The 102,951-nt window shown below is 41.8% G+C and overlaps 8 protein-coding genes and 1 non-coding gene across 16 annotated transcripts; 5 read left to right on the forward strand and 4 right to left on the reverse strand.

Annotated features, from left to right (window-relative positions):
* Positions 1–1,358: 1,358 nt before the first annotated feature.
* On the forward strand, positions 1,359–14,073 carry gne (glucosamine (UDP-N-acetyl)-2-epimerase/N-acetylmannosamine kinase). Of its 5 annotated transcripts, none has more exons than XM_076728443.1 (15): positions 3,847–3,902; positions 7,173–7,196; positions 7,303–7,374; positions 7,607–7,755; positions 7,955–8,201; positions 8,604–8,811; positions 8,902–9,054; positions 9,264–9,476; positions 9,783–9,870; positions 10,247–10,457; positions 10,908–11,037; positions 11,124–11,345; positions 11,719–11,901; positions 12,276–12,392; positions 12,501–14,073. In XM_076728443.1, the coding sequence occupies exons 3-15, from the start codon at positions 7,315–7,317 to the stop codon at positions 12,734–12,736; spliced, it is 2,217 nt and encodes a 738-aa protein (XP_076584558.1). In that variant the 5' UTR covers positions 3,847–3,902; positions 7,173–7,196; positions 7,303–7,314; the 3' UTR covers positions 12,737–14,073. The 5 variants fall into 5 exon arrangements, with proteins under 5 accessions (XP_076584559.1, XP_076584558.1, XP_076584555.1 ...); XM_076728440.1 differs by lacking the exon at positions 3,847–3,902 and adding an exon at positions 5,084–5,324; XM_076728444.1 differs by lacking the exons at positions 3,847–3,902; positions 7,173–7,196 and adding an exon at positions 1,359–1,507.
* Positions 14,074–14,994: 921 nt separating this feature from the next.
* On the forward strand, positions 14,995–27,544 carry clta (clathrin, light chain A). Of its 3 annotated transcripts, XM_076727732.1 has the most exons (7): positions 15,045–15,321; positions 16,090–16,118; positions 17,138–17,255; positions 17,467–17,578; positions 21,489–21,542; positions 24,699–24,734; positions 26,291–27,544. In XM_076727732.1, exons 1-7 carry the CDS (start codon positions 15,144–15,146, stop codon positions 26,460–26,462), a joined length of 699 nt encoding a protein of 232 aa, XP_076583847.1. In that variant the 5' UTR covers positions 15,045–15,143; the 3' UTR covers positions 26,463–27,544. The 3 variants fall into 3 exon arrangements, with proteins under 3 accessions (XP_076583849.1, XP_076583848.1, XP_076583847.1); XM_076727733.1 differs by lacking the exon at positions 24,699–24,734 and having other exon boundaries at positions 15,044–15,321; XM_076727734.1 differs by lacking the exons at positions 21,489–21,542; positions 24,699–24,734 and having other exon boundaries at positions 14,995–15,321.
* A 688-nt stretch (positions 27,545–28,232) lies between these two features.
* On the forward strand, positions 28,233–32,331 carry nansa (N-acetylneuraminic acid synthase a). Its single transcript, XM_076729369.1, has 6 exons — positions 28,233–28,464; positions 29,558–29,773; positions 29,845–29,944; positions 30,269–30,423; positions 30,756–31,022; positions 31,190–32,331. Exons 1-6 carry the CDS (start codon positions 28,333–28,335, stop codon positions 31,397–31,399), a joined length of 1,080 nt encoding a protein of 359 aa, XP_076585484.1. The 5' UTR covers positions 28,233–28,332; the 3' UTR covers positions 31,400–32,331.
* Positions 32,332–34,614: 2,283 nt separating this feature from the next.
* trnaa-agc (transfer RNA alanine (anticodon AGC)) lies at positions 34,615–34,687 on the reverse strand. The gene has a single exon. It is a non-coding gene; the product is annotated as a tRNA-Ala (tRNA).
* A 3,196-nt stretch (positions 34,688–37,883) lies between these two features.
* Positions 37,884–54,933, forward strand: LOC143320194 (solute carrier family 24 member 2). Of its 2 annotated transcripts, XM_076729697.1 has the most exons (11): positions 37,884–38,023; positions 39,077–40,208; positions 47,655–47,690; positions 48,062–48,173; positions 48,532–48,615; positions 49,840–49,878; positions 50,007–50,086; positions 50,207–50,344; positions 50,647–50,736; positions 51,527–51,693; positions 51,803–54,933. In XM_076729697.1, exons 2-11 carry the CDS (start codon positions 39,288–39,290, stop codon positions 52,050–52,052), a joined length of 1,917 nt encoding a protein of 638 aa, XP_076585812.1. In that variant the 5' UTR covers positions 37,884–38,023; positions 39,077–39,287; the 3' UTR covers positions 52,053–54,933. The 2 variants fall into 2 exon arrangements, with proteins under 2 accessions (XP_076585812.1, XP_076585814.1); XM_076729699.1 differs by lacking the exon at positions 49,840–49,878.
* A 2,182-nt stretch (positions 54,934–57,115) lies between these two features.
* Positions 57,116–61,472, forward strand: xpa (xeroderma pigmentosum, complementation group A). Its single transcript, XM_076728147.1, has 5 exons — positions 57,116–57,522; positions 57,633–57,738; positions 59,601–59,766; positions 59,930–60,047; positions 60,428–61,472. The coding sequence occupies exons 1-5, from the start codon at positions 57,240–57,242 to the stop codon at positions 60,580–60,582; spliced, it is 828 nt and encodes a 275-aa protein (XP_076584262.1). The 5' UTR covers positions 57,116–57,239; the 3' UTR covers positions 60,583–61,472.
* Positions 61,473–62,020: 548 nt separating this feature from the next.
* LOC143319302 (NAD(P)(+)--arginine ADP-ribosyltransferase 1-like) lies at positions 62,021–64,161 on the reverse strand. The gene is made up of 3 exons (XM_076728146.1): positions 64,122–64,161; positions 63,955–64,041; positions 62,021–63,016 (listed from the first exon to the last, which is right to left on the reverse strand). The coding sequence occupies exons 2-3, from the start codon at positions 64,027–64,029 to the stop codon at positions 62,096–62,098; spliced, it is 996 nt and encodes a 331-aa protein (XP_076584261.1). The 5' UTR covers positions 64,030–64,041; positions 64,122–64,161; the 3' UTR covers positions 62,021–62,095.
* Positions 64,162–65,988: 1,827 nt separating this feature from the next.
* Positions 65,989–70,486, reverse strand: kpna7 (karyopherin alpha 7 (importin alpha 8)). The gene is made up of 12 exons (XM_076727560.1): positions 70,421–70,486; positions 70,210–70,341; positions 70,053–70,138; positions 69,588–69,756; positions 69,324–69,423; positions 68,914–68,996; positions 68,170–68,256; positions 67,900–68,076; positions 67,574–67,807; positions 66,558–66,740; positions 66,300–66,446; positions 65,989–66,141 (listed from the first exon to the last, which is right to left on the reverse strand). Exons 1-12 carry the CDS (start codon positions 70,484–70,486, stop codon positions 66,055–66,057), a joined length of 1,551 nt encoding a protein of 516 aa, XP_076583675.1. The 3' UTR covers positions 65,989–66,054.
* A 26,956-nt stretch (positions 70,487–97,442) lies between these two features.
* LOC143319709 (fibroblast growth factor 20-like) lies at positions 97,443–101,056 on the reverse strand. Its single transcript, XM_076728871.1, has 3 exons — positions 100,219–101,056; positions 98,898–99,001; positions 97,443–98,742 (listed from the first exon to the last, which is right to left on the reverse strand). Exons 1-3 carry the CDS (start codon positions 100,550–100,552, stop codon positions 98,497–98,499), a joined length of 684 nt encoding a protein of 227 aa, XP_076584986.1. The 5' UTR covers positions 100,553–101,056; the 3' UTR covers positions 97,443–98,496.
* Between the last annotated feature and the right edge of the window lie 1,895 nt (positions 101,057–102,951).

Below are 102,951 nucleotides of genomic sequence, written 5' to 3' on the forward strand. Positions count from 1 at the left end.
CCTCCGCCCTCTCCCTCTCAGGGCTCCTTAAAATCCACCATGATGCCGTCAGTTCTTATGCAACAGCAGCCATGGTTGTGGGGGAAATAGCCCTGCAATGCAGCACAGTTATAAAATAGCAGCATCCACTATGGAGGCTGCAGCTGAGACAGAATGTTGCCACCTCCATCACTGCTGTGTGGTTACTACTCTGCACTGGTGCTGCTTAGAAACTCACTTTTTGACCACTGTTTGATAGTGTTTGTCCACAGCACACTGGGCTCATGCTCAAAAGTAAAAAAGCTTTTCTTCTAGGTCACATCAGTGTAACCTGTTGCCAAGAGTTTTTTAGACTCAGTACATGTATGTACTTCATGTATTCAGTCTATACTGCAATGATTTACTCTGTATTAAAACACATTTAACAAGCTAGAACACCTCCAAAATTAAGAACATCTGGTAGTGCATGATAAAACGTTTTATCAACAGAATCTGCTCATTTGTCCTAAACAAATGTGCTAATATACTGATTTGTTTGATCTGTGTTTCCTCTGCAGATTAGACATTTGACTATGCCTCACGGTGTACTACCAGCTCTCTCTCACACACACATACACAGGGGTGCATATTCTGGTATACTGTATTTAAATATATATAGCTTATGTATTTCGCATTTTCATTGTTTTCAGCATTTTTGCTGGAATGCCACGTTTTGTGGACAGCTGGCCTGCAGTCCCATAAAGCTTGCCAACGTACAGTAATACCACTTCCGTCCAGCGCTCAAGGAAATAAATGCTATGAGACAGAAATGTTCACATCCTTTAATTACTGTCAGTAAAAGTAGCATTACAACAGTGCAAAAAAATCTATATTTATATTGCAGTACTTAATCTATTCTACTTTACTGACTGATTTTATAACTGTATTTTGTATGCTATAACTAACTATAGCTGTGAAATAAATGTAGTGGATTAAGAAATTACAAAATACATCAATACATTCGAGGTTGGACCAAAAGGAGACAGCGAGAGAGAGAGAGAAAATGATGGCTCATCAATTAATGTTGTCAATATTCTTATGTGTATGGGTTTGGGGTGTGTGTGGCTATATTTTAGAAATTTTATGGATTTTGTGGCACTGTGCCCTGAAGGAAGCATGCACTGAAGGATGACTGGAGAGAGGCAAGAGAAGTGTATTTTGGGATGATCCCCTGTGTCATTATCCCCGCCACCACACACACACACACACACACACACACAGAGAGAGAGAGAGAGAGAGAGAGAGAGAGAGAGAGAGAGAGAGAGAGAGAGAGAGAGAGAGAGTAAAATAATAAATATATATATTTTTTTTTTATTTTATTATGAAGGTCCAAGTCAGGCACATCCGGTTTTGGTCTCCGCAAAAGCCCCTCGTGTGGTTTCCCAGATGCTCAATAAGGTTGACTGGAAACGTTAACCAGCGGAAACTCCGAAGAAGAAAGGAAATACGTGAAGCATGAGATGAAAGCAGCGTCTCCGCATAGTTCAAGGTAAGTGTCGTTACATGGAAATCCACAACATTATAACAAAATGGTTGCTGTTGGTAACTTCAGGTCAGCAGCTAGCGTTAGCTAACTTTGCGGGCTGCGCCACTGCATAACGTAATTCGGTCAAGGTGTCCAAAAGACTAGTAATATAACACTGCATTGATGTCGACATGATGGTGTTAGCAGTCGTACTATTCATCGTCAGACTCGTCGACGTGCTTGCTGTTCACAGCACAACTTTGTAGGTACTCCTAATTACCGTTATCTACTGACGGTGCTACGGCGTGAAGCGAACTTCGCTTCCCATATATTTTCTATGATAGCGGAGCGAATCGCTTCGCAAAGCATTGTGGGATTCCAGGCGAACCAGCCGACGCGAAAATCACAATTTGCACAAGTTCATTTACTTTTAACTTTATGCACATCAGGGCCAAACTGGCCTCGCTGTGCGTATAAGGAGAATGTGACGGGGTGGTGGAGTGGGACGTAATGTTTAGTGTTTATTGTTCTCCTCGGTGGATGAATGTGTGTGGAGCTCATACGCTTGCACTTTCTAGGAACCCTTTCTTCTATTGTCCTGGCCTTCAGGATTACAGATGCAAACTGAGAAGAAATGCTGCTTGGCATATCGTCACTGAATTTGTTGGCTGCGTACTTAAAGATGTCACATGTCACTGGCTTGCTAGCGTTAAGTTCCACCGCGACGAACGAGGAGAGTTTGAATTGTTCGCTTCCCAGGAAGTCTTCTCAGTTAATGTTCGCTGAAGTTCGTGAAGATATCAATGCAAATGGCCCTAGTGTTGCCTTCAGCTGCTAGTTGTAAGCTGCTGAAACTTTAAAGAAATGATTTGGGTGAAAATGGTTGCAAACTGAAACTCAAGATAACAAACTTTTGTGGCTACACAGAACAGTTTGTTGGCGACTAAATGGCAAGGAGATGTACCCACAGTCCCATTAAAATAAATCCACTTCATTTTGATAAAGGTCAGCTAGCTACACATATCTGACTGCGCCTGGACTGTACGGACAAGAGACAAGTGGACTGTTTCATGTAAATATTAAGATGAGCAAATGCACCCACAGGACAAGTAGTTGTTTCCTTATAAAGGACATTAGATGGCAGTGTCTCATTACCAGGCATGTGAGACGCTTTCATCATGTATCTGCCCATTATCAGAGTTTATGATGCTTGGTTGTTATGTGAAAGCCAAGCCTAAAGCAGATATCAGTCCTGCAAGTTAGACATAAAATGTTGTGTGAGGAAAGGAAGTGATAACTATGACTAGTCCACTGTAACAGTACTGGAAATTGTATAAGCTGTTTAACAGGGAATTTTTTTAAGACTATTTATACATTGGGTCAATGTCTCTGAAGACAATTTTACGATCGCACATGTTGGTTGTCAAGCAAGTCTACCGTGTGTATTTTATGGTCTCTTTGATTTGATGATAGTCCTGCGGAGACGCAGGTTAAGGACAAAGTTCATTCTGTGTCCTCTGTGAACCAGGATGTCACAGCTGTGTCAACACAGAGGGTAGTTAACCAAGTCTATGATTAATTTCATTTTTGATAGAGATGCACCAATTGTTCGAGTCTGATTTTCAATTTTTTTAAAGTCTGACCTGCCGATTTTGACTTTCTTTCTTTCCAAGAACTAGAATTGACGGCACGCACAAATATTCTCAAAATATCAGGGTTATGGAATAACTCCCAAACTACACCATGTTACAGGACCTTCTCAACCTCAAATCTCAAAAGAAAGTCTTCCAGGTTACTGGACGTAAGTTCTATTTTAAATAAAATCCAACTGAAAATATTTGTCTAACACGTGAGGTGCCTGTGTAAATTTGACTGGCACAAAGTTGGACACACCTGACTCTGATTGGCTGGTCACCAGTGATGTTCGATCATGCTGAAAACCCTCAGATTCCTGTCACCTGCCAATTAATCAATGCATATCTAATTTTTGACTAATGAGTTAAAAATAGTAGCGCTGCCAAGAAAGCCACATAGCAATTAGCATAGTCAAGGCGCTTCTAGCTCTTCTTCAAAGTGAACGTAAACATCTTGGCCTAAGGGCGACGCTCAAGACTGTGCTTGTTTTACATGACTGCTTTAGAGAGCTCAGCAGGAAGAATTCCCCTCAAGACATGAAAACAGACTTCCTGCCTTTAAGGCCTTCAAGACTGAATTTTATTTTTGTATTTTGCATTAATGCGAATGTCACTGTGCTTTTTCGTTTGAATTAATAGTTAATGCAGCATCAATCCATGTCTTTGACTTTATTGTTTTCATTTGTCTGACATTAGTAACTTTGGAAAAGAACATGACAACGGTACCTTGGACTCTATTGGTAAGCTGTGGAAAGCAGAAGCCTGTAGGCCCTTGAACTTCTAAGGTAAAGAGATCTCTTAGTAATGGTGAGTCATTGAACTCCTGGGAATCGGTCATGGTAGACTGCATTGTTTTTATAGCTTTGTTATCATTTGAACTTTGGCTACAACTGTCTGCACAAGATGCATTTAGGGTTGCTTAAGACTGAGGTTGTTCTGACCAGTGAGGTGAAGACATGCCAATGGTACAGTCTGTTAGAGGGGTGAGGCTTGTCTGTGTTGGTGTTGTTGTGTGCAGGCCTGGACAGAGACTGACTGTAGCTGGGATAATTAACCAAACTAAAGGGATGACTGTACACCCGGCCCACACAATTTTACGGCTGAGAATTTTTTTCAGTAACATTGGCATGAGCAACAGTACTCGGTGCTTCATCAGGTTATAACAAGATAAATACAAAGATTTGATAAGTGAAGAACTGCAGTAATGGAAACAATGGAGCTCAAATGTGCAAATTCAAACTTGACTTGGTAATAAGAACAGGACAAGCAGGACAAAATCCATCGTTATGGGAATTAAAGCGACTTCTGTTTAGCGATGAATCGCACAAGGGAACTTCTCCTCCCTGTCGTTGTCCCACCTCACAGCAGCAACCTCAGCATCCCTCCTCCTCCTCTTCCTCCTCCTCCTCCTCCTCCTCGCAATGGTTACTTGACTGCACTCTGGAGAGAGCACCTGATTGGTAAATTCTCATGAACACGTCTTGGGAGATGTCACACCAGGCGTGTCCAGACAAAAACATTCTGACATGCTGGACTTTTCATCACGGTGTCATGGGGCGCCCCAGATGCTGCATGACAGGTCGTTTGGCATGTCAGACCTACATGGGTAAAGATACCCGATTGTTGTTCAAGATCGGCCATGGTGCTTTCATTCGCCACAAAAATCATCTCAAAATCTGACTAGAATCGTGTAGTCTGTTCTTGGCACAAGCTTGTCGATTAGATGCAAGAGGCATAATTTAGGTTTCTTTTTGTTCTGCCTGGGAGCCAGAGCGGCTTTGTTTTTTTTCCTGTTCAAGCCACACATGATTGGTCAAGATGAGGATCACATGGAAATGTTACAAATTATTTTCTGAAAGTCTCCAGATTCATCTGAAGCATATTGTTTCTGACATTTGTCATGTCACATGGACGTGGAGACATGTTCTTTTCTTCCCTGCACTCAGCCAATCGGCAGCTTTAATCCAAAGCAGCCCAGCCCCTCCCCCGGCTGAATGTCTGTGTCACCCCTCCTCTCTCCCTTCCTTTCTCTCTTCCTCTGCCTTTTGCTGGCTTGCGCATGCCCTGCGTCCGTCCATTGAATCGTGCTCTCGGGCTAACGGCAGAAATAAAAAGAAAAAAAGAACAGAGGGTGATTCTGATTTTAGCTGAGAATCCAGAGTCGTGGGATGGAAAAGCATCCGGGTTCTCTATGCATAAACCCACATGTGAGTCAGATGATGATTTTTTTCCCCTCTCTCACATATTTTTCCTATTTGCCTTCATATCCTTCCTTTCTTTCTTACTGTCTGTCATTACCTCTCTTTTCTTCTGTCTGTACAGTATTTCTGTCTTGCTCTGCTGCTGTGTCATCCCTGCCTTTCTGCATGTGTCCCTGCCCCCATACTCTAACACTGGCTGCTGATGCTGTCTTGTGATGCTTGAATAGGAGTCACGGAGGGCTGAATGAGATTCAGGGTAAATCACAGGATTTAGTGCAAGAGCATTTTTTTTTTTTGTATGACCTGGCACATGAGAGTACAGCCAGCCAGGACTGAGTCGTGTGTTTCTCGTGTTTTCAGTTCTCGGTTCTGTTTCACCTTCAAAGATGTTGCTGCTGCTGCTGTTGATTTTAGGCTGTACATGAATTTCCATGTTTTCAGACACGCTGTCAAAGTACTGTCCGAACCCTCCTGTAGCCCATCTGTGAGTTTCATGTTTCTTCTTTTGAAACATGAACTACACTGAAACTAAGCAGCGGTGCTTTTTCAAGACCATAACTGGGGGAAACATCAGCCCACACGCTAAATGAAAGAATGCTGGCACAACGTGGTGTATTAAACATTTCAACCACATTTCCTTATCAGTGTGTCAGTGACAGAGAAGAAGTCATAAAGCCCGGCTGAAAGTCACTTTCCTGTTAGCAGTCAATAATATTAGTTAATTATTGAACAGGAAAGAAAAAGCCTTCATAGACAGATTATGCTGGGTTGGCTCGTGCTGATTGGTGGTGGTTAGCTTGGCCAGTGAGATAGTATGTAAACAAACTTCTGTTAATTGAACGTCAGCATTTTTTTTTTTTTTTTTTGCAAAGGTGAATCCTATGTTCCAGTTTTGATCCACTTGAAACATTTTGGAAGATGCTGGAAATTTCTCATTGCGATTCCTACAGTTGAGCTGTTCTTCTTTGATGGCAATTTTATTTTTTCTATGTTGATTAACTTAATATTTCTTTTTTTCCGCCCTCGTCCCCTCTCTGAGTTATACCCCGTGCCTTGGTTTTTGATTTGGCAAACATTCTCAGTGGCTAATGATTCTACTTTTACCTTTCATTTAGTTTGTATTTGCACCGGTCAAATGGATGATTAAAATATGAAATGCAGGCAGTGGGAATAATAAAGCACTTTCCATGGCTCTCATAACAGCATTTTAAGTAGAAATGGACAATATTACAAGCAGTATGGCCTGTGGTAAGCAGTGGATCACGGCATGGAAAACATGAAGGAATTAAACTGTGCCACAGTGGGAACCCTGTGGTGTTTTGTTTTGTTTTTTTTCCTTTTAATCCTTGTTTGTTAGCTCATTCTGATGTCAATGACCCCTCCATTCCCAGAAGTGCAAATGCACAGTAAGTGGTGAAATCTAACCTCAGGAGTTTGTGAATTCCTTGCCCTCAATCCACTCTGGAATTTGAGGTCTCTGTTATTTACCACATTGGCCCAAATATATACTCTAAATCTGCATGTTGTCTGGAAAAGACACCTCAAAATTGGTGTTGTCTTATACTAATAAACAAGATTTAGATTGCTTGTTTGGGGAAAAAGCAACTGTCATAACGTATTCACAGCAGCAGATGGCAGCAAGGATTTGTAGGAGGGGGATTGTTTTTTTAATGAGGGAAGCCAACATCACCAAAAAAAATACCCCGGCACCAGTTAGAGTTTGACCTTTGCCTTGCCTTGCAAAGCACTGTCCTACAGCATGTTTCCCACCTCTGGAAAAATGTGTCAGCATGTGTTCTTCATGTAAAATACAAAACATTTTTAGTGTAGTTTTGTTGTGTTTTCATGCTACAGCATCTGAATATTTGGAAGGCCCAAGTGAGTATGACCTGTGGGTGGGTTAGGGTATTTAAAATAATGGATAATATTTTGCTTTACCAACTCATTACTGCATCTCACACTCGGTTTTGTCCTTGTTTTTCAGGAGCTTTACTATATGAGAATGCAAAGGGGGAGAGGAAAGATGGACAGGAAAAGGACAGAGGAGCAGAATCAGGTGTGACTTGGACTCTGTGAAAATAAGAGTTTATTTATTTATGACATTATCATTCTGTAGTTGAATAGAAGCATGAATGCATATTATATGAAGCATTTATACATGAAGATGATATCAGACATTCAGTATTATAATGTATGTATTGTGCATGCTAAATTTAAATCAGCTAACGTTTTCTGTGTGTTTGTGTGTGCGTGTGCTTGTGTGACATTTACACCTTCATTTGATGTAGTGTGAGAAGAAGCTGAGAGTGTGCGTGGCAACATGCAACAGAGCGGACTACTCCAAGCTGGCCCCCATCATGTTTGGCCTAAAATCCCACCCTGACGAGTTTGAACTGGAAGTCGTGGTGCTGGGCTCCCACCTCATAGATGACTACGGGTAAGACCAAGTGGCGCAGCAGCATCTATCTAGAAAGCCTTGTTGCAGATGTCCCAAAACAGTGAAGTAGTGTATAAATTGTCATAAACACAGCATAATTTGTAATCGCCCACAGGTGTTCAGTCGTGTTTAGATCTGTCTTCATTATGAAAATCTACTCCTTGACTCCCTTTCATTTGTCTTACTTCCCACTCTGCAGGAACACATTTCGTATGATCGAGCAGGATGACTTTGACATCGGCTCCAAGCTCCACACCATTGTGAGAGGAGAGGATGAGGCAGCTATGGTGGAGAGTGTCGGGCTGGCACTTGTGAAACTCCCTGATGTCCTACAGAGGCTGCGCCCAGACATCCTGGTCGTGCATGGTGACCGTTTCGACGCGCTGGCACTAGCTACTGCCGCAGCGCTGATGAACATTAGAATACTTCACCTGGAGGGAGGAGAGGTGAGGAGGCTGGGCTTGAATATATGATTTGATGTTGCACTACACAGAGTATGTATTCTGTTTGAAGATATCAAGAGTATTAACCTCCCATATCATGAGGTATTGCCATGTGCAAGAGTTGAAGATTGATTGATGGGTGGATGTCATGATGTCGTTGATTGAAATTGGTTGGTTCAAGCCTGCATAAGCACACCTCTTTTTTTTTTTGTTGGTCCCATGTTGCAAACATAGGACATATTGTCCTTAATTCCATAAAAAAAAGATTTAAATGACAGGCGATTGACAGAGGTTTTTTTTTTCTTTTGATGTACCTGTAAGATTTTGGGTTGTGCAAGAACATTGTAGTAATTGTTACCAAATGACAAATAGCATAAAGCATCTCTCCTTTGTTCCCTTTCCCAGGTGAGTGGGACAATCGATGACTCAATCCGCCACGCCATCAGTAAACTGGCCCATTACCACGCCTGCTGCACACGCATGGCAGAGCAGCACCTCATCGCCATGTGTGAGGACCACTCCCGCATCCTGCTGGCTGGCTGCCCTTCATATGATAAGCTGCTGTCAAGTCACCACAGAGAGGACTACATGGATATCATCAAAAGCTGGCTGGGTATGTGGTGAGACAGCTATGAGACACAAATATAGCGCGACATCAGAGAATGTTTGTATTTCATGCATGGGGTGTTTATTCATGTTGCAGGTGACAAGGTGCAGAAGCGTGACTATATTGTGGCTTTGCAGCACCCAGTTACCACTGACATCCAGCAATCCATTAAGATCTATGGGCTGATGCTGGACGCCCTGCTCTCCTTCAACAAAACGACCCTCATCCTCTTCCCTAACATTGATGCAGGTTAGTTTCCCATTCTGGTCACTTTATTTCCTTCTTGTTTTTCCAGGGTCCGTTTTCCTCTGTGTGAGAGTGTTTTGTCAAAGTGAAATTAGGATCACAATGATTACGGCATTTTTGGATTAGAGGTTGTCGTAAACAAGAAAGCAATTTTATTAATTGAATTCATGATGGATCTACGTCACTTGACCGGCCCTTACCTGTTTAAACAGGAAGTAAGGAGATGGTGCGCGTGATGCGAAAGAAGGGCATCGAGCAGCACCCCAACTTCCGGGCAGTGAAGCACATTCCCTTTGAGCAGTTCATCCAGCTGGTGTGCCACGCCGGCTGCATGATCGGCAACAGCAGCTGTGGGGTACGAGAGGCCGGAGCCTTCGGCACGCCTGTTATTAATCTGGGAACAAGGCAAACTGGCAGAGAAACGGGTAGGTTTACCATCTGCCTTTGCTGTAGTTGTCACTTGCTCTGCAGCTCTGCAGAAGGTGTTTATACATTTGGTTACAGAGCTTATTTAAGTACTATGAAATGTGTATTTCTAACATTTTGAACTAAATGATTGTGTGCATACTTGACCATTGCCACTGGGAACGAACAGCGAAGGTTTTAGAATTTGTAGAACAGCTTTGAAGGCTGTAAACAAAAATACTGTTAAGTTGTTTAGATGAATTTCCTCATATTAAAAATCCAAAGCAAACATAAACTCATGAAATGAATGTTTTTCTCTCTGCCAGGTGAAAATGTTTTACATGTCAGAGATGCTGACACACAGAATAAGATCTACCACGCTCTGGAGCTGCAGTTTGGAAAGAGATACCCCTGGTATGAGCACTGTACTCCCCGTCTGTCTCACTGGCCCTTTCTCCTCCAGTTTGTACTGAGAAATAATAATCTGATAATAAGTAATGTGATTTCTGTAACTGAATCAGGCTCAGCTCTGCTTTTCCATCCTGATTTCCCTGTCCAACACTGGCATGTGGACACTTGTAATATTGTTGCATCAGGACTAGTGTTTATTCAATGAGAGCTCTTTAGGTACATTTCAAATGTAAAAATATTTGCATTTTGAGGATTTTGCTGACTTGACATTTTCTTGGACTGTAATTGGGTAATTGGTTGGCTTGCCGTAAATGTGGCATATGATGTGAGTGAATATGATGACTGATATGAACACAGGTGTATTTCTGCTTCCCATCAGCTCCAAGATTTATGGTGATGGCAACGCAGTGCCTCGTATTCTGAAGTTTTTACGTAGCATTGACCTGGATGAGCCCCTCCAGAAGACTTTCTGTTTCCCCCCAGTGAAAGACTCCATCTCCCAGGACATTGATCACATCCTGGAGACGCAGAGTGCTCTGTCTGTTGACCTGGGAGGAACCAACCTCAGAGTGGCCATTGTCTGCATGAGGGTACGCTGCATAGACTCTGTAATCCTTTTGACATGGCTGTCACTCCATTTTTGTGAGCCGACAGTATTTATCACAGTGCTAGGTGTCCCTCCTCATCAAAGTAATTTGTTTCACTCGTCTGTCAAGTGGGTGTCAGTAAAGCTATGATTCAAATTATAACAATAAAACCTCAAAAAGGACAAGACGGGCTAAATAAATCATTTACAAGCACTAATTTTCTTACACATACTGTCTTCGTTATGATCCAATTTTGCAGTAATCATTATTAATTAACTCTGAATTACAAGTTTATTTTATTAATTTTGCATATACACAGACTTCTCTAAATGTTTCTTTTAATTTCTTCTTAGGTATGTGACAATGAAATGCTATTGAACTTGCAGCGTGCTTGTCTTCACTTCTGCTATTCTTCCCTTTTCTTCCCCTTTCACTACCTCCCTCTCCGTCCAGGGTAACATAGTAAAGAAGTATACTAATCCCAATCCAAAAACCTTCGAGGCCAGGATGAAGCTCATACTAAACATGTGCGAGGATGCCATGCAGGATGCAGTCTGCCTGAACTGTAGAATACTCGGTGTTGGTATGAAAAAAAAGAACACAGTACATTCCTTAATGTCAAACCTCATTATAGTACTGTCATCTGATGGCTGCTCCTCTACATCTTAGGAGTGTCAACGGGCGGGCGTGTAAACCCACAAGAAGGTGTGGTCCTGCACTCCACAAACCTGATCCAGGAGTGGTCCTCAGTGGACGTGAGGACGCCCATCTCTGATGCCCTACACCTACCCGTCTGGGTTGATAATGATGGCAACTGTGCTGCTTTGGCTGAGAGGAAGTTTGGCCACGGCAAGGGAGTGGAGAACTTTGTCACTGTCATCACAGGAACAGGTGCGAAGTCAGGATTTTCATTCAGTTATTTGGTCCTTCATTATCAGTGTGAACGGGGTTGCATTACATGTAATGAAATTGTCCTTTTGGAAACTGGTAGATTTGGTAGATTTAGTCTTTCTGGGGACATATCTAGACTTATTAAGGATTTCCCTGCTGTCACAGTATACTGTACGTCACAGTGTTGTGAATGTATCAAACTGAGAGCCATCTATCATGAATTGAAGCAAGTTGTGATCATTATAATAAATAATAAATCAGCCTTTTTTGAAAATAATTGATAAGATGATTCTACTGACGTCCTTAAATTACTTAAATCAGTTGCTTAATTGCATTGACAATCTGAGTGAGTATATTGTCACTCTTTGTGTAGGCATTGGAGGAGGGATCATCCATCAGAATGAGCTGATCCATGGCAGTACCTTCTGCGCTGCAGAGCTGGGTCACATCATGGTTTCATTAGATGGCCCGGAGTGCTCATGTGGCAGCAGAGGATGCATAGAGGCCTATGCGTCTGGCATGGCCCTGCAGAAAGAGGCCAAGCGGCTACACGACGGTGAGCATGAGTCACAGTGCATTCCTTGAAGCTCTATATACACCTGTAAGATTCAGAGAGCAGCTGAGAAACTTGTGTCTTTGAAACATGGTATGTGTACACAGCTTTTAGATTTGATCTTCCTTTGGCATCTTTGCCCATTTTTGAACTTTAAGATAGAAATCCCTTGACTGAAACTACAAAGAGTAGATAGACAGACAAAACATACTGTTCTGTTATGGAAATAGTCTTCGAATGTATGACCTTTTTGAAATCTAGCTGAATGAAGAAAACCTAGCAAAGAGGTTAATTAAATGTAGCTCCTTTTCACATGTTTCTCATACCATCATTCATCATTTACATACACCCAACTGACTGTTTTATGTGCCTTTCAGAGGACCTGCTGAAGGTGGAGGGGATGGATATGAAGCTCTCAGAGCCGGTCACTGCTGCCCACCTCATCAACGCAGCCAGACTGGGGAACTCCCAAGCTGATGCTGTTCTGAACAAGGGTCAGAGCACAAAGCAAGAACACACACACGTGTACAAATCTCTTAATCTGCTGTTAAAACAAGAGAAAAATCTAATTTTTATCTGTCTTCATCTTCACCTCTCCACAGCCTCCACAGCACTTGGCGTGGGCATCATTAACATCCTCCACATAGTGAACCCCGCGATGGTGATCCTGTCTGGAGTCTTGGCCTCTTACTACCAGGACCCAGTGCAGCGCATCATCTCTGAGAGAGCCCTCGTCTCTGCTCAGAACATCAAGGTTGTCACATCAGACTTGGAGGAACCTGCCTTACTTGGAGCAGCTAGCATGGTGTTAGATTATGCAACCAGAAGGATACGTTGAAGGATATAGTCCTGATTTACTAAGGACCTGCTACCAACAAGTAGACTGCAAAACTGGAAGTAGTAGCTGATAGATACGTAAGCATATCTAGGGGATTCATTTTTTGAAGGCTAAAGTGGCAATGCCTTCAAACTATCATGTGTTTACTTCGAGTTAAACATTTTTTTTAATGTAATTTTTTTTTTCTTGTTGATTACCTCTATGAATGAAGTATTGCTTGTGGTGTCCAAAAAAATACTAATTCTCAAGCCTGTGAGAGTCATGCCTTCACAAGGCCAGATGGTGGCCAGATTCCAACGTGGAAATGCGGAAAATGGGTCCTGTTGATGGGCTGGCAATTAATCATCAGCTTTTGAGTAAACATTAAAGCGATCTTCAAGCCAAAATTACCCAGACAGGGTAGGACTCATCCTCTCTACACTACTACTGGTAATGTGATGCAGGTGGATGGAAAAGACTGTCAGTACAGAAAGTTTCAGATGTGACCAAAATATTACTGAAACATTCTTCCGTAGCTTCCTCTCAATCTCTCACTTCTCCCTAATGGCTTATACTGTCTAAGATTTCCTGAAATCTTGTACGAAGTTTTCATTTTCAATTTAGATTTTTGAGATATGGATAACTGTCAGTTATCGTTACTTTTCCATGTTTTGTTATACATTAAATTATTTAAGGTGCTTGAAGAAAATGTCAGTGATTTAAAATGAAGGTATGAGCAGCTGGCAGTCTTGCAGACTTTAGGGTTAATAAATGGTTAATGAAAAATAGTTCAGATGTTATACTGACCCATATTAATGAAATGTTAAGGCAGCGACTGCCTTAGCCTAGTAGCTGCTACAGTATAATGAGGCCTGTCAATCTTTTGCCTGAATCAGGTGATTTTTTTTTAACAAGTTATTACCACAGACTGTGATTTGAAAGTGTTCTTCATGCCTTCTAAAGATGTGTTTTATTTCAAAAGATTTACATGGTTTTTATGTACCATCACATGCTTTATTGTACATGACATGCTAATTGAAATTTTTAGGTGAATTAATTTGTAATTTTCTTTGTTTATGTCTAAATAAATACACTTTATTTAAGTCAAGCGAGGAAGACACGGATGTTTCTGTGGAGTACAAATCCTAGTGACACTGCTGCAAAAGCCCAGTTCACGATATTGTTGACCTCTTTGGTTGTCTTTGCAGCTTCTTAGTTTGACATGTACACAGAAAAAGGAGCATCTGTTACAATTCAGTTGAAAGTTTTTTTATGTGTAAGAACGATGAAGAGGATAAACAAATCTGTTTGTTGCAATGTACTTCTGTGGGTCCAGCAGAGTAAAGAAACTGACTAAGCTGCGGTTTCCAAAAGTAGTCTTCTTGGTATGTAAACTGCTTTAAATAGTCACATAGCAATGAGTTGTTACAGTTCTGTAACAAATTCTCTCCTGTATCAACAAGAAGACACATCTTTGGTTTTCATGTGTTCTGTAAAGTAAGCAACACCTGAATGCATATAGTGTTACTTGAGGGGCATAATGTTCAGCAGCACAGGTTTTCAGCTCCAAACCAAAGGCTAGAGATTGTAGTTTTTGAATTGTTAGATCTAGCATTGAAATACTGAAGCACTGAGTCCCTCTAATAGTGTCTTTTGTTCTGACGCTTTTAAACCAATATATTTGCACCCAGGTGCTTACCTTGAGTCAGGTGAGTGCTTGCTTGTCACCTGAGTCCTTGGAGACTGTGGGAGCTGTTAATAATTAACAACCATGACATGCATGGGCTGTACAGGCAAATGTTTGCAAGGAGCTTCACCAGCTTTACAGCGGAGAAGAGACAGCCTGCTAACAGAGGGCCTGTGGAAGAGTGAAACAATGTGGAACTAGAAAAAAATAAAAATAAAAGGCTGCAGTCTGCAACAAAATAGAACTCTGCTTTGAAATAAGGGTTTTTATTTTTGCAAGAAGAAAACAGACAAAAATGATCTAATATTTACGTTGTTTCCTTGGATTTGCAGAAGAAAAAATTATATATATTTTAGTAACTGAATACCTATACATAATAATGGAATACGGCCCAGGCAATGATAGCATGTTATGTAGCAGTTGCATTTCGCATCATTGCAGACTGCGGATTTTTTCAAACACTACCAGCTCTGACAGCACGCAGCAGGTCATGGGACCCGTATGCACGAGGGTCTACAGATTTTATTGGTCAGAGTTTTACACAGCTGTTTGACGATTGGTGCACTGTCCTATCAGTCACCCGTCCTGGTTTGTGATTGGTTATTTGTTAGTTTCCGCTTCGCTAACGTTAAAGGTTTTTTTTTTTTATCGTCCTTCTTCCCGTTGAGCTAATCGGGTTTCGGTCAACAGCTACACCTGCCTACAGTTTCTCATATTTATCCTCCCTTAAATACACGCAACATGGATGATTTTGACATGCTGAATGCACCCGCCGCTGGAAACGGTGTCGGCGCGGAAGAAGACCCCGCTGCCGCGTTCTTGGCCCAGCAGGAGAGCGAAATCGCGGGGATTGAGAACGACGAAGGCTTCAGCATCCTGGACAGTGGAGACGTTCCCTCGTCGCTGGGAGACTCGAACGGTGGGTGACTCCTGTGGTCTAGCAGATACGGTTTGCCTCCGTTCACCGTTAACACCGTCTGTTAATCTTAGGTGGTTGTGTGAGTTGTTACGCGATAGATGTAACGTCAAACCTCATATTGGTCCTAGCTAAATAGATACTGTATTCGATGCTCTTTTAGTCACCTTGCTAACGTTAGCTGAGCCAGCGTAACGCTAGCTAACATATTAGCCAAGTAGCTTAGCTAGCGTTAACGTTATCTAAATCTGACAAATGATCGCAAATATGTAAAAGGGAAACACTGGGTGATAAATAAATATTTATTTGACCATCAAAGTTTTAGCTAGCGTTTGTAAGATGAATGAAGCTGCCTGAAAACCTCAGCTCTGTCGTTCGTGGCCGTGTCATTCATTGCTTCTTATCAAGCTTGACTACTTGCTGGCAGCGATATGTAGCCTCATCTGTGCTTGTCAGGTAACCTGACAGCCGCAAGAGGAAATTAATGAAACTTGTCGACCTTTGGCCACGACTGCCTCATTTCCTTAAGGCTGTAACTTCGTTGTGGTTTAGCAACAGTAGTTGGTCAGAAGTGCTGACATATCATATTATGAAATATGTGTGTATGAACATTTTGAGGATTCAGCAAGAGTGACAGATTCCCAGTTAGTCAAGGTCTTCTCATAGAGTTTTTTTTGTTGTTGTTTTCTTCCCAGACTAATTTAACCGTGTGTGGTTTCATTTTTGTGCTTGATTTCTAACAGCTACTTTACTTAACTTGTGTTTTTCTAGATGGTGCTATCAACGGAGAACTTCACGGGGTAATACATCTTCAGATTGTCTTTGTTCTTAACCATTTTGCTCTTAATTTATCAGATTACCCAATTCTTTTATCCACATATTTGTTCCTCTGTGTTTCATGAGTGAATAAGGGGATTCACACTGCCTTTCTGTAAGCAGAATTTACACACATATCACACTGTCCAAACCAAACATGACTGATCTTTTGATTTCCAAAGAACAGCTTTTGTTTGCAGGCTCTTAAGAGCCATGTGGTTTTGCCTCTGTCAAACCTGCACAGGCTTGTTGTCAGGACACTGATGTTAACGTTTTGGTAAATGGCCAAACTGTTCTGCTAAAGTGCCATTTGTATCCATGATGTCGCAGTGAAGGAAAAACCCAAACAATGCATGTGAAAACATCCCATACTGTTGGTACTGATTTTATTTAAGCAATGTTGCTGTGTTGCCAGATGTCGGCAATTTAGAGAGTGCAGTGTTATAATTACTGATGGGAATGATGGCCAAACCTACAAAATATAAAACTGAAGTTGTATTAAACCAGAATTTGTCTTTTGCTAATGGGGTGTTTAGATTGGCTCTCATGCTTTTCCTTCATTTTATGCATCAATTCTCCCTTTTCCTTTAGCAGTCCTACAGTGTGGTTTCAGTGCAAACCACAGTAAATATCTGGCAGTTATATCCGCTCCAGCTTCCTTTTCCTGTGCTGTCATTGCAAAATTGCTGCATTTTGCACTGTCAAGACTACTTTCCGGCATTGACAGAAGCTATGCTGATAAAACTCTAAGTGGACCAGATTTGGTTTTAACAAAGCCTCTCAAAGAGCATACAGCTAACTTTTTGAACAGATATAATATACACATATTGGGATCAGGACAAGAAACTGGCTACAATGGCTGAGTCCAAATCTTTCAGATAATGTTTTAAAAGATGAATAATTCTGACTGAGGGCTCAGTGTTTCTTCACCATATCCCTGTAAATCACATTGATAAATGCAACACTGTTATTTCTGCCTATCCTCACCTCCCTTAATTCTCAGGAAAGCAACGGTCCGTCAGACGCCTATGCAGCAATCTCCAACGCAGACCGGCTGCAGGCCGAACCTGAAAGCCTTCGTAAGTGGAGGGAGGAGCAAAGCGAGAGGCTGGAGCTGTTAGGTAAGCTCAGAGTATCTTTATAAGGGGACAGAATAGACCACTGCTGTTGAAAGGGTGACATGTAAAGGCTAATATCATGGGATCAGTGTTCCTAAATTTTCCACCAATCCGGCCTCCACTGCCATTTATATCATTGTTTCCCTCTGTTTACTTTCCCATCTGCCTTGTCGCTTCTTTATCGCTCCTCTTCTTCGCTCATTTCCCTCCCCAGACAATAACTCTCGCAAGCAGGAGTCGGAGTGGAAGGAGAAAGCCAAGGTGGAACTGGAAGAGTGGCACGCCAGGCAGAATGAGCAGCTTGAGAAAACTAAAACCAATAACAGGTACTGGCTTCATAGAGGGGTTCAAACATGACACAAGGGACAATGGAAATGAGCGAGAACTGATATTACCATGAATAAAAACGTATTTACAGTTTGTGTATAGACCAAAAAAAAAAAAAAGCCCAGATGATGATATTGAGGGTTCGTAACTGCAATCTTGTAAAAAATGTTTTGAAAAAGGGTATAAGCAGTTCTGAAATAACAACAGCATTCTTAGACTCAGCCACAGGTGAGCATAAAACAGAATATTCAGGTTTGGATCAGTGTGTAGGGTCTCTTTGGGGGGCAACCTGAGAAGCTATAGTCGATGAGCTAAGAACCAGATTGTATCGGAGCATATCATGCTTTGAGACACGCACACACGCACACATACTCACTGCATTTAGACTTTTAAAAGTTAGATCTTACTGTACACTGTATTTAGTTGCAGATGTTTTAACTGTTTATATTATCATCATAGATTTACTCCACCTGGTTATAAATTGGCACAGGTGGATGAATAACGTGTGTGATCTGTGTGCCAGATTTGAGCTAATGTGGTCAGATCTCCAGACAGTGGCCTGTCTTGTTGCATTAGCAGCATATAGCCTAATGTGACGGCTCCAAGGCCTCTGCCAGGGCTTGTGTGTGTGTTGTGATGTTGCTGTGCTGTGTGTTTTATTTAACCAGGAAGATCTCATTGAGATATAATGTCACTTATTCAAGGGCTTCCTGGTCAAGATGGCAGCAGAAAGGATAAAAAGGTTTCATATGAAGTACAAACATCCATAGAGCTTTTTCACACAAGTTACAATGACGTGTATGGACACTTGCTGATAGACACATCCAGTGTTTTCAAAAGATGATGGTACAGGTGCATAAATTACATCACCATTGTCCAATACTGACAAAAAGAATCTTTTTCTAGCACTAAAAGGGAAGCATTTTTTAGACAAAAGTAAAAGCCTAACATTGGTTGGAGTTTTTTTAGGAGGGGATCAATATGGACACCAAAAGTCAACTTGTCATCAAGCCAGATGCCAAGGTATTTGTAAGAAGTAACCCTCTCCAGTCGGTGGGTGATGAACGGGAATACATGAAGATCATATATTCATAATATAACATAAATAAAGATCATAAGTCTTATTAGAATTTAAAACCAATTTTAATTCAACAAGTAACCTCTGCGACGAGTTAAAAACAGTCTGTAAGGAATCCCTAGCCACTGTTAAAAATTGTGTTGTCTTTCCATGTGACTGGTTCCTGCTTGGTTGGAGCTGGAAGCTCTGGAGCTGGCCTTTGTCTCCAGGCTGCATACTAGCGGCCCGTCCCGGTAGTCTGGTGGTTCCCTTGTTCCTGACACCACATCGTGTTACTTTGGTGTTCTTTGATTTCCTATCCATTTCATCTGCTATTATCTCAGTTAACCCTGGCAGCACGTTTTACTCAAAGTTTCCTTTGTGACAATTGTTAAATGAATCTGTTATATGAAATTCCTTTCTTTTAAGTAACACCTCACCTGCTGGGCTATAACAAAGTGTGGGCTCGTCCCAGTTTGAGAATTAGGCTGTTGTCAGTGTTTAATTGATTCATTGTTTTGTTAAAGCATGGATTGGTCGTGTTTCTCGTTAAGCTGGAGTGCTTCATTACAAGTTCCTGCCTTCCATAGATGCCAGGAGTGGGGTGATGTAGTAGTGGTGTGTTCCTGTAATCGTGACAGCAGGACCAGGGGTCCCCTTTTTCGCACTCCTTTTGGAAGCTCGTGTAGGGAGTTTAGAAATTCTTTTCCCTTGTTTGTCTGCTGCTGTGAGGTGATTGAATCATTTCTATGCAAATTTGTCCCTTTCTGCAAAATGGTCATGGGACAAGGGAAGGGAGGATCTGACATTCATTGCTTTGCAAATGTACTGTTGAGCTGACTTCCTTGTAGGAATGAAATATTCCCCCTTTGGGATTCGTTTATTTCTCACTGTAATGTGTAGTGAAAATTGCTGGAGCAGTTGCCTCGGGAGCGTGTCCATGATTTCGGCAGAGCTGCCAGTTCGCTGGTCTCTTTGCCACGCTGTTGGGTTGTTGTGTTCAGCTCCCTGCTGTCATTAGCCCCAGCAGACCAGGATAGATTTATATCGAGCAGGATAGGCAGTTATAGGCGATGCTCATTTTACAAGGTTACTGTAATTCTTTGTAGGGCCCTATGAAATGAAATGAAATATCTCTCTTGTATTTTACGATTTGGGCACAGTTTCTCATCAGGAGTGTCTAAAGGTAAGAATATATTGAACGATTTTGACAATTTTTGCACTATTATTCGGCATTGTACTGTTAATTCTGTTTTTATTATCAAGTTCCACAATTCTTTCGGCAAATCATTGGGCCTGGGCCTTGATTGTGCACTCGTTAGGTCAGTAGTTTACGTTCTTCTGTTTATGGCGGCCACTAACAACTGGTTGCTGTTGGTGCATAGGTCAGGTGTCTTTGGGCATGGCAGTAGTAGATAATTTCTTTGACACCCCATCAGAGATAGTTTTAGAGCAGTGTACTACAGATCAATTGCTATAGGTAGCTGATCTTTATAAAATATGTGTTGACAAACCTCCAGTTTGTTTTGGCCCAGCTCTGAGACCATAGCAAATATGGGAAGCACATGTGAGGGATTACAAAAGAAAAGGAATTTTATTTGACAGATTAATCTGATTTTACAAATGTCACAAAAGAAATGGAATTTCTAATAAATGACACTGGCAAGGAATGGAGCTGTCAGGCTACCAGGATGCAACCTTTTATACAATCTGGAGACAGTGGCCAACTGCCTCCAATTCAGTGATGGCCTCCAGCTCCAGCCAACCAGGAATCAACAACACTGAAAGACAACACACGCAAGCCTTGGCAGAGGCCCCGGGGCCGTCACACTGCTGACTTCAGAGTGTTGAGAGACGAACCACAGGGCTCCTTCACTTCACTTCACTGTGGGTTCCTGCTATTGTTAGTGTAGCACAATGGCTCGAGAGACATATCCAAGAATATCTTTGTAGAAAAGAAAATCATATGACAACAAATATGTAGAGCGATGGAAACAAGTGAAGTTCAAATGTGGTTTTAATGACTGAACAAATATATAATCTCATGACACGTTTCTAGAAAGTTGTACAAATTGTTCCATTAATTGTGCTCTTGGTATGAATCAATGAATTGATTTTGACTGGTCTATAACAACGACACTCCCAATGGCCGATGTGTTGTTTACTCTTACGGTTGTTAGACATGTACTACTATTTAAAGGTGCATAATAAGACACATGGCCGACATAGATGTGTCCTCCACCAGCTACCAGGTAACCCATCATTTTGCAGAGGTGACTTAGTTAAGTTTCTGTCTCAGTTCCTCTTGCACAGGACTATCACCCTGTTTCCCTATTAATAATAAACCACCTGCGCCATGAGTCCCTACTCATCTGACAACCCTGTGTTTGGTGGAAAAGTGTTACTGATGTATAATCTTTTCATCTGATTGGTCTTTGTCTGGTACAGATAAATAACTAGTCAACTAGTCCAAACTAGTCAGTTAGTAACGTGGTTTACACTGTAAAATGCGCAGAGAAGACAGGTCCCCTCTAATTTAGCAGAGGTCAAATCAGGACATTTGGGTTGTATGTTTTGCATGACAGTCAAAAAACCCAACGGTGGATGAATTTGAATTTGATAGAGTTTTCATGTTATTCTCTCAGAGCCGTGTAATTAAAGGGGGCAGACACGATGAGAGCCTGAAACCCCCTGACGCGTCATTTAGAGGTCCTTCCATAACCTGTTGACTTGGCTTATTATTGTGTGGTAACCTATAATGCTTGTGTTTCCATCCTCTTCTCCCTTTTATCGCTGTCTCTCTTCTCTCCTGCCTTCTTGCTGCTCTGTCGTTTGGGCCGATGTTTGTCCAGGGTGCTGGATGAAGACTTCTACAAGCAGCCCTTCTCTGAGCTCATTGGTTATGTGTATGTTGCTCCAACTAACATCCTCCCTTTTCATCTTCTTTTGATTTTGTTCTCTCCATCATCACCATCAACTCCCTAGCATCCAACCACTGACATCACAGTCATCTCATTAGTTAGGACAATAGTTACCTCCACTTGTGTTGCCTTGTTTTCGTTTCGTCTTTAGTTTTTCATTTTTAACTGTTTGGATTTCTAATTGAGACACTCGTCATCTACAACCCTATTCCAAAAAAGTTGGGACACTATAAAACGTAAATAAAAACAGAATGCAATCATTTGCAAATGAACTAAGTGTTCCTGAGTCCTTGTAGTAACATCCTTTATCCAATCAAAGTGGTGAACCTCGCTCCAGCCTCGCTTGTGAAGGACTGAGCCTTTCCAGGATGCCCCTTTACCAATGAACCTGTTTACCTGTGGAATGTTCCAAACAGGTGTTTTTGAAGCATTCCACCACTTTCCCAGTCTTTAGTTGCTCCTGTCCCAACTTAATTGCATCAAATTCAGGTTATCACCTTGTGTTTTATTAATGTTTTGCCCAGCGTCCCAACTTCTTTGGAATGGAGGTTGTAGCTTGTAGCTGTTTTTTTTTTTTTTTTTTTTTTTTCCCAAATATAAATGGCAGTAGTCATTTTCACCCCATGTACCTGCATGTCATCAGTGAGTGGATGCCCGTCAGGATATTTCAGTAAAGAGAATGACTGCATGCCACTACATACATACACACACACTGCCAACCTCCACAGTCACGTTCATGGAAATCAAATAATTCTTTCATAACTGTGCCTGTGTTGATTTCTCCTCCATGATTCACATCCATACTGTTTCCCTTCGTCATTTCAGCAAAACATTGTGCAATCACACAAATTTCCAACAATTAACACTTGCTTACAATAATTGTATGAACTCTCAAAGTGTTTTGTTTCTACCTAACACGTTTATAAATGTGTTTTTTTCCTCAAAGTCATCTACAAGTTCTTAAATCAGGTGTAGGATGCTTGTAGATTTGTTTGAAGCAATTGTGTGTATAATTGGACTTCGGTGTTTGCATCAGGATCAACTAAATCTTCATTTTTTTTTTTAATCTTGAGTGTTATTGCTAAAATAAGATGACTTCACTCCACAAAGTGCAGAGTTGGCATTGTAACTTCCTAAGTCCTCCCCCTGACTTCCCATATTCCCAGCCCTAGCCACTCCCTGATTTAAAGACAAGGGCTCTGTACACAACAGGATATGAGACGCAGCTCGATGTCACTGTAGTTTTAAGTGCAATGGTCGGGGTGTGCATCTGATTGGTAGACGCGTAGGAACATGTTGTGTCACACCAGGCGTGTCGAGACTAAAAACATTCTGACATGATAGACTTTTCATCAGGGTGTCGTGGGGTGTCCCAGATGTTGCGCTACAGTTCGTTTAGCATGTCACACTGCGCAGATATAGATACCCGATTGTTGTTTATGATCGGCCATGATGCTGGTCATTGGTTGGCCATGACAAAATTGGGTTAGATTTTTTGTAGTCTGATCCCAGCATAAACTACAGCTGTGTATCTACTTAACTGAATGAAATTGGACTTAAACTCAAACTAGCTGCCGTATTCAGAAAAAATAAATACTTTTAGGACATTAATCTCCTCTTCAGAGATACAGTACTCCAGATTTGTTTCCATAATTTGGGTTCTTCGGTTCATATCCAGGTAGCATTTAACAGCTGAGAGTTTTGCTTTCTTAAACCCGCAGATGTCATGACATGATATTGAGTCCAGCACTCCTGTATCTCCTGTCCATCCCCTCTGTGCCTCTCCTCTCCCTCCTGTTGCTAATCCCATGTTGATTAAAATGCACACTGAAGATTTTTATTGCTAACAACACCGGTCATGTCACGGTTACACAACTGCTTCAAACTGAACTGTGTTCATGCTTGATTAGAATGTTAGCTGCTCCGTAGCTACTGCTATCCTCCAGGATGACATGCTAACCTGCCCCGCTAGCTATCCAGTAGCCTGAGCTGTGCAGCCTTTGGTTTTGCTCTCAGATTTCCTGTTAATGGCCGTAGGCCTGCATTGTGGTGTACACATATCTTTTTTTCTCTCCTTAGTCATCAGCTTTGATTTCAAGGGCAAAAGAGGAGACCAACCCGTGGCAGTGTAAAAGTTGTCATCAGTCACTCTTAAAAAAAGCTTTTTTTTTTCTCTAGATGTGTAACTGAAAGCTGTCACGTTTGAAGAGAATATGTGACATTGTCTTCTTCATTTCTGTTCATTGTTTCATGATGTTGCGTCTTTGGAAAACTGACATTAGATTTCCATTGTACTGCATTTGTAACTTAATGTGCCACTGGGTAAAGTGCTTTTAGCTCGTGATTAGGAAATGAAGTATTTTATTGTGCACACCTCAATGCAGCTCATGTATCGTATTGTTATCCTCTACATATGTGACCCAGTACCATAGAACGAATTGCTTTTCCGCGTCAGCAGTGTTGGTGTCGAGTGATACTGAATCGCATCACTTCCACTTCCTCCATCTTGCGAGCCTGTGACTCCAGGGGCCTCATTTATAAGCATTCAGTGAGAACAAATGGGCTCGAACGATGTGAATACCACTTCCCACACAAATGTTCGGCTTTGAAACAGCATGACGAGAGTGAGTGTGTCTCCACACAGTCTCTGAACAGCGCTTTAAGGGTTTGGATACGGTGGACGGATCACTTGTATTAAAGTCGTGTGGCGTATGGAGATAGGATTTCTCGTTGGGGAGCTTTTGACATTTTATCGATCAGGATATTACTGAGATGTTATGCTCATGTTTCGACTTATTTGAAATGAATCACTGTTTTTATAAATGAGACCCCAGGCCATGATATCCTTGAGTTTGTAACTGAGAGAAAACTGCACGAGGCCGTATTCACAGAGAAGTCTTTTCCACTCACCTGACCAAAGGCTGCACAGCTGCCGTTTGTGCACTTTTTAAGAAAACGAAAAAAGAAACTAAAAAAAAAAAAAATGTTGCTTTTTGCATGCCAGCTTTCAACATCTGCATTTAGCTCATTTTTGTTGTCTTTCATTTCGTCCCCTCCCCCCTCTCTCTCTTCCTCTCTCTCTTCTAAATTCTGACTTGTGAAACTGTTTCTCCCTGTTTTCTTTTCCTATGCACCTTAAAGCACACACATTAACCATCCTTGCTACCGCCTAGACCAGTTAAGTAAAAATACAAAACCCCAGAACCTCCAAATACTTGATCTTTTTAACAGGGGATAGATACAGTTATGTGTGTGTGTGTGTTTGTGTTAGATGACTCTGCCTTGCAGATTCTCGGGTTACTGTGCCCGTCAGTTAAATCCACTGCCTAGATAAAGATTTGTTATTATGTCCCCTCTGTGATGTTGTGGTCCTTCCAGTCCCTTTTGTGTATTGTAGGTGGTTGTGACGGTGAATGTTCATTGGCTTCTCATCCCCATTTTGCTTTGTGTACTGTGTTGTAGTTAGTTGCTAAGTTTGTGGCAGCAGGTTGGGGGGAATAGAAAAAAACCCTTATAACTAGAAAAGTACCATGGCAGTGGAATTATTACTAAGATTGTGGGTGGGGTGTGATGAGGGCCGTAATCTGTGGCTTGCATCTCAAAATGTCTTGTGATAGCGGCACTGATTCATTTTCAGTTTTGAGTTATGTCTTTTCTTCCTTTTCCCCTAACTTTTCTTTTTTTTTTAACTTCAAATCTTATATCGTAAGCCCTGTAGCGTAAATGTCCATTATTTTTGTTTTCTTTTTGTTTGATAGATGGTTTTTAAAACACCTCAACCTTCACCAAGAAGACGTTAATTGATCTGTTCCATAATTATGACACATGAAAGCAAATTTAAACTCATTCTTTGCCACACCTCCGAGTAGTCTGCTTGTCAGCCGCAGCACAGTGCATGGCTCAGGCCCAGCAGTGCTTCCAGCTCTTTTGGGTTTGGTTAAAAAACAACAACTAAAAAAAAAAAAAACAACAACAACAACTTGCCATTATTGTTCCTTTTTCATCGAGGACAAGTATATAGATGAGCTCGCCATCCCTATACTTGGACCTAGCTGTGTAAAGAGAACACTGTAAATAAGTAACTGCAGGGCAAGTTAAAGTGTAAGGGTGTGGGCAGACCCCCACCCTCCCCCAGTTCTTTACAGAACTGCATTTTTAACCAACCAAAAATGCTTATCAGTCCTTACAGTTTCTTTGTTTAGCTTCAGTTTGTTTGTTTTCTTTGAATTTCTCATCAGTGTTTTCTATGTACCTCCCTTTACTGTTGTGGAGAGTCAGAAATCAGGTGACTGTAATGTGTAAGCAGAGTTGGGGGCATGCCACAGGTAATGAAACTGTTGTAGCTTGTTCCTCCTTGTGGGCGTAAAGACAGATGGATGTCGATTTCTGTGTGGTGATTGGACTGTCCTGTCCTGAGGAAGACTCTGCTGAACCAACAAACTCCCACCTGACCAAAAAAGGGAGAACAGAAAGCCCTGTTTGTCATGAGCTGTGTCCTAGAGATTCATACACATAAGGTTAGGGTAGTGTTTTTATGTCAGAGTGAAAATTTAACTTGAATCGTCAACACTGTGCCCAAGAGACACAACCTAGTTTTCAGGTGGATTTATGTGTGTTGGTGATCAGCAGAGGACTCTCTCAGGGCTGTACGTGTACGTTGGTGTATGTTACCATGTCCTCCACTGATTGGTGTCTATTTCGTGTCCCTTCCTTCTTTCCTCTGTCGCATGTAGGGCGGCTGAGGAGGCCATGATTTCGGATATGGACGAGAACAACCCCGGTACGGAGTGGGAGCGGGTGGCTCGGCTCTGCGACTTCAACCCCAAGTCCAGCAAGCAGGCCAAAGATGTGTCCCGCATGCGCTCCGTCCTCATCTCCCTTAAGCAGTCCCCGCTCGTCCGCTAGGCAGCCAAGGCTGCTCAGGGCATCATTCCATATCATCCTCTGTCACCACACACCAACCAACCCAACTACCGACGTCCCACCATCTGTATTCTGAAGACAAGGGGACATACACCCCTTCTGCCCATATCTGTTTGCCATGCACAGTCCTATGGAAGGATATAGCCAGTGGTCCTACCTTCATCTGTCTCCTCCTGGCAGGGCTGTAGAGATTAATCTTGAAGCACCAGCTCACCATTTCCTGTCCCCTGAAAGGTTTTCACTTGTGTGCACCTCTTCCACAGACCAAGCCAGACCTTGTAGTTGCTCTTTCCAGTTTGTTTAATATACTGAGATCAAGGCCTGTTAGATGGGGACCAGGTCTCATGATCTGTGGTACTGTGTAACACTTGTGTAAGGGTGGTGAGTTGGGACACTAAAAGGGAAGAGTTGATTGTTTGGGCCTATAGTTACACTACAATCTGTTTCACAGGGCTCCCAAACAATATCATTCCCATGATGCTGTACTCTTAACTCCTGTCCTGTCCATCTTCTGAATCTCCTCTGACTTATGAGGGTTGATGTTTAATTATTATATCTGCCTTTTTGCCCTCCAGCACATCGCCTCATGTTGTCTCATCCTATCAAAAAAAAACGTATCTTCAGAATTTTTCTGTGTTTTTTTTCTTTTTTTTTTTTTTAAGGACCAAACTCTAAAGACAAAACTCCAAATTCAGTGTGTGTACTTTGAGCTGTGTATGTAGAGTCTGCTTCTGGCATATTGTGTTAAATTTTTCAATCTATGCATTTCCTTTTGAAAAGCCTCTCCCCTCTCCAGTCAGGAACTGAACAAAGTCCAGTCATTACAATAAATGTGACCTGTTTGTGTGTGCGTTTAAACCTCAACAGTGTGTGTGTGTGTATGTACTCTATGCGTGTACCTATGTACATATACAGAAGGCAATATATATACAGTATATAAAACGTTTATGTCACTGAAATTAGACAGTTGTGGTTTTAAAGAGAACTAGATATTAGCCAGCTGTTGCTTGACCATGCCTGTTCATTGTCCATTTGATTTCAATATCAGTAAAAAGTGAGTGAAAGTTGTCGTCCTGTCGTTCTTCCTCTGGGTAATTAAAGTCAGATAAAAGAATGAATATAAAAGTATGAGTTGAACTTTAACCTGTTGCATGACCTCAAAACTGAGCTGATTTCTCATCACAAGGAGGGAAAGGAACACCTGAACAAGCTTACAGACGCGTAACGCTGGCAGTATTGTTGAAAGTGTGGTCAATTGACAAATGTATTTCAGATTTTTTCTCCTTTTTGCTCCGTTTTAGTCACCACCTCCTCCAGTATTTGGGTTCTAAGCTTGCTAGCTGCACTTTTCTCAGCATTTCATTGCCAACTTTTGTGTTTGGTGCTGGGCAGTGTATGTTTATCAGATAATATGAAGGGGAGCTCACAGGTGTGCAGAACTGAATGAATTAGTCTCTGATGTGGTTTGTCACCAGTCTCAGCTTGTGCTTTGTTAACACCGTGTTTACCCCAAATATCCTGTAGACTGCCTATTACAAATGTTGTCACAGCGTCACAATTACTGTTTTTATTTGGTTTTAATTTAGGTTGCATTTTAAACACATAGGCTGAAATGACGTTTCAAAAGATGATTACGCAGCTACAGACCTGTCCTCCATCTACTCCTCGTGTAAGTTTGTGCTTTTATTTTTACAGGAAGTCCGGCTTTTACGTTTGAACCACGCAAGCGGAAATCTTTGCACATCCTGTCTGTACGGCACATTAACGGGTCCGATTGGTTTTTGTTAGGCACAGATCACCGCTAGTTCATCGTCCAGCCCTCAGCTAAATAAGCACGTTCACTGTGACCAAAATGCCTTTAAAGTTTGAGCTGTGTCCCGGCAGAATGATCGGAGGTAACCATCCGTGCTTCATCATAGCAGAAATTGGACAAAACCACCAGGGAGACATTGAGATTGCCAAGAAAATGATCAAAATGGCAAAGGTAATAAACTTGACACGTATCGGCTCATCCTGAACGTGCTTTATTGTTCTCTTTAATAGCAAGGGCCACACAAACAGGAACGAACGTATTCAGAACTTCGGGTTAAAAACGTACCAATTTAATGCCTTGCTCGCCACACCACCCTCTTCTGAGTCATTGCTTTGAATATAATTTAAGGCTGGCCAGTGGGCGTTTGTCGATCTGATTTTGATATAATGCTTTCAACTGCAATGTGCTGACTTGTGGACCATCGATATACGAATTTTTGCAAAGAAATGTTTAGTCGTGTTGTAGAGTGTTAAATTGCTGAGATTTGTGAATGGGGTTTGGCTTGCTTATTCATGCCTAAGACAGAGTGGACATAGGCTACTGTATCTGTACTGAAGCCACAGTAAGTGCCCTTTTTTAATTAATATTTTGTGTATTCATTTCAACTGAAACACATCTCAATTATTCATTTTTATAAAGGGATATAAAATCATTTTAATCCTAAATTCCAACACGTCAAGAATAATCATCTTTTTTCTATAAATGAGCAGATCTTTCTGATTTCCACATTAGCCCCTGGTAGTGTTGGCTAAGGCTGTTCATGTAAATGTTTGATCATACAGAGCTGCAGTCTGCTGCAGCCTTAGACTACACAAGACAGTAATCATTTCGTCTGTATGGAGTTTAGTAAAATGAGATGACTGCTTTGCTGTGCTGGTTCAAGGCTGTCAGCTGCAGCAGGTTCAGGTATGAAACTGGTAATGTCACTGATTCATTGAATAATCTGCTATTAAGATTTATGATCAAGGGTTTCTTTTAGCAGAGGCTTATGGAGTACACTGCTGCCTCAGGTAGGCCTGTTCCTGAACAGAACTATTTGCTGAAAATTACACCGTCTTTGTTACAAAAAAAAGATTAAATTGATTTGAAATAATTGATTAGAAGTGTCCTCTCTATTTAGTACCAGATATACCTCTCCAGGGAACTTCCTGTTCCTTTGTAGTTGTATATCAGTTGCTTTCTGTCACATTATATCAATCTGTAGGGCGCCTTTAAATAACTCCTTACTGTTCAGTATGTTTCCCACCTCTATCCACCTCCACAGGACTGTGGTGCTGACTGTGCCAAATTCCAGAAGAGTGAATTAGAGTACAAATTCAACAAGCGAGCCTTAGAGCGCCCATACACTTCTAAACACTCCTGGGGGAAAACTTATGGGGAACATAAGCATCATCTGGAGTTCAGCCATGAGCAGTACAGGGAACTGCAGAAATACGCCGAGGAGGTTGGCATCGTCTTCACTGCCTCAGGGATGGACGAGGTAAGACAGCGACTTTTGATGAAGGTTTGTGAATCAGGTTTGAGTTTAACCTTAACCGTTTCTGTCTTTAGATGGCGGTGGAGTTCCTGCATGAGCTCAACGTGCCTTTCTTCAAAGTGGGCTCTGGAGACACCAACAACTTCCCGTATCTGGAGAAGACTGCCAAGAAAGGTGAGAGCGGATTGCTGTGTCTACGAGCAGGTTTCACGTGTCAGGTTGAATCATCAGATATGCTGAAAAAACGAGGAGTTAGTCATCAGTGCAGTGTCTAACTTGTAAAGACTGCACACAGTAATATACATACATATGCACAGTGTTACATAGAAAGGAATGACGGATGTCTTGGCCCCCAGAAGAAATGTGTGTGTGTATGTGTGTGTGGAGGGGGGGAGGTGCTCTGTCTTGTCGTGATGAGCTGCAGGGTGTGTTTCAGTTTGCCCTCCGCCCGTGTTAGACATGATGCTTATGAGGCTGTTGCCCTCCTGTCTGTGCCAGGACGGCCCATGGTGGTCTCCAGTGGAATGCAGTCCATGGAGACGATGCGTCGGGTCTACAAAACAGTGAAGGAGCACAACCAGAACTTCACCATCCTGCAGTGCACCAGCGCCTACCCTCTGGAAGCTGAAGATGTCAACCTCCGCGTGATAACGGTGAAAGAAATAGAATTTCATTCCACAATAGGTTTTTAAAGATTTCTCAACCAAGCTGAGTTGTTAAATGATCAATCAAAAGCAAAGTTCCAGGTGTATATATAAAATGCTGTCAGTTAAATGTCAGTTTTTGTATAGATTAAACAAACAAGATGTAACATGTTAGCTAGTGAGATTTGCACAGACCCAGTCTAGAAATTTCTCGCTGTTTCCAGTTACTTAACGTTAACTGGCCGCTGGCATTTATTTGATCTTTATTTCAAGTTTAGTAACCTCACAAAGCAAATAAGCATATGTACCAAAATGAAGAGAAACACTTGTCTCAACTACAGGAATACCAGAAAGAATTTCCAGATATTCCCATTGGGTATTCCGGCCACGAGTCTGGGATCTATATTTCAGTTGCAGCTGTAGCTCTTGGGGCAAAGGTCATCGAGCGTCACGTAACTTTGGATAAGACATGGAAAGGAAGTGACCACGCGGCCTCGCTGGTGCCCTCTGAGTTAACCGAGCTTGTTCGTTCCATCCGACTGGTGGAGAGGGCGCTGGGGAGCAGCATCAAGCAGATGTTACCTTGTGAGAAGCCCTGCCATGACAAGGTGAGATGTCCTCTCTCCACAAGAAAATGCACAAAAATGCAAGGCGGATAGTGCTCTTGATGTACTGAAGAGAGATTTTCACTGTTTACAAAAAAGTATTTTTTTTTTATCAGCTTTGTGCTATGAGAGCAATAATAATAAGACTCACTTGTTTCCTTCTAATCCAGCTGGGTAAATCAGTGGTGGCAAAAGTCAAGATCCCCCAAGGAACTGTCCTGACTCTGGACATGTTGACGGTGAAGGTGGCCGAGCCCATGGGCGTCATGGCCGAGGACATCTTCCAGCTGGTCGGTAAGAAGGTGACTGAGGACGTCGAGGAAGACGAGAGCGTCACGCCAGAGGTGGTGGATAGCTATGGCAAGGAGCCCAAGTGCTGAAGATGGCAGAGAGTGTTGAAATGGGAGAAAACAGGCGCTTCATTTCAGGGGAGATTTAATGGATTCCTCGGGGGATAATTCAGGAGGAGCTTAATGTGACACACGTAGGAGTGTCTTGATAATTTTATTTTGGTGCTGCTGAGATTTCTGACATGGAAGTCATGGACGATCAGTCACTCGCTGCATAATTGAACAGTGCATTAGTCTGATAGTTTGAATGTATCACAGCTCTTCAAACTGATGACTCCTTTGCTCAAATGACTCATTCGCCCCCTTTGTCCTTCTTTGCCAAAGCATTTTAATTAACGCAAGACACAAACTTTCTGGCAAACAGCCTCTTTAATAAACCCACCTTTATCTTACAGGAGGCTCAGTGGTAGTTTGAGCTCTGTGATCACTTTCTGAGGGGGCACAAAAGCTGGTTGTTACTCTAAACTAAACATATTTTGCACTATACTTCTAGCGTGCTTTGCAGAAGTTAAATGAATACTGAACACATGAAGCTGCTACTGCTCATCTCATCACCCATTTGCCAAATAGTCACTGACTTCTTCTGCTGTTGAGATTGTGAGCTGGTGCCAGAACGTCTCCGGTACTGTAAATGTGTGGTATCAGACAGAGTTTGTGTTTGTGCAGCATCTTCTGGAGAAGCAAAATAAAACAACTAGAGCCAGACACAGAAAACCTCTTCCTACGTTTGCGGAAACAACCTAACACCCACTTTCACAATTAACCGTGATATTTGTCAAGAACCAGAACTCCTGTCGTTGCTCTGGTACCAACAGCATCGTGTATTTGTGCAGTCGGGGTGAAGGGTGATAACACACATTTCTAAATGTTAACATGTGTATACCTGTTGAGACTCTGACTGAAATCTCAGATGTTCTGAGAAGACGAAGCATCCAAATAAAATATTGTCCAAATCTTTGGTGCTTTCCATCTCTTTGCAACAATTCTTTGGTGTTTAGCTGGTGTTCAGCATGCATAGAAGTACTCTCAATGGCAGGTTCTCTATAGTCAATATTCTCTGCACAGTAGTATTATGGTGCAGTATACTATAGTACATACTGAACCCTGTAAAAAGTATTTTCAGGGAGAGATTATATCTGCTAGAACTGAACTTCTTCAGAATGACTTCAGACCTTAGATCAGCTCTCATGCTCAGGGATGGAAAGTTTAGAAACCTTCAGTTTTATGTTCAAAAAGTGAAATATAATTTCCAAAGGATTTTTTCAAAGCCTTCAGAACTATAAATTCTTTTTGCGCCACAGGCACTCCTGGAACCTTTGTAAGCTGATGTTCCACTGAAGATTGATTGAGCCTCCAGCTGATTTGGTATAAACACCATCTGCAGTTGAAGGAATGTGACTGTTGTTGCAGGTGTTGATGTTACATGGATTATGTTTCGACCGTCACGCACACAGAGCAGTGGGTGCATTTAGACACAACAAGGTTTTAAACCAAATCTTACAACTTAACAAGGACAAGGTCACCATCAGAGCCTGAAAATGCATTTAACATTTGCTAGCATTTGCTAAGTCCTGATATCAATATCAGGACTATGTATACTTTCTCTATAATATATAGACTTAAGAGTAAGAAGACATGCATTAGGATTGGCTGATCAATCATACCTTAGCAGGGCACAGCATCTCCACATGTTGAAGCGATGTGCATGTGTCTGTTATCAGAGCAATACTTGGCATTTAGATAGTTTAGAGGATGGGGTCTTCCTTTGCTGTTTGATTAACCTAAAAACACAATAATAAAAAACACAAGGAATAGATTAAACAATATGTTTGCCTGCTTTACTGTAAGCTGCAAATGTTAGCATGTCTGACTAAGTAGCTTGGTCCTGTTTGTTTGGTTTTCTGTTGTTTAGGATACCTCAAAAACGACTTCGGTGACATTTGGTGCAAAGTTATGCAATGAACAGGTGAGCCAGTGATTTGGATTTGTATGTATATACCACCACCATGTGGCCATTTAAATACATTTACTTTACATGCTTTTACATACTCCGAGTAAATAGATCTGCTGGAAAGAAAGGTTGAAAGGTTTCTGACTATAAAGTAGTTGTCAAAATTATATACATTTAGTGTGATCTCAAGTATTAAGGTATTTAAGTTCTGCTTATTTTTATGGTCTCGAAAGACTGCATTGACTGCAGAGATAGATGGATTTTATTGAGCAACAATGCAATAGATCAAGGTAACTGCCAGTCTTTTTAAGTGTTACATTAGGGTTACTGATTGGGAAGAATCTGGTGGTGGTGGAACTGACACAGAGGTATGTCTGTCCTCATTCACAAACTCCCAGGAAGCTTGTTGATTGAAGACCCTTTTTGGGATAATGATGGTCTTGCTGGCATGTGATACTGATGAGGGGAATATTTGCCCGTGCTTACAGTCCAGCCAAAGGGCCCACATGAAGAGAGTTGTTCTCATAGATCTTCATCAACCAGAGGCGAAGGTGCAGGTTGCTGGATGAGGCTGTAGGTGGAGGTTTGGGCTGTGGCTGTCTGCCAGAATGATCAGGTGGAAGTGGCTGTTCAGGATGCAGGGAGAGGACTGTAGGTGGAGCTGCAGCTGTCTGGCAGAATCTTCAGATGCAGCAGTGCCGGTTGCTGACTGAGGCTTTGGGTGTAAGCTTGGGGTGAAGTTGTCTGGCAGAAAGCGGCGGTGCACATTGTTGGATGAGGCTGTAGGTGGAGGTTTGAGCCGTCACTGTCTGCCAGAATCATAGGGTGGAAGTGACTGTGCAGGATGCAGGGAAAGGCTCTAGGTGAAGCTACCACTGCAGCTTTTCCCTGTGAAAGTAGACACCTTTGTCTGCTAGCTAGACACCTACTTCTTACTGCAGGGAAATGCTCATCCCTCAAAAACTGTGATGTCGCCTGATTTAAGAAAAAGAAAGCATGCATTATAATTGAATGTTCAGTCAAAGCTTAGCACCTGTAACTGGGTGCGCCAGGCCTATCACTGTGAAGTGTACCTGCTCAACTACAAGCTGCGAATGTTAGCATGTTTAGATACCCAGCGCAGTTAAGAAGAAGAAGAAGGAGAAACGTACTTTTATTATCACACACAGTTAGTTGCATGCTACATGCACACACGCCATGCTTCTGTGAAATTATTTTCTCCGCATTTAACCCATCCAAGGCAACAGTGTTACCTTAACTGTACCACCGTGCCGCCTCCACCTAAAAATCTCCTTGGAGGATGCGGGCATCGATCCCGCTACCTCTCGCATGCTAAGCGAGCACTCTACCATTTGAGCTAATCCCCCAGTAATGGTAGTTCAAGGTACACTCCACCAATGCCGGCCAAAACTTGCCACCAAAGATATTTCTCATTGGTTATATTTGACAAATACATTTTCTTTTGTAATATTAAGACTTAAACACTTGAACTGTGAACGAGAGCATAATGCAGTTAAGAAACACTACCCTCTGTTAGCCTTTATACGCTAAGTTAAACAGCCAAGCTAGCCAAGCTCACTGGCTCTACATTGCAATACAATAGCGATGCTGTATTTTTATTTACATGTTTTCTTCTTGGATGATGAAATGGTGAGTTTGCTAACTTATGTTTGCCTCAGAAGTGTTCTTCAGTCTTTTGGTGAGTTCACACCAAAAATGAAGAAAATTTTCACCTGACGTTACTGGTGCAAGTTCGTCAGCAGGATCATTTGTTTTCATTTGCCTCTCTTCTCAGAGAGGAATAATTAATAGGATCACATTATGTGTCAACTACTTTGGAAATCATAGACTCCATGGTTACCACACATAAGGGCCTGGGTAAGCATCGCTGAGGGCACGGTCACGTGCAAATTCAGGTAAATGCAAACTGCCTGCAGGGCTGAATGTGGGCAGTGCAGCAAGTGATACACAAGGAAATTAGTTGCTGCTTTGTGCTGCGCAAAAAATTTTGCTTCATGATTTGAGTGAACACACCATCATTTCACATGATATCATGTCACCCTGGGTCAGCCGGAGGTGGCTTTTTCACACAAGTAATGAAGCTAATGTTAGCTTCATTAGTTGGCTAGCAACAGCTGATAAATCTTCCAGTGACAAGCTGGCAAAATCAACAGTCACAGACTGGAAGTGAGAAGCTTTCTTTTGTTGACATCTGTCTTAAATCAGGGACCTCATGCTTCAAAACTTACTAATAATCTCAAGTGGTGAATCTGCCACCATTGTCACTGCAAACCCCAGGGTTACCAACTCTCACACTTCTGGCATGTGACACATGCTTCCATGCCAAAAGACCGTGACTACAACAAAGATGAACAGGTGAACGTAGACTGGTCAAAGTCTTTCTGGTATGGTAATGGTTAAACCAGACCAGTGATCGTTGGTCAGTTCCCTTGAGCCGGTTCATTCTATTATTCTATTCAAACTCACCAGTTACCTGGGTTGCCCTGCTCACAGGTAGAGGGTCTCTCTCTAACTCATATATAACTGAGCAGCTATTTCAAGCACAAGCCTTATCCTATAAGCTGCTGCTGATCCCAGCTTCACAGAAGAACATGAATCTGTCTCGCTCACCATTCACTGCCTGGCCTACCAGGGAAAATTGCTTTACATGTGAGCAACTTCCCACCTCGATGTCAAAAATTCTAGTAATTTAATGGATTGTGCAAATTACTGTCTGGTGCAATATCAAAGTTTTCATTTATAACTCTGTTGGACAATGTTGGGCTAATATTTGTGTTCAGTTGTAATTAGGCAACAGCTATCTCTATTTCTGGTCCCTACCAGATTTTTGTTATATTTTATAAGAGAATCGTAAACTAAACTTGAAACAGCTACCACAGGTGTGGTGAAGCTTCTTCTGCATGCTAAGAGTTATTTTTATTTCAAGTTCTGCAGGCAATGTACCTCAGCCTACCAAGAAGGAGGGTGAGGAGTGCTTGTTCGGTTATGTAAGAACTTTAGCCTTTTCAGAACACAGAATGCAGAATCCTTACTGAGGTCAAACATCTCTGCACCAAACAAGGTGTCACCTCAGGCCGTGGCATTGCCTCATTGTTTTACAGTGTGTAAATATATCGACTGTACTACATACGCAGAAGACACAACACCTGTTATCAAAACTTGCATTTTCTGTTGTTTCCAGTTTGTAAGATGGTCCCAGAGATTATCCCGAGACCACCTGGACAAAAAAAAAAAAAAAAAAAAAAACAGACAAAAACCTGAAACTTCATCATCATCAATCATCCTCTGTGCTCCTGCTCCCAGAGGGTAATGGAGCTCCTAAGTGGTCTTGATCAGCTGAAGAAACACACTGATTCACCACCGTTTTGCTTGCAAAGAAAAGTTTGCAGTCCACTCCATTAAATATGCTCCTGTTTAATTGGATAAGAACAGTTGGACGTCTGGTTGGATTTAATCCCAGCAGGATTATGTGGTTTATGCAGTGTTTATTTATTTATTTTTTACATCACTCTTCATCTCCATCTGTACAACTATTTTTTCTGGTGTTGAGACTTAATTTTCATTATTGAATTTAATCTTAATCTGCCCATGGGGTTAGGTTTAGGTAAAAGCTGGGGTTGAGGTTGGGGTTAGGTGCTATGTTAGGGATGTGCCACATAACAGGATAGGTTACATTTGAACTCACCCTCAGTTGGCTACTTAAGCTTACAGTTCTCATGTGTCAAGCCTGACATGACTTGAATTGTGCACATGCATGGCACACACATACATATTGCTCGATCAAAATTATATTTCCACTTAAAGATATTTTTCAAATATTTGTATGCATGATTCATTTGACTCCTTTAGTAAAAGGAGAGACAATTGATATCATATTTGCTATAATTCTGCAATTCTAAACTGCACAGTGATTTTGGCAATTGGAAATAAGTGGTTAAATGTACTGAGGAAAAAACGTCCTGGTCAAAAGTTAAAAAAAAAAGAAGTTAAAAAAATATTTGTAGTTGGAAAGAAAATCTGTGCAAAATTATTAATAAAGTTTGATTTCAAAAAAATTATCTTATGCCTGTTTCACTGCAATCTGTTTGGCACTTAAAGTTAAAAGTTGTTAAGCTGCTGCAGTGCATTATATCACAGAGTACTTGGTATAGTTTTCAAGGGCTTTGAGAAAAGCACCATGATCTGATAGAACAACAGGCTTTAGTTCCATCCTGCTGTAAGCTACTTGAGTAAGACCCTGTCGCCCGGGTGTGGGGATGGGAAGAAATGATACTTGGTATTGCGGGAGTTGGGAACAGGTTGGTGGGGGATGGAGCGAGGAAAGAAGACAGGCAGTGATAGACAGCTCTGATCCTCATTCTTGAACATGGAGAGAAACAGGACAAGGAGGGGAAAGGTAGAAGGTAAGATGCACTTAAGCAGGGAAGGAGGGAGGCAGTATCAAAGGGGGGAGGGACTTTGAGAGGGAGGGTGGAGCTCTTAGTCGCTCACTTCTGACTTGGTGTCTTGGAGGTCCTCCTTGACTGAGGGAAGAAAGTCTCACTGAGGATTTACTGCTGCAGCCTTCAGCCCTTGGGACCCTTCTCCTTTGGGATTCAATTTGGTGGAATATTCACTCAGGAGATTCAGGACCTGACTACCGACTGGAGTCCTTCCTGCTGCATGGAAGATTTTCAACTGTGGTATGAGAAAAATAATGTAATTGTGTGATTGAAGCTGTAGCGTGTCTCTAATGTCCTAATATAGTCCAGCTTGAGTCTTAAATGCTGCTTTCACTGTTCAAAGTTGTTTATGGAAATGCTAAATTAATGTTTGACAATAATAAATTGGTGTTTCGTAGCAGAATGTACAAGACAGAGCATTGCTTTGGACTTGTGAGATGAAATTTCAATATTGCAATTTGTCCCACTGAAGCTGTTTCAGTACTGAAAAGGGCTAATGTCCATGAGGCTCCACAGCATTCATTGTTATTTGTTCCTCAAATTCAGTTATTATTTTGTTGTCGTCTTACTTTTTGACTTTGTGCAGTGGCATCAGTGTGCAGGGCCTGAGGCTAATCTAAGTATATCTTCTCAGGGATTAAATAGCTTCCTAATGAGCTTTCGCTAATGTCCAAGCTTCACTTAAAGGAGAGATCTCACTGCAGCTTCCCAGCACAATGTCAAGAAGGCCACCGCACGTTAATGCTATTTATACTGCTATCAACTGTTACGAGCAATTCAGTATATACTGTAATTGCAGCTGCAAGAAAATTAGAGCATTTCAGGTCCAAATAATTCAGACTCTCCAATAGATTTTGTACATTTACATAAAAACATGAGCAATTGTGCCAAGTCACATAAACACTGACTGCATTTGCAGATAGGACCATCAACTTAATAATAGTCTAGAGAGAATAACCTGTTCAGCAATTATTTTCCATCTGAGCCTTATACAATAACCTCCACGAGCTTACAGTCAAATTCATGAATCTGTCCAGAGCAGACCTAAATATAGACCTCAGTAGAAAACTCCTTATCTGTAAAGTAACTATTAATAGTAGTTTGATACAGAGATATAGTGGAGGAGTAGCAGAAAGCACCAGAAAATAGAAATATTCAAGTCATGTAAAAGCCATTGCTAACAACGTCTGTAAGTGGGTGGATATCAGGAGAGGAAGTTACACAGAAGACAATATATTCATCAGCAAATAGGATTCCTTGCATTAAAACTTTCGCTGTTATTTTGTCTTGCAGTGAGTAATATGAGGAAGCCTTTGAATGGGCCGGATCCTGGAATCAGACTGGAGGGCTTCCACTGTGTTTAGACCGGGGAGCAGTATGCAAACAAATCGGTGAACCGTCGCGGCCTGTCAAACCCCCGCCCTCATAGCCACCAGCAATACCAACCCAGCTTTGGGGGGGATTCCAGACGCTTCCACTCTGCCTGACAAACTGCGCCAACACCATGGATTTCATGCTACCCATAAGGAGTCGAGACATGATGGCTTCCTCCAGCTCTACACCTTTACTGGGCCCTCACAGCAAGAGCACCTGGCACCACTACCAGGGCGTCAAAAGAAAGCTGCGATCCGGACGGATTCTGGGCTTCATCTTCAGCCTGGTGGCAGTCTGCACATTCTGTTCATGGAGTGCCTTGTCACTGGTCACAATGGTGGCCAAAGAGCTTGAATCGCCTGACGAGGGGTCAGCAGAGGCAGCAGTGCCCCAAAGAACTCTTCTGCAGCACCACAACATCACAGCTGCGGCACGGAAATCATCTGTGGCCATGCCACCACCCGAACTAGAGATGAATCACGGGGACTACCCAACAGACTTGTTCAGCGTGGAGGAGAGACGTCAGGGCTTTGTAGCGCTTCATATGTTTGGCATGTTGTACATGTTCATAGCCTTAGCTATTGTCTGCGATGAGTTCTTTGTTCCTGCACTCACTGTCATCACAGAGAAGCTGGAGATCTCTGATGATGTAGCAGGAGCCACCTTCATGGCAGCAGGTGGCTCAGCCCCAGAGCTCTTCACTTCTGTCATAGGAGTCTTCATCTCCCACAGTAACGTGGGTATCGGTACCATTGTGGGCTCCGCCGTCTTCAACATCCTGTTTGTGATTGGGATGTGTGCCCTGTTCTCCAAAGAGGTGCTGAACCTCACCTGGTGGCCTCTGTTCAGAGACGTCTCATTCTATATCATTGGCTTGCTCATGCTCATCTATTTCTTTCTGGATAATCAAATCACGATGGGGGAAAGTATTGGCCTGCTGCTGTGCTACACCTGCTATGTGACATTTATGAAGTTCAATGCAAAAGTAGAACTTCTCATCAAGAGCACGCTGGGCAGCAACCAGGTGGATGAGCTGGAGACTGCACCAAAGGTGAGCCTCACCCTGTCCATCCACCCATCCATCCATCATCCATCCATCCATCCATCATCCATCCACCCATCCATCCATCCACCCATCCATCCATCCATCCATCCATCCATCCACCCATCCATCCATCCACCCATCCATCCATACATCCATCCATCCATCCATCATCCATCCATCTGTCCATCCATCCATCCATCCATCCATCATCCATCTGTCCATTCATCTATCTATCATTTGTTCATCCACCCATCCATCTGTCCATCCATTTTTTGATACTATTACACTACTACTTTAACAACTTTATACTCAACAGCATCAATCTTTCTCCCCATCTTGGTGATCCTTGTAGTCATGTGTTCTCATGCACTGATTGACCCATCTGTTCATCCCCATCAGGAACAGTGTACATTTGTGATTCTTGACATGAGTTTCTGATTTGGACGGGGACATTTCTCGGAAGGAAACGTGACTGTTTCTTGTCAGCGTGTCCTGTCTCAGTGTCTCTTAACTGAAATCTGAGCATCTGTTGATGACTATTCTGAGAAAAGCCTTTGTTTTTCACAATGAATGAGATCCCAGAGTGAACCTGTCGTGGCTGCTGACCCTGAGAATAGGAGCACTTTAGTTCTGGGAATCTGAGAGGGTGTTATTCGGGAGCAGATAGGGTGTTAAAACAGAGTGCTGAACAGACAGCATGCTGTCAGGCAGCCAAACCCTCCTGAACTCCCCTCTGGAAGGATATAAAGATTTGTCTTAACCTGCCACCTGTGCAGCTCTAACAGTGACAGACACAGAGCCAGACCACAGACTCTTGGTGCTGACTAAGTCTAGAGCAGGCCTTGTGTTCAGGCCCTACTTTTAGTAACCAAGTCCAGACCAGAATCCAGCAAGGCTCTCAGAATAGGACTGATATAACATAGCTGGTCTCTAAAATGTCCCGGAACGCAAAAGAAAGTTAAAGAATAAATTATTTTGCCATGGATAATTAATCATTTCTATATTTTATTATCTGGTATTATTAGAGTTTTCAATGTTATTTAGTTACTATTCATTAGTTTCCCTCTGAGGGGCTGTGTCTATATACTGTCACTACACAAACTACAGAAACCTGAAATTATAGAATAAATCTATCAGTCAAAATGCTGATTTCCTTTTAGTCAATCAGTTTAGAAAATACTTCCTGCTTGTGACAAGTGAAACATTTTATAGTTTTCCTATATGGCAGCTGCTCCCTGGAGAGTCAGAGCATTGGAAATAACAATGCATCCTTCTAAAATATCACATTCATAGTTTTGTTTTTAAATCCTATACAAGGAGCAAGTTATCTCAAAGTCATTTGTGGGTCTTTTTTGTGTAAAATGCACCCTTACTATTGTGAACAGTTATGAAATGGACTTATGAGAGCATTTTGTATGAGAAAATTAGTCCAAAACCCAAAGCAGAAGAAACTGCGAAATAAGTCCAGAAATCCTTGCAGCATCTCTTCAGCTTCATCAGCACAGACTCATCTCGGAAAAAAGTGGTCTCTTGACTCTGAAGGACTGCTGTTTGCCCTCCATTTCAGCTCATAATTTCCAAGCATCTGTACATCCTAACATGGATTACACACTGATCTCATAAACCTTTGTACACCTTGTCACAATGTTAGGAACAAATGAGACATGATATGAGATTTGGCTTCAGGTTACATTTTATCATTCAAGAAGTGAAATGTTTTTTTTGTTTGTTTTCTGAAAGGCTCTTGCACAGTGTGATACTCACAGCATGTTGACCTAATGCCAGCACACACACAATACCGATCACTTCACAACCACTGAGCCGGTCACTTCATGTCATCGGGGAGAAGATGATGGGAAAGTGTAATTTTGAAATTTTGCAGCTTGCTGCTTTATAAATAACACATAGTGCATAAGAGTCAAGACAGAGAGGGGACATGATGATTCAGTGCAAAAGATTCAACAAACACATGCATAAACACACATTCACACAAAGGAGCTGTTTTGTTTTTCACGTTTGTCTCTCCATCTTTTGTTCTGTCTGTGTGTGCAGTTGGAGTTAGATCTGTTGCTCTCTGATGTTGTAATCTCGTATGGCTCTCAGGTGACAAATACTTAAACTACTGTAGGCTGATCTTAGAGCAGCTTGCCCATAGCCTAGACTGACATCACCCATCACCAGTTCTTCAGGGGCGTATACAGTGCGCTGCTCCACACCATGTGCACGGCTTTTGTTTTTCTGGAAACATTAATTATTATGTACAGATTATGTACATTTTATGTGCATTTTTTTCATCATAGGCCAATAAAGTGAGGTCTTGTGCTCAAAAGTATTTACAGGACAAACAACATGATACTTGAAAATGCTATTTTTAAGGAGGTGATTCAGGCCAATAGAGGTTCTCACGTTTTAGGCAACAGATGAGCTCATGATCACAGGCTTCCAGTATGGTCTTATCTGCTTTAAAGCTCCTCCCCTTAAATGCTAATTGTAAACAAGGAACTGTTTAGGGTTTTATAGAGTTATGAGCTATTTCCGCGGCATAGCAATCACCTATATATAAAAACTAAAAAGCTAATAGCTAATTTATTTTTAATTGTCTTTTCTTTCATACAAAACTGTATCTAACATTTTTTATTTCACTGTGGTCCATTCGAGAATCAGCTCCTGACTCCATCAACAAGGTTTTTCCCTGGACCCTGAGTGTTTTGTATGTTTCATGTTCCCTAAACGTGTACTTACAGCATAATTTGGCACTCGTCAACCTCTTTTGTTGCAGAAGCTCTATTTGACATTTGTGCCCTTCTGGGAATCAGCTGTTCTTCAGGCTGTCTCACCTCAACCCAAGAACAGCTTTTCTCTTTCTGTCTGCCTGGCACTTAATGACAAACTGCCTTGCCCTCATGTGTCAGTAGTTGCTAAATAATCCCCCAGGTTAATGCTCTCCAATCCCATTAGAACCGCTAATAATAGTCAGATGCTCCCTGGGGGAGCAAGAATCAGCAGATCACTGAAAGAAATGACTGAACGCTCCTTCTTCAGCCTGCAGCAATGCTCATAGCATGGTGTGGTTTTTATTCTGTGCATCCCTTAGTGCATGTTTTGGGTGGTTTTGCACAGTACATACAGTTCCTGCAGCATGTGTGTAGAAAGAGAGTAAGTGAGGATCCGCTGCTTGCTGATGGCACTAAAGACAACAATCCTCTTTGATCCCCTTATCAACTGCTTACCTGCAGTGACGACAGCAAACATACAGTCCAGCACACTGTCACTTCATCTCTGCAGAGCTCTACTGAAATTTAAAAATTCTCCTTGCAATCTTTAACATCAGACTGGATCACAATGCAGCAGTGTTCTGCATCTGTAACTTCATAAACTATTACACTGGTTTACTGGTTTCACTTGTCAAATGTTACTAATTATAGTCCGATTGTTGCACATAGGTTCAGTGTTTTAATAGTCCTGACCTGCCCCAGAGTGCAGATACAGCTGCCTTTTGTATGTATTAACCTAACAAATTACAGCTGGTGAAACTTTTTTTATGTAACAATAGTGACACTTTTGTCCATACTGTCTGTTCTGGGGTCAGCACAAAGCTTAAGTGATTGATCTTACCCTTCCAGCTGTTTCAGTTCCACAGCAGATCTGAATTGGGAATTTTCGATCAGTGTGATCGTGATCAAAATGCAGCTGCGGTTCAGCGAAAGAAATGTTTCTGTAGCTGTTGAGTTGTTGTTGAGAAAAGTGCTTATTATTTACTGACTGCAGTAATAACATCCAACTGCTCTTTTGTGTGGCTGTAAATAATGATAACAATAAGAAGATAGCTGGTATGTGCAGACAGATGAGAGCAAAATGTTTGAGTGTGGTGACCTGTGAAGGTTGCTGCAGGACTTCACACGCAGCCTTGAAAATCACCGGTCTAAAAGTGGTGATCTCTGGCGATTAATCCTGGCTAAGTCCCACAGCTCGAACAGTCAGGTGGACACTGGACTGAGAGAGACAGAGACAGACAGAGAGAGATCTGATTGTGCCACAGTGACTGTGGCGGATGAGACCACTGAGCTGGAACAGCAGCTTAGTGATGCTGTCTTCTTCTTCTTCTTCTTCTTCTTCTTCTTCTTCTTCTTCTTCTTCTTCTTCTTCTTCTTCTTGGTTTTACTTAACACTGACTGGAATTGATTGAAGTCAGATTTGTAGGTTAGTTACTGGTGATTCATTCATCAGAGTGGAGATGAGAGCTGAGACATTAGCTGAATGTCTAAATAAGTTACTAATTACAAAATACAGCAATTATCAAAACACTGTATGTTGTGTAAAATTAGCTCAGAACTCTGCATGCAGTCTCCTTTTCAAGAACTGAAAAATAAAAACCTTGGTGTTTGTAGCTTGATTGATGAGTTTGAAGAGTTTCAGACATCCAGGTGGTTGAAGGTGTTTCTCAGACAGAGGGACGTGTTACTTTAAGTGTGGCTTAAAGACATGAAAATCAGCAGACTCTGCAGCAGGTTACAAGTGTCTGTTGTCATCAGGCAGCTGTCTTCAGGAGCCATGTGAGCGCTAACCATCGTGAACTAATGCCAAGCTGGCCTCTGCTATTAGAGCTGAGGGCATGCTGCTCAGCAATCACATGGACAGCACAGACAGGTGTCCACAGCTTCTTCTTTTTCAATCCTTATTAACTTTATTTTCAAAATATATGAAGCTGTTTGTAATAACTGTTTGTTGAGTCTATGTAGGTGAATGTTACAGTAGCTAAACTTAAACCTGAATGAAAATCCTGAACATCACCTTAACTGCAGTCAGGGGTCTTCATGCAACTCAAGTAATATGTATTGAAACAAATCTGGACTGCACCAAAATGGAGCAAGACTATGGGAGTGATACGTTACCCTTTAAAGACAAAAAGAAAACCCTAGCTTTAGCTTAGCTTTAGCCTTGCTGCCATGACAGCAGCAGGTGTCTTGTCAGATGCAAGATAAAGGGATTATCTGCTCAAACTCTGTGGCCTCCATCATGAAAACGTGTCAACAACAAAACTCTCCACGTCTCTGCTTGCTGTTGGTGATCTTCTGAAGCGTATTTCTAAGTTGTAAGTGTAATTGTAGCTGCCTACTAAGGTTGATGTTCAGTTTCATTTACATATCCATCTGCAGCCATTATTTCTATCAATTAGATAAAAGGACACTGTACACCCAGCCCGTCCTCACCCGCTAACATCTGGCTTTGTCTTCAGTGGGACAGGGTACAGTCACCATTCATGTCATTCAAATCGAACTCTGCGGTCATCTCGGTTACTTATCAACTCCAGCTCTGATTGGCAGTTAATGAAATATGGTTCCCATTTAATTTTTGGCCCTTTTCCAGCATAGTGCTTTGGCATATGGATGTTGGCACCTAAATAGTCAGGAAGCCTGCAACGCTTGAAGGTTGTTCAGTTGGTGTTGTGTTTGTAAGAGAGACTGAAGTAAAATGTATTAAAAAGTAACACTGACTGTCACTGACCTCCATGCTACTTTCTACTATTCGCTGTTTCGCTTGTTGGCATCAAACGCGATGCCGAAAATAAATCCACAAAAGCAAACTTGTCTGTTGGCAATGGAAAAGGAGTTAATTGCCTATTTTTAGCAGGTTTACCTGCATTTACAAAACCTGCATACGTACTAGTTTTAGTGTAAAAATAGTATTTAAATTATTTTAACGTTCTTCTGTACTCATGTTTCTTAACAGTCATGTTAAAAATAACCAAAGAGTTTTGGTGCCTGAACCAAAGCAAACTGAGACCATTTCACAACATTAACCAAGTGATGAAGGTCCACTACACTTATTACTGATACCCTCCAACGATCAGATATGTCATTTCGAGAGTCAGTGGCATCAACCTATTTGGTCGTTTAGGCATGAGGATGTTTTGGTACTCTGGACAGCAGCTTTGTGTTTGACTGATAAATTTATCTCATTTTACAACTGATACGACATCTGTCACTCTCTTGTCAGGATTTTCTTGGGAAGGATGAGGACAGCTCTTGAGCAGTAGACAAAGAAAATGTTGTTTTATTGTTTGCATTGCAATTTATTTAATTTCTTAATTACAAAAATGTAAAAGCATCTCCTTCAAGCTTTTCATATCTATAAAACGTCATTGGTTAAATCAAAAGTGACAGATTTTTTTTCGTTCTTGATTATATTGTTTTTTAACTCCTAAGATTTCTTAACTGACCTTCTATCACTTTTACTTAATTTCTAACCAAATTAGAAAACATAACTTTATTCTTCTGTTGGAAGACCTGTCGGTTTCAGATTAACTAGAGGTCCCAAACCTCTTCTTGTCCAGCCTTAATCAAGCATCTGGTTCATGCCGTCTTTCAGTAACTACTTCCTTGCCACAGTCCTTTCTTGAACCTGTCTTTGGGGCATTATGAGGAGCTTTCCCAGGCCAGAATCATAGTGTGATGTGAGGCACCTCTACTATTTTGACAAAACTATATCGACCCACAAAACTTTATGTTCCCTTCTCCAAATCCCCGATTCTCACTCCAAACCCTCCCCACTGCTGACATAAACCACCACCAGTCTATATTTGTCCCAGCCAGTGGACTGTGTGTGCGAGTGTGTGTGTGTGTGTGTGTGTGTGTGTGTGTGTGTGTGTGCTTCTCTATGTGTTGACACGGCTGTGCTGTATATGTCCTCTGAAGAAATGGCAGGGGTTAGCGTGAGTCCTCCCCTGTAGTCTTCATGTTGGAACAAAACCCAAAACCTCTGGCACTGATTCACTGTGAGGAGGTGGAAAGTCAGAGGACACAGTGATGTCACGCACGCACACACACACACACGCACACGCTGACAAAAATTAAGGGACAGTGTTTGTGTTATATAGGGTGCTATAAAGCAAATTACCAAGAAGTCTGAGGCTGTTCTTCCTAAAAGAGGATGCCATCACAAGATTTTCCATTTTCATTTTCATTTCACGGGTTAAACGCGGGCTCATGCCATCTTTTCCTTCCTGTTTTTACCACTCTGAAATGAAAACAGGATGCTCAAATATTTGATTTCAGTTTGTGGTTAAAAACAAATGAAATCTGCATCATTGCTTTAGGAGCCGTGTGTGTTTTTTCGCTGTTCATTGGTCCGCTGAGTAAACAGGATGTGAGAGGTTGAAGACATTGTCAGTCTGAACATTAGCTCAATGAGCTAGACTTTAATTACTGTCGGTTCTTTCACTTTTCCCCTCCCCACCCCACTAATGTAGGAATGCAATCCAATCCAACCACATACTCTGAACACATATTGCATATTATGACATTATGTAGTATTTACTGCAGACCTCATGTATTGGATTGCATATAGTCGATGTGTTTGTACTACTGTGTCCACACCCTGTGTATACCTGTGTAGGTAAGAAAACCCATACTGTACATATATGATGTTTTCTTTCTCTGTTTTTCCCAAAAGGTAAATGCACCTGGAGATGATGAGAACAAGCTGACGGTGAGTTTGTTTATGCACTGTGGTCTGGTACTGGTCATGGTATAAGAAAGCGGTTTATGTGCCTGCATTTATTTACTGCATTTATTGAAACCAGCCATGATTACAGAAAGAGAGGTTTCTAGATATGTGTTCTACATGTACATAGAGAGACTTATGCTGCAGTGGAGATATGACATTAAATAACAGCTGACAGTTAGTGTTTTGAGTTTAAATATCTGCTCATCAGGGTCTTTTTCTACACCCATCTTATTTGGCAGTATTTTAAGAGTTTCACAAAGAAATCAAAATGATGAATGATGCCAAATGTGGAATAAGTATGCATTCATATTCCTTTGCAAATCTTTTGGTATTTTTTGTTGGTATACTTACAGGCCAAACCCAGGCTGCAGAGGGAAGGCAGCTGTGCCTCGCTACACAACTCACTGATGAGAAACAGCATCTTCCAGCTCATGATCCACACCCTGGACCCCCTCAGTGATGAAGGCAAAAAATACTAATACACAAAACACGCACACATGCACTAAATGCAACAGGAAAATGAGATATAAAGTCATGTGAAATCATGATGATAATAATGAAGCATAGGAGGACATGAATCATATGAACATTACATTCCTCCACACAGAATCAGTGGCCACAATGCCAAGTTGAATTATTATAGATAAAAGTGAGTCTATTCATTCATCCAGCCTCTTTCTGCTTCCTAGTATTTCCTTACCTCTCTGCTAGAGTCTTAAGTAGTCTCAGCACAGTGGGAAAACACATTCAACCTCACTGCACATTCATTATTGACACATTTTAAAAAGAGCATGCTGGACTGACTGAGCTTCCTTTGTTTTAGGACGTTTCAAAGAGAAGGCGTCAATCCTCCACAAAATGGCCAAGCAGAAGTGTAAAGAAGAGGCTGCCAATGCCAACGGTGTAGGTGAGTAACAGTGACGTGTGAAACTATGGGAGTCCATTTGTGCCATTCGAAAGTCAACTGATGAAATAACTAATCAATTAGGGATGTGGCTATTGATAGGTGATTGGGTAAAACAATACCTAAAGTCAGCAACAATTTGTGAATCAATAATGAATGACGATGGACAGATAATGAGAAGAGTGTGTTTGATTGGCCCCTGTGATTTTAAAATGTACTCAGTGCTGTCAGTTATTTCCCAGACGTTACAGAAGCTTTCAGAGCAGGAGTTATCACTTCAAGGTGAACTTTGCCGACATTGAAATGAATGTAAACTTGGCCCTTCCTGCTGGCTCAGCACCACCCGAAGTGGTCTGTTTGTTCGTCCACTGCAGGCTTCTATTGTAAGAACGTTACATTTGTTGTAATGGCAACACGTCAATGAGCTAACTATGCTAACCCTCGGCACCTAGAGGTCCAACTCCAGAGTCACTCTTGGAACGAGCTTTGTCTGTGCTTGCCATTGTCCTAGCTTCCTCTCAGATGTTTATGCTTTGGCACCTGCTCCTGACCTTTTTATAAAGTCCCAACCTCACCTGCATGATATTGGCTGCGCGTCATTGCCTGGGGGCTACACACCCACTGCCCAAAGGTTACAACCCAGAAATGTCCTGATGACAGCAAAATAAGGAGAAAATAGGAAAATACAGGCAGATAAACACACTGCCGTACACATCCAGTGGGTCAGAAGTGATGAATGAGAGGGATTACTTTTGTATGAGTCTATACATTGTTGTTGTTTTGTTTGTTTTTTTGAAAATCCTTCGCAGTAAACCTTTAACTTCCTCACTTTTAGCTTGGAACTTGGTCATGACTGTACAAGTAGACTTTTGTGTTGAAGTATGAGACACTGTGGTAGTTTACAATCAAAAGTCAGCTAAAGAAACTTACTGCTACTGCGAGCTACTGCTACTTATTTTTGTCATTTATTTACTTATTCAGTCATATATTATCAGCACGTTGTTTATTCATTTATCTGCTGTCTGATTTATATGTGATTTGCCATTTTCTTAACTAAATCAAGAACTGAAATTTAGCGTTTTATTTATCAGCTGACTGGCTGATTGGTCCATTGATCTGTCATTTGATCGATTCATTATATTACTAATTTTTCATCCTGTAATGCTCTGTTGCACTTGTAAGGATGGGTTTGGAAAATTAACAAGCATATTTTGTTTCTCAACATAGGAGCCCTCTCCCACACACAACCTCCAAGACAAGCAAATTGTACTTAAGTTTCAGCTCTTTTCTCAATGTCATTACACCACCACTTTTCATTTCAAATCAATACTATCCTTGTGAACAAGTCCTTTGAGTTGTATTTTAACTCTTTGTTTTCTCTTTCTTTGCTCAAGCTGATAAAAACATCCCCAACAGTACAAATGTTGCTGTGGAAGTCACACCACCCATGAACGGTGTCGCGGGAGGGGACGAGGTACGGCTTTTTATCTTCATCGCACTATAAAAACAACATGATCAGTCGGTTTAACTCAATTCTGCACAGCATCACCAAAATGGAAATACAGTTGATGCAAAGTAATGAACTCCTCCTCAGGGTGGAGAGGAAGAGGAGGATGAAGACCAGCCTCTGAGCTTGGCCTGGCCCGACACCCTCAGGAAACAGATCACCTACCTCCTCATCCTGCCCATCGTCCTTCCACTGTGGCTTACACTGCCTGACGTCAGGAGAGAGGTGACAACACACACACACTCACACGACCACACACACTCAAAATCAGAGAATATGTATAGGACACACATACATGTTGTGTCACAGCACTGAATTATAACACAATGCAATCTTATAATAGCAAGTTCCAATCTTGTTTTCTATTTTAGGACTGAATTATATGTTGACTTTGCTCTTAAGTGATGCATCGGGTACTTCAGGTTCTTGTTGGAGCCTAGACCAGGAGACTGCTCGAGTGACTGAGCTGTTGTTTGACTTAGTGGATGATTAATTAAATTATGTTTGTATTGTTGTTTTTTTCCCAGACCTCAACAAAGTTCTTCCCCATCACTTTCATTGGCGCTATTTGTTGGATTGCTTTCTTCTCCTACCTGATGGTGTGGTGGGCTCACCAGGTACTCACACACACACATTGGTTTTCTCTATTTGTCGTAGACACCAACTCTGTTGTATTTTCTATTCTATTTTCGAGACCTTTCTTATGCAAGTGCAGAAGTCAGGGTGTTGAATGTGTGACCAAGGCAGCTAATCCCAGCTAATCTCTCTTGATCCAACCTCAACCTGTAACTCTCTATTTTAATGGAGCAAATGCAAAGACAGGCCTGGGAGCAGGAGGTCATGTGTGCAAGGTCACTGAGGAGGCGCACCTGCTTTCTTAGCTCCCATAGGTGCAGAGCGCTGTGTGCAGAAGTGACAGCGGAATATAAATCAGAGCGTGTGACTATGAATCATCTCAGCCATTGTCACAGTACTGGTCCCATACCTTTCAAAGTGCTGTACCAAACACAGTGGAGCATCAAAGAAATATTTCTGGAGACCTTGAAAGTCTGATCCACCTAATAACAGATGTGTGTCTCTGTTTTAGGCTAGAATAAAAATATTAGATAAAAAAGGCATTTTGCATAAAGTGATTGTAAGGTTGCATTATATTAGTTACTTTTAGATGCAACAAAAATGCTTTTCAGTAGATCAACATGCAGGGGCACCGCTAACACTATCTATCAGCCATTCTGCTCATTATAATCTCAAATCTACCTCCACAGTTTGACCCCATTCACTTATTATTTGTATATTTGGTTTGTGACCTTACCAATAATATGCCAACAATGATGTTTGGAGCAATGTGAAAATGTTATTTTCTGAGTGGTACAGCTGCAACATTACATAACCGATTCTTCCTTTCAGGTTGGAGAAACTTTCTGGGTCACAGAAGAGATAATGGGTCTGACCATATTAGCAGCTGGCACTTCAATCCCTGACCTGATCACCAGTGTGATTGTGGCACGAAAAGGCCTCGGTGACATGGCCGTGTCCAGTTCTGTGGGCTCCAACATCTTTGATATCACTGTGGGGTGAGTGCAGCAAACGGCAAGAAAGCACACAGTTTAATCACCGTTCTCAGATCAGCACATGCGCTGATCATCCCTGCCCCAACTGACTCTTCTCTGCTTCCTCCTCCAGCCTGCCGTTCCCCTGGCTCATCTATAACATTATCAATGACTTCAAGGCCGTAGAGGTGAGCAGCAACGGCCTGTTCTGCGCCATCGTCCTCCTCTTCCTCATGCTCCTCTTCGTCATCATTTCCATCGCCGCTTGCAAGTGGAGAATGAGCAAGTTCCTGGGCTTTCTCATGTTCATGCTCTACTTTGTCTTCCTCGTCATTAGTGTCATGCTGGAGGACAAAATCATCGTCTGTCCAGTCACCGTTTGAGAGAGAGCGATTTCTGCAGATTGTCAGAAAGCAGAAACTAAGAGTAAATGTGCTCATGTGTACCATGATTTACTGTAGGAGTGGAAAAACATGCTCGCACAGACCCGAACTGTCTATTATCTGTCACGAATACATACACATTAGACATCTGTTCGCATGCACATGCAAATACCCCCGCCCTCAGTATTAAGTGAAGAAAACGCACACGCACACACACGCACACACATGCACACATACAGGTTGTGGAAGCCAGTTAGGCAGAGGCTGCAAAATTCAGACCGGCGCATCAAAGCCGTCAAGCCGTGGCACACGAGCCTGCACGTCATTTGGCCGACCAATAGGAGGGACTGCTCTCTCTTTGTTAAATGTGACTACATTTAGCCGCCGCTATTGGATGAAAACTGCTTAAAGCAACTGATGGACAATTTGTGCGAACACCACCCGGGATGGAAATTTCAGTTGAAGATCACCAGAGATTGTTGTTCCTTCAGCGAAAGGACGGTGCAGCACTATAAGAAGTACCTCCGCTACTCATTCAAGCAGCCAATTTAAGTGTATGAACTGAATATAGGGGCTCAAAGAGACTTTTTTTGGGTTTTGATTGCTTGTTTCAAATGGCAGTGGAGCTCTGGAGTAATCCTGTATGGCATGGAGTAAAAACAAAAGAAAAAAAAGAAATGGCTGGAACAACACACAAGTGTGATAGCTGCTTAATAGTCCTTTAGATCCGAACTGTGTTCATCCCACCGTCTGTATGGCTTCACAATGTCATGGAAAGAGAAATATGCAGTGTTAAGAGCTTGATCGATTTTCAGATACTGTACAATGCATTTGAGGACGTACTTGACAGAAATCCATTCCTTATATCCCATCCATGAATATCTGTAATAGCTAAATGAAATGCTAAATAGTTGCGATAGATTGTAAACAGATAGAATGGACAAGGATCAAACTGGCTAAGGTGTTGTCATGCTCAGTACTTCTCCGTATATCTCTATATCCCAACTAACTTCTTTGGGTTTTTCATATACTAAGCTCGTGAATGTGACTTTTTCTGTTCCGTCTGCCTTTACATGCACCACTTTAGAGAGAGATTACTTCAGTGTTCTGACTAAAAATGGATGATTTTTGTGTGTAAACGTCCCAGTAGGTGATGCAGTCTGAAAAACAAAGGGTGGACTAAAGATTGGTGATCTCCATTTATTTTACTTGTTAAACTCAAATGTTTTTTTTTTTCTTTTCCAAATTATGCATTTTAACAGGAGAGTTGAATATCAACAGGTATCACTGAGTTTCTTCTGTAATGTTTTTCATGTAAAACAACTCATGTACTGTATAACAAATACATGTATGAAACATGTAGAATCGGTTTGTGACATTCGTATATTTTGGAATTTTTATTCTCCTTTAATCACAAAAAGATAGGTAATTCTCACATCATTAGAGTCCCGCTTTAGTCGAAAATTAACACTAGGTATGTTTCCATTAAAATGTACAAATTTTCAAAGAGTGAAATCAAGTGTTGTTTCTATCAACTAATCTAATACAAATATTCTGAAGAGGTTGCAAAAAGATTAAATAATTAAAGAAAAACACAATAAAGAAGTCTGCAACTTTAGAAATCTGTTTCCGTTGCCCTTACTGCATTTTCTCTCTTTGATTTTGCAAAATTTTAGGTGTTTTTTTAAAGGTTTATCCATGTTTTTCTTTTGATGAGCAAAGTCAAGCTGCTCTTTTAAACAGGCAGAAGGAAACATACTTACTGATGTGAGGCAGACGTATCAGTGACCCGTTTCAGGCCTCACTGTCCCACCAAATGTGCTATCAATGTTGTCTGCATCAGTTGAACCACCTGCTGCATGCTGACCTGCATGACTGCCCTCACGCACATCATCATTCATCAATCATTGACTTGCTTTTGTTGCCTGCTTTCTATGTCAAATATATGAAGTTGAACTGAATGTGGGCAACATCTTATATTTCAGTCTCACATCACTGAATAACATCCTCCTCCATTTTTTATTTCATGTAGTAATGCTTAAAGGTTAAATGTGCAAAATAGTACAACCTCATAACAAAGCAAAAGAGGACTAAATGCAAAAGCCAGTGTACTGCTAAAACATTTTTAAAGTTTTTATATACTGTATTTGTTTTGGAATAACACTCAGGAATATGCAGGTATAAATTTGCAGTTGTGTTTCTTTTTTTCTTTCTGTTTAATATAGACTTTTTTTTTCCTTTTTTTTTTTTTTTTAGATAAATGGATCTGATTTTCCTGTTTAGATAGCCATGGAAATATCAGTTCAACACTCGCAAAGAGTGAAAAAGCATATTTTGTGTCACCATGTTAACCCACCATTTTTTAAAAATCTTTTCATAAATTGAAACATTTTTTTTTTTTTGGCCATATGAAAAGATTTTCATTCTCCATAAAATTAAGCCCAGCTATTCATTATCTTGCAGTGTAAAAATGTATGTTTTATTGTGTGTTTATGTGTATAAAGGATTGGCAAACTTATTTAAACTCCTGTATGTAACCAAAGCCAACAAATAGCTTATAATCCTCAACACAACATCAGTTCTCAGACTGCAGGTGTAGCCTGCCTCTGCAGTGTCATTTCTAAATCTCTTCGATGGATCATGTCAATGTGAGAAATGTGTGTATGAATGAGTGCATGTAGAAATATTTAAGAATCCATCCTTGACCAGTTTGAATACTATAACAAATGCTAAAATGCTTTTGTATTTCCCTTGTATTTTAATGCAAGTATTGAATCACATTCATGTACTACTTGAAGGGTGTAATATACTGTAAGGACATATATCGTTCAACTCTGTATAAACTGTTATATGATAAAATAAATGAAAACTCAAATTTTCATTGCTGGTGTTTGGACTTTATTATTATTTAGTAATTGTTAGCCATATGACATTTTAAATCTAATAAACCACTTTAATAAATCAACTCACTTCACCTCTCAGACTGCCTCGCGGCACTGATCAGATTTGCAGTGTCATCTATCAGGATGTGATCAGCTTTACTTTGACACAAGCCTCTTACAGCAGCATGCATGGCCTGCAGCCATGATCAGCGTGATGCAACAGGGATTCAATGGACACCTGAGGACAGCCAATAAAAGACGCACTCACTGCTCCGCTTCTTTTCAATGACATCTGAGGACTCACTCGCTATCCTGTACCTGTCTGCCAATGAACAAGCAAGCAACGATCCCGGACAAACTCCCTTACCTGCATCACTTCATATACCTGTGTCAGTCATTTTCTCATATGAAAGTATCCTAACTTTCAGTATTACGTCAATAGAAGAAGAGCTAAAAACTTGGAGGCATGGCAAGACATGGTTTAGGGCAGTAAGTGAAGTAATATCGACCCTGATTTCAGCCTTGCGGGTTGTGACAGCAAAGATGCCATTAGAACACAAAATAACACACACCAATAATAATAATAATAATAATAATAATAATAATAATAATAATAATAATAATAATGATAACAACAACCCGGGCCGGGATCTGACCCGGGACACACACACTGATGATAATAATAATGATGATAATAACAGCTGGGCCAGTCAGCTTGAATTAAAGGCATGAATCAGTTTTTCAGCATCCGCGACCCGGGATCCAACGCGGTACGGGTCCGACCCGGGACCGACCTGGAACTTTGCTGGGACATTGCCGTGACCGACACGGAACTTACCCGGGACCGACCCGGAAATTTTCCGGGACATTGCCGGGACCGACACGGAACTTACCCGGGACCGACCTGGAAATTTTCCGGGACATTGCCAGGACCGACCCAGGAAAGTTCCGGGACTGATCCGAAAATTTTCTGAGACCGACCTTGGAAAGGGACACGGAGAACAACACCATGCAACAGAAGGTTTGCAGGAATGCAATTAAAATGAACAGCCTCCTCACAACATGTTAAAGTAGCTATACTCCCACTCCCACTTGAAGGTACATACGAAAGGTATGTCCATGGATCTGGAGCATCATACAGGGAGAGCAGAGCTTTCACTTCTGGACAGAAAAGTTGCCCAGATACATTTGACTAACCCAGACTGCTGAAGCCATTCAAGCCATCATATTAGCTTCAGCTGAATTTTAGAAAGCAGTTCTACAAACAATGACAACTGCGGACTTTGTCTCCCATCACTTACATAGAAATTCCTGCAAGATAGAATTTCTTAGTGGCTGGCGTGGACAGAGGGAACAATTACAGCAACAAAAAAATATATATTTTAATAAAAGTGAATGCATGTGAATATTTTTAAGACAGACTTAAAAAAATATGTGAAACTACCCTGCAATAAAAATAAAACCTACTGGTTTAAAACAGAAGAAAATAAAAGAAGAATCTAAAGCTGGATTTCACATTTTTAATATGAAGACAGTAATGAATATGCAGCCCATTGATTGAAGGCGAGACTCCGGTTCCTTTTACAGATGTTTATTAACGCCAACACCGTAGAACTAAATGTTCAAGTAGACAAAATAAGACAACATCAGTTAAATAACGTGGCTTAGCACCATAGCTAATACCGATAAGAATACATCAAGCAACACTAACCACTTTAGCCTAAAGTCATTCCCCAGTGGCAGTCTTCACGGTCAAAATACTTTCTTCATCAGGAACCTCTCATAAACTTCATTCACACAGTTCACAAAGCATGGAGTGATAAACAAAAAAAAGAGGGAGACGAACTAGCAGACAGGTGCTCCTCGGTCTCTGTGTGAAGCTTATGGAACTAACACACGCTACTTCCTGTTTTTTCACTAATTTCAGAACAAAAACATGTATTTCAAAATAAATTTTAAAACGACTGCATTTACAATGAACTTGTCAAGTGACAAATACAACAGACTTTTTTTTCACATTCCTTCATTCACATTCCGAAGCAGGGGGTGGCGGTAATGCACCTACAAGTTAGAAATTAAAAGAAGAAGAAGAAGAAGAAGAAGAAGAAGAAGAAGAAGAAGAAGAAGAAGAAGAAGAAGAAGAAGAAGAAGAAGAAGAAGAAGAAGAAGAAGAAGAAGAAGAAGAAGAAGAAGAAGAAGCCGGAAGTATATCGTAGTTACTTTCGTAACAACAACCGTGAACTTTGGATGGATCAAAACACGACGTGGTGTTCGGAATCCTTTCAAGTCTTCCTGAACAAGCAGCATGGACCCGTCAGACTCTGGTGGACTGGATGCTGCCGGTCCTGGTCCAGAGCAGAGTCCCACACCGGGGCTTTCTGCGGCGATGCGGGCTAAAATCGAACGGAACCGGCAGCGGGCGTTGATGCTCCGGCAAGCCAGGCTAGCGAGCCGCCCTTTGTCCGCGGTGGAGGGAGCAACCTCCGCCAAAGTCTCCAAGACCATCGACTCCGGTGCCGGCTTCTTCATCGAGGAGGAGGAGGACGAAGAGCAAGAGCAGAGGACCAGGAAGGTTGTGCATCAGCCAGGTGTGTGTGAGGGCGCAAGTGCGTGCATGGCATGTATGCTTATTTACATGTGTTGACTGTGTGTGTGTGTGTGTGTGTGTGTGTGTGTGTGTGTTTTGTTGTGTTTGCAGCTCCAGTGATCGAGCCAGACTACCTGGTGTGTGACGATTGTCAGAAACCTTTTATGGACTCTTACCTCAGCAACAGCTTTGACCTGTCCGTCTGTGACAAGTGCAGGTACACACACACACACACACACACACACACAAACTAATGATGATAATAATAATATTAATAATAGTAACAACAAAAACCCAGGCCGGGATCCGACCCGGGATCTGACCCGAGACAGACACACTAATAAGAATAAGAATATCAACAATCCCGGCCGGATCAATACCGGATCCGACCCGGGACACACACACTAATAATAATAATAATGATAATGACAGCTGGGTCAGTCATCTTGAACTAAAGGCATGAATCAGTTTTTCAGCATCCGACACGGGATCCGACCCGGTACCTATCGGGTCCGACCCGGGACCGATCCGGAAATTTCCCGGGACTTTGCCGTGACCGACCCGGAACTTACCCGGGACCGACCCGGAAATTTTCCGGAACATTGCCGGGACCGACCCGGGAAAATTCCGGGACCGATCCGGAAATTTTCCGGGACATTTCCGGGACCGACCCGGAAAAGTTCCGGGACCGACCCGGAACTTACCCGGGACCGACCCGGAAATTTTCCGGAACATTGCCGGGACCGACCCGGAAAAGTTCCGGGACGGACTCGGGACCAGACCCAGGATCCTACCCTGGATCCGACCCGGGACACACACATACTAATAATAATCGGACCGGGCACACGCACACACTGATAATGATAAGTTACAGGAAGTCAGTGCAGTAAATAGTACGTTAGAGCAGCGGTCCCCAACCGCCGTTTGGTACCGAACCGCACAGAGAGACTGAACAAAAAAAAAAAAGTTTTATCGATCATCGGAGCCTGAAAGTAAGTTTCAAAGAAGTTATATTTAGAAAATTAGGCGCATCCGCCTGTGTCTGTTCACGTCAGAGTGTCAAACTGCTCGTCTCAGTCACGTGATAGGGTAGTAAAAAAGTAAGCCCACAAGCTGGCAAAAGTGAGTAAAAAATAAACGTCTCTGGAGAGTTTCTTCGGAAAAGGGGAAAGGCCAAATTATGAGACAGAAGAGGAAGAAGAGCCTGCAACTTCCAAGAAAAAGAAAGCTGCATTTAAGAGACAATATCAGCAGTCCTACTTAAAATACGGATTTATCGCTTCAGGTGATTCTCACGCACCAAGTCCGCACTGCGTAATATGTGGCGGCAGTCTCGCAAATGAGGCGATGAAGCCGTCTCGTTGAAGAGAAACAAGGGCAGGGCTCCCATTAATTACATCAACATCATTCAGGGCAATGGTGAGTTCTATTATTAATAATTTGTTTTATTCGTTTCTATGCCGGTCCGGCAAATCATAGCTTTACCTGAAACCGGTCCGTGGCGCAAAAAAGGTTGGCGACCGCTGTATTAATTGGTGCGTTTATAAATGCGTTCACTAGTTTGTTTATGCGTTAATGGATTATGAGTTATGTTATTGGTTAGAATAAAGACAACAAAAAAGAGACAGTTGGTACAACTACAATTAATAGTGACAATGACAAATTCTTAACGTGATATTTTTGTTCAGATAAAGTTGGAAAGTAAAGGAATATAAATTCACATCACCAACACATATGACAAAATATCCTTATTATTATTTGTATGTTTATATTCTGGGTTTGCCCAAAATTGCTGGAGATGATGGCACAAATACCTAAATAGATATTGTATGCCAATTTTGATAATGCTCCTTAAATTCCGATTAAATTCAGTAAGTGCTGTTAGAGAGAAGCCATTGTCTGATTAATACAAGACAGGATTAAGGTTGATTTAATTAATAAAAAATTCAGAAACCTGCAGATACCCAGTGCTCATAGAGGCGTTTTTCTGTTTCTCATCAGATGAAAACACTTTCTTAGTTGTCATGTGGCTGATAATCAATCAGATGGATTAACAGTGGGATCTTCTCTCTCACTCAGAGACAGTGAGGAGAAGCACAAGTTGATCTCCAGAACTGAGGCCAAGCAGCATTACTTGCTGAAGGACTGTGACCTGGACAAGAGAGAACCTCCCCTCAGGTTTATACTGAAGAAAAACCCTCATAACCCACGCTGGGGAGACATGAAGCTCTACCTCAAACTGCAGGTACGAACTGGAAGGTGGGGGCTATGTTCAGCAGTCAATAATGAAATGAATCGTTCAGGGCGGCCCTGAACCAAAGCTGTGTACATTTTGGTCAAAGGCTAAATAACCCCTCATTGTTCTGTAAGTTGGCATGTTTTAAGTCTGTGTGTGTTTGGGCGCCCAGGTGGAGAAGAGATGTATGGAGGTGTGGGGTTCGGAGGAGGCTCTGGAGGAAGCCAGAGAGACGAGGGAAGAGAACAGAGAGGTGCAGAAACAGAAACGCTTCAACAAGAAGGTCAAAGGTCAGTGTCCCGTGTGAGCCAAAATACCCAAACATCAACATGTAGGATGAGCAACTGATGTGTCGTATGCAGGGCTGGGGAGTAGTTCACTACAGTACATGTAATTAAACTAGCAGTTTAACTACATTTTGCAGTAGCTTGCTGATGGTTCATTGTATTTGCACAGTGATTCAAGTAGTTCATTTACTTACATTTTTTGAGTAGTTAACTACTGAAACTACAAACAGTTTTTGGCCATAAAAGGACTGTTTTTTTTTAATATTTTGCCATTGTTTCTCTACTGGAATTGAACCCCCTTTGAGCAGCCCCAGCCCTCTTTCATCTTGACCACTGTGAAGGCGTGCCTCAACACTGCTCATGTGTCTGTGTTTGTGTGTCAGAGCTGCGCAGGGCAGTGAGGAGCAGCATGTGGACCAAAGACACCAGCGTTCACCAACATCAGTATGGACCAGAGGTGGTGGTGGATCCAGAGGAGGACCTTTACAAGAAAACCTGCACCACCTGCGGACATGAACTTACCTTTGAGAAGATGTAGACACACACACACACAATGATTGACTGTTACAGTCGAAGATGTTCGGTGCTTCAATGAGGGAACCAGGCCTTTGACAAACCATTCCTCTATTTCTATTCCCTTTTTCCTGTTTTTCATCTGGTATTTGCTTTCTGGCTCACTAATAAAAGACTCCGTTCTGATCAAATATAAGGGGCCAAAGAATTTTTGTAGGTCAGTAGTATTTTGTATTTTAAACAGTGGCTGACCTCAGCTTAACTGTATATTTTTAGCAATAATTGCAGATTGCCTTTTGGGTGCACCGCCTATTGCTACACTTCCTCTTTCTTTTGTAGCATATAGGGATTCCCCCTCACAGCGGGCAAATCAAGGAAGGCGCAATATTGAAACTTGAAAATACTGTCTTGCGTAAATAGTGAATGTGGCCCCTTGAACAAGAACAGATATGAGCATTAAAAATGAAACACTGCTAGCTTTTAGAAAAATGATTTTTGATATGAAGGGTGTCCATTTTTAAGATTTCACATTTTTGGACATGTGTGGCTGGATCAGACTGAGTCCTCAGAATTCAGTCAAATGCATCGTGATGTATTCAGTGTCATGTCTCAATGTTAAAGCTCACTCATCACATGTTCATTTGGTGACAAAGGATTGGTGCTGTGCTCAGGACTTGATTTCTTAAAAGACTAGAATGAGGTGAAAGATGTGTAAAATATGGTATATCTTTGTGAAATTAATTTTTCTATCAAAGTTTGTATTAAAACTGTCAATTTAAGCTTCACGTCAACCAGTGCATTTCAAAGTTAGACATGTACTGTTTTTCACCCTGTAATCATCCACACCTACAGTGCTTCTTTTTCCATAGTAATATTTATTGTAAATAAAATAAAGTGCAGATGCTTTCTTAATATCATCATGGCCAGGTTTGTGTTTCTATTTTTCTGTACAAGCTGCAGATTTCTTTATAAATCACTCATCACTGATAATTACAAATCAAAGATGTTTTAAATGTGAAGCTATGTTTGCTCATCTTATTTGTGGAGTGAACCTGCTGAGTGTTTAGGGTGTAGATTATCAGCCTTCTACAGATTAAACATACCGAACTCCATTTTCAAGCTTGCTTTTTGAATGTCCTGAGATTTACTGTCACAAAAACTCACAAATTCTTGAATAATAAAAGGCATAAATGCAAATAAAAGCAATAAAAAAAAATGGACTTAACATTCTTCTGTAGCATGCTCTATGTTGTGCATTACTTGCAATGCAGTAGTTGATCTTTTGCGCTGTTAAACAAAAAATTGCTGGGCAGCTACTGAATGGACCTTATGGTGAGATTATTTTTCTACTTCTGTCTCCAAGTTGAACAAAAAACTTCATGAACTCAGTTTCAACTTTTAATCCTGAATGGACAAAAAGTCTTCAACATGCTACAATTTCATGATGACTGGGCTAACTCGTGCTTAGGACTTTCAATCTCAAAAAAGTCATGTTTCAGTAAATTCAAGGCATCAAAGCATAAAAATGGTGACAGTAATTACACCGGTGTAATAAAAGCTGCCACTGCCTGGCAGTTGAGACTGCTGTAAACCCCAGCAGTCTCAAGCTTGTAGACAACCTCACAGCGCAAATCATTCTCTCCTGATGTGTCCACAGAGACAATCCTGAACATCTCATATGGAGGAATAAGTACTTCATCTTCGTCTGAGTCGAGCTCAGAGTAGGACTTGAGGTAGGCACCAAAACATGTGTGTATCTCAAAGCAGCTCCTCCGTCCAAACTGCCGCAGGTCCTTGTTGAGGGAGCTGGAGGCAAAGGAGCCAAAGCGGATGGTTTGTCCAGGTTCCCCACTGAAGAGCAGTTTGCTTCTCCGGTAGGTGGTGTAGCAACTCCTTTGATTGAGCTTTAGGAGCCGGATGGCGTCCGACAGCAGGAAGTGGAGGGCGTGGAACTCAAACGAGGTCTTGTAGGAGGTCTTCCCCTTGCGAACTGCTCGGTTGAAGTCGTCATATGCCCCTGCTGTGTAGGCACACAAGGCCCTGAAGTGATTCCAGGACAGTGGGTCATAGAAGTCCTTGTTCCTCATGGCTTTGAGGGCACAAAGTTTTGTGTATGTGGAGTGCAGACTTTCCCTGGTGCTCCTCGGGATGTAGTGACGTTGCACTCTGATCAGCATCTTCTGGGAGCAGCCGTAATACATGTCGTCAACAGAGTCCAGAGACAAGCTCAGAGGGATTCGGTTGATCCTGGACAACCCTGATGGAACCTGCACTGAGGCACCAGGTAGCTTCAGTGAGGCATTTGTAGCTTTCTGTATGGAAGCCTGAGCAGAGCTATTCTGAACATTCACAGAACCTTCAGATGCTGAAGATGGGTCCACTGTAGCCTCCTGTGGTGGTGATGATGTCTCAGAACCAGAACTTCTCAAAAGGGTTTTTATGGTACCCTGTTCAGGCAACTGTGGAAAAATAAGAATGTAGTTTATCGAGATGCAAGGCTGCAACAAACAGTCCTCTTCAACTGAGACCAGGGCTGTAGCTGCATTTAAAAACTCTGAGGTCTTTCATAACCTGTCAGGGAATTTGGGGTTTTCGGCAACATCTTTGGAATTTGTACTCTACAATGATTTAAAAAATGTAATCAATTATTTTGAGCCTTATTTACACCTAATACAGTTAAAATGGACTACTTCAAAGCCAACAAAAAGGATTCAGCATTTCCCACCAGAATTTGTTTTTTCTGGCAGAAAATAGGTTTTTTGAAAGGACACTAGCAATTTATTATTGAACTTCCATAAAGGGACTCAAGGGTAAAGGAGGTGGAGGTAGGAGTTCGACTTAGAAATCCTATATTTTCCATTATGCAGTCTTTCATAAATTAAATGCCAAAGTCTTTCAAACTCCATGCCACCAGTTTGTAATGCAGACTTTGTTATAAATGCGCAAGCCAAAATTTGGAAATGCTCCCTCCAGAGCTACAGATACAAGTATTGTGACAGGCTGAGTGGTCATCCTCATGACAACTAACTGTTATGCATAGATCTGTATCTGAATCTAAATTGTCATGTTCCAAAAGAAAATGTATGACAACATAAATATGGTCAGAATGTGGTGTGGAGGGGCCTGGACTTATGACTTCCGTATTTCAACAATCCTAGCTATGATCCAGATTGAGTGTTTCCATATTTGCAAAGCTGAACTTGTCAAATATTGATTTCTTAGCCTTTTGAGGGTAATTAAGTTCAGGTATTTCAAGACTTACTGCTTTTGAAACCACTGAGGGGAGGCATTACTCTCAGACAACCTACTTAACTTTGTAGGATGCAAAACTGTTCTATTACAAGGAGGTAAAATACTGTAACATTAGTGGATATTGTTCCATGTTACTGAATCTTACCGTCTTTGCATTCAGAGGTCTTGTCCATTCACAGAGGCTGCAGAGGACAAACACCAACAGACGACCCTTCAACATGGCTGAAGATACCTGCAACAAAGACAAACAAAAGAGTCAGTTTTTGTTCCAGTCAATACACAGATCAGTGTAATCAACCCATTTGATCTTACCAGGTAATGGTGCAGCAGGTGCTGTAACTGTCAGAGCCAGTGAGGTGTTTGGTCTGTATGATGCCAGTCGTCTTTTATATCAGGCTTGGAGTGGGTGTGTGCAGGGTAGAGGAAGGGTCATGGGGTGAAAAACCATCTGTCAATCCTAAAGTCAAAGATTTCCCAGATTTCCTTTTTGTGGAAGCCAACATGACTGGCTAAACATGGAAACTGCAAGGTTAAAAAGGGTTGGTTCACCCAAATTACAAGAAAAAAAAAATTCCTTATTCACGTGTAGATGGTTTTGGTTTAACTTACCCACACGCATGTCTGAGAACATTTTCCAGAAATACTTTGTAGCACATGATCAGTATAAAAAACTGCTGACAGTGCATCACACACCAAACATTTAACTGGAGGCGTTATCTGCATGGCTTGATGCTACAGTAAGTTAATGAGAAAATGTTTGTTGCAATTTGGGAGAACCCTTAAAGAGGTATCACAATTTAGACAGAGGTTCAAAAGAAAATGCATTGGTATTCCATACAAAACATCCAAATGGAAACAATACACTGCAATTTGAAACATCCATTTTCTTGGGAGAAGCAAAATGAGATCGTGGCCATTAGTAACATTAAATTAAGGATGAATTATGTCATGTTTTTAGTTGGAAGTGGAAAAGTGAGGTTTGCATTTTTGTTCTGTCTTAAGTGAAACTTAACTCTCTCTTCAGATCAACCACTTCCCTTACTTGGGAAGTCCCTTTCACTACTTGCTGAGCTATCCTTTTCTAAAACCAGTAGTCAGTAAATAAATAGATCAGCAAATTCAGTCTTTCAAAATTAGTTGGTTTTCAATGTTTGGGGGGTTTTTTTTGGAACGGTCAGGGTAGTTTTATTGAAATGGTGGCAGACATCCAGCTGGAGATGCACATTTATTCAGCTACAAAATCAAGTTCATTGTGAACCAGTTTGACAGGCCAATATTAGTTTTTAAATTCCTGTTGGCTGCCTCGAAGCCAAAGGTCACTCATTTCTAAATGCTTTTCAAAGGCAACTGGACTTGCTTGAGGTGCTACAAGACATTTCACTTCTCATCCATGAGGCTTCTCCAGTTCTGACTGGCGGTGAGTCAGTCATTTATCCTTTTGCAGGCTTGGTCATTCCTTGGGAGTCGTTGAGGTCACATGTGAGTCGTTGACCCACCTGACTATCACGCGATTTGTTAGGGTCACACCAGTCATGGTGTGAATGGGTGGGATTTCAGGACTGCATTGCAAGTGGCTGTTAAGTGGTGTTGTAGACCATGTCCTCTGTTCAGTGATGGTAGTTCCAGTTTGATGTAGATCAATTTGAAAATTTGTACATAGTCCACAAATGAGCATCCCTCGTCCAGAAGATGCAGGTGGACTGCTGAGTTAACCTGAGGTGCTAGCTCGGTTGTGCCATGCACTTGTGCAGCAGTTTTCTTTCCCCAGTGGACAAGTCTGTGCATTCCTCACTGCATTGGTCTACGACACCACTCAATGCACTCCTGAGATCCTTCCCCGGGTGTCTTAACTCCCATTCACACCATGACTCATGACCCCCAGTGACTCACATGATGGCCAGGTGGTCAATGACTCTTTAGTGACTAATGATGCCCAGGGAGAGAATGATCCTGCAAGGGGATAAATGACTGGGACTCACCGCCAGCCAGAACTGGAGCCTCTTGCTTGAGGTTCTAGGAGGAGGTTTTGCTTCTCATCCAGTTGCCTTTCAAAGCACTTAGGAGTACCATGACCTGCATGAATGTGAATCATTAGACAAGTAACCTTTTGCTGAGCAAATTCAAATCCTGACAACGTATTTACACTTCAGTTTGAGGCATCAAATATACTTCCAGTGAATCAATAGTATAACAATTTATTTACTTTCAACAAGAATCACATACTGTACAATCATCAAGTTTGAGCTTAAAATTCAAACGCTCTCTGAACATCAGAGCTCTTAAACACAAACGCATCCTCTGTAGCGTCGACCTTTACTCCCTCGATCTCACCCTAGAAGGAAAAGAAAAGTGAGTTTTTACAAAAACTACATGTCTAGATGTGCGTGGGGAAACCCCTTGAAAATAACGTGGACATGCATCAAGTTGTCATCACTTGAAATGCACGTGAGTGTTAGATGTATGTCATTTGCCATGCATTCAGCTGCTTACATCACTAAAATATTTCTCTATGAGGTTATGTGCCGCCTGGTACACCATATCATTGTCGTGGTTCTGCAGCATCTCAATGCGGTCCAGTCCTCCCAGCTCTTCAACCAACAGGCTTAGCTTTTCTGTTTCACCCATTTTCTCTGCAGCCTGAAAGACATTTATTCATTAACTGCAACCATCTGATCATCTGCCCAGTTCAAGTTCTGGGTCAAACTTTAAACCAGTAAGATATTGACAGTTGATCAGTGTTTTCCTCACCATGAAGATGTTGTTGATTGCCTCCAGTATGACTAGAATGACTTTAGGGTCTTTGACCTGCAGCAGGTTGATTACTGCCTCGAGAGCTCCACTCTGCACCAGATCGACCACCTGCTCCACAGTGCCCCCACTGGTGAAGTTTGTCACTGCCCACACAGCCTCCCTTTGAGTCTTGAAGTCTCCCTGAGAAAGATTGACCATACCAATGTAACCATTTGTCACTATCCAGTGAAGACCATGCATCTTCAAATTGATTTTTAATTTCAGTAGAACTGAAACATGAAGCATTTGTGTTGAGAAAAATGTCATTAAGAAATAAAAATCCAGTTGATATGAAAAGCATATCAAAGCTGAAATTGGGGCATTTATCTTAGCCAATGAAAAGTTAAAATTTGAGATCCACATTCATGGGAGAGCCGCATTTGTAAATCCCTGGACCATGTAAAACAGTCCACAAACGAGACTTTAAAACAAAAGTGATTAGTGGTGGTCATGTTTCAACTTTTAAGCTACAAGTTAAAAAACAAGTTGTAAAACTACATGAACCATACAGTCATTTCCAGTTATGGAAGCTATAAATAACTTTCAGAAACTTGAAATTGATTTTGTCGGTTATTTATGTAGGACAGCAGGGCCCGATGACCATTTTGAACACTGATATTCAACCACTTTGAAGGCTTTTAATGGGCATTGCATTCCTGAGATGCTGCTTGTTGTCACAAGTCAAGTCGAACATAGCAGCATGCACAAAAAAAAAGTTGTAGCTGTTTAGAATTCAGTCAGAAAATAGTTTAGTACCATTGCTGTCTGACATTTTGACAGTGAGCCAACATGCATGAGGACCCCGAGACTGAAGCAGCTTATGAGTGGAGCCATCATTCATTTTATCATTTACACCTGAGTTTGTCATACTGCGTCATGCCAAGATGTCTGATAAAGGTCTATAAAGATAAATCATTGGTTACACAATCCAAGTCATTTCATATGCTGAGCACTCGTACTGTTCACCTACTCACATTTCTGAGCTGTTCTACCAGAGGGGGGAGCAAGCCACAGGTGATGACCTGTTGGATTTGCTGACAAGGTCCTGCAGCGATGTTGGACAACGCCCATGCTGCCTCCTTTTGTACACTGGCCTTTGAATGCCTCATCAGCTGTGGCAGGATGTTCAGAACTCCGGCATCAACCGCCATCTGCGTCTGCATGTCTGAGCCGCTCACTATGTTTCCGATGGAGCGGAGAGCCGGAGTCTGCAGGTCATAAGGCAGGAAACTAATCACCTCACCACAGCAGGTTTAAGGTTAGGTTCTACTCTGTGTTAAGAATGATCCAAGAACACTACCATGACACTGAGCTCCTCGTGGCTCAGGAGCTCCACCAGCCGAGGGACAATGCCAGTTCTCACTACAACATCAATACGGTCATTGTCACCATCTGAGAGGTAGGAGATTGCCCAGCATGCATCAGACAAGATGTCCTTATCACTGAGATGGAGCAGCTGGATCAAAGAGGGAAGCACCTGAAGGAATGACAGTGACAGCACTTTAAGCATCTTGCTGGTATTGTAGCAGCAGCTGAGATACTATTGTAAAGCTTTTTACCAAGCATTTACCTGCAGGACTGCAGACAGCGGTGGGCACGGGTTCTTATTCCGACACAAGTTGGACAGCGTCCACGTTAGGTTACGCAGGTAGCCAACCTGAAGTGGTAAAGCGCTATGACCAACAGGACTGTACAACAACTTACACTTCTGGCCCACAGCTGAGGAAAAGTTAATGAGAACTCTGATTTTACACAAAAGTCTGTTTACAGGTCTTGAAAATGTGGAGGTATGGAATAACCAAAAAAAAAAAAAAAAAAAAAAACATGGAAAGATGGGATCATTCTCATGTCAGCGGCTTGCAAGTGTTCATGTTACAGAGTTGGTCGTGTTGAGGATGGACAATATATCACTCTCAAATACGACCAGGTTTAATAACATTGAGCAGTATTGGGCTTTGAGACACTCAAATAACTGCAAATTTGAGTCAGACATGTTTAGAAAAACTTCCAAGTTGTAATTATAACATTGATGTTGAGGTATTTATGATATTCCAATATGACATGAACATAGCATTACCAGAGCCCTGTAGCCCACACCTCCTCTGTGCCACATTAGCTGCTATGAGCATAACAAAGATTAAGTGTTTGGAATTAAAGGAAAAAAAATAAAACCTTGTCCATTCACCAATCGACAATGTTACGAGTACATTTGGTGGAAGTAGGCCTGTTTTTCAGAGGACAAGAATAAATGTGCCCTCTCTGTACATACAATCTTGAGTTCATAGTTGGAGCTGGCCTTCAAAATTTGACTTACTGGTGTGTCTGGGGAGACGCGGGCCAGTAAGGCTGGGATAACATTGCACTCAATCAGGACGTCCCGATAAGCTGGACCGTCACCTGTCAAGCAGTTACATTTGCTGCCATTAGTACAGCAAGCAACAGTGAAAGCTGCAGTTTTTATTTGAACCACCCTTTGTCAACACTGAGCCCTTTATTTACAGTCAAGACATGAGTCAGATCTTTCCCCTTGTTTGAATTTAGTGATCTGCTGTTCAGTGACATTTTTGGTGGAGGCAGTCCATCGTTTAATTACCAGTGTGGGGCAAGAGTCCAAATATTGGGCTTTTGGAAGCCATTTTCTTTATTAAACATGCCAATTTACCAGTCGTTTTAATCCAAAGTCAAATTCTGACATGATGGCAATAGAAAACATTAACATTTTACCTGCAATGTTTCCAAGAGCCCAAACAGCCTGTTCACTGATGTGCAACATCGGTGAGGCCAGCAAGGAGATGAAAGCAGGAACAGCCCCGTGTTCCACCACCTGAGACAGAAATACACAATTTTCAAGCCACCGAGACTGAAGTACATTTAGTTAACGTCTATTTCATGTTAGAGACAAAACTTTCTGTTCATTTTACCTAAGTTGCAGTAAATGGAATCAGTCACATTAAACAGTAGGCTAGGAGTTCAGTACTGAATTTACACCTGCTGAGTATGCCAAGATGTTCCAGAGGCGATGTTTGTAAGAGCCCAAGCTGCTTCAAACTGCAGAGTGGGCTCATCATCCATACCCAGGAAGGCCACAAAGCGGGACAACAGACCTGCATCTATGATCTCCTTCAGAGGAGGGTTACGCTCCTGAGAAAGCAGCTTCCTGAGAGAAGGGTGGAGAAAACAAGACTACAATCTACATTTTACAGTGTTTCCTCCTACCTCCTTCATATGTTAGGCAACAAATTACTTGTTTATACAGAGATTAAGTAACACTTGTTTACTCTGGCGCCATGTGCCGCCATGTTTGAAAAAGTGCCCTCTTGGATGCCCCCTGTGGCAGCTGAAACATGATGAAATGCAATAGGGGGCCCCTCTAGTGGAGAAAACATGTCAGACACTAGTGGGTTTATTTTACGAGTCCACCACTGAGAGATGTAATCATTTCTGATGACTCACCTGGCTGCCTGACAGCCTCTGGTTTGGGACTCCTTGTGGTCGCTGTTCACGTCTTTGATTATATTCTCGATGGATAAAGGGGTCACCTAAACGACACACACGCCGTTAGACGCTCCACTTGTTTGAGTGAAATCGTAAAAGGTTTCTGTGACCTGACCTTGGCGTCAGGAGAGAGGGCTTCCTCGTCCGGGAGAGACGACAGCGTCAGATTCCTTCTCTTCAAGAAACTTTCATCCTTGTGCGCTTTGCGCAGCTCCACGCACTCCGAGATCCTTTTTTCTCGAAGTTTCTGCAAGAGGCCAAGATGCAGTGTCGATGAAAGTATTAATACGCATGGCCTTGATCAATTAGAACACTGATTAACTCACTGTCGGATCTTTCCCCTTGTTTTTGAATTTGGTGATCCGCTGTTCAGTGACATTCTTGGTGGGCATGGTGGACTTTTACGCACGGCGGACACTTCCTCTCTGCTTCACTCACACTGAAAACTTACTGAAACCTTTCTCACGGAGGTTATAAGAGGCCGAGCGGCCTCAGGTGAATCTAATCTCCTGTGATTGATGTGATGCCCATATTGATTTATGCACGCGCAGCTGTGCGCGTTTGAGACTAATAACCAAACAATTTTCCCTGCAGCGCCACCTAGGTTTGACTTTACTTTGGAGAATATGTAGAAAAAGATTTCTATTAATTTATTGGCTTTATGTATAAAATTCTATATCATAAAGAACCAACAACCTACTACTACTACTACTAACGAATAATAATAATAATAATAATAATAATAATAATAATAATAATAATCTAAATGCTACATAGAGAATAAAGTGAGACTGACACACTTAGACAAAAGATGGCAGCATAACATAACTGCATGAAACCTGCATGTGAGTGTATGTTGAGGTTAATGTGATGAAATCTGATGTATTGCTGAATCAACGGAAATCCTGTGAATTCACAATGAATCTTTATATCAGCCGAACTGCAGAGTAAATTGGTTTCTATAAAAGTCTGAATTTAGGTTTTTGTATCAGAGCAGCTAAATGAACAGAAGAGAGAAAGTGAGGCAGACAGTGATGGAGTCACGTCTTCCTCTGTAACCAGCAGGAAGGGCTGAACAATAGCAGCTGAAGTGGAGGTTTCCCCTTGAACAAGTCATAATCGCTTCCTCTTGATAACATATAGACACACACACACACACACACAGGGTCACGTAACTGTGAGTGCTCAGACTTGTGTATAAACACTCTTTCTGTCTGCAGCCTTGCTTTCAGCCTGAGGCTAAGGCAGGGTCTGCTCCATGTTCTACCCGCTTTTGGTGTCTCAAGGTTTACAAAGAGCTGAGAGATTAGAGACTTCTCCTTCACTTCCACAATGGACTTTTAAGCTGTGTTTTTATTGCATTTTTACTGGTTACGTGTGGTAAATTTGTTATGCTAGATTTAATGGTTTACACAAGGACCTGTAGATGTGTGTAGGTGACTCACTTTATTAGATGCTGGACAAGGCAAACTGGTTTTACAGTATCCCACAAAGACATGGAGAATATTATAGTCTTCAGGCTCAGCCTTTTCTGTTGTTATTCTGATGTCATAACTGTCATTTTATAGCTATGTTTCATTTTATAGGAATGGTTCATTTTGGAAGTACAGCAGAATCAACTTAGATGAGCAGATTGATTCTACTCTCACGTCCGTACAGTGAATATGAAGCTACAGCCAGCGGCCAGTTATCTTAGCTTATTGTATCGCATTATATCTCATTTGTTTAACCGGTACAAAATCAGAAGTGTGAAAATGGCATGTTGTTGTATGGGGGGTTACTTGGTGGCTATTGGTTGGTCACTTCCAGGAGTCTCCACTCTTCGCCGAAGAAGTTTAAAATCAACGGGGGGCCAACTCGAGTGACAACAGGCACTAGCTCTAAAGAGTCCTCTACACTCAGTGAGAGTCACAGCACGCAGAGTCTGAGATGTCGGCCAAAAGAGTCAAGCTTCACCTGATATGTTTACTGATCTTCAAAGGTGTTCTATTAAGTTGACATAAACTATCAAACTTGACGTGATCTAAAGATATTCTGTTGTTAACCTCACTGTCCGTTCCTTCCCTCTCAGAGTCTGCCCACTGTAGAGCTCTCAGACGTGCCTTCCGTCCCCACCAGGCCTGGTGTTGTTGTGAAAAGTACCATCCACCCCCAGCTGCTCAGGTACAGCACAGACTTAAGAACTGAAACTTCTGAGTTTGCTCCAGCTGCACACACTTCTTCTCTTTCCTACCTTGCAATGTCTTCCACATGACAGACATCCTCAGAACTGTGTTCATGTTGACATTCATGGAAGGCCTGTTGTGAAGTAGACTGATGGAGATGGAGGAATGTCATGGCTTTTCACCACAAGAGGGCAGTGAAGCTTTTCTGCTGGCCTCCTCCTCAACTGTAGCAAAGGAATGGGACACAGATACAGTTCAAAGTCCTGACTTGGTGACAGCCAAACCTGCTGCAGATTTAGAGTAAAAAGAGCAGCTTTACCTTCAGTACTCGTTTTAGAAATGGTCTGCTCTTCATGGATAGGAAAAAAGATTTTGAATGATAATAGTAGTGAGGTCCAGGTTAATCATTTTGTGATGCATTTGTGAGGATGACCTATCATGTGGTTGCATGCAGAAGCCTGAAAATCCCACAATGTGGTCCTTCATTACTCCTTTAGATGGTGTGTGTGTGTGTGTGGTAGCTCTACACGCTGTTTTTATGGTGCTCATGGGTGAGCTTTTGAGGGAAGGGATGTCAAATGCTTCTCCATGAACTTGTAAGTCTTACACCTCTGTTTTCCTTCTTGTATCTCTTACAGAAGATGTAACTAATGGAGTGTCACTGACCAGTTGATGAGCCTGAGGACCTTTGTGCTACATTGCATTAAAACATTAAAAAATTGTAATATCTAGGTATAAGTTTCGTGATTGTAATCTGTGATTTTTCTGCTCTGCACGACATCTTTTGCACGTCTGTCCATCCTGGGAGAGGGATCCCCCCTCTGTGGCTGTTCCTGAGGTTTCTTCCCTTTTTTCTCTATTTAAAAGGCTCTTTGGAGGCTTGATGAAATTCACCCATCTTTTAAATAACACTTCAGAAATATATATATGTACTTCATCCTGTAGGCTTTGAGTAAGTGTTACCAGATTTACAGGGTTACCAACCCTGCGTAATGTGAGCGCAACAACACGATGATACTTGTAATGCCACTACAATATTGTTAGTGATCTGAAATTAATAACCTTAAAAGACTTAATGACAACAAAAAATCAACAAAAACACTGTGACAAGACTTAGTGTGTGTGGAAACTTAGGTTCCCTTGCCTGCAGTCAGGACTTCTGTGAGTCCCAGTCTTGCAAATGAGAAGTAGCTCCTGTATTGTACCAGCTGGCTGCAAGCTGGTCCAAAAACAGTGATTTTGCCTCACCAGCAATTCTTCAGGAAGACGGAAGAAAAGCTGACCTGAATGTCAGTCTGACATTCTTGACCAATGTGCCAGAGTGAAGCATTAATATTGAACCATGTTATTACATGTGAAAAAAAAGGTCCATTGTGACAAACCCACAAAAACAGCTGGTCAGCTGTTCAGCTCAGAGCTTTTTAGCCTGTTTTCTGTTTCTTGGTGGTTTAAGGTCTGCACATTTTCCTTATGATTCGTCTTTCATTAATCCTCCCCAGGGAGCAACTACTGTTCGTTAACTTCCCAACGTGCACACAGCCAGCAGAGATGAACATAGGTGAGCATTTGGCGTGTTTAAAAAGGCAGATGAGCCTGCTGGAGGTGACAGTGATTAGTTAGCATAAAAACCATATAAAATGCTGGTGAGATGATGTCAGTTGTGCTTTTCTCTGTCTCTGTGGTCCGCCATTTTTGGGTTCTCATAGAGAACTACAAATGCCAGAGAACATGTTGGATTAGGTGGAAAATAGCAGAAGCAACGGAGGAGTGGACATACCCTCGATTTATTTAATGAAGAGGTTTGTTCTTTTTTTTTTTTCACCCTTGGATAGTTTAGCACCTTGCAGCCAGTCCAGGATCATTTCAAACAGGGTAGAAATGAAATCATCAATAAAAATGAAAGGAAACGGAAACTTCCTGTGGTCTCAACGCTCCCCCTGACACTTTCTCCTCTGCTCTGTTTTCTTATCCCTGCTTCACTACTAGTGATTTCCCTTGTCAGGCGTGGGAAAGCCGAGAGGATAAACAAAGATGGATGATTTCATTTGCTCTCATGCTCTCTGGATACTTTGACGTTATCATTACCATACAGGTCAGATTGTCCTTCAAAGGACAAGGTATTATTACACTGCTGCTTCATTACATGGTGAAAGACAAGACAAGACAAAAAAAAAAATCAGAGAATACAGGTGTCCCCCACTCGAAGACTGCACTCCTCTGAGATTCACTTGTTTCAGAACAGAACACTTCTCGACGTGCTTCCTGGCATAATGACCTGTTAATGTGCCGTTTTCTGGAGTGTGTGCAGTATACGAGCGATGCCCATGAGATCATCCTGCTGGACTTTTAACCTGGAAGTGCTTATGGTTCCTCAGAGACACTCTGAAGGGTGTGGAGTGTTTCTGACCTGCCCTGCTGTCTTTGACTCCTTGTTAGTCTGAACAATGTGAGGTGACTGGAGGAAATTCCACTGTGCAGGTTCAAGGTTTCCTGAACACACACACCCACGCACACACTGTACATACATACAAAGCCACAACAAGGTGCACAGAGACATTTCTGCTTGATCTCATATTGAAATAAATGCAATGAAATAAGAATGAAAATTAACTCCTATCTATAAACTGTGTCATTTTGAAGAAACATGAAATGCAGTTACAGGTTCAATGAGTCATTTTATGGATGATAAATAATGCATAATTTTTCTGCATCAGTGCCACAAAAATGTGTTTGCTGTCAGCCGACAGACGACACACACATCTTTTTTGTTCAGGTGCAGAAAAGGTTATGGAGTGATTTCTTCTTCCCAAGGCAGAAAACACTTTCGAATGATCCTTTTCCTGTTCTGGATAATTATAGCCAAACATGCAAAAAGCTACAGCAGGGAACCACAGCTTCAAGTCAAAGCTCACAAACATAACCAGGTGGATGTTTGGTACCACCTTCTAATAACTATTTACACATTGTAGCTAAGGCCTTTATTAATGGTTAATAAACAATGTCTTCTTATTTGCAGGGCATCCAAGCCACAATCCATGTATTAACTCTTCATTAACATTACAGTGGCAGACTTATGACTCACTGACTTCTGCTGATGCCTTATTAGAAAATGAGAAATTCATTCACATTTAGTTATTGATGTGATCAGCAGTGACTCAGCAGCAGTGACGATTTTCCACAACCTGGCAACCCATAAGTTGCTCTTATTAATGTGCTTATAACCAGTAAAGTATTAGCAAATGATTTCACTCATAAAGCCATTAATTAGAACATAGAAATCCTTTCTGAAAGGTTCCTTAGTGCAAAGTGATGCCAGATTCTCAGCAAATGTGCACCTAAAATGCACAGAAATGACATCATTTAGTCAACACCTTTTTGACATTGTTTCAGCTGTCACCATCGGTCATGTTTATCCCTCCATACTCTCCCTCCATGGCTGTGCTCCCTTTCCTTCCTTCCTCTTCCTTCAGTCTTTCTTTCATTGCATTCGTCTCTTTTGACTTCTCTCCCTCCCATCCTCCCCGGTTCCCAGATCAACTTGAGGTGTCTATGGGAAATCATTAGTATAGATTGTTCTGCAGTGCTGCGTCAATACACACACACACACACACACACACACACACACACACACACACACACACACACATACACAAACTTGTGCGCAGTGTAACCTCTGCATCTAATACTGGAGGGATATTTCAACCCTCCTTGCTGTTTAAAGTGTAATACTAAGGACAAATCATTGCCAAGGGATTACTGTTGTCTCTGTGTGTGTGTGTGTGTGTGTGTGTGTGTGTGTGTGTGTGTGTGTTGCTATCATTATGGTAGGAAGAACTCGGACACAGTCAAAGACACACACAAAAGAGACGGCAAAAAAATGATTACAAACACTCCATGGCAGTGTGGCAGAGACAAAGGTGTGCTTTGTCTGTCCACGTAAGTCAGCGGTTCTCACATATCAAAGCTGAGGAGAGAAAAAAGAACCACGACAGGATGTGGGTTAGAGTGACAGAGAGAATGAGAGAGATTTGAACAAGTGTGTGTGTGTGTGTGCTTGCACATGAAATGTATCAAAGATGGAGGGAATTTCCATTGAGAAAAGAAAAAATCTGATACTGATATGAGACATATTTCAAATTCTCAGACACACGTACGTTAATGCTTTTTCTACTCATCAGTCCTCCGTGCTGTCATGGCTCAGCTATGGCTACTGTTATTGCATTTTTTTTCATTTCAAACATGTCTCCCATGCTCTCTCTTTGCCCTTCTCCGTCTCCTTCTCTTTCTTTGTCAGACTGGCGTTTAGCTCCACTCTATTAATATTTCATGCTGCCACTCCAATACCTGCCTATCAATAACCGAGACAAGACATACCTCAGGTCCAATCCATCATACTCACAACTGACCAGGCTGCAGGATTGTGTGTGTGCGTGTGTGTGTGTTTGTGTGTGTCTTGATAGATCATTTGTTTCTGCTGACAAAGCCCTGGTCGTTGGTTTGTATAAACGGGCTGAGGACCCCACAGCTGAGAGATCGAAATGAGCCATTTATCATTTCCCATAGACACAGGCATGTGCACGTCACTCTCTCTCTCTCTCTCTCTCACACACACACACACACACACACACACACACACACACACACACACACACACACTCTCACACACACACACACACACACACACTCACAGATGTTTACTAGCACACAGGGTTGAAAAATCAATACAAATTTTCTCCAATGATTGGTCAAAAATAAAAAGTTTACAGACTGCAGAAGCAGGAAACGACATTAAGTAGATTTAAATTATGATTAAACTGGCAAACAGCTGATAAAATGAGTAAATTAAATTCACAAAATGCCTTGTGAAGCAAGGAAAGATAAAATACACAAACACTGACTGTGTGAAAAATGTGGATTTCCTGCTATACAAAATGACCTTGGTAGAGAAGGCTTGGAGCATTCGAGTTCATTAGTTACAGCCCAAATAAATGCAAAGATGAGGAGCTGTAACTGTGGTGTTTCATGTTAGAGCATTGGTACTGGCTGCAATAAGAGTAGTTGCATTTTAGAAGTTTGAAATGTATTTGTACTTTGGAAACTGCATTTCCAGTGTGTACTTGCATTAAAAAAAAGTGCAGATGTGGTCTGTTGGATGTCTTAGTGAGATCTGAGGTTTCCTTTTGCCAAATGTTTACCCTGATTTTGGTTTAGTGACTGAAAACTTGCCTTTATTGTCAAATATTCACATTGGGCTGAAGTAATCAGAACCTTGCATAGTACATGTTTTTGCACTTCTTCCATCTCAGCATCGTGTTGTGAGTGCAGTGATCGTCTAAATATTTGCAGTAAATTATGAACACAGCAAATTATGAAAAACAGCAATGTTGCTCCTATTGATGTATTTTTATTGTTATTAATATTATTATTGTTATTAGTTATTTTTATTTTTATTTTATTTTATTTTTTACATATTTTAGCTAAGTGTTGCCTTTTTCCCCTAGAAATGACAACACACTGCAGGATGCACTACAGCTACTAATTTACTGCTCTTTCAAAAATCAAGACTAGACTTTCAGTTGCAACCATTAAGCCAACATGGATGAGAAGTCCTTAAACTGAACCAAAAAGTGGACATTTAAAGCAAAATGTCCCCTGAAAAGATAGAGAGCGACGCACGGTCGGTACCTCCTGTGATGGTTACGACTGTTTGTGAACGCAGTAAAAAGCAATGAAAAGGTTTCACTGTATTGTCCTGAAGCCAGCCCAGTCAAACTACCATCACCATGCAAATGTGAGGCTTGTTATAATCCACCTGTGTGTCTTCAAAGCAACTGCACTATTTCAGCACTTTGGTGACATGCAGTAAAAAGTGAAAGCAGTAGACAGTTTGTGGAGAAAGCACACCAATGATCCAGTGCAAACAAAGTTACTGGGACAGTTTCGAACCATCCATCCATCCATTTGTTTGTACCCACGCATCTTGTGCAGGGCTGCAGGAGTTTTCAAACACTTCTTCCAAATGTGTGTCTTTATTTGCTGTAACTACATCCTCACAGTGAGGAACAGATCACACAAGATAAAATAAAGTTCTCCATTTGCTCTGCACCTGAACCATGTATGCTGAGTTTTTTTTTCAGCAGCATGTGGCCTGGAAGAGACTGAGTGGCATTATCTGTGGATCAGCCAACTCCCTGTAACAAGAAAGGGAATCAAAGCAGCGGAGGAGAGACGGGGAGGGGCGCAGGGGCCGCAGAGAGGCATGGTGGAGAACTTCAAAGGTGAACACAGAGTTCACATAGATATGAGGTTCAGACAACAGGGCAGAGCCCACATAGACTCTACAAAAAGAAAGAGAGCGGACAGAACCGAGAACATACACATAACATACACTCAGTGGCAGCGTGGGGGGGGGGGGGGTTGGGGGCTGCCAATACTGTCAACAATAACATCCTTCATTCTTGTTGTGTGCCTGTGAGTGAAGAAGCCAGCTGGCAGGCAGACAAGAGGAGGAGGAGGAGTCGGGGAGCTTTGGGGGTCCAGCGAGGACTTTGGTGGGTGTTGTTGTGGGGGTGTGAGCCAGGTATCAGGTGTATCTGGGCTGAGAGGCCCCTCGCATGGGCATCCTATTTGCCTGCTGCCCGGACCTGGACAAAGGCTGGGGCTCTGAGGCTCCGCGGGGCCACAGACAGGCCAGGTAACACTAGATGGTCTTAATGGCTCCAAGGTGAAGTTAAGATGGTAAGAAGAAGATTACAACATGGGAAAATGTCGGGTTAAAAAACAAGCTTTTGATGATCTGAGGCTGCAGTCACCTTTTTCCCATGCAGCCGTTTGGAAAAGCCGAACAGGGCATGGCTTCACAGTGTATTTTTTTTTTTTTAGGAGGAAATCTAAACATTAAAACAGTATTGGCAGCGTGAACATTTTGCAGTTTCATCATGACTTTGATTCTGCCTCATTTGCAGCATTAACAGGAGATGTTTGGCATTTCTTGTTTGTTTGTGCTTCATTTTCATCACCAGGATCATATTTCCAACTATCCTCTTCATCTGAATGCCCTGTTTACATTAAATGTCTTCTTCTAGCATGACATAGAGCAAACTTTTTATTTTTTGAAAATCAGTTTGAATAAAAATTTTTACATTTTGGGAAATTCACTTATTTGCTTTCTTGGAGAGAGTGAGATGAGAAGATAGACGCTACCCTCGTGTCTGTGCATCAGGTAGGGCCTATAGAGCTGGATCTGAATTGCCATGTGCGTGGATCAGGTTCTGACGCCTGACTGAAGGGTAATCCTAACCCTAACCAATCCCCAACTACTCACACATGCACTACTCTGATCGGGCAGTGACAAGGTGATTAGCTTTGGTTAGCACAAACACTGAAAGTAGGGAGAAACAGCTACTCAAAACATCCAGCACCATGTAAATCCTTGCAAAACCAAAACTTACGTTGTATGTATTTTGTTCCCCTGGAAATGAGGTAAATTTGTGTCTTGCGCGTAATGTGAAAACCTCTCTTAGGCTGGGTTGGGGTTAGGGCTTAATGTCATTTAATCACTTTCTTCTCTCACAAAGCATTCAGACTTACTGGCATCAGCTCGCTGTGTGCAGCTTATTGATGTCAGATTGTCTTCGTGTTGAAGGTCTTGCAGCTCATCGCTCACTATCCTTCGTGTTTGTATCGTCAACATGAAGAAATATTCCATGTGCACCTTTAAATAGTGGAAAATACTTCACATGTTCTTTAATCTTGAAATGTTTGTTAAAAGGAAAATCTTCGCTGAAAGAATGAACGTTCAACTCACATACTATGCCTGTGTGTGTGTGTGTATGTGTGTGTGCTCATCAAAGGGGTCTGTGTATGAGTATGAAACTGATCTGTCTTTTAGCGCCAGCATGTACCCTTGCAACAACAGCAGTGATGTTTAAGAAAGAAAATGCGTGTTGATTTCTGCATTGTTCTGTACATTTGACTGCAGACACACGCACCTACTGCAGAGGGCTGAATCTAAACAATAATTACCATACCTGACTGACATACAGACAGATAGATGCGTGTGTCTGTGTGTACATATGAATGATTCTTCTTGTTTGTTTTAACTCATGCAGACAAAACTAATATCAAGAGCATATTTTGTATATGTAAGGTTTTGATGTAATTGATTTTATTGTTGGATGCGATGAGAGCGTGGTAACGTTGTTGTTTACTGTATGAAGTCTAAGTGCAAACATTGTTGACGATACTGCATGTATTTGAATATGGACTCCATCCCAGTAAACATTTGGCCCAATTTTAAGCATTTTAACATTTCTTTCTTTTTATATCAAGAGGAAATTCTTCTGGGCTGAGCTACATCAGTTGAGTATGATACGAGTGACACGCAGCGGCACACCTTGTTTTCAGTGCAAAATATGCATTAAGTGTCACTTTGAGATAATAAAACTTCATTTTGGAACAAAAATAATATAACATAACTATACATTATAACATAATGTAAGTGCACAGATGGGGGTGATATCGCAGTTCTGCCTTTGTAGAATAGTGCAGATTGTTCAGCGAAACTTTGATGTTAATTTTATGTCAGATTTTTGGCCACATCTGTTTTTAAGTCTGCAGAGGATTGTATGGTTAAAAAAAAACATTAATTACTATCAGTTTGTAAAAGTAGCAAACTGTTGTATGAAAATTCTAAGAGATAAGATGATGGTATAGAGAGCTGCAGTAGGGACAGATAGATTGACAATGTGTATGTGTGTATGTGTGTATGTGTGTGTGTGTGTTTGTGTGTGTGTGTGTGTGTGTGTGAGAGAGAGAGAGAGAGAGAGAGAGAGAGAGAGAGAGAGAGAGAGAGAGAGAGATCCAAGTACAGTGGGTAGGGTGGAAAAAGTAGAGACATCAAAGAGTAGTGGAAGAGGGAAACAGCTGGTCAGTGTGTGTGTGTGTGTGTGTGTGTGTGTGTGGTTGCATGTGTATTTGTGTGCGCATACATGAACACACCTTCAAAGCAGACCCTAGATGTGCGAGCCCACCTGACTTCAAGCATCAGTATAGGGACACCTACACACTCATGTATACACTCTTGCAAACTCACAGAGTACACACACACACACACACAGCGACAGAACTCATACACATATACTACAAACCCCATCTGTCACTGTGTCTGTGCACGTGCCTGCATGTGTGTGTGTGTGTGTGTGTGTGTGTGTGTGTGTTTCTTGTCAGCGATTAAAGCACACAAAGTCACTCACACATAAATCACCAGTTCTGTGTGGATGTTCAGAGGGCCTCGCATGTCCTGACATGTCCACACTCGTTGCACCACAGCTGGACAGGATCGGCCTGGATTCAGCCGCTCCAGACGAGAGAGCCAGACCGGAGCTGGAGGGTGGAGCGAGGAGCAAACTGAGGAGGCCAAAGTCAAATTTCAGCTGTGCATAGTTTCTGCATAGTGCTCTTTATCTGTCATGTTGCAGAGGAATTTCATGGGAGAATTTTTGTCGAAACATCTCAACATTTTCAACAAGTTCCAGTTTTAGGCATTGCATCCAGACTCATCTATTGCTGCATGGCCAAATCACACCTCAAGTCTCATAATGTCAGGTCCAGCCTTTTAATGCATAGATGTACAGTAATAGATGAATATAACACAAACATTTAATTTGTGTTGGTTGTGCAAGTCTTCACTCATTTCACTACTCCAAAACACGTCTTTCAGTCTCAAGTCTTTAGAGAGTCAAGTAAGTCAAAGTCAAGTCTCAAGTCCTTGTTGTTATGAGTTGAGTCTAAGGTGAAAATCTCATGTTTGGAGCTGACAGCTCCAAACAAAAGTGAGTCTGAGTGTCAAACGTCTCATTTTACCACTTCTTTACATTTACCTTAACTAATACTTATGACTAAATGTATTTGTCTTCGACCTTATTTGCATAGCAGAAACCCTCACTTGCAGAACTGGGAGTCCTTCTATCCCTTTAATGGCATGATCAAATCAGTGACGATCATATATCCTGAATATTAGCTTAACTGCATTATAGTTAAGTCATGAACTAATTATTGTTTTTGGTATCCAGTAATGCACCAAATCTCTTCTCAGTGATACCGTTCACCTTTTAACTGATACTCTATTTTCAATCATGCATGTGAAGCACCGTCCAGTCAAATCACCTCAGATTAATACAGCAAGAGGGTAACAAACAGGTCTGATGAGCATATTGCATGATAAAACAGCTGCCGGGAGGTCAGGGGCTGTAAACAATTGTAGGAGACGCTCCACTTTGAGAAATGACTGGGGCATTTTTGTATTCTTACTCAGATGAGAGGATCTGTGTCATGTTCTTCTCTCTGCGTTCAGGACAGATTCTGGTCCAGGAACTCAAATCTGTCTTACTTGTGTGTTTCTTAACCGATGTAGAATCAGAAAACAAGAAGCAGTGAGCTATTTTATGGTGCATGATGCATATATATTATGATGCATAGTACACTATGTAATGTCTCCAAAAGTGATGGATACACAACTGTGTGGGAATGTGGGTGTGTGTGCATGTCTGTATGTGTGTGTGTGTGTGTGTGTGTGTGTGTGTTCATGCATGAGCTTACCTGCACTCATGAGCGCATTGAGGTATATCTACCTGTGGTGACGATGTTGTTTATCTTCTGGCAAGTCAAAGCTGCTTGGAAGTGGAACACACACACACACACACACACACACACACACACACACACACACACACACACTAATTTAATACAGATGTAGCCAAGAAAGGAAACTCCCTGGCTTAGGAACGCAGTGATCACTCATATCCTGATCTTCTGATAACACGTGTGTGGTTTTCTTTGTGTGTACATGGTTCTTACAGCGTTTCATATGTTTCTGTTGCCATAGTTACTGTCTGTATGCATTCAGGAGTAGTGCTGCCGGAGTACGTATAAGACAAGCATCCCATTGATCTGCTGCAATTTACTCTGCACGCACAGGCACACACACACATGCACGCGCGGATGCTTTTCCAAACATTGTCTGTCACCTCCACATGTCATAACGCCTCAGGTATGGATACTGTCATCGCAGGCACACACCTATTTCTATCTCTCTCTCTTTCTTTGTTAAGGTCTCTCTCCACTTTCAGAAAAGTCATCGGTGAGGCAGAGGTGACACAACCACAAGGAGACATGATCAGATACCTTATCTGTGTGCGTGTTTGTGCCTGTGTTCACAGCAGCTGTAAGAGCAAACCCAATTCATAACAACATAATCATTATAGTTCACATGTGCATTCAGTGATTTACACCTACACCCAAGGGATTGTACTTATAATGAGATTGGCTTGTTGTACCCTTCTTCTTTGGAAGAAGGGTGCAACAGATATCTTAGAACCAACATGGGATGTCACATGACATGCAAAGTATGCAAATAAATTACTTAAAATCTTTACAGCAGCTTTAATTAACATGTGTACATTTTCAAAGCACGACATGACAACGTGTAATGTGAGAGGGATCAATGATAATCCCACACATCAGACTGCAGTTTTCCTGCTCACAACTTAATTGTTTTATTTCACTCTAACTTTGTCACCAGCACTGTTTACAGCAGTGTTCAGTGGAAAAGCTCTAAAAGCCCACTGCACACTATGTGCCCAGCACCAAACGGCAGACAGACTCAGTTAACGACCAGCTGGTGAACATAGTGGAGCATTTAGCAGTTAAAAAGCAAGATATTTCCCTCAGGAATTGGTAAAGACCAAAAAGCAGAGCTAAAAGTGAGTCAGTGTTCATTATGAATGAGTCCTTAACCAAACGGGACCTGATTCTGCAGACAGTGTCCGGAGTTCATACGAGAAAACGGTACTTTATATCTGGGGAGTGCAGCACAATGTACAACAATCCAGCTGCCTCACAAGGTCACATCCTTAAAACATTCTCACATGACCTGTGAGCGACAGTTTGTGGCGATAGCGCGCCTCTATTGCATCTCTGTTGTTCTCATTTGGAACCTTAAAGCTTACATCTTGAATCTTTTGGTTTCCTTACCCTGTAAACATGCAACGTTTTGCTTATCAGCCTAAAAGGTGTCAATGCAGTATGTCAGTGTTCACTGTTTGCTTCTGTTGCTCACAAGAGGCCAAGAAATCCATTATTGCAGTGTTCTGTTCATGCAGGTAATCATCAGCAATCAAGGCTTTTTGTAGTAATGTCAACAAAATAGTTGCACAAAAATGTGGGCAAAGCTGAATGATTAATCCACCTTTTCAGGATTTCTTACTGGGATTCCCCGAAGTAATAGTTCAGCAGATGTGACAAGCGTGATCCTCATGCATCTTATCTTGTCATTGATTTAATTTGTGGGTGAGGGGCTAAAAAATAGCTACGTGAGCCAGTACAGCTCTCTCCCCCTCAAGATTAATAGGTATTAATGATCTTCAATTCACCTCCACTATTAAACTCACATTAATACATGAATACATGCAGTTTACACAAATGTCTTTAGGTATGATAACTAAAAAAAATCCACCCTGCTGAAAAAATCTTGCTATTTACACCAGATTGTTGACTGACTTCTATATTTTTGGCATGACATTGTTGCATCAACATATAATGTACTGCCCTCCTTCAAAAGCTTTAAACCCAAACTATTCAAAAGTCAGACCAGCTGAACCCTGTTTGTGTGTGTGTGTGTGTGTGTTTGTCTGTGTGTGTGCGTGTGTGTGTGCGCGTGTGTGTTTGTCTGTGTGTGTGCGTGTGTGTGTGAGTAAGGATTAATCCTTCGTGTTTGTACTGACAGCTACATGTTTTATAAAAGAGCAACAGATACAAGCATCGAGGATGGCTGTGTTGTGAAGTCATGTTATGTTCTGAAAATCTGGCAACTCTTCAGCCTGACCGCTGTCTACACCTCTGCCAGCTGAGAACACTGTAACACACACACACACACACACACACACACACACACACACACACACACATTTGCACATACATACAGGCACACACAGATACACACACTCACATTCACACATACGCACACTCACACTTGCTTTTAGGAAAGGTGTAATAAAACTTCCCTGTCAGTCTTTCATGTGTGAGGCTTAAGAGCTGTCACACTAACAGGAGGAAACCACCATGCTTTCATAGGCCCTCCACGCTGAATAGAAATCTGCAGACAGCATGCATGGACATGTGTTGGCGTGTGTGTTTGTGTGTCTTTGCGTGTCGCTGTGCCAAATAGTCTCAGGTTTCATTGCTCAGTGCGTCCACTTGATATCTAAATATATATTAAACGGTGGAGAGGCTCAACAGCACAGGCTGACTGTTTGAACTCTGCAGGACGCTATACATCGGTGTATCAAATTATAGATTTATTGCATAAAAAAATGTACATCTGATATGGACAGCATGTTAATGGGCACTAATAGATGGATCATTCCCTGAAATAGACACCACTTTGATATTTTAAAGGTACTCTGTTGCAGTTTTTATTATTGTTCTTATCTTTAGTGGCACTATGGAGCAATGTTTAATTCAGCAGGTCCCTGTATTGCAAGATATGCTCACATATCTTGTTATCTCTATAACACGCACATGTATGTACTGAGTATGCAGGTGACATCATGCACATTCCAGCTGACTGCAGAGAGCAAGTCATGTTATTCCACTGATTGATGGTTTTTGACAGCAATGCAATAAGAAATACAGAAATGCTGCAGCAAAAGGATGCTAGCTGACGGTTCGGTGAAATACTGGATAATGTTCTAACATTTTGAGATTAAATTTTTGGACAAAATCTGCACATGGCAGCTATGGGATGGATAAGGTTAAGCTGTGGAAAGGGTTAGGCAGCTAACTGCAGCTGTGCCACTGATGGACTCCAGACTCCAAACTTTTTAGCAAATGCGCCCAATGAGCTTCTTTCATTGGAATGAATGGGGCATCAGCACGGTATCCAGTTCTCTTGTTATGCATGAGAAACTCTGCACAGTACCTTTAAAGGTCAGTTCATCAAAATCACACACATCATCATCCTTCCAGATGCCGTCTCATTTAATTCATGTAGCTGACTGAGTTTTATTCAGCTGCCCGGCTTGCTTAGCTTATAGGGGACATTTGATTTAGTTATTTATAGCATAAATCCAACAGCTCTCACCAAGATTCTATGCTTTTACCCAGCCTTTAAAATGTATTCATCATATCAAACACAACAAAATCAACACACAGAGAGAGGAACGGAGAAACCTGGCAAACTGGCAAAAAAATGGAGGAGAAAAATGTTTAGAGGAGCAAAGGCTCAGTCGCACAGTGGAAGGACTGAGCCGGTAGATGCAAACCCACTTAGGATTGATCACAAATAGGAGATAATCAATTCGGCTCCAATTGAATTCACATCAAGCAGAGAGCAAAGGCATTTCAACAGAGCAGCAGCGGCGTTCTTCTTCTCCTCCACCATTGATGGTGTGCTTGACATACATTTGTCACGCTGAGACCTTGTGGAGAATTCCCACCGATTATTCAGTGAAAATCCATAGCTTCCTACTCCCCTGCCATTTCTGGAAAATCTCTGCTGTCATTTTTTTTCTTGTCGTTTCTCATCCGCAGGGCTTTGTCCTCTGTGCAGTGCAGAGTCACCTGGGATGTTGGGTATTTATGATGACTATACAGTCTGTGTGGACTGAGCACACACACACACACACACACACAGGCATCTCCCCCATGATGAACACACAAACACTGTTCCATTGATCCGCTAATCTAGTAGGGTGGGGAAGTGCAAGACTCTCATTTAGTTAAAATCATTACTGCCTGCACAAGATGGATAGAGATAAGGGGATTTAGAGAGAAAAGGGAAAACAGGCAAGTGGAAAGAGAGAGTAGGACAAATGAGCTGACAGGGAAATATGAGAAAAAGACAGAGAGAGAGGGGAAATGAAGGATGAAGAGAGGGAATAGCATGAAGGGCAATCCTAAAATTAGTTTTTGCAAATTCTGCTGCACAGATCATCATTTTCTCTCTCTAAACTCTCATGTCCTCTCTGCCTCTGTCCCTTTCTCTCACTCACAAGCTTGCATCACACACACACACACACACACACACACACACACACACACACACACTGCTGAGAAGAGTGTTTTGCAAAGGGAAGTCTTTGCAGTGGTCGATAGCACTTGGCGAGTGATCTATCGACAGAGCGGGAGCGTGTGAGAGACGAGTTCAATATACTTCAATTTAGCTCCACTTGCTTTAATTACTTCCACCCTGTATGTGTGTGTGTGTGTGTGTGTGTGTGTGTGTGTGTGTGTGTGTGTGTACCCCAAGAGGCTGAGTGGTGTTAGACTACCCATGAAGGCTGATAATAAAATACAGCTTTGGCCATTATTGAATTCAGGGTCTGCTGAGTATTTACTAGAGTCCTGAGGGCTGTGACCACTCAAGGTGTGACCGTATTTAACGAATGTGCTAAATTTTTAATCATTATGTCCATCTCATCTTGCTTTGTGATATCAAATAATTTTTTGTAAGATAACATTTTTTTTTTTGCAGTCAATAGATATCCTGCATTGATTAAGAACACATGACTCAGTAGGTTCAAGTTGACCTGCCTAAATAAACGCAGCTTTTATGCAGTTGATGAGTCCAGAAAGACAAATAATGATGGAAAACACACTAATCTCATTGGCTTTATTGGATTCAAGTCCCACTCTGGATGTACATGTAAATGCTTTAGCTTGCCTTTCGTCCAGGAGAAATTAGAAACTAGCATGAAAGACAGGAAAGTACTGCCTCTACCGGCACCTCTGAAGCATTTCGCCAATCAAGAAGCAGAGACACAAAACGAAACTCCTTGTGAAAACTTAAACTGTCGTTTTTACTCCTCTGTTTGTTTACAGATTAAACAAACAAGATACATGGTATCAATTAGTGAAGTTTAGAGGGTAAAGTCAGGCTAGCAGTTCCCCCCGCTTCCAGTCTTTATGCTAAGCTAAGCTAACCTAACCACCACCTCACCCTAGCTCCTTACTTAAAACATAGACATGACAGTGGTATCAAGCTTCCCATGTAACTCTTGGCAAGACAGTCAACAGGTGTATTTCCCGGGATGTCTAACTATCCCTATGACCATCTGGGCGGTCGTTCAGTTTCCTGCTCTTTGAGCTGATGTGTCAAAGTGTCATCGAACCAGACACTGAACACCTAATTGCGGGTTGAGTTTTTACGACTTAAATTTATAATCGTCTCTTGTCTGAAATATCATTTAGCTCAAACTCGGGGTCGATTATTCATTTCCTACAGGAATAAATCAAGTCATGTTCCCAATGTTATGGGACTTACCGCACATACAATATATATCATAAATACACAGTAATGTATACTGTAGTACATGTGTAGTATATGCGTTAAATCCACTCTCTTGTATCCCTCACTGTGTCCTTCAAACTTCCTCTCTGTCTTTACTGGAGCAGATTTTAACACTCTCCCTGTCACCCCCTCCCTCCCTGTACCCTACATGTCTAGCATTTTAACAGATGTGTCCCTTCCCATTAAGAATTTAGGAGTGAATTTGTCTTCGAATCCATACCATTGAGCGAACATGTCCGCCGTAAACCACATAAATGATTTTACACCACAAGGGTGGAGAAGCACAGGGGAATAAGTGTCTGCTGTCTCATCTCTAATCCCTTCTTTACCCTTTTATCGGTTCACTTCTCAATACCTTTTTCTGCAGCTCCACTCAGTGAGCCCTCATAGGTGACAGGAAGCTCGAAAAGAAAAATCAAACAGCTTAATGTAGAAATGTTATCAGCAGACAGCAGTTTACTGATGGAAATTCAGTACAAACGACAATTCTGTTATTTTATAGATTTTTTTCCTAATTTGGAAATTTTCTTAAAATTACCACCAGAGGCGCTGCAGAGGAGCGCTGACAAGCATGTACCCATATTGTTAGTATTTCTTGTTAAACAAGCACAAAAAACTTATGGTAATCTATTGATAGTTTATGCCAGATTAAAGTACTGCACATAAGATTCAGTAGCTTGATCAACTAATATATTGACCATGCTTGTGCTGTGGTTGGTCCACCACTTTGGCCCAGTCTGAATTATCGCAACAGCTATTCGATTGCTATTGAAATGCAGTGAAGTTTAGTTTTCCTCCAGCACATCCAGAGGATCTTCACTTATCCCATCAAGTACCTCAACATATATGAGACTGATATTCAAGCCCCCATCAGGATGAAATGTAATAACTTTGGTGATCCCACAACTTTTCATCCACATTTATGGTGAAATTTGATACAGATATCCCAGGTACCCAGAGCGTTAATCCTTATCACTCTGGTAATCCTGATTTTTCATGTAGCGCCATCCCCAGGTCAGAATTTCAATTTGATTTATCGTTAAATACCTGACGTTCCCATCAGCCTCAGCTTTACTTTGTGCTTATTGCTAATTATGTTAGCATGCCAACACACTGAAATAAGATACTGAATATGGTGAATATTACACCTGCTAAACATGAGCATGTTAACGTCGTCATGTTAGCACTCTGACGTGAGCATGTAGCTAAAAGCACTGCCTTGATTAAGTTAAGCTACAGCCTCACAGATCTGTCTTAATGGAGGCACGTCTTATAAAACATGTAAAAATAGTAATAACTCACCCTCCCACATTTTCAGTAACTTACAAAAACATGAAGAATGTCATTTTTTTTCTTACTTGACCACTTTCTATCTTCATTCTGTGTTGAGGAATAACAGCCCAGAGATTTCACACAGTAGCCTACAACTAAAAGGAGGAAATGAACTTAAACTCACTAACTCCTCAAGCTTAGGTGATTATTCTGCTTGAGTTCATCGTCACAATGAGCATTTCCTGAGTAGGTTTTTTTTTTGTTTGTTTTTTTTTTAAATGCACAGATCACACCTGCAGGTTCAGCTGAGTTTGTTGTTCATTTTACCTCTGTGTGTACTGACAAACACGCTTTACTGGGCACCCAGGTGCAGGATTCAGTCAGCTAAATTAATTAAAGTTATAAGGTAAAAAAGACAAACCACTGGTTTCATATAGGAGCCTTTCACCATCAATTATAGCCTGCTGATATGTTTACATGAATTAAGAGGGAATTATTTTTTATGTGCTGGCACTGTTTTGCGACCTTAGGGCCAATACAAATTTTAATGGTAACATTCATTTTGAACTACCAGAAATGCATTGTGATTGGGTCACGATCATCAAAGAAACACACTTACTGCAGTTGTTTTTTGAAAGAAAAAAAAACCCCTCTTTGCTGTCTGCCCAATTTTATTCCATGTTGGGTGTAATTTGTGGTTTGTGGATATGAGCTGAAGACAGTGGTTAGATGGGTATTTGACATGGAATCTGCACGGTACCTTCTGCTCAACAACATGTTCTGCGCCTGCTTCAGAACGGTCGATGATAACAGGGTTGAAAATATGTGCACCGGTGTGAATCTTTCATCTGCAATATGTCAGGTAACACTCTTTCATTGAAACAGGCCCAGAGAAAACAGCAGGAAGGTGTGGAGGTGCACATCAGTTCCACTTGGTTTACTTTAGTGTGTGATGTGGTTTGACTGTGTATTGTTGTGTCTTCTGAGTTAATTTAAGACTTTTTTTTTGGCCGCCTTCTTCACACTGTTTAGACTGTACTTTCTATTGTAATCTCTTTTCATAATAATAAGCCTTTTCTATACACCTGTTTGTTAAAGTTATGCAACATTTGAATTCAGGATATAGTAAACACGCTTACGGTACATCCATCAAGCTTTCTTAGAGTGCTTAAACCTGCATTGATTTTGGGCCACTTGGGGGCAGTGAAACAAGCTGTAAACACATCATTGACCCGTTGTCAACGGACCTGTTAAAAAAGAGAGTTGTGACACTTCCCTGGACTTCTGTTGTAATCTGAAACAGTGGAAGCAAAGCATGTTCTGGGGCAATCAGTGGCACTGGTGAGTAGAATAAACCACTGCATTTTATGACATTTATAGGCAGTTCAATTCTAGTTGTACTGCAACTTGAAAGTAAAAGTAACCAGAGGAAGTGGATTTTGAACACATGTATGCGTTGCCTGACATGTTTTCTGCCATTTTCTCTCCTTGTAGGAGGCCGAATGAGTTTCTTTGAAGACATATTATATAATAAAATGTTTAGCTGAATGAAAGTGGTTGCCTTTTATATTTTGCATGGTTGATCAAACATCCTTTGTGGCTTAAATTGAGTAGTTAAGACCATAGAAGCATGAGAAAAATATGAACGCATACACACTGTAAATGTATTCCACTTCATAGGAGCAGTGCCCTTTTCATCCTAAATTAAACACTGAAAGACTGATGAATGCTGTCTCTCCACCAATCCCTGGGAAAATCTATGTTAAATGTAAGTGTAGTCAACACAGTAATCAATACACATTATGTATTAATGTGTAAGTTAACATACGTACATCCACACGTACAGCGAGATCACAGTGTGTTACAACACTCTTTTTCCAGGGGTCAGATTATCACGTTAAAAAAGTTAGTGTCATGTTATTGTCTACCTGGTAATGTAATGTAAGTCGAATATTCACTGTCCTTTTAGGTAAACTTAGTCATTCTGACATTTATTGCAAGTACACAGTGAAGTTTTAGAGCATTTTGGCTGCTGCAGCTGAAAACAAGGTTGATGAGAGCACAGACACTGAACCAAAACAGGAAAAGTTACTGAATGTGAAACCAAAGCAATGAGTACTGTATTTAGTATATATTTAAATTTTAGGACATTCAATAGAAATAAAGCTTAAGTTTTGTGTGTTTGAACAATATGCTCCTGCACAACGTGACTTTGTTAAGATAGAGCTACCGGAGGGTACGTCACAGTATAAGAGGTGAAGTCATTTGTTAGTCAAAAGTCAGATGAGTTCATAGCAGTCTAATATGTCTAAGAATTTGGGAAGGACACACAGTTTTTTTTTTTTCTTTTTGTCTGAATTCACCACAGCTGAGTCACTGCTATCACCATTAATCTCACACACGCAGAAGTGATGACAGTGTGTGCTCGTGTTAAGTGTGCGTGAGTGTGTGTTGACGACTGCAGGAGGAACACCTGTGTGGACTCCGCTCGTCGTACATACAGCCGAGATCACTGACTTCTACACCTGCGATGTTGAGGAAAACAAAACACACACACACACACACACACAGATACACACTTTATGGCACTTATGACTGTGGCTGAAGTGTTTGAATTGTTTTCACTTTGACAAATTCTCTATAACATTAAATTTGAAGGGGCAAGAGAAAATACATTTGTTTTTTGTGTAAATCATGGATATAAACATGAGGAGGCATTGGAAATGTTTATAGACAAGCATTTATATATAAATGCTTGTCTATAAACATTTCACTTGTTATATATATATATATCACTTGTTACTTGTTATTTTTTTTCTAAATATTGTGTATACATTCTATGTTTGCCTGTATGTTAATGCTACTGCAACAAAATAATTTCCCAAATTGGGATCAATAAAGAAGCAGTTTAAGTCTAAGTCTAGAGAACGTAATTTTATCTGACAGCATATTTAGGAGATAGATAGGGATGATGTAAGGAAGAGGTGAATGTTATCTCAAGAAAAGACCATCTTTTCCCCCTCGTTTCTACTTCTGTTGCTCAGGTTATATCTGCATGAACCGGTACCTGCTGGATCTAAACAGCCTACATCTAGCCAGCCGATGGAAAACCCCACTGAGGACAGACAAGGAGCGAAGAGAGGGGGTGGAGGCATGACACTATGCACACACACACACACACACACATGCACGGGTGTTCACACATCAGTCAGACAGCCCTCTAGTCAGGAGAACCCCTGGCTCACCTTCACACAGATTCACAGATCACACACACACACACACACACACACACACACAGAAGTTGTGCTGACATGAATCTACGCAGTCACTTTGACTCACATAAACATGCCTCCCCCTCCCTGCAAACACACACACACACTTCAAAGGAAGATTGTAACCTGACAGGCCGGCAACACTAAGAACCCACATACAGCTTTTTTTCTAATTCTTCTTCTCAGAAACCCACCTGTTTCTTACAAACTTTCATGTCATACCTCTCTCTCTCTCTCTCTCTGGCCTGATTTTAAGATCTATGTGTGTGTGTGTGTGCGCGCGTGTGTGTACATATACTGGTACTCAGGCGCTGTCTGTCTGATGTTTTCTCTGTCTCATCCTACACTATATGCCCTTATCAGAGGATTATGCACACGCTGAACCGTGTCTTAACTAGACACAATGTAGCCATGCTCTTGCCTGTACAGCTGGGCAGATGTGAACCGCAGCAGCGTGTAATCTTATCTGAAACATGTTGCTGATCTGATGAGCCTGTATGCTGGTACTGACCTATGGCAATATCTCCTTGATGTGAAGTGCAGCTGGAGACATAAAACAATTTGAGACAAATCTGACAGAGCTGGTGCTTCCCCAGTGTCAGGCAAACACAGGCCAGATGTTGAAGGGTACAGGCTGCTTGAGTACTGTGTAAGGTCAGCCAGGCTTTGTTGAGGGCTTTTTGCTCCCATCCACAGTAGGCAGGGGTCCCGTGGGTGTCACAGTAGGGGGTTCAGGCATTGTACCTCACTCACATAGACTTATAGAGTGTATCAGCACACTTCGGCTGTGCTAAGCAGAGCAAAGGTTGCTACATGTCAGGGGTGGAGAGGGTGGGGGGTACATTCCTACATCATACTTGGTCCCCTGGTAATTCTAGTCAAAGCAAAGAGAGCTTAGGGTGTGCCAAGGTAATTCAAAAGATTGGCAATTTACTGGTAAATGCTCTGGTAAATGAATTATACTTAGCCTGCTCCAGTTTCACACCACTTTCAGACTATTACCTTCAGCTGACTGAACCTGAATTATTAGAATACTTAAAAACAGAAACGCACACAGAGATTGATTGAGCAGTCTCTCCTCATGGTCCATTTAGCTGCTCTGCCGCTTTTGATCATATACCACTAGATTATTTTTAGCAGATTGAGTTTGCCTAATTGTTGTGAGATTGACTGTTATAATCTCCGGACCCTTGAACCGTTGATACGCCTGTCAAGCTTTTAGTTCTCACACCATACAAATACAGTTTACAATAAAAAGGGCGGGAAGACATATCCCTAACAAAGGCCGACTTCACAACTGCAACCACCAGTTTCATCTGCATAAATGTCACCCGTCACTTGAATATTTTTATTGTTGCTTGCTAGCTAATCCTTGAGTCCTTGAGTTGGTTGAAAAGAGACTTAAACATGCACTTGATGCTACATTCAGAATATCATGCTAAAAGACTTGGGCTAAGTTATTAGGCAAAAGTTGGCATCCTCACCCATTAATAATGCATGTAGAGGGAGCAGCACTGTTGTTGTAGCCTACGGCATAGAGTTTAGCAGAGTATGCCAGACTCATATGCTACCTCGAGTGACGACTCGGCCGGGGTTCCTGAGTGTCAACTGACAAATTAGAAGAGAGCCAGTGTACCAAACATTATACAGTGGACGTGTCTAACGTATCTAACGTATATCTAATGTATGTGCTTTTTCTTTGCTGTGACCCCACAAAATAATGTAGTTAGCTCATGATATGCTACTTGGTTTTGGAAGATTAGCGTGACAACTCTTGGTAGAGAGCTTGTCAGACAGCCAAGCTCACATTTGCGGTTTATGTTGGAGCAGAGAAACACAGCATTTAATTTCTTCCTCACAGTTTTGCTCGTGTTTTTGGTTTTGGAAGGCTAAACAATATGCCTCTGATCTGTATTTGTGTTTGCAAAAGGCTGTAAAACAATTATCCCACACCTTACTCATACTTGTCTTTTTCTGCATGACTCCATCAGTTTTGAACTCCAGCACTCCTCTGTCTGTCTCTGCAGCTCTTTCTCTCACCCATGCCATAGTGACATCTGCTCATTTCAGTCTCAGGTGTCATAAGAGGGAGAGATGACTCACCCAAGACGGGCAGATGAAGAGAGAGATAAAGGGATGATGAAGGGAAGGATGAAAGAGTGTAGCAGTGCACTCGGCCTGCCAGTCACTTGTCTAATTGCAGTGTCTGTCAGAGGAAGCGCGTGCTGTCTCTTCACGCAGATGACTTCATGTTATTTTTCTCCTCCTTCCCCATTACTCCCATCCATCTCCCATCTCTTTCAGCTGAATCATACTCTTCACCATTTGTCACTTCTCCACTTATCCACTGGATCAGTTCACAGCATTACAAAAGTGCTTTAGGTTTAGGATTAGGGGCAGAAAAAGCAAAGTACTCAACCTACGCTTCATTGGAAACCATTGGAGCTGTGAGCCACTAGATGATGCTATCATTACAACATTGAACTTTTAACAAGGCAGTCACATTGGTGTTCTGCTGTCCTTGTCAGCAACAGCTAAGAGCTGCTTCTTGCCTTAATATATTTAGGAGTGAGATGTGTCAGCAGAAGTCATGGGACCATTCTTTATTATTTGCTCGATTAATGCAGTTTGTTATCTTCTTAATATTTGCACATCAATTGATTTCGTATTCAGACAACACTATTCCTGAGGTATGGAAAAAACCAACAGCTTGATAGTATTAAACAACAGACAGTCATATCAGTTATTGCGGTGTTCCTGTGGACGATGTGCCTGCTGCTTTACGTGAATCAGCCACTGCAGATCGTGTACCAGCTTGTGATGTTGCTCCACATATGTGTGAAAAATAAGATGCAAAATGCTTTGTTTCATTAGCTCTGTTTTTAACGGACTTTATGGGCATTGTCAACCAGGACAAGTATCATAATCCAACTGTCAAATTCTCCCTAACATTATATGGGGAGTATGCAGGTTTGTACTGTATGTACTTTCCATATGGATGGATACTGTATCAAAGGGGCACTCCAGCGATATTGCATGCCAAAATCCGTTTGCTAGCACTACTCAGCCTGTGCAAAACAGTTGTGTTATGTTCTCTCTGGCTCTAGAGCAGTCTTGTTAAGTCTGAGAAAAAGGGGCCCTACATGCAGTTTGAGGTTTGATGTGTTAATCCCATATGAAGTTATCTTGAATAACAAATTGCTCTTTTGTGTAAATGAAGGCAAAATAAGTAGATATTTGACACATGATCATCACTGATATGACTGACTGAGTGCTAAGTATGTGATTGCAGTTACATGAGATAGGAGTGCTTCCAACTCTCCCATCATGCAATAGCTTTATGAACATATGTCTCATTTTATGTGTTCCTGCATTGCTACACGTGACATTTTGTCATCCATTGGGGTCCACAATGTGCCCCCTCCTTCCACACCTTAATCACTGTTGAACAATTAGATGTTACCAGTGAATCTTGTCCAAGTGATGCTGGTGCACAATTGGTTAACCCAGTTAACGTTCAAGAGATTTTGAAGTGTTTGTCATGGACTTGCTATGAAAACTAAACCTTACCAAAGTCTCTTATGCAACAGCTTTTGCATAATCAGTTTTCAACAAAGTGAGTTAGTGCAGATGATAATATCTTATTTCTTTTTGCTCACAGTATCTCAAGCTATATTTTGTTTTATATTTATCATGTATAAATACAGGTAACCCTTTATTATGATTAATTCTAATCAACGGCAGTAGATCACATGTGATATTGCAATAACCTGCATGTTCTCATCAGAAACCATTATGATGTCAACAGGCTTTAATTAGAAACTGGGCCATTTGTGTTTGAAAATTAGTCCGTGTTGGGTTCACTGTACGTCTTACTCGTGATCCAGGTAACTGTCAATAACCCTGCACTTTTGCAACTCATGCTTAAGGGCTTGTTGCTCTGACAACAGTTCATAGTTAATTTTAAACCGGCCTCGAAGAACCAAGAATTCAGATTCATAGCAAATCATCAACATTCTAATCTGGATAACTTGGTAGCCTATGTCCAAAGAATAGGACCCTGATAGGCAGACACATGGCAGTCATGCACTGTGTTTGACTAGGAAGCAATTGTTTCATTACTGATGCATATGACATAAAGCCATTTTAGTTCAACACTGTGAACCCAGAGTCTCAAACTGACATGAATTGATGTCCTCAATCAGATTGTGAGAATGGAAAACAAAAGTGTAGACAGCACAGTGAATAAGAAAAACCTCTCATGCCTTGTTCTGGATATTTTTTTTATTTTATCTCATACCTGTAAAAATATATTCTCGAAATAAATAAATATATGAAATAAATATACTGTATGTCCTAGGAAACAAAAACTCATAAATAAGAATAAAATCTGTCAACAGGTTTGTAAGGGTGTCTCCGTCAGTCCCGTGCTTGTTGTTTGACTGCAGTCAGTAAAAGAACAGCAGAATTCCTTCACCGGGTTCTAGTCTCTAGAGTTCCAACAGAACACGCAGTAATCCACCACGGGACACCACAGAGGAAGTCCTTATAACGCTCCACTGGCTCTATTCTTCTTCTCTTGTTCCTCATGCACTTAGTAGAATAGACGTATTTTCTGAGCAGCATCTGTCTTTAGAGCAGTTTCAAAGGGAATCCATCCGCGCCATCACAACAGTGCGATACAGGTGATTGCCCCAGCTCTCGGACCCGTTCCTCAGAACAGACATGGCTGCTTTCCAGTGCATAAAACTACCTTTTGTGTAAACCAGCCACACTATATAGTGGATTATGCATTTTTAATCAATTGTTTACTTAGCAGCCACAGTAGTGTTTTGAATAAAATTAAAAGGCCTACTGAAAACAGTGGAACTGACAAGACTCACCAGCCACTATAGCAGCTAGTTGTTAATCTCACTTATTAGTTCCCACACTCTTCTCCTCTTGAACATGCAGTTTGGACAAGCAGGTAGTTGGATTTAACAAGTGGAAACTCAAAAGAAATCCATATATCATCTGGCCACCAGGGCCTCTGCATAGGCCGATAAAGTGGCAATTTTAGGGGCCCAGGTACCCTCTGTGTCTGTCATGAGGCCTTTCACATCTTCCACAGAAGATTCCTGCCGCTATTCAGTCAAAGCCCCAGCTAGTCTGCTTCAGAGAGGGTCTCTTTCCTTCCTCTGTGCCAGCGGTGGGGAATGTTGGTTTGGTGCACTTCTTATGATCCTGTTTTGTCCAGACCAACAAGACCATCTATCTCCCTCAAGAGGAGGTTAAGATTATGTGCACTTGGGTTGCGTTTCAGCTCAGACTGGCTTTGACAGGGTCATGGTAACACCCACTCAGTCTCAGCTCTGGCCCAGTATGTCCCTGTACAGCTCCGGTACTCTATCTGGGTCTACAGGCCTCGGTAGGAAGTGAGTGAACCTCTGATGTCGCCTCGACCTCGTTCCATCCCGGGACGTCCCATCTTTGTTCAGAGCAACAAAGTAAAATGCACCTTTTTCTCCATGCCGGTAAATGTTGGATGAGTAGGTGTTGTACCAGTTTTCTTCAAATTGTTCCCTAAAAACGCATTCTGCAGACAGCTTCTCCTGCAGGGAGAAAGACAAGTAGAGGAAACTATGAGTTTAGTGATGCAAATGTGCCATCTGATGGCCATGGGTTACACATTGGACATGCTGAGAATTGGTAGACAGTGCAGAAGGATGTGTGTGTTAAGTGTGTACTCAATAGTGTGAGGACTCACCGATCCATACAGCTCTCCCTTGCTGTTCATTGCGAGGTAGAGGCCACTGTCCACCCCTCTGATGCTAACCAGTCCCACAGCCAGACTGATGAACTCCAAAATACCTGCACAGACACATTACATTAAATTAGCTTCATTTTGCAGACACTTTTGTTCAAAACAAGTGCATCTAACACAGATAAATTTAATTTTACAGTATGGTATTAGTCTTGCTCAGGTTTATTCCACTGCAAAACCCTACAATCACATTTCTGTGAATTACTTTAAATACAAGCAAAATGAAAGATATCTGAAGAAGGTCAGTGATGAGACTAAAATGTACCTGCACTCAACACAAAAAACTTAGACTTCATTAAAAATAAACTCTATGTCTATTCACACCAGCTGACAAGCAACACTGGGTGTCTGGAATGGCCTCTGGCATGAAGCTGCATCCAAGTCTCAAATGGAATGAATCAAGTGCCAGAAGTGTTACAGCCTCAAAGCACTGAAAGAAATCTCAACAGAGATCTACTTTTGATCTGCCGTAAGCTGCAGCTGTTTATCTTGATAACTGAAGATAAGCTGGTAAAAGTAAAGAAACACTTGCAATGAAATCTCAGAGAGGAAATGTGGTGGAAATGTGCAAAGATAAAATACTCAAAGTGGGACACTGGAAAGCTTATTTATCTTGAAAGAAATAATGTTTCTCGACATGCATTGTTACATCCGCCGGTAGCACCACAGACCAGCCTACAGTTCAGTGTTATAGCAGCAGCAGCAGCTGCCATCACAGTAGGCTGCCACATACACAATTAACATTTGATTACAGTAACCTGTGTGGCTGGAGTAACATGGCTATGATCCTGTGGTAGTTATAGTTTTCATGATTATATAGGGTGGGTGCTCCAGTCGGTGGGAGTGGGTGCAGCGATCGCCCCTCACCTCACCCCACTCATTTATTGTCCAGTTAAATTTAATTCGATCTACTGTTATAGGCTATATCAAATACTGGCGAGAATAAGAAAATTAAAATTAAGACGTACCAAACTTTCTCTTGATTTTTAATCTTCCCGTCTCTCAGCATGTGTGCGTGAGTGTGTGTGCGCGCGCGCGCTCGCGTATGTATGTTCCAGTGTCTCTTGTGAGATCATAAGGATACCTGTCAGTCTAGTCTGTCTTACAATAGAGTCTATTTCAGAAATTTCACAAAAGACTAGCTACTACTGTTACTACAAGTACTACTACTACTACTACTACTACTACTACTACAATAATAATAATAATAATAATAATAATAATAATAATAACTGAGTATGTTTCTTTATGAAAGGGGCCATACCGAATCTGCTGTGATCCTTCCTGGTGCCCTGCACGGTGCCGTCGGGACGGATCTCCAGGTGGAAGCCGGTCCTGCAGTACAGCTGCCGCCGCCTCAGAATCCCCTTCAGATGGCTGAGGTCCGCCAGGCTCCGGGACAGCCTCTCCGCAGACACCAGGTGCTCCTGCTGCTGCCCCTGCCCCCCCATCATCAGTCCGGTTACCGAGTTGTAGTCCACCGCCCCGGCTGGGGTGAGAACGAAATGAGAGCCAACGGGAACCGGAGCGGCACCCGCGGGGCCAAAGCTGTCCAGAAATCCGTTGGCGAAGCTCCCCACCTCCGCCGCTGCCCCCATCACAGATAAGACACCCGATCCGGTTTACACCACAGGAGACCCAAGTCGAGGTCCGAGTGATGAGCAGAGATTAGCAGGTAAGAGCCAGCGAACGAGGGTCTGCCCGTGAAGCGGAGAAACAGAAAAGTTGGCTGTGCGGGCGGAGAAAATTCCCAATGAGTGCGCGTTTTGGCGCAGTCACCAGCACCGTTAATTAGACTGTCATCAAATTAAGATTGAACTCCCGCGTTATCTTGATGTATCCCCGGTGGCAGCTGCCCGTGTCCCTTCTCCTCTCCTCTGCTCTGCTATTTATCCCTCTCCCCTGTCCTCTGCCCGCTCCCTCTCTCTCCTCTTCACCTCGGGATACTCCCCTTTGCTCCGGAGCACTTCAGGGTTTTCCGTTCTCTCTCTCTCTCTCTCTCTCTCTCTCTCTCTCTCTCTCTCTCTCTCTCTCTCTCTCAGCCTTTTATTTCTGCGGTACCCTCCGCTCTCTCAGCTCCTCCAGCAGCAGCAGCAGCAGCATGAAGCGCAGTGAGAGCAACACACTGCACTCCACATCTATAACGCAGCACTCCCTATGGAAATTCACCCCGGGTTGCCTTTTTATGCAAATGCGCCCAGATCTCCTCCCTTTATGGCTCATTTCTGTTCCCGTTTGAAATGATGCCCCTTCATCCCTCCGCTCATCGTTCTCCTGCCTCACCTTTGATGTTCAGTTTCAGTGCAGAGAGCGCAGGGACTCGGAGAGGAAATTAAAAACTGCTAATAAAAATGAGCCTGTCAGGCTTATCCCCGTGTTTCCCCTTGCGGCAACACAGCGGCTTCTCTGAAGCTCGTACTGTAGACGCAATGTCACATTGCTTGTGGACACTTAGCGGTCAGTGAACTGTGTGAGTGTATGTTAGAGAGTCACAGGGGAGTGCGCAACTCAGCGCCAACTTGTGTGTGAAATGCACAGAAAAGGAAAGAGAGTGCGCGTATGTGTCAAACAGCATGAAAGTGATATTGCCATTACCCTAAACGCTTTACAACCCCACGCCCCCATTTCGACATGACTCAGGTGCGGCGGGAGAGAGAGAGGAAAGCCCCCATTTGCGTAATTTTCGCACTCGGCTGTTGATTTATTGCCCCTGTTTTATGTAACGCAGCCGCACGTTTACAGCGCCCGCACAGACACAAACACAGACACGCAGACACACACACACACATGCACACAAGCACCCACACACACCTGTGCAAACGACATCACTTGACTGTCAATCCCTTCATTGATCTTTTCACGATGCTTTGAACAGCGCAGGAGCCCATATATCCTTAATTGTGGTCTTAAAAGACGAATCAAAGACACAGATGCTTCAAAGTGCAGGGATCTTGTAAGGGGATCAGGCAATAACAACCAGAGGAAGGGGATATACCTGTTTGAACTGCAAGCTTAGATAATACCCCGACACTTGACACTTGAAGAGCTTCATAGAAAATAAGTAGCCTAGCTGTTAATCTTTATGTAAATATGCCGAGTGTTATACATCTTTATAATCATTTGAACATATGCCAGCGGCCATATATTTATTTGTGTGACAACTGACCATAATGTACAGGTCACACATGTACAGTGTAAATGTAAGAAAACCCTCTTGAATAAAGATTTTCAGTTATTATGCTGTTATTATGCTTTACTGGCATGAAAAGAAAAGCATTGGACTGCCAACATGTGAATCTTTACATCAAATTTTTCATATTAGACTAAGATAATTGTTGGTCTCATTCTAGCTTCGCACATTTTGTTTATCGTTTCCACTAATATGGTCACAGATTAATAAAAGGGTCAACCATGGATTGTCAGTTGATGAGACATTGTTTACTTACCGCGCCTCTTTCCAAATATGGAGTTCTGACTTGTAACATTAACAAAATGTTGAAGTCAAACACGTTTCTTTATTTAGGTCGTTGAATTGGTTCAGATCTGCGCTGGTTGACCACGAGGTCAAGCTGCAGTTTCCATGGTTGATTCAGTCTGCGGTCTTATCTTCACGGTGAAACAGGGGCCCATATTCCAGCTTATATGCCATTGATTTTGGCAGCTCTGCACGCGCACGTGAACGCACGCGCACACACAGCTGCCCCCTCTCTTGGGAGTTGCGTTGATGAATGGGTTGAAGGTGCAGAGGTGTTTGTGTGTGGTCGCTATGCGCAGTTCATTTTCTACTCATGTCGATTTCTCCTGCATGACAGGAGGACAGAGGCGTTGGGAGAAGTGTGCGTGTGTGTTTTCTTATTTTGATATTATTATGTGTGTGGCGAGCGTCCTTCTTCCTGTTCCCCTCGCTTCGTTAATATTTATGACCAGAGAAAAAAAGCAACTTTTTTTTTTTAAAGGAGACACGATCGATCCGAATTGCCTCCAGGCTGATCAGATC

This window comes from Chaetodon auriga, chromosome 4 (genome assembly GCF_051107435.1).
Source record: "Chaetodon auriga isolate fChaAug3 chromosome 4, fChaAug3.hap1, whole genome shotgun sequence".
NCBI lineage: Eukaryota > Metazoa > Chordata > Actinopteri > Chaetodontiformes > Chaetodontidae > Chaetodon > Chaetodon auriga.

Bases quoted from the DNA above. Each gene is read 5' to 3' on its own strand.
- LOC143319709 (XM_076728871.1), bottom strand. From the start codon at position 100,552: ATGGGGGCAGCGGCGGAGGTGGGGAGCTTCGCCAACGGATTTCTGGAC. The intron at 99,002-100,218 runs GTATGGCCCCTT...GTGTCTGTGCAG, and splicing joins GAAGGATCACAGCAGATTCG to GTATTTTGGAGTTCATCAGT. The intron at 98,743-98,897 runs GTGAGTCCTCAC...TTCTCCCTGCAG, and splicing joins AGGGAGAGCTGTATGGATCG to GAGAAGCTGTCTGCAGAATG.
- kpna7 (XM_076727560.1), bottom strand. From the start codon at position 70,486: ATGCCCACCAAGAATGTCACTGAACAGCGGATCACCAAATTCAAAAAC. The intron at 69,757-70,052 runs GTGAGTCATCAG...CCCTTCTCTCAG, and splicing joins AGAGGCTGTCAGGCAGCCAG to GAAGCTGCTTTCTCAGGAGC. The intron at 68,077-68,169 runs GTAAATGCTTGG...TCATTCCTTCAG, and splicing joins CGCTGTCTGCAGTCCTGCAG to GTGCTTCCCTCTTTGATCCA.
- clta (XM_076727732.1), top strand. From the start codon at position 15,144: ATGGATGATTTTGACATGCTGAATGCACCCGCCGCTGGAAACGGTGTC. The intron at 16,119-17,137 runs GTAATACATCTT...CTTAATTCTCAG, and splicing joins TCAACGGAGAACTTCACGGG to GAAAGCAACGGTCCGTCAGA. The intron at 21,543-24,698 runs GTATGTTGCTCC...TGCACCTTAAAG, and splicing joins TCTGAGCTCATTGGTTATGT to CACACACATTAACCATCCTT.
- xpa (XM_076728147.1), top strand. From the start codon at position 57,240: ATGGACCCGTCAGACTCTGGTGGACTGGATGCTGCCGGTCCTGGTCCA. The intron at 57,739-59,600 runs GTACACACACAC...TCTCTCACTCAG, and splicing joins TCCGTCTGTGACAAGTGCAG to AGACAGTGAGGAGAAGCACA. The intron at 59,767-59,929 runs GTACGAACTGGA...TTGGGCGCCCAG, and splicing joins AGCTCTACCTCAAACTGCAG to GTGGAGAAGAGATGTATGGA.
- gne (XM_076728440.1), top strand. From the start codon at position 5,286: ATGGAAAAGCATCCGGGTTCTCTATGCATAAACCCACAT. The intron at 9,055-9,263 runs GTTAGTTTCCCA...CTGTTTAAACAG, and splicing joins CTTCCCTAACATTGATGCAG to GAAGTAAGGAGATGGTGCGC. The intron at 9,871-10,246 runs GTATGAGCACTG...GCTTCCCATCAG, and splicing joins TTTGGAAAGAGATACCCCTG to CTCCAAGATTTATGGTGATG.
- LOC143319302 (XM_076728146.1), bottom strand. From the start codon at position 64,029: ATGTTGAAGGGTCGTCTGTTGGTGTTTGTCCTCTGCAGCCTCTGTGAA. The intron at 63,017-63,954 runs GTAAGATTCAGT...ATTTTTCCACAG, and splicing joins GACCTCTGAATGCAAAGACG to TTGCCTGAACAGGGTACCAT.
- nansa (XM_076729369.1), top strand. From the start codon at position 28,333: ATGCCTTTAAAGTTTGAGCTGTGTCCCGGCAGAATGATCGGAGGTAAC. The intron at 29,945-30,268 runs GTGAGAGCGGAT...TGTCTGTGCCAG, and splicing joins GGAGAAGACTGCCAAGAAAG to GACGGCCCATGGTGGTCTCC. The intron at 31,023-31,189 runs GTGAGATGTCCT...CTTCTAATCCAG, and splicing joins AGAAGCCCTGCCATGACAAG to CTGGGTAAATCAGTGGTGGC.
- LOC143320194 (XM_076729697.1), top strand. From the start codon at position 39,288: ATGGATTTCATGCTACCCATAAGGAGTCGAGACATGATGGCTTCCTCC. The intron at 49,879-50,006 runs GTACTTAAGTTT...TCTTTGCTCAAG, and splicing joins ACCTCCAAGACAAGCAAATT to CTGATAAAAACATCCCCAAC. The intron at 50,737-51,526 runs GTACTCACACAC...TCTTCCTTTCAG, and splicing joins TGGTGTGGTGGGCTCACCAG to GTTGGAGAAACTTTCTGGGT.